Here is a 144,179-nt window from a genome sequence, read left to right as displayed (position 1 = left end):
GTAAGTAATGTCTCCTGGTTCATCAGCCAATCTCTAGGAAACTGGAATTCAGACCTCAAGCTATTGATTTCAAAGTCCAAAATATTCTCAAAGGCAGTTTCAATTTTTTTTCTTACTGTTTTCTTTTTTTTTTTCTGAAATTCTCGAGGAGGAAATTGCATGTTTGACAGTGATTGGCAGAATGTCATTTCTCAACACACATGCAGCTTTGTGCATTGAATACAGGGTGTAAGTTCACCTTCAGAAACAAGTGTCAGTTGAGATCTGCTTGCTATATGCTAGGCTCTATATGGGACTCTGGGATGTAATACTTGTCACTAAGGCACCCACAGCCTCACAATGAGGAAGACTTTGAGATGCATATTTTCCTAGAATTCAGTGAGTCCGGTGAGAGGTCTATGAACTCTTGCACACTATAGGCACAGCTCAACTTTGGAGAGACTCTGGTATTGGTGAAGCACTGTTTACCACTACTTCAGCTTGGACTGTTACAATTTAAGAGGGTAATGGTGTTTCTAGACCTTTGTGAAACTGAAAAGCAGGCAACCCTAGCAAATAAAATAATCACCATTTAGCCAATCAATTACTGAGTCAGTCAGTTAGAACCTCCTACTCATAAAGTTTTCCAGGCCATCCCCTCTTTGGAAAAACAAAGCTACGTGGGCCAGGCCATCTGTGCTGCGTACCCTCCACACAGCCTGCCTTATCTCCTGCCCAGGACAGCAGGTTCGCAGTGCTCCACTTCCAGCTGCCAGGAGACTTGATTGAGGTAGAGACACATTGTCCAGGGACCACTAGACTCTTTCCCACAGGATGCTATTCTAGAAGGCTTGCAGAAGATAACCTTGCCCATCACAACAGACTGGTAGCTCTCCTGGGCTGAGTTATGAGAAAGTCAGGAAACATTGGACAGACAAAAGAGGAAAGAGAAGAAAGAAGCAAACAAATAAAAAGTAGAAACAAGCTCTCACAGTGCTGGGGAGAAAAAGAGCACCCTTGAAACTCTACCTACCTTCAAGTTCAGGGGGAACAAATAACTTTTCTGTTTGGAGTCCCCTGTTTTATTTAACTACATTATTTTAGATGTGCTCACTTAGGTCGATGTCCTGAAGAAAGATCTTTGGTTAAGAAATAGAATGTTTCCAGATCCTTCTTGACCACCACAAAGTTGTCGTTATAACCCATTATTTCATCTCAAGCATCAGACCCAGCCAGAGACACCAGAAAAACTTCAGGCAAGTTGGGTCTTTGTTGGTGCTTCCATTTCTTCACTGTAAGTTCTTTATGCTCCAAAGATTCACTGCCTAATTGTCTCCATGTTGGTTGCAGCCAGCCTTTGACTCCCGTGGTGCTTCCTCCAGATGGCTTCTGTGACCCAGAGGCTGGAGACCCTTTCTGCCTTTTCTTCTGGGCCTCAGCAGCAGCTCTCCCAGTCCTTGCCTGTACTTTCTCCCTCATGGAAGATCTATTAATGTAAACAGCTCACCTGTCAGAATAGACTGTGCGCCAAGGGGCAAGACGTTCATCTTATCATCTTCAAACATCAACCAACCTTAGAAAGCAAAAGATACTAAAAATGCACTCACAGGGCTGGAAAGACAGTCAGCGGGTAAAGGTTTGCCAAGCCTGGTGCCCTGAGTTTGACCCCTAAAGCACACACAGTGGAAGGAGAGAAGGGACTCCCACTAGTGTCCTCTGACCTCTACAGGCACACTGTGCCTTGTGTGTGTGTGTCCCCTCACAACGTAAGTAAGTGTAAAAAATAAAATGCAGATATAAAATTAATGAATAGGTGGATTAAATCAAATTACTAGAGAGCGTAATTTAAAAATGTCAACACAGTCCTTCTTAGAAGGAGTAACAAAATACTCAAGGAAGCAAATATGGAGACAAGACAAAGTGTGGGACAGACATCGAAGGAGGAGCTGTCTGGAGACTGCTCCACCTGAGTATCCATCCCAGGTGCAGTCACCAAAGGTAGATGCTGATGTGGATGCCAGCAAGTGCATGCTGACAGGAGCCTGATATAGCTGTCTCCTTAGAGGTCTGCCAAAGCCTGACATATACAGAGGAGGATGCTCACAGATAACCATTGATCTGATCATAGGATTCCCAATGGAGGAGTTAGAGAAAAGACTGAAGGAGCTGAAAGGGTTTGCAGCCCCATGGGAAGAGCAACAATACAAATCAACCAGAGCTCCCAGGGCCTAAACCACCAGCCTGGGAGCACATATGGCGGGACCCATGGCTCCAGCTGTATATATAGGGGAGGATGACATTGTCGGGATAGGTGGGAGAGGAATTCCTTGGTCCCATGAAGGCTGGATGCCCCAGTGTGGGGGAATTTGAGGGCAGGGAGGTGGGAGGGGGTGGGTAGGTGGGAGCACATCTTCATAGAAACAGGAGGAGAGGGGAGGGATGGGGGTTTCTGGGTGGGGGGGAAATGAAGAAAGGGGTTAACATCTGAAATGTAAATAAAATATCCAATAAAAAATTAAAAATACAAAAAGGGGGGAAGGTGAAATAAATACATGACACTGAAAAAAAAAAGGAAATAAGGAAATTTTCAGGACAATAGAGACCCCTAGTCCTAGCCTGTTGATTGATGCCGACATCCAGAGATATTAAGTGATTTCAGATGCCTTAGCCATGCCCGAGTCTTTTAAGCTGTTGTTTTGTACAAATCCACAGCTTTCACTATTACTGAGAGTGATGGGCCACCAAGCCCATAGAAAGCAGTTTTGGCTTTAGTCTCTCCATCTGTTTCTGATTCTATTGGTCAAGAATGGAGGGAAAAAAGCATTGCCTGGAAAAGAGCTCCGGTCTCCCATGGTAACACTCACAGCCTCATCAACCATGTCCAAGTGGAACTTGGATTAATTGATACATGGAAGTGAAATCTATAAAGTGCCTAAAATTGAGAGGGATAAACTGCTCATTTCTTTTGGGGGTTTGTTATCTCATCATAATGGAGGTTTGGATTTCTAAACATTCAAACTTAACAGTAGGGAGATGAGAGACCAAGAGTGGCTGAGACAGCACCTCAGCATGGTGCCTATGCAGAGAAAAGAATGCTGAGCCGGTCTCTGCTAGTTCTTGCAAAAGAATTAGCAGCAAGGAGTACTGAGAGATTATCGACTGCTATATTCTTTCTGACACTAGTATGTTTTGTTTCTGTCAAAACAATGCACGAAATTTCCAGGCCATATCTAGACTTTATTTACACTTGGAAACAGTGGAATTTGCATCAAAGAAGAAAATAGGAAAAAGATATTTCATTAGGTCAGCAGTATAAAAAAAAAAAAGAAAATCTGCTACATTATCTCCAGATTATTAAAAAAAAACAAAACAAAACAAAACAAAAGCCTCTAACTGCAGTCTATAGATGGATATACTGTCTTGCTTATTTTGGACCAGTGGTCTCAACCTTCCTAATACTGCAACCCTTTACTACAGTTCCTCATGTTGCAGTGACCTCCAACCATAAAGTTATTTTTGTTGCAACTCCATAACTGTAAATGTCTCTAGTGTTGTGAGTCATAATGTAAGATATTTTTGCAGATAGAGGTTTGTCAAAAAAAATTATGACCCACAAAATGAAAATCATTACTTTCGACAATTCTGTGCTCTAAAGCAGAACCTCACAAGACAGATTTTTCAAGTATTTTAATTATAGTAGATAACACTTGGTTATTAATGCCTTGAACATTTTCTGTAGTAATGCTGAGAGTTCAGCCCAGGGCCTTGTGCCTACTAAGTGTATCCTTAAATAATGGTTCAAACGTGGAAGTCAAAGACTGTATCATAAAGTGGAGAGGCCAATTCACAGACTGACTGATATATTACACATTTTTTCTGTTATTTCTTGGCTTCAGTATCCTCAGATTTGTATATTAAGAGACTAGAACCAAGCAGGTCCTAATGTTTCTTCTAGCTATATAACTCACATTTATGAAAATGATTGTAAATGCTTTGGAGAAAGATCTCAGAGATTCCATAATAAATACTTCTCAGATAAATTCTTTCTAGAATTGTGGTGTGATGAAACATAACTTTCTCCTCTGACATATATTTCATGCTGAGGGCTCAGAACACAGCTCAGTGGTAGAACATTTGCCTAGCATATGTTCAATTCCAAAAAGCAAAAATAAAACAATAACAATAATACAATAAAATAAAACAACAGAAAAGCCATATTATGTCAAGACATGGTTGTACAAAATATCCTGGTATTGCTTTTAAATGTTTAAGCCTCATACATGATCGTAGAAATTATAGTTGACACAGTGAAATTAAATTATGTAAGAAAAAACATCTGGGTAATGATTCTGGAGAAGACCTTGATATTGAGATGGTTGGACAGACAACATAAATCTCACAGGTTATAAGTCAGGTCCCAGTGGATCAGTCAGCACAGGAAGCCGGGGATACTGTAAGTCCCAACAGAAAACTCAGTATCTGCGCTTCCATGAGAGTGGTGGCTTATAGACAGAAGTCATGACAGGGAGATGAGGTGTTTTGTTTGGTTTTGGTTTTTGGTTTGGGGGTTTTGTTTGTTTTGTTGTCATTGTCATTGTTGTTTTCAGGCAAGGTGTAGCTTATGTGTTTAAGCAGCTGTGCCTCTAAAAGTAAAGCCGATGATATAAGTTGCTGTCTCAGCCAAGCTGCTGGCGTTTCAAGCTTGCTTTGCACCAAGGCACTTTGCAAGATTAGAGTGAGATGAAGCTGATAGAAGAGGATGAGATGGCAACCCTTGTTTGTTCTGAGGCACTCATTTTAGTCTGGCTTCGTGTGGAGGGGAAACAAGCAGCTTCCACTCTCATGCCAAGCTTAACAGGATACCTGACACTGAGGGACAGAAAATGAGAAAAGAAGACATGGTCATGACCCTTGCCCTCATAAAGAACTTTTTACAGAAGTGCTGGCACAGTCCTCCCCACCCTTCCAGAACCATCCATTATGCTTTTCCAAAGAGAGCCACCCAGAATGCTGCTGTGTTTGAGGACCTTCTTGTTCAGTCCCATAAGGTTCTGTAAGAAGATGCTTCAATCCAGTCTGTCATTGAAAGACTCACCAAATTGCTTAGCACTGATACATAGCAATACAGAAGTGCTGGAGAAGACGTTCTCTGCATCTATTGACTAGACATTCTGGCTTATATTTTTAGTGCATTCTCTAGTTGTCCTATGAAAAAATGAACATCACTGGGATAAGAACAATAGCAAAGAACCTAGCTGGAATACTTCTGGAGAATCCATGGGAGTGGCAGTACTTCCTTGGGATTCTATTAAGATTATGTATTGGATATCCAGGAACATGAACTAGTTTGGAATTGGGTGGAACAGTGGATTCGTCCTGACCCAGGGTCTCTAAGCAGAAATAGCATGGCTCATTTCTGATCAGTACTGATGTGAGGTGAGATCATCTGTGTCACCAGCACCTGGCCTGGTGACATCTCACATTGTGGAACCCTTTCAATGAGGAACTAGTGTGGAGTGGAGCCCTTAATGTGTAGGGTGGAACCAGTGTGGGATCTGACCTGAGTGTAACAAATGTGTGGTGTTCTTAGCAAAGGGGTGAGTTATTTTTTTTTTCCTGTGGAACAGTGGGGCAAATTCTAACATGCAGACACTAACTGTGGAAATGAGCAGCCAGATTTGGGAAGCAGTGGAGATGGATCTCATGGGAGTCTCTGATGGGTGTAAGATAAATGGCACTGTAAGAATTGCTACCAACGAGCCAGAGATTAGCAATGACTGTTGGCGCTCATCAGTTACAGCTCCTGCCTCCACTGAGCTCAGTGTTGTCTCTAATCGGGTTCAACAGAATGCTTTGGAAATGTCCTTCAGAGAAGAGCGAGGAGACACTTGATTGCTGTGGTTAGAATGGAAGGCTCTCTCTTGCATCATCCAACGGTGTTTTCAGTCTATGACAGGCTCGGAGACACATGATTGAGATTCTTATTTATTGTGGAGCTAGTGTGCTGGGGTGAAGGGAGTACAACACTCTCATTTGCTTCAGCCTCTCAGAAGGAGTAAAACCTGGGCCATTGCTGTGTCACCACCACCAACAGAGTCAGGAAAAACACAAGGGCCAAGGGAAAAAAAAACAACACAAACTTTTATGAGAACCAGAAACCAGGAAGGGTGAACTGCCTCGGGGAATGGCAGTTTACCCTGGACCTACTGACTGGTTACACTGGCTCTAAGGGACATGTGAAAGGCCCTTGTTGAGTTCTCATTCCCCACATCTTATTGCCCTGGTACATTTCCTGATGTTAGATCAGTCATTATAGTTTATAATCACTATGTCTCAGCCACAAGATTTTTTTTCAGATTATTTTTCTGGTTGTTTCACTTATTGATTTTGTTAATAATCTCACTGTATAGCCCAGGTTTTCCTAGAGCTCATGACATGTATAGGCTGGCCTAGAAATCTTGGCAAGCCTCCTTTGCCCCATCCTTCCAGGCACTAGAATTACAGTCAAATGTGATTACATCCAGTTTAACTTAGTATTGTAAATCAGGAATAATTAGGTCGGTTGCTTTAAGAGCTAAATAATGCAAGGCACAGGAAGCTCCTGAAACCTATAATGCTAGTCTAATACACAGAATTGTTATTTTTTTTGACCAGCATTTTCTCTTTTAATTTTGAGCCTACATACACTCTTGATAGGACTACAGAGGAAACGTTACGACTCAGTCCAAACCATGGCACAATAGCATTTTCAAGATGTCACTAGCCTTGGACCCTACACACCAACGCATGTGAAGGAATTAAACTGCATCACTGTGAGCTTTATTTGAACTAATGAAATCAGCAGAGCATGCGCTCATTAATCAAATGTTTGTTCCGCAGTTTATGGCTCTAATCACAGAGTAAGCTCAACTCCATTGTCCTCACCCCAAATGTACCCTACCTCCAGGAGGCCAAAGGGGGCAAAATTTTGTATCTAGACCTGGTTTCCCACTCTTTGCAACACCAGTTTCCCAACTGGATTATAGCAATTGGATCAGAGCCTGGCAGCATCAAGATACACAGGTATTGAAGGAAAGACAACCAGAAAGATGCTCAGAGTAGCCACTCAGAGTCCCCTCATGGTGAAGCAGTACAGGAAGTAAAGTTGAACAGACCTTGACACATGTCTGGCTTCATCACAGACCTGCCATAAGAAAGAATAAGCTGCCTAACTGAAAGTCAGGGAGATGATTGATGCAGTTCTGCGAGTGCCTCTTCTTAGGCTAGATAAATTGGATCTGCCTTGAGTCTTCTCCTTTGGGAAGAACATACCATCTATTCCCACAGCACATACTTTTAGTTAATAGCCAATTGAGTCCTAGTTTTTTTTTTATATCAAAATTCCCTTTTTTTGCATCTCTCTCTAGTCTACACAGCACAGCATAATTAGAAAACAGAGCAACACTACAGGAAACATGGGAAGACTGGCCAACAGGCTGGGCCAAACTCCAGAACTGCTTGTAGATCATTTGATTCTCAGGGCCCATTTTTGGGAACTCACCAAATATTCCCTGGTAGTTTATTAAGATGACAGTGTTGAGAAATATTCATTACCCTCATAATGTGCCCGGCACTTAGGTGTAAAGCATCAGGTACACAAAATGAAATCTATTAACTTACCTTTTTTAGGTGCTTGCAGTATAGTGAGACAGATAGGAACAAACCTCACACAAATGTGGTCTGGGAGAAAGTGCCATGGCCTCTCTGAAGACACCAATACTGGATTTTGAAGGCACGGAAAAGACTAGTTTTAATGATACATAGGAGACCAACGGTGGTTCATTCCTGAAACTGTAACATTCTGGAAGCTGAGACAGGAGAGTTGTAAGTTCAAAGTTAGCCTGAGCTATACAATAAGACTCTGGCTGAAAAAATCATTACCTACAAAAGACAAATGGGGGGAGGGGAGAGTTTGAAAAATAAAAGCAAGGAAAAGCATTTCAGATACAAAGACCACCCTGGCCAAAGACACAGGAGGCCCCTTATCTTTGGTGACGATGGTGACTTCATCATGGGATGTGTTTTCTGTGTGAGGATGAATTAAACCTCATGGGAATCTGCTATAAAAACTCTGGATCCCAGGGGACAGTCGGGAGTTAGGGATGTAGATTTGGCAGTCATCACCTGCTGGGGAAGTAGGGAAAGAGCCAAGGGAACACAAGGGAAATAACCTGTGGTGAGATTTGCACCCTATGGAACACCCAGACTAAGGGGCAGGAGAAAATGACTGTAGTGAAATGATCACTAAAGATGAAGAGGAAATTCAAATATTGATAGTTTTAAGTATACGGCCATAAAACAAAAAGTGGCCCAAAATTACTATGCATTCCATTTAATGACATGAAGAGGTTTTGCAAGTTTTCCTGAAGTACACTCAGTGGTGTGAGAGTTATGGAGCAGTTGGCTTTTGCTTCTGTGCCAAGATAAGGAGTGAACTGAAGATGGTCTCAGACAAGAAAAGATGTTTTTAAGCTAAAAACCAGAGGGCACTGTAAGTGGAAGCTAAAGAATGACTAGAAACAAAATACATGGAGATAGTATAGGCAAAGCAATCTGTGAAAATGTAAAGAACAGAGAGGGACAGGGTGGGCACCACCAAGTCCAAGTCCACTCTAACCATGTCTACCATAGGACATGAGACTTGAGACCCAGTACAAGCAGAGAGGAACGTGCATAGTCCATGTTATGTGTAAAACAAATTACAAGAGACTATTCAAACTTGGTGCATATCAGAACTCCTGAATTATACTTTCTTTACTGGTTTATTTCACTGACAAATGCAAATGTGCCAGTTTGATTTCATGGCCCACTGACCAACAAGGACCTAGTGGATGTAAAGACTCTTCAATTCCTAAGGTTAGACGAGAGAGAAAAATGAAGAAGAGATGAAAACAAATACCCAGGTCCAGGCAAGACATCAAAGCCATTGAGACTGTAGGTGCACATGTGTAGACACAGATGAGGTCAGGTGCTAAAAATTCAGAGAAACAAGTCAGGAAGAAAGGCAGAGTCTAGAAGGGGGCATCCAGAAAAGCTACTGACTCCAGAAAGGGATGCTGATCAGGATCACAGACATGCCTGCTGCCATCCAGACCCGTCTAAGCCAGTGTTTGTCTGGCACCAGCAAGGACTGCTCTGCAATGCTGACGCTGTTCCATCAGGTTTGCCAGCTTTGTCTGGTACTCTTTCACCAAAACCAACCCATAGTTACTGAATACAGATGGAAACAAAAGCACAGCATCCTCTGGGCTCCTCTGTTGCATGAACTGAGGATGCCACACAGTTCTTTCAATTTCTGCTCCCCCCCCCACCTCCACACACACCTCTGACAGGACAGACACAAGCACTTCCCTTACATTCTCCCAAATAGATACATATCCTTCTCCACTCTTATTACGGGTTTTTTTTTTTTTTTTTTTAAGCTCAGAAAATGGTCCAGCTGTCAAACTGACAACACCAAGTGCCTTCAGCAAGTCTACAGGTACAAATTGTTTACTGACAGACATCTGTTTGCCATACGTTGTGAGGCATACCAGTAGTCACCCTTTGTGTTCATACTGTTGGCCCAACAGATCGCTTCCATACCATGCCACTGTAAGCTTGGAAACAATATGGCTCCTGTCATTCATTTGACAAGTATTTATTGGGCAGTGGCCATGTGCCAGATGTTGTTCCAGCACAGGGACATAGTGTACACGGGAACAACATGGTCCCTGCATTCAAAGTGCTAGCATTCTCCTCCGAGGAGAAAGGGAGATGAGAGACCACTCTTATATTTTTCCTCCCCTTCTCCCTCCTTCCCCCTCCTCTCCTCTTCCTCCTCTTCCTCTTCCCCTCCTCTTCTTCCTCCTTCTCTTCCTCCTCTTCCCCCTCCTCTTCCTTCTCCTTCTCTTCCTCCTCCTCTTCCTCCTCCTCCTCCTCCTCCTCTTCTTCCTCCTCATCATCGTCTTCCTCCTCCTCTTCCTCCTTCCTCTCCTCCTTCTCCTCCTCCTCTGTCTTGGTGATACAGAGATGAGAAGAGGAGCATGTGGGAGTAGAGAAACCATGTGTAAGCCCATAACTTGGAGCCCAGAGCCACCTTGTTCGTTGAACTAAAAGCTAATATGGCTCCAGCCTTGTCACGGAAAGAACAGGACTGGAGTGTGTGGGGTTTTAGGCACATGGAAAACATGCATCTCTCTTTTACAAGGCATTTTAGTCAGAGTGGTGATGGACAGATGCCACGACTGATGTCTGAGCGTGTAGCCAATTACTTATCAGACTGAAGAGTCTCAGTAGTTTAAAAAAAAAAAAAAAAAAAAAAGTCAGAGGTCTGCTTCTGTGATGCTTTGATGGCTCTTGTCCAGATGTAAGCACCGACGAGCACAGTCTGCATCTGGAGCCCTTTCCCTACCATCCTCACAAAACACTTCAGTCATTTGTCTCTATCTGGTCACTCAACCTTGAGGCCAAATGATAATTTATATGGCCTCGAAGCCAGAGGAGCTGGAATTCCCATAACAGACCTAACCTTGCACCTACCAACACCTATCAACATCAAAATAGTGTGAAGACATCTCTTTGTTCAAGTGCTAGGTTTTCCTGGAGTCAGCTCTGCTCACTCTGCTTGCCCTCTTTGTTTCCTACTCTACTCCCAGTCCTAAGGAGCCTCAACATCCACATGACCCCCTCCTTCCCTCTTTTTGGTTCCAAAGGTGACTGCAAATTGAGCTGGCAGGCAGAGCTGACTCTATGAAATGGACCCTACTGGGTGGGGCAAAAGAAATGTAAGCTCTTAGTTCATGCATCTGGAATTCGTCTTGTGCCTGCTAAGTGCAAATCTTCAGGTTTAATGATTAATTGGAATGACAACAGAGGCCTGTGCAAAATGGGAGATGGCTATTGAAGAGTGGCTACATCTCTCTGTGCAGCTAGAAGCCCAAGGAGCCTAGGCCATGAAATTGATGGAAAACCAGCCCTTTACCCGGGAGACCAGAAAGCCACCGTGAAGCTGCCACTTCACTTGCTTACAGAAGAGGAAAGCTGTTGACACCTTAGGAGGGAAAGAGGAGGGAGTTATGGTTAGCTTATTTTCTCTCCACTGTTGACCTTTGACTTCTCTGTGTTGTCCACTCCAAGACTCCACTCCTCGCTCTTTAAATCAGCCCTTTCAAGGAACTTTTGTCTCTTCTAGCACCTTGTACCTGAGAGATTAAAATCCTTAAGTTAAAAAACAACTCTTTCTCCTATTGTGATGACATGTGATTAACTCATCTAATAAGTCAACCCAGAGTCCAGCTTCTGTGTTTTACCTCTTAAGCAATTAGCTCCACAAAGCCTTTAGTGTAGTGGGCTCCAAAAGCTGTCCTCGATGTGGTCATGAAAACTGGATGCAATTAGATAATGCCCAGTGTCTCACAGATGGCACCCTTCCCTTTGTCATTGTACTTCACTAGCCTCAGAGCAGTTGATGACAAATAAAAATCTTAGGAGACTTGATGACCCAGCATTTGTCCGTCGTAACTGAGCCCACTGCAGCTGAGTCCCATGCTCTGCTTGGTGGTGCACGGCTCTGGGGCTCACTGGCTCTGCTCACCAAGGTTAGGTGCTGGGGACAAGGTGAACGTCACTCATTAGGCTCTGCCGTGCCTGTGCCACGTACCTGTTCTTCTGAATTGATGGAGTCACGTGATGGGACTAGCAATAGCTGTCTTTAGAGTCAAATGCAGATCCTGGGTATTTCCAAGTCAACAATAGCCCAGCATTCCAGAGTTCCATTTTCCTAAAGCCTGATGTGATTTTTCCACAGGGTTGGAAGCAACAAGATATGTGCATTGACTGCTGCATTATTTGTCACTGCCTGTCCCCATACTCAAGTGTCTTTTTTCTTGCCAACATGCAATCTTCTCACAGGGCTTTTGGGTGCTCATGCCTAGACCTCCACAGCAGTGACTCACCCCTGGGTTACTAAATCCATGGGGTTTGTGCAGTATCCTAATAACACAGACCCGTGCCTACTTTCCAACTCGTCCATTTGTTAGTGAAACTGACCTCCTTATCCCTAAGTACACCCGATTTTTAATTTCCTGCCTTTACACCTTTGCTCTCTCTGTTTGCTCCGTTCTTTACCTTCCACCCTGCTGCGCCTCATTACCTCATTTTGTCGATACTCTTCTGTCTTCTTGAACTCAGCTCAAACATGCCCTCTCCCGCAGCTTTGCTCTTGCCGGCTCTATCTCTCTTCCTCCTCCTCTGAGTCTCTCTTATCTTATGCAAAGGTCACTTGGAGCGTCATTTTCAAGCTACACCTTTCTTCTTCTAGCTTGGTGTATCATGCTAGGGAATCACTTCTCTGATAGACAATTGGAGATTCTACAAAACGTCTTGGAAATGACTAAAGGCCGAATGGCTGGTCCAAGCAAGTCATCCATAAGTCACATAACTTACCAGCTATCCACCATGGGGCAGCATAGTGCTCAGGTACCAGGGACACACAAGTGATTGACTAGACAAAATTTTTGTTCTTGAAGACCCTGTGTTTTATACAAATAAATTCTAGAAGTACAAAAAAAAAAAAAAAAAAAAAAAAAAAAAAACCGAGGTGCAGAATGTTCCTGCTGTTCCTTCTGTGGTAGGAGAATGCATTCCAGACTGGTGCCTCTTTATTATTCTGGTAAAGTGATGCCTAATTAAGTTCCTACCATCCAGTGTTTGCTTTAACAGATATCATTTCATTTGGTCCTGACAACAGTGCTAAGAAGTCAGAACTGTTGCTATGTTTGAGGAAACAATGGCTCAGTGAAGGCCAATACTCTATCCAAGCCTACAAGAGCAAACCCACTGGGAGTCAGAGTCTGCTTTACTCTGAGAAGTTCTACCCACCAGCCATGGTATCACCTAAGAGTCTCCATACTGACACAAGCCATATGACCCATGGAGTGCATTTCCTGGTTTTCCACTTTGAAGTTTCCCAGAACTCAGTCTTCATGCCTAAAACTCTATGCATCACTTGACACATTTCCAGCTGAAAACACTTGTGCCACAAATTTCAATGAGCTTTTTCAGAAGTGTCCCCAGCTGTCCCTTTGTCTACAAAGTGTTACAAGACTACCACTAATTTAGGTTCACCTGCAGCTACAGAGTTGCCTTTGACAGGGTCCTTATACCCTAGACTCCTAACCTAATAGGACGGAGTACTCTCAGAGTCCCCCTGTTTCTGCACACAGCATCACTGGTTAGCTTGTAAAGTATCCTTTAAAAGTCATGCTCTCAGCATAGGGCGGCCTTCGTAGGATTTGATGAGACTTTTATCCAAGATCATCTGTGGAGCAACTATAGGCAGACAGGCTAGTCCATAAAAGAAGGCATGCGGGCTGGAGTGAGCAGGGATGGAGTGAAGAAGGGGAAAAAAAAAGAAGGCATGTGGAGGAAGCTGGGGTTACCCTGACTACCATACATCTAAAACATACTTCTCAGACAGTAAATAAAGTATATGGGTATATGGGTATATAAAGTATATGGGTAAGTCATTCATTTTAAGAATCACCTTGAAAACACCATAAGATGAACTAGAGTATGGTCACAAGAAAATTGACTTCATGTTAAAAATAAATTTGATTCCTGATTCCACTCTGAGGTATATGGGCGGCCAGACACAACATAAGTACATGGTTTATTTGGTAAAATGGCACTATGCTATTTGACGGTCATAAGGGAATAGTGGATATCATGAAGTATGCAGAAGAGGATTGGTTCAGGGAGGCTCCTCACCTCTAAGTCCACTAAAAATTACATATTTTTGTTGTTGGTGTTGATATTGGTGGTGGTGGTGGTGGTGGTGGTGGAGGTGGCAGTTTATAAACTATCGCTTAGAAAAAGCAGACCATGCCTGGGGGACACTCTTAGCCTCCTTTGCAAGTTCCTGTAGCAGGGCTCTGGAAGGGGCTGAGGTATGGTGTCTCCCACTGAGCATTTTCTGTCCTTTTGGAGGTGTCTCTACAGCACTCACCCAGCACCTGTGAGTGCATTCAGGCCCTTAGCTCGAGAAGTTCACAATGAAGAGTATTCCAAGGTCCAGAAACACCAGGTACCCCAAGCAAGCGACCGGGCTTCCAAACTCCCAGGGCTTTCGGCGGCGCTACAATCTGTGCTGTCATGGGGTGCTCTTGTTGAACTTCAAGTAGAGTCAGTGAGTGAGATCCCAAGACCTGGGAAGGACATTCCTCAAAGTGTGAAAAGGTAATGCCATCTCTATTTGACATCCATTCCCATAGAAGATACCGCCAAAGGTAACCCCGTAGCCTTTGACACAGCCCCTGCTCTATTGCCAGGCCCACAGTAAAGATCAACAAATGAATCGCCTCCTGAGAGAAGCCCTTGTAACACAGCACTATCTTTAGGCAAAGCTACAACATTAATCAATGAAGACAAAAGAGAGTGTGCCGAACAATGGCCTGGTCACTGCCAAGCCCAACCACCTCAAGGAAAGCCTCTCACTGGTGCTCTTGAGGGGCAGGCACTCAAGACTTGGTACCCTTTCTATTCTCTAATCAGTTCTTTGAGATAGGTACTGTTGCCTTCCACTACAGATAAGGATGATGGTTACGGAGAGGCTAGACAGTTGCCCATGACTACACAGCCTGTGACTGATTAAATCCACAGATGTCTTTGCTGATTAATTTTTACCACATTAGATCTTCAGCTGTGAAACACCGTCTTTAAGATCTTTTCCCAGCCCCGTCCTCCCTCCTCTCTTTAATTCCTTTTGAAAATTGATGCTCAAAAATATTTCAAGTTCTACATCTAGTTCTAATAATTAATTGTATTGATTGACTGAATTATTCAAGTTCAGTTATGGTAGCTATACTTGGATAATATCATGAAGACTAGAGCATGAAACTCCAGGTTTATTCTCAAACATGATAATCACAAGATAGGAGTGAGGAGAGTTATCAGGGTACCAGAAGAGTGGGGAATTTGGCCTTGCATGGCTTGTATCACTTCTTAGAAGATGAGGAATGTGACCTGGACCTCAAATGTCCACGAGTGCTCAATGACGCTTATTTCACAGACAGCATGGTGCCCATGCTCTTCCAGCTTGTCTGCTTAGGTTGAGAGAGCTCCTGTATAAACGGGACCTGTTATCATTTGAAACACTTTAAAGACAAAAGGATGCCACGTGCCCATAAAAGCCCATCTCTCAGAACAAGGCTCACTTGAAAAGCTATGTGTCATTTGAAGTCCACCAAGCCTTCATTTCCTCCTTGTGGTCATTGCATCCGTCAGTCAGACCTACACTCAGATACCCAAATAACTCAGACGCCCTCTGTCTTTTCTCTTCACTCAGGGAGAATGGACAGAGGGCTTGGCTTCCAAAGTGACGCCTGGTTAGAAAATGTAGGTGGCTTTCACTATGTGTCAGAGAAGGCTCAGGGGGTTCTTACTCAAACCCTCATGTAAAAAAATTCAGCAACCCAACCACTGATCCTGTTGGTGTTAAACCTTATAGATGGAAAAGCTGAGGTGCCAATGGGGTTGGACATGTGCCTGTGGGCACACAGCTGTGTCCTCACAGCCCAGTTTTAAACTAACACAGATGCAGGGGGTATTCATCTTGCCAGGCCTTCACCAGCTCCTGCTTATCCAAACTGATTTGTTTGTTACCTTAAAAGCAGCAAAAAGGGGGAAAGTAGTGTGATTCTATAACTTACGGCAAACCAAAAGTGATTTTGTTTATTGTAAATATTTGGATTAATATACAGTCACAAATATAACAGCCCAAATTCTGTGGGCTTAGATTTAAAAAAAAAATACTGCTAAGCTGCGTGCATTGTTAATTTTCTGACTATGAACATAAATGAAGGTCACTCTAGAACCACTTTCAAGTCAGTCTAAGGTTACTTATGAAATGACCATTGTATATTTAGATCCATATCCAAACCTATACCTGTGTCTGTATCTATATATTTTATGTGTATATATATTTCCTGGTTAATTCACTTCCACTCTGAGTAGTTCTGTGTTGGCCTCTTCCATATACATTGAGGCCTTCCAGTCTGGGCCCGAGCACTGAGCAGATCCCAGGCGGCAGCTCTGCCCCCAATCTTACAGAACCTAGAGGAAGCCAGCCTTCCAGGAGCTCTAACCCAGGCAGTATCTTAGGTAAGGAGAGAGCAACACCACCCCCAAACAGGGAGTAGCTGGGACCCACTAGGACCCAGGAAGTCGCTCCTGGCCCGGAGCCTTGGTTCCTTCCGGTCTAGGCCGGAGCACTGAGCCCATCTTGGGCCCCAGCTCTAACCCCAGTAGCAACACCCACCCCACACAACCAAAATAATACAACCAAATAATAGGATACAACCAAAATAATAGGAAAGACAGGCTCCAGTCAGAGATAGGGCAGGTAGCACCAAGGAGATCCAGATGGCAAAAGGCAAGCGCAAGAACATAAGCATCAGCAACCCAGGGTACTTGGCATCATTAGAACCTAGTTCTCCCACACAAGAAAGTCCTGAATTCCCCATATCACTAGGAAAGCAAGATTCAGATTTAAAATCACTTCTAATGATGATGATAGAGGACTTTAAGAACATAAATAACACTCTCAAAGAATTTGAGAAGAACACAGGTAAACAGGTAGCAGCCCTTAAAGAGGAAACAAAAAAAAAATCCCTTAAAGAATTACAAGAGACCACATACATTGGGGATCTTGATATAGTTGGTTTAATATTTTGATGTTTATTCATGTTGTCCCATTTTATTCAAAGTCTATCCAAGCCTCATTTTAAGCAGAAAATTGTTCCATCCATCCCGTAACCAAACCTCCAAGCATTTCTATTGTTTCTTCTTTCCTTGGCAAGTTAAACACTACAATGAACAGTAAACATGTTTTTTATTGAATTCCTTTCTCAAATTTTGTTAGGTTTGTATCTGATCTGATTAGTAAATCAACCCATAAGTGCTAAACATCTAAAAGTACCTAACTCTGTGGCAGGGTTGGGGACACTTGTGTCCTTGTATACAAAGCAGTAAAATGATTAAAGATCTGCACACTTGTGGATATGACACACTTGAAGGGCTATCCATCAGTACACCCACCAGGAGTGTTAACACTGCATCTCACTGAATCCCACATGAATTAAGGATCATTTTTCTCAATTTGAAAGATGAAAAAAATCATAACTGTCCATTGCTTTATATTTCCTTGATTTCTGCTGAGGTCAGACATTTAATCTACATTTACTATACATAAACTTTTAACTTTTAAACTCTTACTTAAGACTTCTGCTTGAAGAAATTTCTCTCATTTCCCATTTCTTTGTAGCTTGAGAAAACGAATATCTAAAGCATTCCCTGAAAGCCTTAATGTTGCCTTTTGGTTCCCACAGAAGCCAGGGTCAGGCTTTCAGTTCTTTCAGCTCTCAGAAATCTAGGTTGTTACAGAGAATCAAAATGGGCTCACCATCTGCTCAGAGAGCTTGTGATGACCTGGGAAGAGGCATTAAACACAATTAAGCAGAAAGTATTCTGCTGGTGTCCTGGTACAAAGGAACTCAGGGCACGTATCTATAGTGAATGGAGGACCTCCCTGCACAAAGAACTGTGAAGATTCAAGTTTGTCTTTCTAAGGCAGTTTGTTATTTACTATAACTAAATAGGAATGAATACCAATGTCACTGTAGCATGTGGGTCTCATTGAGTTATTTGAGCATAAATTATTTCCTAATTTTATAGTTTCTCCATGAATTATTCTTAGGAACTGCCTCTTCATCTACCTTTGCTGCATTGTGTTCCTTACAAATGAAGCCCCTTGGTTCAGGTCACATTCCAGTGGTTATAGAAGAGACAGAGATTGAGGACTGTCTTCTCAGAGCCTGCCAATCACACTCTCTGTCCACTCCTGTTTTACTTGCTATATAGTTCCTATCACCTAAATTCTTTGTCTCTGTTTTGACTTTCTGCCTCCCTTCTCCACATAGGCAGGGGTTTTGTCTGTCCTGTGCTACTGTGTTCCCAGAACCTTGAGTGTATCTGTCATACATTGGGCACTAAATAAATGCTGTTTGCTTATGTAACTACTTCCAGGATAAAGTGGCCTAGTAAAGCATTATTTTGCACTATAATCAAGCAAAATCAGTCAAGTACAACAGACTTAAAGTAAAGCCCCAACTTTATCTTTTGTGACTTTGTGTCCACGTACCAGTTTTTCCCTTCAGTTCCCATATTGAAGAATTAGCTTGGATTTATTTAAATGAGAGAAGCACGGAAGAAGAGAGAGACTTGCACACCAAGTGCCCAATATGGGATGTTCTCAGGATAATTCAGTAGCTAATTCTCCTGCCCAGAGTTCGTGACACTGGGCCCAGCAGCTGATGCCCTGCCCTGGGACAACCCATTCAATCAGAAGGCCTGTCTGTCCAGGGCCACATACACTATAACTTTTCCATCTACCACAAGTCTTGTTCAGCAAACTGAGTCATGGAAAAGGAAAAAAGGGATTGCAGAAGATAGGGACCCAATACAGAGACAGCCAGGGACTGGGCACTGCATCAGGCTGAGCCATGCACCAGCAGGGTGGTTCTGTGCCCACCCCTCTCCTCTCTTTTACTCTGTCTCTTCAGAAACTCTAGAGTGAGGTCAGAGGAGGAAAACCCACTGGGGAGCAAGTCAATATTCCAAGGTTCCTTCTGACCTATCTATTCTATGTGCCCACAGCACAACTAAGAAAACTTTCTTCCAGAAAGGTAAAGTGACTGACCCGTCTCCATATAATAGGCAGCTTTACCCTGCTGCCCTGGTGGCGTCAGTCATTTTGGTTGTCATCATGTGTTAATTCACTAAGGCTGTTTAACAAGGAACCATTAACTACACAACTTAAGGCAACCTAAATGTACTGTCTCGTACTTTTGGAGGACAGACACCCAAAAATAATTCTAGGCATGGCCAGCTTGCCCTAAAATCTCCAGGGGATCTCTGCTTGGTTCTTCTGTGCCTAGTTAGCCACCAAGTTTTAGAATCCCTGGCTTAGTGGGTGGCTAGACTGGAGCAATCTCTCTGAAGTGTTCCTCAGCCGCACTGGATAAGAAATCTGCCTAACTCCAGTTTCACTTTCACATGCAGCATAGCAAATAAGGAGCCGACCTTACCCATGTCACTGTAACCCATGATATCATAGCCATATGTTCCCATACAAAATGACACCCTCCTGGAATAAACTGGCTTCCCCTTGCTCAAGTACAGGCCAAGATCTGATAGGGGCCGTAAGGGAATGAGTGGCCCCTTGATTCAAAATCAGGTCAGTCTCTACTTCCAACCAAGGCTGTAGCTGCAGTCTTTATTAATGCCATCTCTATGTAAACTTCAATGGTGCAGGCGAGATAGAATGCATGGCAGGGCAACAGGTAAAATCTCAGCTTTCTTGTTTCTCTATCCTGCTGCCCTTGTCCTGAAATCTCTGAGCATGCCCGGTGTGTTTCGGTCTAGTGGGAAGAAGGCACCGTGGTAAGCTAATCCCCAGGTCCAGTGCGTTATCTTAGTCAGCAAGTGCACACTAAGAAAAAGGCTGGGTGAAAATAGTCAAATGCTGCCATTTCCCATGGTCTCCTTGACTACCCCGACTAATGAGGAACCAGAGTCCAAAATAGCTAGTGAGCTCACCCAGAAAGTGTACCCGCACCCCACTTCCTCCGACTTCTGCACTGCAGCGGCTGTGGCCTCTAACCCGCTTCTGGGGTTTTTACTCCTACACTGGCTCCTGGCTCACCCCAGTAACAGCTTTTCTAAACTCCTCTGCACACAAGGAGCATGTGTCCTTGAGAATATTGAGATAGAGACAGGAATGCTGACATTCAGGTGTTTCACCTGCTGTATCTCTCAAGGGCGCTATAGAACCATTAGGCACCCCCTTGCATTACTCTCACAGCATCCAGAACAGTGAAACTTAGATCGTATTTGCTATCTGAGGTCAATCAAACAGAAAAACCCCTGAAATTTAATGTTGCCTTTACAGTGGGGATTTGCTAAGCAAATGAATGCCAGAGTATAAACAAGGCCTTCCCAGTCTTCCCAGGAACCTGTAGGGCACAATAAGCTTACAACCTTGGAAGCAATCCTTTTACATGCTAATTACAAATCCCACAGTGTTTGTAGGTCTCTCTGGGATGTCTATTTGCCAACAAGTTGTTTATTTCCAGTTTAAAGGGGAGAGAGGGCTATGAATTATTGAGTAGCCATCTACTGAACGACTCTGTGTTCAGCCAGTGAACCTCTGTGTGAAGGGTTGTTTATCTTTATAGTCATCCTTGGATCTGAGCATTGTCCTGGTCTGCACCTGTGGGACGGAGCTTGCTGCTAAGTGGAGAGACTGGTCCACAAGCACCGGCAGGTGCAGACACCTGCATCCAAAGGCGTTGCTCTCTGGCCACATGCTCTGCTTTTCTCTAGATTCTCAAACTCAGTCCTCTGAGTAGTTCAGAATGGTATGTCCCTAATTAGCTCAAATTAACTCGTTTTTATAAATCTTGTTTTCATTTCACTAATGAGAAAGAGGAGGCTGTCAGTCAAGACACAAACTATCAAAAAGAGAAAGGTTGTGTCAGATGAAGACTAATAACTCCGTCTATGATGCTTCCTGAAGCCTACCAGCGACTTTGAAAGAAGAAAGATGGAAAATCACCATCTCCTTGTCAGATATTTCTTTCCTTTGGGGGAGGTGGGGCGGAGCTTTCACCACTCAAGGGAGAGAATGCTTTCTGGCTCCTGCAGACAAGGTGTGTGCCTGGGAGGTATGACAGGCAGTGATGCTGGTGGGGGGCAGATTTAACCCTTCATCTGCACCTTTCTGATACTGCTGCCGCTGTCTACCAAGACCTTGAAGACTGACAAGATGTTTGAAGACAAACTTCATGTTTTTAGAAACCCTGCACACCTTCCTCACCCGGAAGGCAATCTGCAAGCCACATCAGAACGTCCCACTGAAACATGTTTGTAGCGCACACAGACAACACAGTTTAGTGAAAGTCAGGCTTTTGACCCAGAGATAAAACAGCTGTTCGTTTTCAAACTGCTTATCATTAGAAGACCTGGAACATCACAGGCAAATTCAAACTCTCTGAGGTTTATAGAACATGCACTGCACTTTACATAATGGCCCCTGTGTCGTTAGCTTATTAGCCTCTCGGCAGCATCTAATGCATGAAACAAAACAGGTTTCAAACAACTACAAGGCACAGCATATAAATCAAGCCTTTAAAATATTTACTAATCCTGACTTTTTATGCGCCCTCCCCCAATTCTTGCAGAAACACATCAACGTGACTCTTAGGAGTTGCAGGACCGGCTCTGGATGCAAATGGTTTCAACGCCTGCGCGTAAAGTGCTCTTTCAGCTATGGAGCCGCTCAGTCTAGGCTTCAAGTGCAGTGGAACTGCAAATAACCCCTGCACTTTAGAGCTGAGCTTGCTCTAGGAGACTGGTGAGCAAAATCCCAGCACGCTCTGATTCATTCTGCTTACTGATTGGTTGTTTTCCCTGGCCGCTGACATCATCCTGTTGCTGGGTGGAAAACTTCTGCACCACAGTCCTCCATATTGACTTCAGATTCTCTTGAAAGGGACATTGTACTCCGTAGCGAAATCATATTATAGCTCAAATGGAATTAAAAATCTTTTTGTGTGATTGCTTCGGTTGTCTTACAGGCCCTCCACCACACAACTGAGCAAATGCTTTTATGTGGCACTCCTTCAGGCCACCCGACCCCTCTAGAATCTCAGAAGAAACTTTTTTTTTCTTTGTAGATGAAAGATGTTTTCACATCTCCTAAAATGGGCTAGCTTTCTGGTTACTTTATATCTGCCTTCATGGACAGAATTCAAGTATGTCATCATTTGCTACGGTAATTGTGAAGCTTTTTGTAGTAAGTGGTTTTCTCGTTCCAGCATTCTGTAAGGCAAAGAGTAACTGCAAGTGCTGGCTACCTCCCTGCCCAGGGCACTCCATAGATGGATGTCTCTCTCAGGTCTCCCCAGCAATCCTGTGAAACAAGAACTGTTACTTCACCCATTCTACAGGTAAGAAAGGAATTCTTCACTAGCTATGACACAAGACTGGGACTCCGTCCCTGGCTTTCTGACCCAAATTCTGACCGCTTTTCTGGTGGACCAAACAACTCTCAGGGCTGACAGCAAGGTGATTTGCATGGAGCAGTCTGAAGTAGCTAAATAACCTAAGAGGTATCAGGCCCAGGTCCCATCCATCCCCACACAGAGCCTTTGCTTCTAAACCTTTGGGTAGCTCTCCACACAATCTCAGGAGATGCTCTTAGATGCACATTTATTATAGAAAGCTCTGGGCTTTTACAGCTCTTACTTAAGTGCTACTCCAAGGAGGAGAAATAAAAGCCTAATAATTTCAACACCCATTTGCATGTATTACATAAGGCTTCTTTCTATAAGGGTAAGATTATCCAGTTGCAGGCTTATTTTAAGTCTTAATGGAATGAATTTGACAGAGCAGAAATAGCAGGCTTCATAACCAGCTCAGTAAACCCGCTGTCAGAGCAGTGGGTAGCAGGCTCTTCCTGGGTTGCTCTTGTGTGCAACCCATGGGATTGTGGGATGGTGGGTGGTGACCTGCCTGCTGCTTGGCTGTCCTATTGCCCAGCTCACAGCAGCCATCTCTTCCACCTCATTCATGGCTGTGCAGACCTTCTTTTCAACCTTCAATGCACATTTGAAATAATTCAGCTTTCCCTAGGTTATTTTTACATAGGAAAAAGCAAACCACACACAAACGCCACGGATTTACTCCATGGAAACGGCCACATCTGGCTCTCTCAGTTGAGAGCCAGGTTGCCATAGTTTGAAACTAGACAGTGGCTAAGAGGGTGCTTCAGCCAAGGCAATGAGACCAAAGGGCTGGAGGAGGAGAAGGTGAGAGTAGGAACATGGAAAGTGGGTGGTCTGGGCTCTTTCCATTTCTGACCTTGGGCTACATCCCCAAATACCCAGCCCCCTCCTCTGGGCCGGGGGTTGGGGGTCTCCAACCCACTCAGATGAACTCATGTTCTTTTCATTTTCCCAATGATGGCTCTGTGCCTGTGAGACACGGCAGGGCCCTGTGTGCCTCGATCCTCAGGTCTTCCTGCCTGGTCTGTAGCAGGCAGCCCACTCTCGGTTTCAGCCCACTGTGTTTCCTGAAACTAGGTTCTTTTCACACTGCTTGCATGTGCAGACTTTTACTGTTTTCCTGTGTTGCTCTGAAGTAACAAGCAGCTGCAGTTTCTGTACAATCTTTGTCTCGACTCTCTCTGCCCTCGCTGTGGACCCAACACACTTATGCCCTTGTGGTTGCTTTTGTGGCCCTTTAAAAATGACAGTAGGTTAGCATTCCATGGAGGTCCGAAGAAAAAATCCTCTTGTCATATATTTATATGCTAGATGATAACCTCACTGAATTATTAAGATTTTACCAATGAAGAAGTATATGCAGATTTGAAATTCACACACTATCCATGCAGTTCCAGAGTGCTGGAAACACAAATCAAACCAAGCTGCCCACCAAGGCCTCACCTCACCTTGACTTTTCTCTCCTGTGTAGGGTCCATTTTGCCTAGAAAGTAACCTAGTTGATGAAAAATCCACAAGCACCTTTCATGTTCAGAGCTTGGTGACCTCTGAGAGCCCATTCAGCACAGCTTGCTGTCTTTGGGCCCTTGGAGAACTCTGAGTACTGGGGTCAGAGGTCAGGACCTAGAATCAAGCATCATTCAATGTTCACTCCTTGTGACACACGAGAGCAGGGAGGGCACAAAAATCAATGTGATCATGGTTTCTCTGTTAATTCATCTTAAAAATAAGTCAGGGAGAGCAAAATATCTGTCCTTTGTTGGTGGATCTGAGTAAACCAATAATTAGGACATTCACATCAGAGAACTGGTATGCAAGGTACAGAAAAGTCTCAAAAAAGCCAGGCATGGTAGTGCATGCCTGTAATTTTAGCACTCCGGAGGCAGGAAGATTGCCATGAATCTGAGGTGAGCCTGAGATACATTGAGTTTAAAGACAGCTTGGGTTACTTAGTGAGACACCATCTTAGCAGCAGCAACAACAAAGACTCAGTAAAGGTTACCAAGCATTCTAGTATTTTTGGCAAACATAGAAACTCAAATGTTGACAGAAAAAAACTCAGGCAGAGAAAACACAACGTAAGAATCCAGAGAACAATTTAATCGCAGAAAACAGTGAAACATGGCAGGAGACAGTAGAAAAATACAAACATTGAAATGATTACAAGTAAAAAGGGTTTTTTTTTTTTCCTTTTTAATTTAGCAATTGGCTTTCCATTGTGACACAGTGATATTTGTCATTTCCTGTACCAGTTAATAGGGGTTCTAACTGCAAATTGCAGGCCTTTTGACACATGCTGCCTATAGAATTAAAAATTGGTGATTTATATGAGTTCTGCCTCTCTTTTCTCCAGATTTAAAGATAATTTAATGTATTTGTTTGTGGGTAGGAATGTGCCACAGTGCATGTATGGAGGTCACAGGACAACTTTCAGGAGTCAGCTCTCTCCTTCCACCTTTATGGGGGTCTGGGGATTGAACCTGAATCATCAGGTGTATATACCAAATGCCTTTACAGGCTGAGCCATGTCACCAGCAGGTGTTCTTAGATTTACTGCCTGTGTCATGTCTCTGAATCTACTGAAGAGACAAAGAGTTTCTGGGAAGCATTAGGCCGTGCTCTGGGCAGCAGAGAATGCAGTGCTTTAGATTAACTGCTCAGTAACCCAGATAAAGGTAAACTGGCCCCAGCTCTGGAAACTATCTGCCAGGGTTTTACACTTCCACCCTCAAAATTTACCCAACACCCTGACTGTTTTGCATACTTCCTGCAAGTCTAAAGACAACACTGGTTAAGTTACTGAGAGAATGTTTATTAAATGTCCATCACATGCGTGCATTCTGCTCCAATAACAATATGGTAGTGAGTAAAACAGCAGCCCTTTATGGATTGTTAGGTCTATAAGAAAATTAAAATGTAATGTCGCAATGTCACTGTGTGATGGGAACTCACGAGTCTTATGGGCACCCCTAAATAGAACATCTGTCTCAAGCTACACATTAAGATGTGGTTCAGGAAGAATGCCACGTACTGACCAGCATCTATGCTATGCCAGAGGGCACCCTTAAGGCCCCTGAAACTTGTCATCAGTGACTGAGGAGGGTCCTAGAGCAACACAAAGAAGACTCAGCAGCTCCGCATGTGGTGAAGTTGGGGGAGAGAACTAGTAAGGTGGAGGCTGGTTTAGAAAGACATGCTAGGGGCTGGAGAGATGGCTCAGCAGTTAAGAGCACGGAGTGCCCTTTCAGAGGTCCTGAGTTCAATTCCCAGCAACCACATGGTGGCTTGCAACCATCTGTAATAGGATCTGATGCCCTCTTCTGGTGTGTCTGAAGAAAGCGACCGTATACTCATATACATAAAATAAATATTTAAATTTAAAAAAAAAAGAAGGAAAGATGTGTTGGCTGAGACAGTGAAATTGGAAAAATGTAGAAGCCTGTATGTATGACAACCACACTGCCTTTAAGACCTAGGGGTTGGAATAGTGGAGCTGAAGCAACCTCATGAGACAGCAAGGGAACGAACTGATCCCCGCTCTGTGGATAAGCTTCATGATGAAGCCAGATGTCACCTGGAATACCTCACATCACAAGGATCACATCACAGCATTTCAGTTCCTCTGCCATATCTAGAACAAGGTCACATATAAAGAGTGCCCCATAAATATTTCTGAAACCAGTTAAAGTAAAGGCACCCAAAGCCATGGCCCCAGCAATGAAGAGGCTGTGCTCAGAGCCATCAAAGGAGCCTTGGTTACTTCTCTTCTTGCTCAGGCCTTCCCATTTTCCTCTGAATGTAAAAACCAATGGGCTGGATTTGATATCTCCACAGGCCCCACCCATTTTCATGCTCTCTCCTTGACACATGCATGCTCTCGCTCGCTGTTACTCCTGGGCCCAGTGTCTCTTTCACACTGAGCTCTCTGCATGGAAAATTACACACACTCTCTTCCTGCCTGCTTTACCTAGCTCACTACTGCGTATCTACCTAACACATCAGGGAAGCCTCCTCAGACCTTACAGAGCCTCTCTACTGGGTGTTTGCTAGGTTCTTGGCACTAATCCCAGCCATCACTCAATGCCAACTATGGAACTGTTTCACTACTTCTGTAAGGGTGGGAGTTTCAGGTGTTTCAGTCCTAGGCAGAGGCCTAAGGGAGAGTTCCTTAAGTCCCTGGAGAAATCTGGGGCATCTTTCAAACCTACAATACTCTGACTCAGTGGGTCTGAAGCAATGACCAGAGACTTATACTTTCTTGCAAGCTTTCAAGGACCACTAGAGTTATGGGCCCTCTGATGCACTTTGAGCAACAAAGGCCTGTAGCCCAGCAGTCTACATGTCTCTACTACCTTGACTGTGCCCTTCTTCCTACCTAGAGGGACCCTTCCATAGAGAGACTCCACTGTGCACAATGCACAATGACGATGGCATCAACTCATTTGTGTGACTTTCCTTAAGTCATATACTAGGCCTAAAGATGACAAGAATGAAAGACACTGTGTTGTTCTCAGAGTTCTCTGGACTCACAGGGCCAGAGGACTGGACTATGAGGCCCTTAGTAGGTCTCACAATACCCTTCACCCAAACCATTAAGTCTTTCAGCTGGTCTCAAATCTTGGTTTCTAGAGGTCCAATACTATCAAACTGGCTTCCCCAAATGTAAAGCCAAGCATGTAAACCCACCTCTTTTGAAAACTTTTCAGACTCCATGTAACCTTATAGGAAAAACATCCACCTTTCTAGAATAGCATTTTGGGCTCTCTTGAGCTTTGCCTGGTGCCTTCTTGACCTTCCCTTACCTTGTCCACTTCTGCTTTGGCAAAACCTTTTTGGTTCTGGACCTGGAATGTTCTTTTCCTCTTTAGCTTTAGCTCAGACCCTCCATGGAGTACCCTTTCCCTACTGCAGACCCTTGTCAAAAGCCCACACTCCTACCTGACTCCCCTCCCACGTCAGGTAGAATGGGTACCCTCTCCAAGGCCATGTGGGTTCCTCTATGTGCCATTAACTTACTCCTACAGCAACCTGTCCCTGTGGGTCCAGAGAACTCTGAGAACAACACAGTGTCTTTCATCCTTGTCATCTTTAGGCCTAGTATATGACTTAAGGAAAGTCACACAAATGAGTTGATGCCATTGTCATTGTGCACTGTGCACAGTGGAGTCTCTCTATGGAAGGAATGGTCTAGAATCCCTTTGATGTAGGAACAGCTCAAAGGATGGCCTAAATATGTAACTGGAGAAAAGAGCTACTTATACATAGTGCTTAATAAATATTTATTGAATGACAGAAGGAACAAATATGTCCTAATCATTGTGTCTATGCAGAGCTGTCAGACTGAAACGGTACTACATGATGTGAGTTACCTGTAGCTCCAGTAGATTTCAGCCCAGGAAAATGATGAATTCCTAGTAAGACTATGACTTACCGAAAGTTAGTTCTTTTGTGAGTCTCCTAAATAATCTCTTCCTTAGAAAAAGATAAAGCCACATGGGTTTGGGATTTGATTTATTATTGTAGCAACCAACATTAAAAAAAAATAAAGCCATGGGAGAGTTTTTCAGCTCTCCTGGTGTCTAAAGGACTTCTTAGCCCTCTTTTTCTCTCCTTGCCCTCAATACCTTTCTCCTTTTGTGTGGCTTCAGCATAAAGATCCCACAGGTCCAAGACATTTCTTTCCCAAGCAAAGCCAGTAAGCTTCCTGTTGTAGGTCTCCGATGGTAACCCCAGGTAGGACTATGGCTGAATCAAGCCTCTTGGCCCTGAGGAAGATGATTCCCTGGAGAAACAGAGAAGAATTTACAGATGCTGGACCCACTGTGCTGGAGAAGGCTCCATGGCAACAGTGTCCACCCCCAACATCCTAGAGCAATAGTTCTCACCCTATGGCTTGTGACCCATTTGGGGGGGGTCAAATGATGTTTTCATAGGGGTCTCCTGAGACCATCAGAAAACACAAATATTTACATTACAATGTATAGCAGTAGTAAAATTACAGTTCTGAAGTAGAAATGAAAATAATTTTACAGCTGGCGGTCACTACAATATGAAGAACTGTATTAAAGGTTGCAGCATTAGGAAGGTTGAGAAGCACTGTTGTAGTAAAGATTTAAAAACGGCTGCTGGTCAAGCCGACTGTCTAGGCTGTGGTGTCTCTGCCTAGATAAGATGCCATGATCCGAGGCCATGAGGCCACGTGCACTCTGCAGCTAGAAACAGCCAGCCAGAAACACCAGCCCTGCCACCCACGAGACACCAGCATGGGAGATGGCTCTGCCAATTTTCCACACTGTCTCTGCAAGGCTGGGCATTGCCCAGACCATTCCATCAACAACGTGGGCCTGGTAGAAAAATGAGACTCTAATGCTTAGATTATCCAAAGGCTTTATATATTTGGTAATGATCAATAACAAGATGCCCATACAATCAGAAGTGTGACCCAATACCCAACCTAGATATACCAACTACCTTTGACTGGCAGAGACACGTGAACACCTGCCTCCATGTTTGCTTCTCTATTTCTCCTCTCCGTCTTTCCCCTAGCTCCTCCTCTTCCTTCTCCTCTTCCTCTCCTTCCTCCTCCTCTTCCTCTCTTTACTCCTTAACTCCTCCTACAAAGCACTGTATTAGAGGCTCCTGCAGCAGACAGAGTACACCATGAGGGGGTCATAATTCACTGCACGCTATTATTCACTCCTATCTTTCAAGTTACATTCAACACTGAAGTCACACACACTGCCGGTACAGTGTGCCACCATGAGTATCAAAAACACCCAGGCATGCTGGGCAGTAGTAGCACACACACACCTTTAATCACTGTACTTGGGAGGCAGAGGCTGGCACTAGGTTCAAGGCCAGCCTCGTCTACAGAGTGGGTTCCAGGACAGCCAGGGCTACATAGAGAAACAAAACAAAACCTACCAATAAATAAGTAAACAAACAAACAAACAAACCCAGGCAACGAATCTACTTTCTACTAAGAATTCACTGTTGCTGTGATATAAACTAGAACCTCATTGAGTTGAATATTCTGTCCCAAAAGTTTTCATATTGAAGATAGGATGATGGCGAAAACCGTCCTCACAAAGCATCTATCTAGTGAAGAAGGAAGTTAAAAAAAACTGTAAAACCATGTGCAGCAGGTGTGTCACAACACTCTGTGTCCATCCTGCATAAAGATACAAGGGGACAGGCAAGCTGCTGGGAGAGAGATGGCAGATTTTCTTTGTTCACTGGACCACTGCCTTTCCATGTTGAAGAGCTGTTTCTGGAGAGTGGGTCACTTCTTCTTCTCTGCACACCAGAAGTGGAGTGCTTGCTTTCAGACTTAGTAAGACTCTCAAATGTGCCATAGCAAGCGCTTAACTCTGCAGCTTCAGAGGGACAGAGAACATCAGCCAGCTTCAGATAAAATGAGTGGCTCCTGCTGCGGCTATTAAGGAATGGAAGGGAAAACTGAGATGGGCAATGTCCTGATGATCACATAACTTGAACCTTATGTCACCCTTTGTCCTTGGTTTCCCCTATTCTAAGGCCTGTCACCTTTCTGTGGATACTCTTTCCATCTGCAATGGCATCGTTTAATGCTTGCCTTTCGGGACCCGAGGTCGCTAGGTATGATATGAGTGGTCCTCACTCTTCTTGGTAGAGAATCATGATGCTCCATCTTGTCTTACATCAACAATAATTTGGGTTGTTTAGTTTTCATAAAATGGCAATGAGAGGTGTGTAACAATGAGAGGTGTGTAACAAAGGTCACCAGAATTCCGATAATTGTTTTGTACTTGGTCTATTTTTTCCAATTGCTCATTAAAATATTGGTTGATAAGTAGCACACCATAATTACAGTAGCTAAGCATGTAGGAAATGTCTCTGTATGACTCTGTTCCTACTATGAAAAGCACAGGCGTGCTACCCTCAGGTGCCCCAAGAGACAGTTGGTTCCATTGTAATTGCTGGCCCACATTGTGGGCCCAGCTGGACTGACATTTTAATTTCTGCCTCTTTGTGGCTTCCATTATCCTGGGGGCCAAGGTATAAACGTGTCTGGAATCACAATTTGTGGGACGTTAGTACAGTTTTGGAGCAGGGCCAGGACCATTCAGGGCTTGGGATGGATTTCCTGGAGATAGTCCAGATGCAAGGCTTGTCCATTTGTGCCGTCTAGAATAGACAGTTACGATAAAGGTCTGCTTCCCACAGCCAGCTGTGCAATGGGAAAACCCTGAGTGAGCAGTCTGGAGAGGTTGCTCCTAGGCTTCAGAGCTGGGTAAGGCTGCCGAGTACAATGAAGGCAGGGTGCTTAGGAAGCAGTTACTGTACAGGGATGTTGCTTCAAAGGACAATGATAGTGCAACTAAAAAGGCTGTCTGCCCAAAGGTAGTCCTGCCTAGAGAAGAGAACAGAGCAACCCAACACATAAGGTGTGCTGGTTCTGCTGGGTTTGTATTTCAGCCCCGACACTCTCAATTATGTGACTGAGAAATCTTACCCCTCAGAAAAGCAGTGGCAGCATGAACCTAGGGATAAAGAAACTAAGAAGTTAGAGGTTTAGCAGAAGGCCTGACATAGAGAGAAGTATTCTGTCTCAATCAAAAAATATTACAAGGAAAGGGTTTAGGGCTTACATTCTCTTAGGAATCACTAAAAACTGGACGGTTCCTCAATGGAAAACGAACTCATATGCAAATATTTGCACATGTTTAGGGATTTAAAGACGTAAGGAACAAGTACAGACTTCAGGTTCAGAATCTTTGTTGTAAGGCTGGTCCAATTCCTAAGAGGAAGACTAAAGTCTGTGGTTCTATTGATTGTCTATAACTTTGATGATTTACTATCATAGCCTCATGACATATTTAATTTGATTAAAATGTTATGTGTCATCTGTTCAATGTTTCAATTAACAGACTGAAGTCTAGATATCTGAAAGTCTAGAAAACTAGACGAGGCTCAAGACCACAACAGATGAGATATATGAAAGAAAAGAACCTGGACAGAGGGAAGCCTCATGGCGCTTATGGTCAGTGGTGGAAATGGTTCTCTCTTTCAGATCAACGTGGCCAGGGTTGCGCCACCTCACATAGAAGCCTCAGGTAACCTGCAAGCAGCAAGCCACAGACTATCACTAGCATCCACATTGCCACTCTTCATGGACACCTGCATTTATTTGCTTGAACACAGCTGATACAGTTGATGCAGTATGGCCAGCATACTGCATGGAGTAGACAGAGTTTCTAGGCAAACTCCCACCTGTCAGTCCTCTCTGGAGGAGAAGAAACTACAGGTAGAGTGTAGGCCATGCCTACTAAGTCATTTCTGGGTGTTACACTAAAAACAAAAAAAGCAACTCTTTCAGTTCTGCTACTTTGCTGGCAGGATAATGTGGGTGGCTTTGAGAAAACCCTGAACAATAGAGCAAAGCTACTGGGGTTTGGTGGTTTTCTACAGTAAGAAATTAGCAGGAAACACGGCAGCTGACGTCAAATGCCACAGATTAATACAATGGAGGGAGAGTGAAACGTGAAAACTGGGAGGCAGATCAGAAAAGTGCCAGGGTGAAAGGTGAGAGACACTAATCACCTTGTAATCACGTGCTGCTGACAGTGCTCAGGGAAACCAAAAGCAGCTTGACACCCTCAGGACAGTTGGGTTGTCACTGGGACCCACAGGCTCTGAGGGATTCACTTCTCACTTCAGAATAGGACAGGTTGATCCCACCAAAGCGTCTCTCAGGCATGTTGAGAGGCCACTACAGAACAGCAAAGACATGCAGGACAGAGCCTAGATGATGCTCGTACATCTAAGCAAAGGGAATTCAGCCTAAATGAGTTAAATCATTACCATACAAGAACAGCCATTTACTTTTGAGCCACCCAGTGATGCAGTGATCTTATTCCAGACACTCATAACTAATAAGCCACTGGAGTTCTGTTAGGCAAGTGAATTGTGAACCTCTTTTTCCAAAGAATGCTGTCATAAGCAACAGAGTAAATATCCAATAGCCTTGGTTCTTGGATTTGTAAACAACCAGGAAACAAATGAGTTATTTGTCTGATGACTAGTTCAGACTGGTGATTGACCTCTCGAAGCAGAATGCAGTCATAAAAGGCAAAGGCAGAACCCGGTGCACTAGGTATGGGCTGTTCATGCTGCATCCACTGTACAACTCAAAGGTCTCTCTCAGCTCAGACCTATTTATAATATGGTTAGGTTCCTGCTTGAGTCACAGGGAACATATTGGTCACATTACCTTTTGTGATTTTGTTCACGTCATGAAAAGGTAGTTGTCTCCTGCAGAGTAAAGCTGGAATCATTAGCTATAACTAGTAGGCGGTGTGCTTGAATTACCCCGAAGCACTCTTGGCTAGGTTTCTGGTTGTTCAGTGGGAATAATAATCCATCCATCTGCATTAATTGGCAAACTATGTTCTTTAGCTAAAAGCTTAAACAACGATTGCTATCTCTAGCTTAGAGGAGGATTTGTTGAGAGCAGAACAGATAAATGTACAAATGTACATATTCCATACTCACTAACCTGAATACACACGCAAACCCAAGTTGCAGGCATCACCTTTCTTCCTCCACAGAAACCAAAATGACTGAGATTGTAACTGGGCAGACTGACAAAAATAAAAAATAAAAATAAAAATAAATGTGCTTTGCAAATACAAGTGCAATACAAACATTTAATAATAATCTCTACATATTTATCATTAAAAGCACTTAAGACCCTTTAAGCCAAAACAAACTGTCCTAATAAATTGTATGGGAGGCCCAAACATTAAAGTTCAAGTAAATTTCAATTGCTAGTTTAAAAGTGTATACATGAGATACTTCCCCTTCAAGCTTTTCTTTTAAATTGTACATTTATCCAAACGTATTCTTTGACAATTTCATACATGTATAAAATGTATCTTGATCAAATCCAACCTAAAGTTTTCCCTCCGGTGCTACTGTTCTCCTGGTATTCCCCCTCCCACTTCACATCATGTTATTAAAAAAATAACCCACTGTCTTAGTTAGGGTTCCCATTGCTATGAAAGACACCATGACCAAGGCAATTCTTATAAAGGCAACATTTAATTGGGAGCTGGCTTACAAGTTCAGAGGTTCAGTCTATTATCATCATGGCAGGAAGCATGGCATCATCCAGACAGACATGGTGCTGGGGAAGCCAAGAATTCTATATCTTGATCCAAAGGCGATCAGGATAAGACTGGCATCCAGGAAGCTAGGATGAGGTTCTCAAAGCTCACCACCACAGTGACACACTTCCTCCAACAAAGCCACACTTTCTAATAGTGCCTCTACCTGGATTAATCATATTGAAGCTACCACATTCCACTCCCTGGCCCTCATAGACTTGTTTAAACACACTAGTCTATGGGGGTGGGGGGGGAGGCATACCTAGACAAAGCATAATGCAAAATAAATTTAGTCCAACTTCAAATATCTCCATAGTCTATCACAGTCTCAACAATGTTTAAAAGTCTAAAGTTCAAAGGCTTTTCTGAGACTCATGCAATCTCTTGACATAATCCCCTAAAAAATCAAAATAAAAAAGAAGATCACACACTTTCAACATATCATGGCACAGGATATTCAGTGGTAGAGACCTGGCCTTCCCTGGCCTCTCACAGTGCCAAGTCACACTGTTCTTCAGGACCTCTTCATGTATGTTTTCAAAACCAGTACTGCCTGAGTGACTTTCACAACACCAAGTATAACTGCATCACAAGGTACAACCTTGGTTCTCTCTGGAATACAGCTTCTTTGTGCTCTCAGAAAACATTTCCCAGAAGATTTCGTGTCAGCGATGCTGGTCTCTTCTTAATCACCACTAATTTCTTAGCTTGAGCTAACCAGAGTCAATTGTCCCTGTAGTCCCTTGTATTCTGGACTTAAAGCCAGAGCCACATGGCTGAAGCTGCCTAGTTTTGCTGCTTGCTGGACTTCAAATATGCTGCCCCTTCTCCTAATCTTATTTCAATAGATGTCACAGAGGCACCCAAATATATTTGGTGAATGTATGGCCAATCCACATGGCAGCCTAACACAAAGAATTCATTCAAGTGATAGTAAACAATAGTGACTGACTGAATACAATAATGCCAAGGTTGGAATCATGTAACACTTTAAATACAAGTTCAATCATAATTCTTCCATGAAACACTATATGACACTCAGTAGACCTTTATTGCTATATATCATATGCAAAATGACTATAATACAACCAGTTCATTGAGAGTTGACAAATATTAGTCAAGATGAGATATTGTATGCAAATTTCTGCATAATGATTGCCATGCAGTAAGTTCCCAGTATATGGTATTAGTTGCTTTTATTACTATATAGATAATGATTATCAATGCTGTAGTTTTATAAGATTTGCAGAATACAGAGGAGAGGTAGGATTATATCTTCAAGTACATAACAGTCTTAATGTGGACATGCTAGAAGTAGTGCACACGTATAACTTGTACACGTGGGTGGAACATGGCAGTGTAAAGGAGCAAATATGAACTAATAAGGTGAACTAGGAGTCTTTCATCAGGAAAGGAGGACAGAGTCTGATGAATGTTTAAGGGGCAGTGCTCTTAAGAAATAACTGGAGGATTTCACACTATGTGGCAGTCTGGCTGCTGCAAACCCTGCTTCCAAAAACCCTGGGAGTTTTGTATATGGAGCTTGAACTATATGGAAAGAGGAAATGGGAACACTAAGATGAGAGCTGCATGTAGAAAGGGCTTTCCAGATGGGGAAATTAAGCATCACTCTTGGAGATGGGAGAAGGCAGCCCACTACTTCCATTTCATTTTATCAAGGAGGCTTAGATCAGGTGACCAAACCCTACTGTTTATTCCCTGCCTGTGTTCTCTCCAGCACTGCAGTCATTATACACTGGTGTAACTTATTTAAGGTTCAGTAGTCTTGGCTCTGTTTTAAATTGTGACTCTTGTGTTCATCATATTAGGTCTATAATAAAGCAAGTGCCTGCACATGCACTGTGCATAAATGCAAGGAAGAATTAAGTAAGGATCATGGAAGCAGGAAGCGAGCCCATTGTGATACCACTTCGCATCAATCTCTAGTCCTTGGAGGAAATCAATCCTGTCTTCAGGTTGATATCATAATTGCATGAATATACAAGAATCTTCCTCAAATGTCCCCAAAGCGACTGCTGAAGGGCATCTAGTTACAGGCACGAATGTCCAAAGGTCTCTCTGAGCTCTTTGCGAGCAATCTTTTCCCTGTTATCCTTCATTTTCCATTTCCCTTCTCTAGCAATGCAGGGATTATGCCTCAGCCACATCGTTAGACCATAAACCTATCCTCTGTCAGTTATATCACTAGGACTTACTATTTGGTAAGGGTTGAGAAAACAGGAGTGTGAATAGAGAGATATTTTGACTACATATACTTCACAACACATGCTTCCAAACTTGCAAGCTTCTAGCATCTCACAGGTTACTATCGTGGTTTCAAGTTTGCAATTCATGTTTGTATGCATCACCTTAAATCAGCATTATGCCTCTGAAGACTGCTTGACTGTATCATTTATTGAAATGGAGATTGTCTCCTTTCTAACAAGGCCAATTAGTGAACTTTATGCTTGCATGAAAAGATATTTACAGTTTTAAGACTATTTGGGAACTTTTATTAGTAAAATAGTATGTCCACTAGATTTCAGTTAGTAAACTCTGGTACATTTCGTTGTTTCCAGTTGAAGAGCTTTTGAATAGCTCTTATATTTTTAAGTGCTATAAATATCCAGCCGAGTAAGACTTTCCTGGGAGATGGATGTCTACAGTCTAGGTGTAGTACAGCTACATTCCGAAGCTCTGAAAACTGCAAGTGTAGATCAGTATGCCCTTCTGAGGTCCCTCTGATTTTTACTCCAATGGACCAATTCCTGAAAATCCTTAAAAATGCAAGCTCTCTAAGTCTTTGATGATGGCTGTTATATGTTTCTATTAACAAGCCCTACTTATAAATTGCCTTATTCTCCCCTGGATGTCTCCGTTACCCACCCATCTTCCTTCTCTAACACTCAGACAGCCAGTTCATGGTTACCTTTACATAAAAATATAAAATATTTTATTGTGGATGGGCATTACAGATGCAATTTGTCACCTATCTTATAGTTGTTCCTCAAAAGACTTTGGGCATGGAATTTGCAATGACAGGTAAATGAGCAGGATCACAGAAGCTGTCCCTAGGACACAAAACCAAACAAAACCTAACACAGTCTCAAAGTATGCTTGAGAGGCTAATGCAATCTAGACTTCAGGATGTATCACCAATACCATGCCCTCCATGGCCTCAAGAATTTCAAACCATGTAGTAACATAGGTCTATTTTAATTAAATTTCAAAAATAAGTATTTTACCCACTATTGACAGAGACTAAGGTCTTTCTTTGTCGGAACTCACCCCTTTCCAGTTTCCATGTAGCACTGAGCAGGAGTTGCTTTGTCTGGCTGGCTAAGAGGGCTGAGATGACAATAATTCTTTAATCTGAACACGATGGGCAATCTTCATGGAGACCACAATCATCTCTGCATATGGTGGCAATGTCTATAATAATTCATCATTATTATTAACTATGTATTTGTAGCATTATGCTTTTCTTAAAGATAGACCCTTATAGTACATGCTTCAAGTCCTTACAAAACTAGAAGAATCACTGACAACTCACCCTTGTCAGATTGGAAAGCTGAGGCTTAATATCATATAGCTCATGGTGCTACTGTGCTAAGCCCTGTATTTCCTTATTTTTGTACATTGCTATCTTCTCTATCCCCACATTATCATAGTCTAAAGATGTCAAATGTCATAAAACTCAAAGATCTCCAATAAAAAGAAGCAACTATAAGTATCGTCAAAATGGAATATTAAAGTATTTCTTATAAGCTAGTGATAACTTCAAAGTGTTTAGAACCAGACATGGTCACACAGTATGTGGAAAGCATACCACACTACATATGGCTGCAGCAGCTGCTCCTGTTATACTGCTCTGGTCACTCTGGTGAGTACCACAGGTACAAAAAAAAAATTCCTAAATAATAATTGTCCTGAAGTCAGCTGGCATTGGGTAGCGAAAGAAACTGAAAAACCATATTTTGTGGAGCTTCCACTTACAGTCAGCCTCTCAGTGGGGTATGGGGTACAAAACCCAGTATGTGGGCTAGAAGAAGTCTAGCAGGATCCGTATCTTAGCAGATGGAGCAAATATTCATAGCAATAGTTGTGTTGGTAGATTATTGAGGAGACAGAATGGGACTAAGCCCTGGCCTTTTCAGAGATGATTTTATTTCTCCTTGGAAGTAGTATTAGTCTGAGCCACAGAGGAAAAGATAGCAGGAATCTAACAGCTCCAAGGGAGTAATCAGTTTACAAGCCTGTGAAGTGCAGATTCCCCTGCAAGAAACAAATTACAGAATTTACAAATGTGTAAATACTGCTTGGTATTACAAATGTGTAAAAAAAATGCTTGGGGTAGTGATGAGAGAGAGAAGAGAGGAGAGGGAGATAGATAGATAGATAGATAGATAGATAGATAGATAGATAGATAGATAACCAGGAACACAATTCTAAATAGGGGATTTTTGGTACTGAATCCTTACTTAGCAACCACATAGGAGATAATAGCTAGGTCAATGAAATAAGAGTCTCTAGAGAAGTCCAAAATTCACCTCATGTCATTACCTAGGTGCCTTCTTTCAAAAGAACTGAACATATTTTCCCTCAGCACACCCTACATGCTTAATTTGTGTCAAGAGCATTAATTTTTTAAAAGTAGCCCCAAGCAATAATCATATGCAAAGCCAAATAAGGAATCATGACAGACTTGGACCCAATCATTCTACTCCACAGCATAAATTTTATGGGCAATTTTTTTTCACAAATATTTACTGGAATCCTTTTATAAGATCTCATCACTGTTATTAAAGATTAGAAAGACCTTCCCTGAAAGAATGTTTGAAAGTAAGAATGCAAACTCACTGGTCTCCAGGATGTTCTGAGCACTTAGCTGTAGCACAAGTAAGACTTTTAGGGGTGTGTGGAGCTCCACCTGTGCTCCCCAGGGGTTTGGAGTCTGATGAGAAAGCATTTTTATCATCACTGCAGCAGAGAGCTTGATGGTAGAGCAGAGGCCTAGAGAAATACCATGATGCTTGGACAAGCATTTGAGTTCAGTACAAAATGGATCAACAGAAGAAAGGCAACGACTCAGCAGGAGAGGGAGGGCATTCGAGGTGGGTGGAATATTAATGGGCTGACACTAGAGATGACAGAGCAGATCTGTGTATTCAAATTTTCAAACCTTTCCACAGAATATGCACAGCAAGTGTTCAAGGGCCTTCAACTAGACCTATACCCCCTGTACTCTGAAATTCTCTACCTACCAATGAGAGCCGTTAAGCTCTCCTGATATAAATATCAGGAAGTTCATCACAACATTAGAACACTAAGAAACAATGTAAAAGTTCAGCCATAGAGAAATAAAAAAGTAGTTATGGTGTCTCCAAGCCCTAAAACTTCATGCACATCTTGTTAAAAAATAGTCACATTTGAAGAATATTTCAAAATTAGCAAAATGATTTTGACATGAGTTTCAAATCATGTAAAATATTTAATAAAGTATCACTGTAAGTTTTTAATGAAAAAATTAAGTAGGGTGCAGTAAGATGGCTCATGACAGGAGTTTGATTCCTGGAATCAACATAGTAGAAGGAAAGAACCACCTCTCATACTTGTCTTCTGACCTCCATGCCTTTCATCCTGAGTCCACACACATGTGCACACAATACATGAAATAGAAAAGTAACTCTTCACATTGGTAGCAAGCGTCACCCATAGTCTATTTTTTTAAACATCTTCCTACTTTAGACAACAGAGAATTGGCATTTCTTCCCATTTTGAGTAAAGTCAAAACACTGGCTTTCTTCTTTCTCTCTTAAGTGATCAGTACTCTCTTAAGTTGGTAAGTAACTCCATAGGTCTCATTCTCTTTAGCCAAGCTGGTTGCTGCAGGAAGGAAGCCTTCAATTCATGAAGAACTGAAGAGAAAGGAAAGAGAAAGTTGGATTCTGCCACGAGAGAGAACTCATGTGAAGAAAGTCAGGCTGTGAGGACCCAAAATGCTGAGGCCTAAGGATGACTCAATGGCACTGAGCACTTCAGGGGAGGACCATACAATCATACATAATGGGTCAATCTAAGAAATGTTACCAAAACCCAAACAAGCAAAACACCCAGCCTGGTGTCATATAGTTTCAATTCCAACACTCCTGAAGCAGAGGCAGACATATCTCTGAGTTCAAGGCCAGCCTGGTCTACAGGGCAAGTTCTAGGACAACCAGGACATGTAAAGAAACCCTTTCTTGAAAAGCAAAACTAAAAACAAAAATAAACAACAAAAAGGAAACGCTATCGTGAAGTAGATGATTTATAGCTGACTAACTGGCACTAAAGACAAGGCTGATCAAAGTGCGGGATGGTGGACCAAGCAAACCTCCCTTTAGTAATCTTATGTAGAGGATAACAGTTGTGCCAGCATGGACTCTCGTGGCTATCATTTCTTTGGATTTATTTATTAAAGAATGTAAAGACCTCTTTGCAAAAGAGACATTTGCTCTTAGGAGAAAGGGGAAAGGTTATTTTTATAAAGAATAACCTAATATTTTATTAAAAATATTAGAAAACAATTTGAAATAAAATACTATTAGAGGGAAATTCATTCTCTGCACTAAATTCACTTCATCCTTCAGTTTCTCCTTTTCTTTAATATGGACTCACATACAGTCAGCTTTACTTACAGCACAAACCCACGGGCATAGCAGTGTGATGCTTTAATCCCAGCACTTGGGAGGCAGAGGTAGGTGAATCTTTGTAAGAATGAGGACAGCCATAGTGAGTTCCAGGACAGAGTTCCAGGACAGCTAGAGCTACTTAGTGAGACCCTGTCTCAGAGGGGGTTGGGGGTGGGGGTGGGAAGAGGGAGAGGCCCAGCCAAGAATATAGATTAAGAAACTCAGCAAAAATGGGAACACATATGTGTTTCAGTTTTCAGAAAAAAACTGTGCCTTGCTGACTTTCTGCCTAGATTTCTTGGTTCTCTGCAATGAAAGGCACACAGTAATTTCTTCCTTCATTGAGTTTTCTTGCTTTTACCGTTTCTTTAACAGAATGTTTAGCACCCTACCCAAATCACTGCTACTGTAGGCTATGTAGGTCTACCCAACATCAGGCCACTCTTTGCTAGCTATCACTAGTTAAATGGACCTTCACACTTACCTAACCATATCACCTAGACCATTGGGGTTTTCCAGTCTGTTTAAACCTAGTGCAGGCAGCTTTTCATTTCCTTTGTTCTTTGTGTAGGCTTGTTTAAGGTTCAAGGTGTAGGTCTCTAAAAAGGATGGAGTGGAGACAGATGTTGAGTATGGAAGAGATTGGCAGTTTGACCAACAGTTTTGTCTAATGGCTTTGTTATGCTAACCGTGTTGGGCTTCTCCAAGTGCCTTTCTGATTTTACATCATAGGACACTAAATTACTAACACAGAGTAGTGTGTTAAATTAAAAATAATGCAAGAAATGTAAATCAGTGGGTCAGTTCTTTAAAATCATCCTCACAGATACATTCTGCAAACTGCAGGCCTTCACAAATTCTGACACACTCGAGACCTTTAGAAAACGAGAAGCTGAGAATACAGAATAGGTTCTCAAGAGCGAAAACAGGTGATGTCATAGCACGCAGTGCGGTGTGGTCACCGCCAAGGCCGGTTGGGGAACTGCAGTTCCTGGGAGCTTAGTGCTCTGCGCCAGTAGCAGAAGCACTCTGTCAAGGGCTCCGCGACACCGGTGAGCACCCTGCGCCAATCAGGTGCTCGCTCTGCATCGCCTTTGTTCTCACTGGGGAGCAGGCAGCGGGAGTCTGGTCTGCAGTCCCGCGGTCCGTGTTTGGCTCCTCGGGGTACCTGGTTCCCTCATTCGCCTGGGTTGGGCATCTGGCCAGCCGGAGCTTTCTTCAGTGACTTATGCCTTCTGTCTCTAGAACATAGAAGCGAAACCCTGACTCACCATTGTCAGTTTTAAGAGAGGATGGTTCACTCCAATCGTTTTAAATGGCAATTCGTACTCAAAACCTTCCACTCCAGGAAGAGATTGTGCTGCACGTCTCTAACCAGAGGCCTCCCACAGGATATTAGTGTGTGTGTGTGTGTGTGTGTGTGTGTGTGTGTGTGTGTGTGTGTGTGTGTATACCAACCTCTGACTTGTTCATGATAAAAGGAACTTTCTTTGGTGTGAGAATGATCGTCAGAGAGAGGGGAAAAACCCCTAAACCAAAGATGTGTCTCCAGGTCTCCAACTCCAATAGCTGTATAGACTTCAGACCTCCGGCTCTACAGCCGCAGGTAGTAGCTGGGCTTTCGCACAAGAGTGTATAAAGAGCATAAAGTTCTTTGAGATCTTTGGGTGCGGAGTGCTGCAAGACCACAGTCTTCCTCACAGCTATTCATAGATTTAGGCCGACCCGAAAAAAAGCCGAACCACGGCCCCGGCGTCCACTCGGCCCACTCTCGAGAGATCAGGAAATGTTTAGCTAGGTCTCAGATCCTCTAGCGAGCTCTAGCTTCCAGCTATTTAATCTCACTCTCACCATTCTGCCGGGTCTTCCAGAGAGGCGTGGCTTGTCCTGAGGATGGCGCTAGAGTCCCCGTTAATTTGCATACGCCACACCCCCATTTCTCATTGGCAGGCTGGAGTCCCTCCCACCCCACTACCTAACTAACCCATGGTCACTCTTCAGCGTCGAGCCTCGGAGATAAACTTAACTTGCCCGGAGATTCGTGGTGCTCTCGCCTCCCGCGATTGGCCGACGCCGCTCACTGGCTGCGGGCGCGGAAGGGGGCGTGGCCGGCGCGACTGATTGGCGGGAGGGGGCGGTGCTCAGCGCGGCGTCCCTGAAGGCGGCGGGCCCCGGGGGCGGGGCTGCACTGAGGAGCCGAGACGGCCGCGGCTGCTCGTCCTGGCTGGCGGGGCGGGGGTCTGGCGATGGGGGCGGGAGGAACAACGGGCCGGTGAGTGCCGCGGCCACCGTCCCCGCCGAGCTCGCGCGGGCAGCCGCTGCGCCGTCGCTGCCGCCCGACCCCCTGAGAAGAGAACGTTGAAGCAGCCCTCCGCTAGCGGCCGCGGTGACAGCCCGGCTTCGGCGCGATGAACCGCGGTGGCAGCAGCGCGTCGGCCTCGGCCAACTACCTGCTCTGCACCAACTGCCGGAAAGTGCTGCGGAAGGTACGGCGCGGCCGCGTCCGGCAGCGGGGCGCTCCCCACGGTCGGGGTCCGGGCGGCGCTTGCCGGGGACGAGACGCGAAGGGTCCCCCCCGCGGGGTCCCCGCGCCCGGCCCCTGGGACTGCCGCCCGGTCTGCCCCGAGGCTGAAAGGATGCTGGGATGCTGGGAGGAACCGGCTCGGCTGGGGATGGAGGCTGGCCTGAAATCTCGGCAGCCAGTTTTGGTCTGCAGGAGCCTGGCTGCCTCTCCCCGGTGGCTGACTCTGGGGGGTGTTTTCTTTGACTGGGTCGCTTCTGCCAGGCCTATGGTGCCTTGGCACGGTCTTTTGACATTCTCTTGGTTGGTCCCGAAAGGCACCATGAAGGCATCTTTAACTTTATGCCCAAGGGAAACGTTGTTCGATCGTCCAGCGCTTTCGGCTTGGATTGGTGGAGGTGGAGGCTGAAGACGACTTGGTTTCGCCCTCCTTATCATCCCCCACCGCAGTGTGGATCCTGAAAATCCGACCCAGGATGGGCTTATTGCTTTCCAGAGTGACTGATAGAAAGTTTACTCCAGTATTGTTTAGCTTACTTGGCTTAATCGCCCCGTGGGGGATGGGGATTCGGGGAGAGAAAGGATGACAAAATGTCCCTGTAGACGCAGAAGAGTTTTTAATCTGATCTGAACAGCTTCCTTGACTAATATAATCTGTTTCTTATCCACACTCTTATTTTTACATTGCATGAGATGAAATCATTAGGTGAGGTGTTTCTGTTTGTCCAGCACCAATGAATTAAAATTGCTGAGCTGTGCATATCTGAGAGCTGAGAAGAATATGGTGCTGTTTTTGTCAGTTTCCCTATCTACAATCAATTTAGGATTGCTCTTTATGTACTAAGAAAAACAAGCAAGCACATAAATAAGCAAGCTCAAATATTTGCGCTCTTTGTCCAAAAACTGTTTTTCTTCCTCTGTGGGTCAGGCCAAGTGCCAATCAAAGTTGTTTTTCAAGCCTCTTTTCCCTGCAGTGGAGCTGGTTCTCCCCCCACCCCCCTCCTTTCTCCTATTTTATTTGAGAGCGTCAGGAAAGCAAAGGAATTGCAGGTTTGAAGTTAATCAAACAATTAAATACGCCTTAAATTGTGTTTATTGGATATGTTTCTCTTAAAAAAGATTTTTATTAAATGTGCGTGTTGAGTATGTGCAGTTATTTTTTCCCATAAACTCCTGGATCAAATTACAGTTGATACTTGCTCAGCTCACTGTAGGGCAGCTTGTGAGAAATGGAATGGATCAGAAGCTCAGTTCAGCTCAGTTGAATGTTAACTCTTTCACTGCTGGACCAGATGGCATCTGAATAGAGGTTTTAAAAATTATTTTTTCATAATTTTTAAGCTGAAATCGTCTTTGTCAGGAAAAACAGTGCCCGTGAAACCTGTTTAGTCCTGTTTAATTCAACTTACTCTCAGCTAAAATGAAATGTGTGTGGGGTGTGTGTGTGTGTATATATATATATATATATATATATACATATACATATACATATACATATATGGTGTGTGTCCTAATGTGGGGAACAGTGCTATAATTGACTTATTTAAGTGATATAATTCTATTTCAATCAAAGCACATTACAATTTTTAATAAAAGAAATTTAAAGTTAATGGCAATTTCTTAGGCTACTAGGGTACTTGAGATAGAGATTAGGCTTCACACCTATTTATTTTTTCTTTTAAAAGAGCTTTGATTATGAATCCATGACACTAGCACTAATGACATTTTTATGCTTTTCTTCCAGTTTTTTGAGAAACTAATATTTCTGTTTACCAGGGAAGACCATCTCACTGCTAGCCATAACTATAAGAAGGAGAAGTATGTGCAAAGTGGGCATTCACATTTTCCTGTTTTATAATTGTGCACACCTCTGCCAGTATCCAGATTTCAGTAACTACAAGGTGTTTAATTTCGACTCATGTAGTGGTATGAAATGAGTCTAGATGAGAAAAAAATTGTTTGTGCCAGTTAAGATTGTGCTTTTTAAGACTGCCATTCTTTAACACTCGAGAAATCAGTATCTAGCATTCAAGGCTTCATCATCCTAAAAATGCCACATAAAGATTTACTTCTAACTGTGATGCTTTTATTTTTGATAGAGTATGACTAAAGTTAATCTACAGCCCTCACAGGCTGATTCTTTACATTTTCTGGTTTCCATATAATAGTGTACAGTAATAAAGGAGCACATTGGTTTTAGCTGAGTGAGAATCACAGTGGAGAATGAATGCCTTATGCATCCATGCCAACGACCCTTGACTATTAGAACTGTCATCAATGAGGAGCAAAGACCTTTCCCTTTGTATAAGGCAGAAGGCCTTTTCTGGCTGTGAGCAATATATGCAATATATGATGGCTTCTGAAGACACTTTAACCTTCAAAGGGAAGAATTTGTTTTAACTCAATGTCTGAACAGTGAATTGTGTATTGTATGAGAATCTTATGTATTCTTAGAAGTGCCCTCACAGTTTTGGTCCAGTGTCTTGAAAACTAAAGAGAATTGTTAAAGTATTAAAAGTATCTGATTTGGTATCTGATTTGGCTCAGAAGAACAAAGAAGAAAGCAAGAACATCAGATCCATAGCTCTAAGTCTGTCTGCTCTGTACCCATTATACAGTTTCTAACTGTATAATGGGTACAGTTATGTACTTTCTAACAAGAGGAAATACTGTTTACTTTTGAGAACATAACAAGACTTGAAATGTAAAGCATTTTACTTGAAGAAATTCCAGTGATGACCACAGGGATCTAATTTTTAATTTCAAATATGAAATGGCAAAGCACATTAAGGAGAGAAGGTAGCTGCCATTCACCTGCCATTTCAAAAAGAAGGTGGCATATCGTACAAATGTTGGGAGTTAAACTATTATTACTATTAGATAAATAGAGTTAAATATAAATTAAAGGATTTAACATTTTAATTTCTTTCTTTCTTTTTTCTTTTCTTTTACAAACAGACTCTAGTTCAGGCTAGCCTTGAACTCTTCATTCTCCTGCTTTGGTCCTTCAAGTGCTGAGATTACAATTGTGCAGCACCATGCTGGGAAGTTTCAAATTTTTAGTATGATTCTAAGTAGTTCTAGTGATACATCTTGCTGTGGCTATAGTATTATTTTCACATATGAAATTTGATATTTTTTATAACTTTTTGATGTTTTTATAGTCGAAGAGACTACTAAATAAAAGGGAAATGTTAGTTTGACTCTATGAGCCTTGCTTAATGTAAATATTTACCCAATAGAATGTATTTACTTACATGATGGACAGGTAGCCATCTTCTGCCTTGGTTAGTGCGCTGTCTTGTGTTTTATATTTTTGGTTGTGAGATGGTTTTGAAAGTAATATTAAATAACCGAGACAGAGATGGAGCGGTGAGTCTGTAATAGCAAACAGATGCAGTGCTCTTCACACTGCTCTCTGGGGATCCTTAAGATGCTTCAGGGTATTAAAACGCTTTTGTTAGATTAAATATTTAAATATATGTTCAAATATTTTTAATCTGAGATATAGATATTTGAAAAGTATATCCATAATGTCAGCACACTGGAATCTGTCGTAACTCTTGTTACGAGATGGTGATGGTGATGACGTGGGCAACGATGGTAGTGTGGGTATACATGTTAGAGCTTTTTATTACCTTATTGACTGGGAAGATTGTCATTGTTTGAGAAGGCGCTAGCCTTTATAAAAACATTCTTTCCTATACATAGCTACTCATATCATGCATTTGTTTCTAGGACCACAAGCTTGGTAATATAAATAGCTGTTACTTTGTAACAAAACACTTATTAAAATTGTTGTGTTGTATATTTAAATGCTTCATAGTTCAATGTAAGGTTTCATTTGTGAAGTGGCTTCTGCTACTTCTCATAATTTATAAGATGTTTACAGTTAGATCTTTGGCACTGGTCTTTCAGTTTGGGGTAAGTTAGCTAACTTCCTTAAGACCCAGGTTTTTCCTGTAGACTACACTTGGTTTCAACCTGTCTTGTGGTGGCTTTTGTGGGTTAGAGAGAGTGTATATATGCACTGTATGAACCCTCAAATGTCACTGTACAAGAATGGAAAGCTCAGGCTATGTGTTTTCCTTTGTGTGTTAGACAATTATAGCCAATAATACACACTGAGGAATTTGACTAGTTGCCATTTCTCATAGGAATTTTAGTTATGGCTAGTAAGAGAGAGGTCATGATAGTGTTTTGATTGAGAATAACCCTTATGCATGTTTTTGGATTTCACATGTTCATTTGTATCCGACTGTCATCACATACACCCTCCTTTAAAGAGTAATGTGATCCAGCACTTTTGGATTTTTAGATAAGTTAATTAAATTGCTTTTGACAAGGAAAATTGGTATTTGGTTTGAGAAGACCATGTGATACGGGTGATGTGCCCAGTAAAAGAGATCTCGGACAAAGCATGGGCATGTAGTTACTCAGTTTAGGAGAGGATTATGAAGTCTCCTAATCTTTCCATCTGACTGTCCCAGTTTTTCTTTTGAAGACAGTGACCTTGCTAGTTTAGAGTGCCTTTATATCATCCCAAGTTTCTCTGAAAACTGAGGTTTAGGTGACAGAGTCTATGCCATCCAACTAATAAGAAGCACTCTTAGGCTGGGACTCTGCCTCTGTGATGGACTTGTCTCCTGCAGTGCTGAGGCTGCCAGGGTCTATCTCCATCTATACTTAGCCTCTGTGGAGTACCCCAAGGACACCTAGAACTAGGATTAAGAAAGTCAGCCTTTGACTGGGTTGTGAAAGCTAAAGGAGAAAGAGTGCCAGGGAGCCAGCTGCTCCTCTCAACTCTTAGATGCTGGTAGGCCCATTACCCCTTACTCTGGATCTTGGACTCAGGACTATGTCTAGGACTCAGAGATCCTAGAACCTGAAAACTGTTGTTTTCCCATTTTGCCATGTATAGAAGTAGTGTGGGTGTAATTGTGTTGACCTGTTAGCATCAAGGAAGTGGCACCGCTCACCATTGCAGGAAATGATGCATTTCATTTAAGAATGCTGTTGAAGAAGCTGTAAGCTTTACTTTACCTGTGAAGATTCATCCTTTCACATGTATGAAGCAGTGGAAAGGCATACAGCACCTTTGTGTAGGAAGCTGCCTGTCTCATGTGTAAACATATGCAGAAGTTTTAGTACTGAGCTGAACCAGCCAGTTTTTCATGCAATCCACTTTACTCAGAAGAAAACGGACAAACTTTGCTTCCTCAGATTCAAGTACTTAAGTACATATATATTAAAATTCCAAACAAATTCCTGGCTGGCCTGGAACTTAATATGTTAGACCTCAAGCCCCACAGAGATCTGCCTGTCTCTGCTTCCTTAGTGCTGGGATTAAAGGCATATTTCACCATTCCTGATGTAAATTTTTCATTTTCAAAAGTCTTTCCTCTTGAAATGAAGGATTAATGGGTGTGATTATTTTTTTTTGAGAACACAACAGAACTCAATGAACTAGTGGTTTCCTAATGAGTAGTATGTAAAAGATGGTACCCCCTCCCCTTCTTTCAGCCAAGAACCAAACCATTATATCACAGTGGTCATAAACTTTAGGTTTGGATTGACAATGAATATTGGGAGTTCTTTTCTTTGAAGTTTCAGGATCATGTTATTAATTTTTGAGGTGTTTATTAAGATTACATAAAGATAAAATATGTAAAATGCAAGGATTTTTAAAAAATATAGTACAGAATGTTAAGTTATGGTTTCAAAAGGATTATTTACAAGTTTTGATGTGATATCAAAGAAAAGTATTCATAATTGTCTCCTTTTTTCAACCACATATCTGATTTTCTTTGAATATTCTGCAGTCAAAACATCACAGCCAATGAATGCAGAAAACCCAGCTGTCTTATGATAAACAGACATTGAAGAGATTTGCAAAAATGTAAATATGAATCTCACTGTTTTGTTGTGGAAAACAAAGTTCTATAATGATGCATGATTTATATTAACATGTAATAGACTTTTATTTTAGGTAAATTAAACATTTCAACTTTCCCTAACTTTAATTCCTACTGCAGCAACTATTAATAATCATAACTTACGCATACACATAAGCAAAACTTCTCTGCATTTGTAATACTTTCTGAGTATGAAGGGCTTCCATGAATGGGCTATCTGAAAACTGTAGGCTGGAGTTACAGACAGTAGAATAGAGTGTAAGTAGAAGGAATTCAATCAATGGAGAAAATAAAAAGGAAGCCCTGATAGCATTGGCAGAAAATATGGATAGGGCCAACCAGTCCCTCTGTTCTGTGTGGGGATGCTGGGAGATACTTCCTGGTATCCTTTTCTCGATGCTCTAGAAGCTTTTCTCTTACCATGGGAAGACCTTGGTCAACCACAGATGATCTTTCTCTGGTTCTCATGAGCATCCCTTTATGAGATAGAAATTAGGTGGCAGGGCAAAACTTTGGTCCCGAAGAACTATGATCTCTGTTCTGTGAAGCAACTGAAATGTCTGGTCCAAGGCTATGTGCATTATACTCTAGTTGACTGATGTTTGGCTGAAAGGAAAAAGATGGCCCTGAGTAGCAGGGTTAGTTTTACAGCCTGGAAACAGGTGTGTAGAAGCAGGAGAGGGATCAGGGAGAATCAGATGAAAGAGAAGTGTGGTCCCAAGGCTCTGATATCATCGTGTGACAAAGGAAAGAAAGTAAGAGCACTAGTGTGGGTGAGAAATAACACAGTTCTGCAATCAAAGCTCCTGGCGGCTTTCCTCACAGGTACAGGGCAGCTGTGTATGTGGGGGGTGGGGGATAGGGGGAGAAGTTGTAGATATGGTATGCTAGTGTGTGGACACTCAGCAGCCATGGGCAGGCTGCCTGCCCTATGGTCTCCAGGGTAAGGACAGGGATCTGTTTACTCTCTGTGATTAACTAAGACTTGAAAGTAGCAGCAGCATCTGGCCTATCCTTAGATATCACTGTGATAAGCATGAGGAAGAAAGTATAATTTGCCACTAATCTTCCCAGCCTTTTCTTTCTGCTATTGCCTGGACACCAGGCTACCCAGCTACTGTACCTATTGTCCTGCACGTACTTTATTACAGATAACAAGTTATATGGGTTTTTGTCTTACCAGATGGTCTCTTATTTGGGATCTGGTTCATAAAGTTTGCCTTTTGGTTTATGTTTTTAACTCTTAAACGATGAGACTTTTATTTAAACATGTAAATATTGGCACTGTATTCTTATTGGATGCAGTAAGTAGAGCTGATACAGTACAATTGCACCATTTTCAAAATGTATCCTGTGTGTGTGTGTGTATGTGTGTGTGTGTTTGTGCAAGCACACGCGCATTTGTGTGTTCTTTTTAGCTTGGTTCTACAAGGAACATTTTCTGAAGTAAAGTGACAAAGACAATTTGAAAAATAAAGTGTACTGATGCCCAGGTGGGTTGTTGTGTTTGACTGTTTGTTTTGCTATTTTATATTTTTGGCAGTGTTCTGCAAGGAGTGGCTACTTTAGAAGAGTAGTTAAGGGCAACTTCAGCTTCCAAAATGTTTTGTAGTCTCTCTGAAGGTTCCCATTTGGTAGAGGCTTCTGCTTGACCTCTGTTTCTCCTCCAAGCCCTTTTCTTTGCAAAGCTCCTACACCAGCTGCAGGCACCTTGGTCATCAAGTGCTCTTGCAGTAACCATGGAACCGTGCTTTGTAAGCTCTCACTACCCCATAGCTAGCTTTTGCCTTTAAGATTCACCCAGGAATGACTCATCCATTGCTCTGTAAGCCAGAATATTGCTTGTCACCAAGGAGAAGACATCACAGATACACAGTTTCAGGTATATTTTATAATATCAATAACAAAGCAGCTTTTGTTATATGTTCCCTGGGTTGCCAGTCCCCATTAGGTATTGAGTTCTATGTATGTTCACAGTTGTCACAGTAAATATAAAAATTACACGCACTCTCTGCACCTCTGTCTCTCTTTCTCTCTGTGTGTATATGTGTGTTTGTATGTACATGTATGTGTAGGTAGTTGCATTTATCTGTACATGTGTGTGTGTGGAGGACAGAGGTTGATATTCATTAAATATCTTCTCAATTGCTCTTCACCTTATTTTTTGAAGCCAGGTCTCTCACTGACCCAGAAGCTCACCAATTCAGCTAGAGTCGAAGCTCTGGCCAGCAAGGCCCCTGGATCCTCCTTTCTCCCCATCATCTCCTAGCACTGGGATTATAGTCAGGTGTCTCCATGACCAGTCTTTTGCATGGGTGCTTGAGAACAGATTCAGAACCTCATGTTTACATAGCAAACACTCTACCCACTGAGCCCAGCCCTCGATTTTTAATGATAAAGAACTGGAAGTCAGAGGGCTTTTGGAGCTGGCTGCAGGTCATAGTACTAACAAGCCAGTTTGAGATCCAAAGTGTAGCACCATATACAGACATAAATACTGCATAACTGTATATTCCACATTTTTATTAATATGGAAAACTTGTCAAGTCTTATAAAGTAAAATAGACTGTATTGAATAGGAGCCCAGAGCCTCAAGAGATTAATAGGTATGATCTCAAATTTAGATGTATTTACTCTTTTCATTATTAATGATTTTAAATGAGGTTATTAACAATCTGGGTCATACTCTCTTAATATGAATAGTCATGAGATTGATTAAGACAGATATAGGTTGTTTTTTCTCTTGTAGTGGCAGTAGAACCCAGGGCTGTGCACACGGGAGACAGAGTTGAAGGGTTTATAGCAGTTTTCATCTATTTACTTTTTACTTTTATTATTTCAAATCCCCAATTATGAGACCAGTTTCTCCTGATCTCAGGTTGTCTTTTTTTTTTAACTGCCCAGCACACTTGACCCTTCTTCCTGCCAACTAACCAGTGATGACTTCATCACACTGAGTCACCCAGGACTGCTGTAGCATCTTTGAAAAAAGATTGTCTAGAAATTTTTCAAGTATTGTGCTTCTTGATGAGGACCTCCAGGAAATGGCCTCACTTTTTGGTAAATTCCTTTGCAATGCTTTGTGAAGATAATCGATAGCATACCCATTTCTACCATTCAGGTCAGCAGCATTCATACTAAGCGTCAGTTAAAGGTTGCAAGAAGCACTGCAACAGCAGTGTCTGCTTACTGTCCTCTGTCCTCAGCAAAGTTCCATCCTTTAACTGGCTTTGTTTGGAGAGAAGGCTTCCAGGTGCAGGTCTGCTGTTGTAGATCAGAACTCCAAGAGTTTCCACAAAGACACCAAGGATGGGGTTGTGTGTTAGAGTCCTGCAGATACCACAGGTCTAAAGAGGTGCTAACTGACAAGCCTACAAATCTGGCCACTGTTCACAGAAGAGAGTCAGTCCTGAGAGTGAAGCCTCTATACAAACTACCTTTTCTAACTCATGTCTTAGAGGGGTGGTGATTTGAGTATGCACTCAAGAAAAATTATTTATCTTCTCATCAGAACTTTTCTGTATATTACTTAAAATTGGTAGATTCTCAGTTGGGCTTTAGGGTACCTATTTGTGTTGTGCTTTTATTGTTTAAATACATTATGTTTGATATACACAATGTTTACATTATATTAGTACTATAAAATACCATATGTGTATTAAATGTAGCTATAAGATGTAGGTTCTAATATTATTTAGGCTAAGTTGTTGATACTTGGAAATTACTATGGCCAGGGTATGAGTCAGTAGCAGATTACTTGTCTAGCATGTTTGAGGCTCTGGGTTCAATCGCCAATAATGCATAAAAGAAATTATCATAAACTAGTCATTTTATTTGATTATACTAGAAAACTATTTAGTAGGTGGCACTCTTTAAAATGAGGGAAGTGAATGTTTAGGTAAATGGAATTGGTAAAACTGTAGATTTCCATTTTAATAACAATATCTTTCCTGTCATATACTATTTTTTAAATGGCCTTCACATTCTTAGACAAGAAATATTATGTCTGTTAGTATCTACAAACTATTAATTACTATGTATCTTCCGTTAATTTTTTTATCCCTTCATACATTATATCCCTTCTGGCAGGTACCAAAAGAACAGAAAATGAGAAGACCATGATTTTTACCTAAGCAATGATTTTTCAGTGTACCTTTGGGTCTTGTGAAGGTCTTCAAGGTTAAGGTTAGGCCCTTCAATTTAGAGTACAAAAGAAGGTTTGCATTCTTTTTCTGGTGAGCTGCATAATATTTTAGACTTTAGCTTATACTCACAAACATAGTATCTTTAGCCATAATAAATAGTAGAAAGTGTGTGTCTTTTTCTCTTCTTGGCTTAGTTCCTGACTACCTTCCTTAACCAATCTTGACAAAAGCACCCATGAAGTATGTCATGTAAGTGAAACACTTGCATCCACAAGTGACCAGGGTAGCACATGATGAGGACTGCATGAGTGTTGGCCTCGGGGATGTTATGAAGGGGGATATCCTCTAGAAGGTAATTCTTCTAAGGTGTGTTCTGAATACTTCTCATGAAGATGAGCTTTAAAAATGAGGCACTAAGCATTTGATCAGTGACTATAATGTGATACTGTTTATCTGTGTCATGTATATGGAAGCACATTTGGATGTAAAGCTTTTCATGGTAGAAATCTACAGATACTTGGAGCAGTCACAAAGGCATTCAGTGTGCATGGTTCAAGCCCCTTTGGTCAGAATACTCACTAAATGCAGAGTTGACAACCCTGCACTTAGGTCTGGAGGGAACGGTTTGACAAGCTCTTGTCATGATGCTGACCTAGAACTTAAGTACACACAGCCCATGTGTTGACATGGGTGACATTTCTTAGCCTTTTTACTCTGGTGAAATATTTACTAATCAATTTATTGGTTTATAAAAAAAACCAACTTAATGATATATAAAAAAACCATATGTAATATCTTAAGTCTACCTGGCTTTGAACTATTAAAGGCAAACACACATAGGAAATGTATGTATTTGTACCTTGCTCCCTTTACTGGTGAGTCACTAACATTGTGTGGTTCCATTTTCCTTTCTTTACCAATTGTCACCTTTAGGAGAGTTATTGCAGAACATCTCTCTGGGATAGGCGTATGTTATACACTCACAGCAGAGGCCTGGAGTCCACTTCTTATCTTCCTCATGGTCATTTAATGCATCTTAGTGTTTATGGCTAATTAACTATTTGGCAAGAGCTGTGAAGGCCTGAAAACAAAGGTATACTGTGCAGTCTATTAGAGATCAATCAATTCAAGGTGGAGGAATTCTCAGATGAAGATGTAAGTGGATTAGGTCTTGACAAAAACAGACGTCCTTCGTAATTTACTATGATGGAATGCTCCCCCCAACTGAAACTTGTTTTTCCTTTTAAGAGTTTCTTTTGGAAAGATTAAACTATTAGCAGGTAATAGCCATTCCCAAGGTTACAAACGTTTGCTTACTGTTGGGACAGTGGTTTGGACGAGTCTCTGAGCAGCCACATGGGCGTCACTTTGGAGTTTGAATCTGTGGTCACCACCATGTAGGCTGATTTGGAACTTTGGAGGGTAAGATCACCTGTTTGTATTCTAACAAATCTTCCATTAAGTGGAGAACCAGTGGTCTGGACTAGTTTTTTTTTTTTTTTTTTTTTTTAATTTTTAAGTAAATATTATTCACACACTAAAAGTTGCTAGACCCAAAGTCTATGTACCTCCTCAACTTCTAAACAGTTAGACTTAGTATTCACATTTGCTCTCATATGGACATACATTAATCCGCTAGATTCTGCAGTTGAGAGAGATGTGCTTTGTTTCTGAGATTGTGTGACCTTACTTAATACAGTAGGTTCTAAGTTCAATCTATTTTTCTGCTGGTTTCTTAGCTTCATTTTTTTTTTAAAACTGACTAGTATTCCTTTTCTTAAGCATATTTTTCAAACAATATTTGTCAAATGTGAGGTGGATCTAAACTAATTCTATTCTAGTAAGAAAAGTACATGGTTAATAATCTAGACCAGTGTGTATCTTGCCTGCCTGTATCTATGTATGTATGTGCCTGTGCCCTGCTGGCGGAATCCAGAATGGGAGTCAGATCTCCTGGAAGTAGAGTTGTGAGCCACTATGTGCATGCTTGGAATTAGATCCTGGTTCCTCTGCAAGAGCAGCAAGTGCTACTTACAATCAGAGTAAATTATAAAGGATATCTGGTTACATAAGTAAGCAACTGTTTCGTCAGAAGACTGATATTTAAACTCTCATAAGGAAAATGATTTTTTAAAGGAGAAATAGGATATGAATCCTAAAGTCAGACCAAAGATTGATGTATTTGTTTATTGTTTGAATACTTATTGGTCACTTACTTGCATTGTGTAGGTATCAAACAGTGACATCAGGAGGATATACACCTATATGTTATGTGTGCACGTGTACACATGCACACATACACACAAATGAGTCACTAAGTGGAAGCTAGCTCTTTGAAAAGCACAGAGTACTTCAGTCAGTTACAGTTGTGTTTACAGAAGCAATCACAACTAATTTTAATCTGTTAGGCTGATTCTAATTTTGTGATAATGGGTGTTTTCCTTATGTTATCTCTAGTGCTAAACTTGAGCCTGTTGTTGATCTTAGCAAGCTCATTACATGGTTCCTACCCCACCTGCAGATCCTCTCAGGTGTTGGCTGCTTAAGAAGAAATTGCAGTTACTTAATTCAAAATCATGAAGAGAGATGCTTTTCTATTGACCATTTTTCTGTCTTCTGTGAAGAAAAGACTAATAGAGTGCCTTAAATAGAACTGTCTCCATGGCAATGGACAGTCAGCTTTTGACTTGGAGTCGCATAAAAAAAGAAATTTAAAAGTGTATTTTCATGGTCTGAAATAGCAGTATGGCATTAGTAAGGCATGCGAGTGCTTCCCATCAGCCACTGCACCATTGACTTCATCAGAATAAGGGGCCTTTCGTTGAATAGCATTTGATCTGAGCACTTTTAGTCTGGACAACTCCACCTCTTAGTTAAGGGGCAATAGTGCTGGTCTCCAAATTGACAGTAAACTTGAGAATATTTTACAGGCTTAGGACTGGAGCTGGAGCCTGTAAACAAAATGTTATTTATCTCTGGTTATATTCTTGCAAAGAATGAAAATACTGACTAAATGATGGGTTATTCTTGATTCTATTTAAACAGAATTATCTCTGAAATAGTGGAAGCAATAACAATATTTAAAGTTTAATTAAAAAAATGTATTTTTTAGTCCCTACAATTTGTGATCTTCAGATCACTTACCTTGTTTAAAGGACAGTTGGTAACCTGCCTCACCCCGACCCCATTCCTGCTTCTGCCCACACCCATGTAAGAGAGAGCCCTTTAATTAGCTGCTGGGCTAACTCACCATCAGTGAAGGGCAGTAAAGGTACACCCACAATAGACTCTGGGACGAGAAAAGCTACTTCCTTTAAGTATGTAATGTTTCAGTTTCTAAGAAGACAGACACAGAAGGAGTGTCCAATGATGAGATTATTTGGAGTTGCTGGGATTACAGATTATTTTAACAATGTTTATTATTCCTGTTTTATAGTTTTTATTGCTATGCATGTATTCATAAAAATATTAAAAGCTGCTACTGCACACGTGAGACAAGCACTCAGCCGAGCTATAGCATCTTCATTGGGGTTTTAGAGATGATTGGGTTATTGCTTATTGCTAACAATGGTCATTGCACAGAAAAGCTCCCAACACTCAAATATATTACTGTATGAAACAGAAGAGTGGTTAAATATGAAATTCTTGTGAACTTCCTACATGTAGCTACCAGAAAAAGCATAGTCCTCTAGAGCAAAAGAAATTATTATTTGTTAGAAATGGTTTGATTGAAATTTTAGTATATCATTTTGAGGTCATAATTTCTTAAGGCAGCATTAGAGGATTTTCACAGCTTCTCTTGTTTGTTTTATGTAAGGATTTTATGAAGTTGAGATGCTGTCCCCACTTCATGAAAGAATACCTTCCTGCTGGTCCAACACTGCATCGGTACTGTGGTAACATACAACTTTCTTCCTCTAGGAAAATGTAGATTAGGGGAACAATTTCATTGTAAAATTATTATATAACAAAACACAGCTATCTTGTTTTCTAAATTAGAAAAAGCTCATATTTTCTAGGAAAATACTTGTCAGCTTTTGTGCGGAAGAGTCTCATCGCCATAGGACCTTATAAGCTGATAGTTCATGATATGTCCAGCAGAGGAAAAGCTGTTAATTTTGAGCTGATGGAGTTGAACTGACCCTTGTTCCCCACAGAATTCTCATGCCCCATTTGCATGTCTTTCCCTAGGGAATCCAACTGCAGTCCAATAAAAGAAGTCTGCCTTCACATGGGCTCTTTGACATCCAGATGTCTTAGTGTGTTAAAAGGCTTTGAAAACATTTGGCAACTAAATTTTGCTTATTAAATATATGTGCCTGTCCAAACTATAACTTAAAATGATTTTACCCACATTATGTGTGAGTGGTTAAGTGTAATTTGGTAATTGGACTTCTGCTCTCAATCACAAAGTAAAGCCACCATTGGAGTAGTCAGTAAGTCCTGTATTGAATGATCTGGAAATGTACTTTGTCATGTAGAACTGACACTTCAGTGACTGTCCTAAGCAGCCCTAAAGCCATTCTCACTGGGGCGTATACATTGTAGGAAACGGTAGCCTGAGCTGTACCTTGGAGCTCAAATGTTTTGCTCTAGAGAGTAGAATTAGTATTGAAGAGACAACAGGAGCTGCTCAGGAGGCCCTGCAGCTTCAGCCTTTACCCATTCGGATGTTTCTTTGGGGAATAAACCTGGTGGTTTGAGAATGTGGAACCAGTGCCCATGAGGAAAAAGCAGGACATTGAGCCAGCAGTCATTCAGGGGCCAGCCATTAGCTTGCAACATCCTGGCCTATGTCAGCCCACCCCTGTGCTATGAAAGTGATACATGAGCTTGTCACATTGAGGATCACATAGTTCATCTTCTATCAAAGAAAACTGTGGTTTAGGAAGATGTCATTCTTGGGCAGGTATAGCTGTATTTTAAAGGTCTGTCAGGATTCTGGGCACTTCTAAGGAAATTTATGAAAAGTTAAAACACAACCCAGAGCTGGGAAGCTCGGTAGGAAAAATATTCTCTATGAAAGCACGAGGACCTGAATTTGATCTCTATAACCACATCAAAAGCCAAGCATTTTGCTTTTGCAAAAGACCTAGGTTTGATTCCCAGCTCCCATTATGGCTGCTCACAGCCACCTGCAACTCTGGCTCCAGGAGACTGACTCAGTGCTCTCTTTGACCTCCATGGGAACCAGGCACACAGATATGCACTTACACACTCGCAGACAAACATTCATACACATAAAAACAGATAAACCTCCAAGTAGACAGCTCTGGAGGAATGACAACCAAAGTTTACCTTTAGCCTCATGTACACACACATTCCACACAAACCTACAGTGTATCTAAATCAAGTAATCCTTACTGCTGAAGCTGAAATTTCATACTGTATTTTTAATGGAAATGTGTAGACAACAGATCCACATGTTGCTTTGTGAAAACTTTAAAAAATCATTCATAACAATGGATTATTAAAATGAACAAATATTTTTCTTATTATCTTTTGATTTATAGAGAAAAATACAGAGAGGAAAATTATTAAGCACTATAACAGCATATAGATTTACTTTTTAAAAGTATGGTATGTTCTCTCTTTCTCTCTCTCTCTCTCTCTTTCTCTCTCTGTGCACATGAGAACAAGTGAGTGTGTTCTGGCTCACATGTGACAGTCATAAGAGCAACTTTGTCTTCATTTGGATAGAACTCAGGATCTCAGGCCCCCAACACACAAAAGCACCTTATCTGTTATCTGAAAAAAGAATTTAGAACACTGAAAAGAATCTTCATCATATTTAAAGGCATTCTATAGTGAAAAGGTAAATTATATAAAACATAATTTTGTTTATAGTCTTGGCTTTATAATATTTTATCAAAAGAACCCAAGACCTAATGGTCTTATCAGCTTGTTTAAGGAAAGTCATTAGTTTTCCATTTACTTTTATTACAATTGTTCATGATAGGTGTCACATGGGGATCAGAGGACAGTTTGGGGGAGTCAATTCTCTCCTTCCATCAAGTGGACCTTGGAGAGCAAACTCAGGTGGTCTGTCCTAGGGGCAAGCACCTTTACCTACTGAGCCTTCTAGCTACCACAAAATATTTATTTTTAAAACACTAAAACTTATCTAAAATTAGCAAGAATAATGAGGAAATTAATGTTCTTCTTATTTTCTTTCTGAAAACATTCTACCAGCACTCAGACAGCTTAACCATGCCATGTTAATGCAGACAGGCTCTTAGGATTGTTTTATCTCTCATTTCTAGATGGGAAGACATATGCCTCCTCCAGTAACTAGGCCTTTGGGTGGCTAAAAAGAACAAGAGCTCAGGCCTTGCAGCTCTTGCTATAGTGTAGCCTTCACTGATATTCAGTCACACAGCACTCTTGTTACTCTTGTTTACTGTTTCCCTGTCATTAAGTAGTGTGATCTCCTTTCAAGAGAGTTTATACTTTGTATGCTTCTTCTATCCTTTCTGTATACTTTATACAGTCTAGTAGACAGATATGAGTCCAGTATGTCAGAACAATGCTTAAAATGGCTACTGCCCAGAGGTGGTTAATTGTGATGGTTAATCTTGACTGTCAGACACATATTTCTGAGCCCAGATTCTCTTTGTGATTTTCAGTCACTATGACCTATAGCAACAGATGAATATCAGAGTATACATGAAAATCCAGCTGTGTTTAATTAAGCTAAATATTTACACAAATGTAAGACAAACTCTCCTCATTTTTTTCCTAAATTACAGTTTGCAAACAGTCCCCTTTGGTAATATATAATGGGTCTATTATTCTTACTTTCACTGTTCCTTTTTTTGGTGGGTGAGAGTTGCCGGGGCTTGAATTCAGAGCCTGGCAGAGACTAACCACATCCTGTACCACACAGCTGCACCATTAGTCTCTCTTCTTACTTTTCAGAATATTAATAAATTAGGTGGTTTTCAAGTTTTCTTTAATTTCTAATGTAGTTGTTGATAAATATAACTCATAAGCAAATAGGTTTGAGATCCATACTTTTTAAGAGAATAAAGAGGTACCAATATTTAAAAGATTAAGAGCAATTTTTTTTTAAAGGAGCTTATTTTAGTATGTGTGCATGTGGAGGTCAGAGGACAATTTGCAGAAGTAAGTTCTCCTGAGGGATCAAACTTGAACTCAGGTTGTCAGATTGGTGGCAAGCACTTCCAACTAAGTCATCTCCTCGGGCCCAGTTATGGGTTTAACTCAGATTTCAGTCCATTTTGAGGCATAGTCTTGTAGTCTGCTATCAGAGGAGCTGACACATTTGAACAGAGGTGAAATCCATGGGCATTTGCTATATGGGCTGTGTCCATGTCTGTTCCTGGCAAAAATTAAGAGATGTTTCCTTCAAGCTAGTGAATGAAAGAAAGAAAGAAAGAAAGAAAGAAAGAAAGAAAGAAAGAAAGAAAGAAAGAAAGAAAGAAAATTAAAACCAAAGTTTAACACGATTTGATGTAAAGTCAAGCATTTTATTAACTTGTGTAGTTGTATTCCCAGGATACTGTAAAAATGACTTTTTCAGTTTAAGTGAAGATGAGTTCTTGCTGCTTCTGACAATTCTGTGTATAAAGGACGACTGGTTTTCATTAACTAAATGCTTACACATTTTGTGAATCTGTAGGGATCAATGTGTTTAGTTTAGTGCCCTGATTTTTTTAAGCTAAGTTGTCTGTATTGTTAAAAATAAATAAATAGGGCTGGAGAGATGGCTCAGTGATTAAGAGCACTGACTGCTCTTCCAGAGGTCCTGAGTTCAATTTCCAGCAACCACATGGTGGCTCACAACCATCTGTAATGGAATCCAATGACCTCTTCTGGTGTGTCTGAAAACAGCAACATATGTACTTACATATAAATAAATAAAATTCTAAATAAATAAAAACTTGAAAATTGTCCTGTTCTCACTAGAGTAAGTAAAGCTTTGTCTCCACAAGCTGCTCTGTAGATGCAGAACTCGAGCTCTGGTGTTCCAGGACTACTACTTTTGTTTATGTGTCTCTTCAGAAGGACTAGTTGGCACCTGAGCATTTCCTGCATACTAGAATGCTCTGTAGCTATAACCATTGCTTATGGGAATTTTATTTCCTCAAACTCCCAATTTTAAGTTCTCTTAATCTAGTGGGATATGATTTTTAATAGGGGAAGCTTTTTAAGATTTAAGGTGAGGTTTTATTGTGACGCAGTCCGGAAGCCTCAGTGTTTCTGTAGAAGTCAGGCCTTCCTAATACTCCATGAAACTGGACTTATAATTAGCAGTACATTGTCTGTGCATTATTAGGGAAACATGGAGTTAAGTCACTGTCATAGGCTTGCGTTGTCTCAAATACAAAGACTTACATAAGTTCTCTCTGTGTTTTCTTGGACTTGAACCAAAAACTTTAATAGCATATTCAACAAGTATCTTTGGACCCTTCTCTGAATACTTAGAGGCTTAAAAGGAGAGTTTTCTATCCAAATCAGTATTACAGCATGCAGACTTTTACTGATCTCTACGAACTTAGGGCAATTTATGGCATACTCCAGGTCCTGATTGTTCTAATGTAAGCAAACAAGTAAACGAGGATCCAAATGGCACATGGAGACTAGTAGATTGATGCCCAGCCCTGCATTTAATTTATTAGTTTAGGCTACTGATGTTTCCAGAATGTCAGCTTCCTCAAGTTAACAGCATGCTCTTACACTAATACAAGGAAGAGAAGGGGACTGGAAACACCTCAGGCTGGCCAACTCCCACTCTGTAATTCAAACCCAGTAAATTAATGAGCAATTTGTTCTTCCATCATTGTGGTGTGATGCTGGGGTTGCTGATGCTGATCCTATACAAGATGAAATCTGCCCACTGGTTCTCTAGTGTACAGAGCATGAAGCTTCCTGGTGCTACCCTGTGGCCTCTCACAGGCTGTGGGACTCTCATCATGAGTCTGATTCTGGGTTTAGTTCTACTCTTAGTAACTAAATACTTCAGTGCTCATTCTGAAGTTTAATGGTGATCTGGCCCAGGGTTTGGCTTAATATTTTTACCTACAGATGTTTACATCACTCCAAAGGTACCATCAGGGAGGGAAGGAGTCTGTTTAGAAGCTTGTGGTCCATAGTTGTGGCCAGACATTTCTTGACTTTTAATAGGCTCCCTTCCAAAAAGCCCATGGTAAGTTAAAAATTCTTTAAATCAACAGTGTGATGAATATTCAACCTACTTAGCCTCACTCTACCTCAAGTTTGCACAGATCCTTAATGTTAGCCTCCAGTTGGACAAAGTCTTCTGTCATATAAAGTCTGTACTTTTTCAAAGTGTTGAATAGGTAGTATCACCTAGTGAATACTGTATGGATAGCTAAAGTGGGAAAACCAGAGTAGTTTTTAATAAGAATAATGGATATTGGCCATTAGCTAGAGTTCAAGTACAGTGTCTACTAACTGCATTTCATTCTCAAGCAGAACCATTGTCTAGGATGATCCTATAACTAGAAACACTGACCCTGGGACCATGTAGCATATGTTGGCCTAACTCAGAGCAGTCCTGCTCAGCCTCTGAGAGATGGGGTTACAGGAATGCACCACCATAGCCCCAGTTCTGTACTATGGAATGAGTGGGATGTAAGGGCTGTTGTTGCTAGGCCGTGGAGAGCTCACTTAGCTACAGCTCTCTTCAGTGGGCATACGGTTTATTAGCCTCAAGTTAGTCTGCGGCTGTTGGATTCTTCACACAACTCTATCCTTTCAGTCCTGGGATACGGGCTGCTAGGGCTCTTGGAACTAATCACTATAAGGAGTTCCACTAATTTTTGTCACATACCAGTTCTTAGAGATGAGTACTATCCTGGTCTACAAGGGGACTGGTGGCTTAGGGAGGGTGAAGGTAAAGAAATTGTGATATAGTTGATGAATGCAGTGTTCTTGAGTATAGATGTTTTAAAATTTCCACTTAAGAATTGAAATCTGTATATACAGTTAAAGCAGCCTCTATTTTGTCCCTGTAGCAGGATCCTTGTGATAATGCTTTCATGGCCCCAGGACTGGAATAGACTTGGCTTCTGTCTTAGTGTTCTGTCACTGTGAAGACACCATGACCACAGCCACTCTTATAAAGAAAAGCATTCCATTGGGGCTTGCCTACAGTTTCAGGGGATTGGTCCATTATCAGCATGGCAGAGAGCATGGTGGCACCCAGGCAGACATGGTGATAGAGAAGGACCTGAAAGTTCTGGATCTGAATCTACGGGCAGTAGGGAGAGAAAGAAAGCCACTGGGTCTGGTTTGGGCTTCTAAAACCTCAAAGCCAACCCCAATGATGTACTTCCTCCAACATGGCCGCACCTCCTCATTTTAAGTAGTGCCATTCCCCGATGACTGAGCATTCAAATGTATGAGCCTCTGGGGCCATTTTTAGTCAACCATCACATCCTACTCCCAGACCTCCACAGGCTTGTAGCCATATCATAGTGCAAAACTGCATTCAGTCCAACTTCAAAAGTCTCCATAGTCTATAACAATCTCAACACTGTTTTAGAAGTTCTAAGTCTCTTCTGAGATTCATGGCAGTCTCTTACTTGTAACCTCCTATAAAGTTAGAATCAGAAGTCAGGTCACAAGTTTCCAATACACAATGGAACAAAATATATATTACCATTGTAAAAGGACCGTAATGAGGAAATAATGGACCAAGGCAAGACCAAAAACCAGCTAGGCAAACTCTAAACTCAGCATCTCTCTGATGTCGAAGCACTCCTCAGATCCCAAAGCCCTTTCAGATTTGTTGACTGCAACACACTTTTCTCTCTTGGGCTGGTTCTACACCCTGTTAGCACCTCTGCTTGACAGGAATCTATCCATGATTCTGAAATTTCTAACATTCTGGGATCTCCAACAAAATCCAGGCTTCGCCTTCACAGCTTCTTTCAGTGATTCCCCCTGGGCCTCCGTGCAGGGTCTTCCCTGACATATGTCTGCCCTCTGCAGCTTGCCTTAGCTATGGAGGGAAACTCCAAAACCCCTTTCTTGTATCCTTGACTGCAAGGCCAGAACCATGTGGCTGAAGTTGCCAAGTTCTTCTTGCTAGGGTGGAATTTGGGCCCCCTTGTTCAAATACATTTTTGTCAGCTTTCTGTTTTTTGATGTTTTTGTCACTGTTTAAGCGTTGCTTTAATTCCTTTTCAGAGGTTGGGAGCCCAGCTGGGGAAGGAGGGCAATTACTCCTTTTATCCTGTTTAGCACCGTCCTTTCCTTTAAGCCTTTTATCTCCTTGAGCCCTGACTTAACACCATTACACATCCTGGTGCTCCTTTTCTCCTCAAACTGTATGCTTTGTAATTTTCTGTACTTGGCTTGTTGTTTTTATTATAGATCTGCATAAGGATAGTCACTGATAACCACTTGACAGAATCAATACTAAGCTGCCTTGGAATCTCCTCTGCCAGTGTTATTAATCCAAAACTCTTCAGTTTAGCCTCAGGCAGATTTTTTGGATGGGCAGAGAGCAGTCTCATTCTTCTCCAAAATATCACTTGTCTTTAGGCTGCTCACTAATATTATTTCCTTCTGAAACTTCATAATCTGGGCCCCCACAGTTCAAATTGCACTGTCTTCCATGCCCCTGGTAGCATGGCCCATTGAGTCCCAATTTAAGGCATTCAACTGTTTTCCTAACCCAAAGTCCAAAGTCCACACTTTACCAACAAGCAGCATGGTCAAGCCTGCCACAGCAATACCGTGATCCCTGGTACCAACTTCTATCTTAGTAGATGTTCTATTGCTATAAAGAGACACACCATGACCATGGCGACTCATCTATGGCTCAATGGCAAGTGGTATGCTACTGAGGTTTTGTAGAGCAAGATGTTATTCCTACATGAAGGAGAGCTTGGATGCCCTTTAGCGTGTCTGTGAACTTCCAGCACAATGCCCTGGCCAGTTCCTGATGCTCTGTACTTCCTGGAAACACTAGATCAGAGTTAAGAGGAGAGAGGTCATGTCTGTTGCCATCCTCATTCCAGATCTTCCTCAGTAAGTGACATTGGGTCTCAGACATTACAGCAGTATAAATGCACTAAGTACATATCTTAACCAGCCTGGGGGAGGGATAATTTGTAAAAGTATATTATATTTTCTTCTCAAAAACAGTCGGAAGACTTACACACTGAAAGTAGGGAATGAGTTACACACTGAGAGTAGGCAATGGCATTTTTGTGCCAAGTGCTGTAAGTCATCTCCCTGGCTGTGGGTTGAGGTTTTTAAAGCCGTTCCTTTCTGTTCCTCTCTATTTGACCTTTCCTTTTGAAATATACAATGTCATTATTATCTGCCAAAATCATATAGCTGAAATTACCTACCAAGGAGCCAGAGGCATCCGCATTACTTCCGGGCATAGTGCCAGTGGTCCAGCCCTGATCTTTCTGCAGTGACTCTGCTGAAATGGAGCATATGTGGCCAGTGCAAGGACAGACAGCAACTGAAATACACCATTCACATTATCAGGGCCAGTCAGATGTCTTATATTCACAACAGGACAGTTTGCCTAGGGCGCATGTCTCATCATTCAGATGTCTTCTTGTTGTATGTTGAAGCTGTTAAACTGTCATCTGAGGCTATCTTTAAATGCTGTGGGGTTAGTATGGTTTGCTAGTATGGTTTTATACATTAAGCAGATGGTGCTTAAAAAAACATAGTGTGTTTTTATAAAATCAATCACACATGTTGCTATTCATATTCTTGGTGGAGTAAATACAGGAACAACTTTACTGAGTGGGCAGAAGTACACGCTTTTGCACTTTCTAATGACACAAACTAAAGAAAAAAATAAGTAAAAAATTAAATTTAATCATTTAAAGCTTTTAGTACCTTAAAATGTAGTAATGAATTCTCATTGGCAGTCAGCTTTTTAGAGGCAAGTAATTTGCTGATTAATTTTAAAGAGGCATGATTTTCAGAGTTTCTAACTTGCAAGTGTCTTGATTTTCTATTGGGATTAATTTATATAAAGTGATCTAGTAAAGTGCTTAGCTCTTAGGTGTCAAAATAACTAATTTTCTAAATATATCTCAACTTTATCCTTTCGGGGTTTTGTTTGCCAGCAGGTAATTGCTTAATGGGAATACTCTCAGCTGATTCCTGTTTAGGAGGTCCTCTCTGCTGCACTGTCCTGAAGAGACTGTATCTCCTGCAGCACTGTTGAGATGACATCTGATAAAGCCCCTTAGAGCTGTAGCTGGAGGTTGTGAAGTAAAGCTCCTGTTTTGTGGACAACTCTTTCTTGAATGAAATGACCAAACAATTTTCTTTCAAGAAAAGTGATCTTTTGTGAATGAAATGTGAAATAAGCCTGTTTTGACTGTTGCCTAAAACATTTGAGAACAAGCCACAAGTTAGAGTCCTGCTGTTTGAAGCACTTCACCCCGGCACTCCTTTTTGTTTTCAGCAGTGGAATCAGCATTAGACGATCCCACTTCAGTTTTGGTGTTTTCAGAGTTACCAAATGAAGTCTAAGGAGTGGTGTCTTCCATCTTTTCTAGCTGGTTAATTTCTTGGTTATATGCTTTTTCCACAATTACATCTGAACTGATAAAAAGTGGCTGGTAATTTTTTTTTTTTTCAGAGTGAAATAAGCTCACAGTAAAACTGAAGATCTGCCTTGGCCAGTTTTAAATTGGGTTTTCGGCTTTTTAGAAATGTGTACCACAACCATGTAGCAGAGAAACACCAGGACGACTGCTCCATGCAGAAGCAGGACAGAATGGTGATTTCAAAAGCAGTGCCAGTTAGAGAGTGTATGTAACTGACGGAGGATGTGATTCTCACACTTGTAATGCAAGAGAAGGCAGAGGCTGGAAGGCTGCTAAGATTCAGCTTGTTCGGCACAATTGAGTTCCAGGCTGGCTAGAGCTACATAGCATAAGAGGACTGACTGGTCTCAAAGCAAAACCATGCATATATACATATATACATATGTACATACAGTACAATATACATGTACATATACGTCTTAGTTTGGTTTTACTGCTGTGAACAGACAGCATGACCAAGGCAACTCTTATAAGGACAACATTTAATTGGGGCTGGCTTACAGGTTCAGAGGTTCAGTCCATTGTCATCAAGGCAGGAACATGGCAGCATCCAGGCAGGCATGGTGCAGGAGGAGCTGAGAGTTCTACATCTTGTTCTGAAGGCAAACAGGAGGAAACCGGCTTCCAGGCAGCTAGGATGAGGGTCTTAAAGCCCACCTCCACAGTGAAACACTCCCACAAGGCCACACTTACTCCAACAAGGCCACACCTTCAAATAGTGCCACTCCCTGGCCACATATACTTTATGATATACATATATATATACATATATATATTAATTACAGTATATGTCTAATACCAATATAGTGTATTTGTAAATTTGTGTGTATATGTATGTGTGTGTCTGAGAAAAGAGAAAATGATGTTAACTCTTGATTCAGTTTATTGAAAAAACAGTGCTCTTAGGTCAAGCTGTTCCATCTTTCTCCTGGGCTCTCACCAGAGTTGTGCCACTTCCTCTCTATGGCCCAGAAGCAGTGTCACCCCTAGAATAACGTGTCAAGCACAGATCTGGTGCTCATCTCTACTTAAATAAACATAAAGTAGAAGGACCCAAGCACATTATACTTTAGAAATTCGTGTGATAAAATGAGCATTTTTGCTTTTCTGTAGCAGGAGTCAGCTCTTTAAAGGCTAATTATAATCTGAACCCCAGGAAGTCATTCTGCTGCAGACGCTGTATCTCATGAACTATGGCACAGGCTTCTTGTCACACATGTTCCTACCAGCAGCACTCATGACCAAAGTGCACATCCCTGCAGTTGGAACAGCTAGCTAGGTAGATGATGGCTGTAAACACTCTTGTCCTGGCCACAGTGTGTGTGCCCACCCGTGTGGAGCAGATGACGTACTTAGCTGGGTGCATGTCTGCCTTCTTAGTAGCTGCTTAAAAACTAAAGGATCAATGCTATAGTTATCTGTGTGCAGGAACCTGCAGGTATGTGACAATGAACACACATCTCCCATTGAAATGTTGCTGTTCCAGAACGGCATTTTGTAAGGAAAGTAACAGTTTCAAAAATGTAAAGGTGAACTAAGTTGATTAATGTATTAACTTGGGATTTTTATAAATATAACAGTAGTACGTTAATCTGTCTCCAGAAACCCCTTGTATACTTCCACCTAAGAGAATGTGTATTTTATTCCTCTACATTTTCTCTGCCTTTTATGTATTTTCTTACTTTCCAGTACTCGCTTGTCTCCCTACTTACATTTGTTTTTCCCTTTGTAATCAGCTTCTTAGATGCTTTGTTTATTTGAAATGATTAGTTTTCCAGAACATTGGTGTTCCTGGATGACTAGTTCATGAAGTTCTACAGACAGTAGGGTGCATTTGAGGTTTTTTATTGTGTATTTAGAGACAAGATGGAGATCTAGCCCAGTCTAGTCTCAACTTCATGGTCCCCCTGCCTGATCCTGCTAAGTGCTGGGATTTCAGGTGTGCACTACCTCAACTGTCTTAACATTTCATTTGTTGTCACTGGCAGATGGAACTAAGGGAATATAGATCTTCTATTTTGAATTCATTTTCTAGACAGAGTACAGTCAGTGTAGACAAGAAGTACCAGTATGAGAAATTCTGAATGACTCCAGTTCACATGCCGCCCTCCAGTGTACTCAAGCAGTCAATCAAGGGTGATTTGTCATCATTTTGTAATCTAGATGTGTTACTTGTTTGGAAACTTAAAGCAGTTTAACATGTCATGTGATGCATACATGTCGCCAGAACGCTGACAGTTGATGGAGAGTGTGTGGCAGGCTCAGAAGGGTTGGGGCTATGTCTGTTTTCTTACCCCTTCTCCTCGGTCTATCACAATATTCAATTAGGCTCTCAAACAAATCACTGTTGAATACCCAACTGCCTACTTTTGCCAATTTGTTGTAAAACTGCTTCCTAATGAAGTACGGGACTTAAAGGATTTAAATAACTATTTTGTGTTTTGTAGGCTCTTTGATTTGTAGAGAACAAAAAAGACTAAAGTTACCCACTAACAAGGGAGAGGGGAAGGAAAAGAGTGAATATAAATGACCATGCTTAAGCTTTACTTTTCCAGGAATCCATAGCAACGCCACTGGTTTCTCTGTTGACAGCCTCCCCGGGCTTTCCTTTTGTATCCCCGCCTCTGCATTTGAGCAGCATTTTGTTTCTCCTGGCTCTCTGATTGCATCGTGTTCACATAACGACTGAATAGTCCTGAGAAATTATTAGTGTGCGCTAATTAGCCTCAACTTGGTTTGGACAGAACTTATCTACCCAGGAATCCATGGGTATAGCAATGGGTAGCCTGTCCCTCCCATGGCTACCAATTGGCTTCTGTTTCATTGTTGGGGTCTTAGCATAGGCTGGAGCTAAGAGACTGGATCATATGGAGAAGGTTTTGTCACTTTCAGATAAGGTTTTGTCACCTGAGTTACTTTCTTACCTTAGAAGTTTCCTTAGGGGATTTTGAGGCATCTAAAAGCTTTTAAAGCAAGCTTTTCTAATAGCCACAGGGTCTTTAATATTTTCTTATTATATTACTATATAATCTCTTTAATATTGCTGTTGAGTCTTTGTAACCATGTTGCCGTTCATAGTGTAATCTTGTGGCATCGGAGGGCTGATTCTTAACTCAGAGTGTTAATTTTATCCGAGAAAATCCAGTGGCCATTTTCCCACATCTCTCTCCTAGCTAAGGCGTTCAAGAGGCCTCTTTGGTCTGTTTCTGACCTAACCTCACCCGTGAAGAAGGAAGCAATCTCATTAAAATTTTCATAATTTATATAGAGAGACTTAAGTATGAACAAAAATATTAACATTCCTCAACAATATTCTACTGTAACGGTGTACCAACAGGTCTGAGTTTATTGTGGTGGTTAACAGCTTTCCCTCATGTAAGGCCCTGTGAGATATGATAACTGAGTTTCTCCCAGCACTGTGGTAGAAACCTGTCCCTTTAGCTAACATAAATACAACCAGTGCTGCTTTGGGTTTTCTTTGACCTGGACCCCAGACTTCTTTTGGTTTTACATAATTATATTGACTTATTTATTTTAGTATGTTGGCTGAAAATATCTACCAATTTAAATTTTCTTGGTAAGTCATCTTAACACATTGAACTTTTCTTTTACAAACAGGACAAAAGAATCAGAGTGTCTCAACCCCTGACAAGAGGACCAAGTGCCTTTATTCCAGAGAAGGAAGTAAGTTCATTTGTTTTCAACACATTGTCTAGTCAAAAACTAACGTGAACACTGCATCCATTTTTCCATGTAAAATTAGATATGTTTTGCTCTTTAGTGTGTTGTTATTCATGTTAGAAAATGTAGAGTTGTTTTTTCAGATCCATTAAGAAAGTCTGAAGGTTTTTAAGGTTTAAAGAGACTAGCGTTTCACAGAACGTACTATATCACATAATTGGAATAAGCAGTATTTTGAAATAAAACACGAGTTTCCAACTACACCTTTAAAGGACAGTAGACAGGCAATGCTTTCATTACTGGTAGTCACTCTTCTCATTTACACATTTGATTGACAGGATCCCACAAATGCTCCAACAATTGTGCATCTTTGGTAAGAGTGTGGTAACAAGATTGTAACTGCCAGACATGAAGGTTATCAGTGACACAGTAAGGTTTTTGCCTGTTTTATTGGTGTACATCTTGAGGTGTGGGGTCTGTGTGCATTCCTGGATGCCTCTTAGCTGTCACCAGGCTGAGAACCAGTTAAGGACATACTTGTCTGCTTAAGGAGTGCCCAGTGCCCATGGATGCAGTTGTCTCACAGGTGTGTTCTCTGTGTGTACACAGACATCTTTATCTTAAGTAACTAGGAGCCTTGACTTCACTTTCCTGTCCCTGATTTAGTGGCTTTCCCATTGAACCAGAACTTAAGTGAAAGTGGTGTGTCTCCAGAGCTCAGGGGTGGCAGTGCAGTGTACAAGAGGCACTGCATTGCACGCACCTCTTTGCCTCATGGCCCAGGGCTGCACTTGCAAGATGATGGCCTAACCCATATGAATGGCCTCCTGAGGCATTTTTGTAGCATGTGTTTGAAGATAATCTACTTTTTAGGATCTGATGCAGCATATGAATCTATAACATATTGTGAATGCCCTGTGAGAACTAAGAAACATCTGGAGAAAGCAAATCAAACATAGGAAAGAATTCTAGCCCTAATTATATTTCAGTTTGGATCCTTGTTGTTTTTTTTTTTTTTTAACTGTCAGCTCAGTCCCTCTGGTTGACAGAACAGAGAGATGGACAAATGAAAGTCCCCAGGGTCCCATAGTAAACTGAGGTGAAGTTTCCTTTTGTGTTTATGTCAGGATAACTAGCATTTCTCACTTTTAGACTTACTCCATTTAAGATTAAGTCTTTCTCCATAAACAGTTCCTTTGTATATTTTATACTTCGCTGGGGGTGACAGGAACTAAGACGCCAGCTCTGAGGAAAGCAGTTTCCTAACTGCAATGTCAGTCTTTAAAGAACCAAACCTTTGGACTTCATGAGACCTCATCAAAACCAGTTTGCTATTAACTAGATGCACAAAGTTAAGTCCAGAATCTGCTTCCTTATCTCTAAACTGAGGAGCAGGTTCATCTTCTACCCAGACGTGAGACATAAGCCAGCGATGGAGTCAGGCTTCGTGTCCATCCATCCACACAGAGGTGGCTCTTCCCACAGGAGTTGACAGTGTCCTCGGACCGCCACAGCCAACTTGTGTGAAGCCAGTCTGGCATAGTGTATGAGTCTACATGCTATTTAATCTATTTTGAGGAAGCTCTTTGGCCCCTAGATAGAGGATCTAAGTCCTATTTTCATGCCTTATTTTTAGTAATTACCACGATAGGTTTAAACTAGCAACAGCAGGATCTTGTGTCTTTATTAATTTTCACACAAGTCATCATATGTTCCTGTATCTCTAAAAAGATTTCATAAAACTTTTTAAAACGTTGACTAGCAAAAACAACAAAGGATCAGATATTTGTCCAAAATAACGCCATTAATGTTCTTTGTCAGTTTATGAGAGTAGGCTACAAATACATGTAACCCAGTGCTGTCAGCTTTGCCTCACTACACGATGTGACAATGGCCAGGCAAGCCAGCTCTGAAGTCTGCGTGCTCGCTGCAAAGACAGATGGAGGCTTCTTTCCTCAGCTTCATAGCGCATGTTTAATGTTTGATAACTTAACATTTGTTGTTTAATAAATTGTGGTACCAAAGCCAAAACTGAATGGTACTTTCTCTTTTTAAATGTCTGTTTCTAGTATGAGCAACTGCATAATTGCAGTATCTGTGAGCATCAAATGAATATGTATTTCTTCAGTACAGACAGAGTCCATGTAAACCAAAGCTGTCTTTACATCACAGTGTTCACCGCATTCTATGCTTCTTGGTTGTAAGGTTGTCCAGGCAAACACAGCGGATGAACGAACAAACTTTCTCGTGGAAGAGTACTCTACATCAGGTCGCCTGGACAACATCACACAGGTGATGAGCCTGCACACTCAGTACCTGGAATCTTTCCTGCGGAGCCAGTTCTACATGCTGCGTATGGATGGCCCCCTTCCCCTCCCAGACAGGCACTACATCGCCATCATGGTAGGTGCTTACTTCCCACTATTCCCTACAGTCACGAACAAGCTTCCACATATTCTGTGTCCCTTCTAAGTTGTGTCTTTGGGGGAGGGTCTGAGTAAGTATGTGCGTGAGAGATGTATGTGTTTTGTGGAGAGAGTGTGTGAGAGAGTGTGTATAGTGTGTATAGAGAGTATGTATAGGGGTGTTTGTGTGGATATGAGTATGCATATATGTTTATGTATATGTAGAGAGGTGTATATGTGTGCATGTATATATGTTTGTGCATATGTGTGTGAGTATGCATATGTATACTGAGAGATGTTATGTGTGTGTATATGTATATATTCGTGAGTGTGTATATGCATGTATGTGTGCGTGCATGTGTGTAAAGCTGAGTGTAGTTACAGGAGGCATAAGTGAAGAAGCCTGTGGTATCCCTTGGATACATTCAGAGTGCTTTAAGCCACTTAATATGCGGTTTCTCCTTTAACCTTCAATAGAATCATTTGTTCATACTTAGTTTCTTATAATTAAAGATGGTTATTACATCCAGAATAATCCCCTACCAGGTTTGCTTTGTTCTGGGGTCTTTTGTATGAGCTGCTTGTGACATTTTCTTAGCCATCTTATCTATGAAGGCGATCCCTGGTGTAGGGTAGGAGAAAAGTGCCAGTTGACATTAGTGACAGATCTTCATGAGAGAACTAGTGAGTGGATCACAGCACTTGAGTGTAGCTCTTGTTACAGGGTGGCTCATTAGTCAGAGTGAGCTGCAAGTAGAGTACCAGGGAGGAGGCTGTGATGGAGGTACTATAGCCGAGCTGTGCTCTACTTAGACAGCTACTGGTGAAGAGGATGAGGGATGAGCACATGGGGCTGTGTGTTTGGAGACAGAAAGACAGCAGCCCGAGCCAGTAAGTTCTGATGTGAACTTGATGGATACTATGATTTTAGCAGACATTTTCTATAACAGGCTGAAAGCAGATGGGAAATGCTTGTTCACTAAGACAGAGCAGTGAGACAGAGATCTGAAAGAGTAAAACAGGATTATTTTACAAAACATAGCCTCAGAAGAGAGGGCAAAAGTGCTTAACATGGTAGTCTCATTGACAGCACCCAGATGACATTGACTGCATAAGGAGAGATCTGTGATGTCAGTGTCCAAGCAGGTCTCTGAGGTCAGATGTGGCTCCCCCATAAGCATGAGTTCTGAATTGTTAGGATACGCATTGCTAAGGAGTTCCTGTATTTTAAGTAGAACATACTGTATCTTCCCCATAGCAGACTTCTACAGTGCCTGTATATTTCCTAAAAATAGCTAGGTAGGCTATATCCAGGTCTATCTATACAAACTCAAGAGAAGTTGTTGGCTTTGTATGAGAAGTATTTGCTTTTAAAACTGCAGATCAGCCTCCTGTATTGACTGAAGAGTCTGTAACAACAATATGGGAAACATTTTTGAAGGAGGGGAATCTTAGGAGAAAGGAGATACTGATTACCAGCAGTGGCTCCATCTAAATGACCCACTTGTGCAAAGACCTGCTAGTGACTGCTCTCAGAGAACTTACTTCTGTTTCAGGCTGCAGCCAGGCACCAGTGTTCCTACCTAATAAACATGCATGTGGATGAATTTTTAAAGACTGGAGGGATCGCTGAGTGGCTCAGTGGCTTGGAATATGTACCACAAAGACTGAGAAACCTCAATGAAATTAACAAGCTGCTGGCACACCGGCCCTGGCTGATCACAAAAGAGCACATTCAGGTAGGTACTGGGGATTTCTTCACACGTTCTGACGTGTGCTTGAAGCTGGAGAGTTTGTGGGGTTTTGTTTGGTATAATAATTTTTATTTTTATTTTTAAGATTATAATTTCAACCTTTCTGCCTTTCCCTTTTCCATCCAAACCCTCTCATATACCTCCTTTCTCCGTTTCAGATTCATAGCCTCTCTTTTTAATTGTTATCATGTGTGCATTCGTGTGTACTCAATTTTAAATACCTATATATAGAAACTTGAGAAATAAGAGATACTGTATTTATTACATTTGGAAAGGATAATTAGAAATTTGTTGGGTTTCATTTAAATGCAAATGAAAAGTGACCCTTCTCAAGCAGTCACTCATTGGCCTGAACTTGTGCTGTGAGAAAAGTTGGTTTCTGTTATCAAGGAGTTGATAGATCAAATCGACTAGCGTCGTGGATGCCTGGCTTCTGGCCACTATTGTTAGCAATATGTGTCCTTTAGTTAGTAAATTCCATAGAGTATTCTAAATCCTTTGCTTGTTTTAACATTTCATAATTTTTAAGATTCATAAAGAAATGATTTTATAAAAAAAAAAATGATTTTCCAGCTAGTGTGGGAATTACTGGCCAGATTAAAAACAGAGCTGTGAATAGGGTGGACCTTTGAGCCTTTGCCGGTGTTTCTGTCAGAGGCCAGTGCTGTCCAGCAAGGTTCAACATAACCCCACTACTCAGTAGGAGCTTTCATCTCCATGTCAGACACGTAGTTAACTTATAAATGCACATGTACTGTGTTAATACATAGGAATGAACTTTAAAATTATTTTATTATACCACATGTTTGTGATTTATCCAGTTTTTTAACCAAACAGCCTGTGTCTTTTTTTTTTTTTTTTTAAATATTAGGTTTTGATAACTTCAGACTCTATGAAACACAGCACTGTTCTAGGTCTGTGTTGTGATTCCATGGTGTGTTAGTTAGATCAGAGAATTGATAATTATTCTTATGTCATATCATAATTACTTTATACCAAACTCTTTGGTGGGCTGAAAAAGATGCCTGGATTTCAGGGGCAGATTTCAGAGACATAGGATATCGTACAGTCACACATGGGTTGTGGATAAACAGGCTGGGATCACAAGTGTTAGTTTGGGGGGCTTTTTGTTTCTTTGGTTTGGCTTTTTTGTTTTGTTTTGTTTTGTTTTTCGAGACAGGGTTTCTCTGTGTAGCCCTGGCTGGCCCAGAACTCATTCTGTAGACCAGGCTGGCCTTGAACTTAGAGATCCACGTGCCTCTGCGTCTCAAGTGCTAAGAGTAAAGGTGTGCGCCACCACCGCCCCTGCGCACTGGGAATGTGATTGCAAGTGTTTGCAGAGGCCAGGGGGCCATTGCACGTGAGTGTGGGTCCTCATAGAGTGCAGGGAAGCACAGTGGGCATAGGAAGGGTTTTGGTTTTTTTTTTTGTTTTTTTTTTTTGTTTTTTTTTTTTTTTGAGCTAATGTTTGAACTAGGTCTAAAAATAAGGAGAACTGTTCAAAATGAAATGAGCTGTTTCCTGTCACAGAGCAGTTTCATAGAAAGAGCCTGCAGTCATGTGTTGAAAGAGTAACTATCAACTTCAGGAAACCAAAGTGTAGGGAGAGATTTATGGATGGCGGTTGGTGGGATCTGAGAAGAATCAGATCATCTGGTATGAAACATAAAAGCTCCATTACAGAATCTGTATTTTAGCCTTAGAAAGCCATGATCTCCTAAGTTATGCTGCCTCACAGAAGACATGAAATAAGCTTCAAAGCATTTGTATTCTTGTCTTTTTAAGTTTCTGTATTTGTATATTTTATTAGCATTATACTGAATCTGTATATTGTATCTAAATTTTATTTTCTAAGTGTCTTTATGAACACACGCTGTAGACTTGGGCCCAACCATTACTGTTGGAAGTACATACGGCATAGGATGGCTTGTGCCGAGTCTCATGAGTGTATTCCACCGCACAGGGTAGGTTACAGATGGTGCCAACCAGCAGGATAGTCAGAGTATGTACCTGAAAACTGATCTCTGTGTACACTTTATGATTGTGTCATGTGAAACTAAGGGAGTGAGGAGGATGACAAATGGCTTTGCTCTTCTGGCATGAGTGTCACAGAAAACAAGGTTATGACTTACACGTGGTGGTGCCAGTTACCAAGGGGTAAGGTGTCTCACTCAGGATGAAGAGGAGAGTCGACATTAAATGGGGGAAGTCAGGCACAGTGGCACTCTTTCTTAATTCTAGCACTTGGAGGGTTAGCAGGTCAACACCATCCTTGACTACATTACAAGCCAGGCCAGCCTGGGCTATATGATAAGACCCTAATGAGAGGCGGAGGGGGAACAGAACAAAAGGAAGGAAATCAGATAGTACAAATTAGCAAAAGTCAAGTTGAAAGAACAAATCATTCATCCAGGTCTTAAGGCTGTCTGAGGCCAGAGGACTGTGCTCAGGATAGGACAAGCCTGCCCGTCAAAGGCCAGTGCTGCTGATGAAGACCTACCTTAGAGTCTAAAAGAAGCTATAGCACAAAGAAGCTACTCACTGTAACAAACAACAGGGGCTGGGAGGAGCAATCTGACATCAATTCAGAAATGAAGCGGCTAGACAGATGCATTGTACACTTTTACCTGTGTTTTGCAGTCAGTATAACAGTATAGCTTCATAAAATACAAAAATACCAAAGTAAGCCCGGCTGTGGTGGTGCACGCCTATAATCCCAGCACTTGGGAGTCAGAGGCAGGCGGATTTCTGAGTTCGAGGCTAGCCTGGTCTACAGAGTGAGTTCTAGGACAGCCCGGGCTAAACAGAGAAACCCTGTCTCGAAAAACAAAACAAAACAAAAAAGCCAAAGTAGCAGATTTGAGCAGAAGAAAAGTATATGTCTACAGCCATGGCTGTATAAAGAGAATTATTTTTTAAAACAGAGAAAAGAATAGCATTACCTATGTGAATGAACACTGAACTGATGGGAAGGAGTCTCTGAGGAATGTGTTCGTGGAATTTACCCTTGGAAGTGACCCTGCAAGAAAACAACTTACAGGAGAAAGGATTTATTGTAAATTACAATTCTAAGTTGCAGTCCATCAGTGATTGCTAGGAAGTCAAGACAGGAGCTTGAACGGCTGCCATAGCCACACTGCAAGAGCAGAGAGAGGATGCATGCATATACTTGAACTTCTCAGCTAGCTTTCTTCTACGTTCATATATTCAGGACCCTGCCCAATTTTTAGATACATCTTTAAGTAGTCCAATCAAGAAAATCCCTCACTGGGGTACAGTGACTTGCTTTATAGTTGACTTTAGATACAGTCAAGTTGACGGCCAAGATTGGGTATTACAAAGCATTGGGGTTTTTTGTTGTTGTTGTTGTTGTTGTTGTTGTTGTTTTGTTTTTTGGGTTTTTTTTTTTTTTTTTCTTTTTTGTTAGTTAGTTAGTTAGTTTGGTTGGTTTTTCGAGACAGGGTTTCTCTGTGTAGCCCTGGCTGTCCTGGAACTCACTCTGTAGACCAGGCTGGCCTCGAACTCAGAAATCCACCTGCCTCTGCCTCCCAAGTGCTGGGATTAAAGGCGTGCACCACCACTGCCCAGCTGTTTTTTTTTTTTTTTTTTTTTTTTTTTTTTTTTAAATAGGCTTAATTCTGGTTCTGTCATTCAGCTATAGGATAAATAAAATAGCATATGAAATTTATATTGACGTGTCCCAAATTCTTATTCCAGGGTACTGTCATATTTGGTCCTGTAGCAGCATGGGGAGGCAGCAGTCTCTACCAGATGCTATCTAGAGGGAATCCACAGCTACCCTGTTAAACTGGATTTTCACATGATGTGGGACAGTGTCCAAAACACCTGATGATGAATTGCTTCACTAGAAATTGTCTAAGTCCCTTCCAGCTTTAATGTTTCTTGATTCTCTTACCATCTTATTAAAATAGTGTTTATAAAGTGCTCTAGAAGCAGAAGAATCATTGCACAATACAGCATTTGTCATAGCCAATGCCACAGCATAATTCTGTTGTGAGGCTTTGATAGCTTGCACGTTACATATTGTGACCAAAGGTCGATCTTTAATGGGTGAAGCATTTTCAAAGAATTTTAGCTTGCTTTAATGCTACAAGTGAGCATGTGAGACTGTGGCTTCCATGTTGACCTCGGCTCATGTTCTCATTTCAGAAACTTGTCAAAACTGGAGAAAATAACTGGTCCCTGCCTGAGCTGGTGCACGCCGTGGTCCTCTTGACTCACTATCACGCTTTGGCCAGCTTTGTTTTTGGTAGTGGCATCAATCCAGAGAGAGACCCAGGAATCACCAATGGGTTCAGACTAATCTCTGTGAGCAGCTTCTGTGTGTGTGACCTGGCCAATGACAACAGCATCGAAAATGCCTCCCTGGCGGGCAGCAACTTTGGGGTTCGTTTTCTGAACTGTCTCTCTTGTAATTGAGAGTTCACTGTGACAAGATAGGATATTATGTACTTGCAAGATTCCTTTAGTACTATAAAAGTTTCATCAACCTAAAGTTTCGACTTTTTTTGTTTTTAAATTCTAGGGTGTTACTGTACAATACCTTTGCCATCCACCTCAAACTTTTAAGTTGTTATTATCCTGGGATTCCTGGCACCCCCATTCGGGGTCTCTGTGTGAACTTAAAGACATTATATAACCAGGAAGGCTCTAAGTTTTCTTTTTTAGTTCACTTTTCAACTAATGGTGAAAAAAATCGTGCTGAGATTTATCAGTAAAGTAACTTTATTTTTCTCTTCCTAAATGTCCTTTTAAATATCTTCACTGCCCAGGTAACTTGGTGGTCTTGATTTCTTAGTATACGTTTGGCTGGATTTCTTTGGATTCCCTACACATTTCTTGGCACCATAAGCACAGTAATATTTTAGAAATGATAAAAACAAGACTGTAATGCCAGTCCCTTGAGAAGCAGATCTCAGAGTGGTGCATCCATCTGTGGGCTGCTGAGCAACTAAGGAGGCAGAAAGGAGAATGTTTGAAACCGATTCAGTTTTCAGTAAATTACAATTTGCTACGTACCAAACACTAGAATTCTATATTTTAACACACACACACACACACATATGTATATACATATACTTTATATTATATTTATAAATGAAGCAGTCTAAAATCTGAAAATATTTGAGTATGTCATCTAATTGCTATGGAGTTAATAAAAATTCAGGATATTTTAAAAATAGCTTCAATAAAATGTAAATAACTTATGACCCAGTTTACCCATTAAATGGGTATAACCAAATAGTTGTGAGTATGATATTGGCAACGATAAATTTTAGGATGTTACACAGTGTAAAAAGCAACTCCATAGCTTCCCATCCTGGTCCCTCTTCTCCCCGTGCCTCGCTCCTCAGTCACTCACCCACCTTCTATCTCTGTCTGTGCACCCTTGCCACCTTTAAGATATGCATGCCAGTTACAGTTACGTCATTTGACCCATGTCTCTGCTGCAGCTAAACAACTGTCCTCTGTGCATGCTCAGTGGAATTGCAGAGGGAGGGGCGCCCTGGAGCATTTGTAGTGTCACTGCACCAACACCGTCTTCTGTTCCTCCAGATCGTAGATTCCCTAGGGGAGCTAGAAGCCTTAATGGAAAGGATGAAAAGGCTTCAGGAAGACAGGGAAGATGAAGAGACTGCTCGGGAAGAAATGACCACCCGTTTTGAGAAGGAAAAGAAAGAAAGTCTCTTTGTGGTCCCTGGAGAGTCTTTCCATTCGTTTCCTCACTCAGGTGTGTTTGCCCTTTCTCTTCGTTCGTTGTTCAGAGACAGGAGGCACCAGTCTTTAGCATATCCCATACAAACACATAAAGATGCATCTGCTGCCATTTCTTTACCCCTTACACTCCTGCTTTACCGACAGCAGGATCCATTCTCAGAAACGTGCAGTTGTGCAGACACTATGCAGTGTACCCACAAAGACTGGGTGCTGCGGCTTCTGAACATGAACAGAGTGTGGCCCTTGCCACAGCATGTGGTGAGCTAGTGTACAGTTACATGTTTGATAAGTGCTGTGCATAGATAGCAAATACATAAACCAGCAGCTCTCTATCTGTGTTGCATCGTGGTATGTGCTGTCTGTCTGGCAGTGTACACCATCTGTCCACAGGGCTGTCAGTGCAAATGGGAAATTTCTGAGACTGCTCTATGGTGGCTATAGTGTCACAGGCAGTAGGAATTTTCTAGATCCAGGATCATGGAGAGGAACTGTTTCCGTACATGGCTCAATCTTTGAAGTTTTGTTACACAGCATATGGCTATCTCTGGTCCTCTGAGATCGATCTGTAGGCTTGTTCTTGCTCTGTCTTGGATACATATTTAAAGCGGTTACTTGCTGAGGTCAGCAAAATGTTACTTGCCACTAAACCAGACAGTTTGATCCTGAGATTGTAAAAGGTAAGAATTACTCCCACAATTTTTCCACTACCCTCCACATATACTTCATGGCATGCACATACATACAAAAAAGTTATATAAATAAACGTAAAAATGCATTCTTCTTATACTCTTAAGGAATTTTGGAATAGTAAGGCGACTTTCCAATTCTTTCTTCTAAGGCCCCAAGCAATACGTAGTAAATCTTAATAAAGCAGCGTGTGAGCACATGTGAACCCCTCAAAGGTGCCATCGGAGTCACATTGTTCTCGAAACTACACCAGCCGGTCTTACATTCTGAGAGCTGTGCCCCTGCGTGCTGTGTGCTAATGTGTCAAGGAGCACAGAGAGTGACTCTGGAAGCTACAGGAAGAGCCTGTCTTTTGTCATTCTCTTGATCGTTTGAAGTAACAGTTTTAGTTTTATTTGAGTGTAAGCCATGTGGTCAGCATTGGGGTTCAGGCTCCTTGCATTAGCGCTGTGCATGCCCTGAGTGCCTTTATTGTCCATTAGATTTTGAAGATGACATGATCGTAACAGCTGATGTCTCTCGATACATCGAAGACCCAAGCTTTGGGTATGAAGACTTTGCCAGGCGAGGAGAAGAACATTTGCCAACATTCCGGGCCCAGGTACACAGCGCTTTTAACTTAGAGAAACTAGAGAGTTCTGCCCTCCCAAGGGACAACTGTTAAAACATAAAGTGTCCTCTAAAAGTAGCCAGTAGACATTTTGATAGTGTCTGTAAAACATTGTATCTAACCTACTTTTCAACTCAATCTATTTGATGTCTTGATAAAAGATAATTATTTCAACATATTCACCCTTAGGAAGTCACAAAGAACTGTATGCTTGGCTTAGTTTGCCTGCATTCTGCAGGGTAGTTACATATGTTTGTAATATTTTTGGAGGGGCAGGGAAGAAATCAAACAGTATGATGACATTTGTTTTTTTGGTTTTTTTTTCCCCACGAGTGGGAGGAGGCGGGCGGGAGCAAGCGGGATTCGAACACGCGCAAAGAGAGACCCATGATGACATTTGTACTAAGGCATTTTGAGATATGACTGCACTCGTAGTTTGTGCTTCAGGACCAGCCCCCCACAGTACAATAGACTATAGGAAGGGCAGTTAAATTTAGACCTTCATGCCTAAGTAAGTTTGGTGACACAGAAATAGTCAAGAACTTCTGGGTCCTTTCAGATAAAGTATAGTGTACATGGCGCCCACCCAGAGTTCATCACAAACATGTCAGACCCTGACCCTATGAGACGACACCCTGGCTCTGCACTCTGCAGCCTGACAAGAAGTATCCTTGGTGAAGCTGCTGTCCTAGAACCGAGCTGAAAATACCTCCCAATAACTTTCTTCAATAGTTTGATTTTATTTTATAAATTAAAAAACACAGGGTTTAACAGAGAATGCCCATTTTATAAGTGGACACTTTTTCTGCATCCAGGACTACACCTGGGAAAATCATGGGTTCTCGCTAGTGAACAGGCTTTACTCTGACATCGGGCATCTCCTGGATGAGAAGTTCCGAATGGTCTACAATCTCACCTACAACACCATGGCCACCCATGAGGATGTCGACACGACCACGCTGCGCAGAGCTTTGTTTAACTATGTGCACTGTATGTTTGGAATCAGGTATGTTCACTGTGCAGACAACTTTATACATTTCTGAGTGGAAAGTCAAACATTTGTTTTATTTATAGCCTGTGTGGGGTTATACCTTTCTGGGGTAAATGCTACCTGGTTTAAAAATTAATTCAGTCTTAGAGATCATTTTCTTCATTTAAAGTGTTATGAGTCTGGGGCTTAGGGAGATGGCTCAGTTGGTAAACACTGTTCCTGTGAGCAGCAGGATCTAAGTTCAACCCCCAGCACCTACATAAGTACACACTTGTAATCCTAGCTTTCAGAGGTAGGGACAGGATTTCTAGGGCTCACTGGCTAGCAAGCCTTACCTAATTGGCAAGCCCCAGGTCCCAGCAAGAAATCCCATCTCAAACAATAAGATGGACAGAATCTGAAGAACAGCATTGAGCTTTGACCTCTGACTTCCACACATGCACACACTGCATTTGTACATGAACATGAATGGCTGATAGACAGACAGACAGACAGATTTCCTGACACATCAGCTCATACTGCAGCATACTATGTAGAGAGCACTACAGGGTTAGCATCCCTAACCTGAAAAGCATTTGGAAGCTGGAGTTGGAATGCTCGCCTGTATGTTCATGGCCTGGGTTTGTTCTCCATCATTATAAAAGAAAAATCAAAAAATGCCCTTAAACTCTAAATGTGATCACATGGCTTTGAATTTTAGAGTATTTTGAATTTTGGAGTATTCTGAATTTGGGTTTTTAGATTAAGGCTGTTTTTCTGCTCCGTCAATCTGAAGTGTCGCCTGACTTGTACTGGTGTGTTAGACTCAGGTTTTCACCCTCTGCCTGGAACACCCACCTGGGGCCTTTGCAGGCCAGCCTTACTCTTGCTTATTCTCTGCCTTCTAGTATTTTCTAAAATGCTTCTCTCAGAGAACACCTGCCTGCTCTGTTTAAAAATCACAGACCTGTCCTCCCCAGCTGCAAATACGTTCTTCTTTAAGTAATAAGTAATATCACCACCTACAAACTATGTGTTCACTTTATACGTTTTTTTTCTCTTTATACCTTAATAGAGTTTAAGCTCTATGAGACTAGGAGCGGATTTTTCCCTCCTATTCACTACAGACTCCCAGAGAAGGGTGCATGAGACACCAGGCACCCGGTATACGCTTCCTTATGGCTTATGTAATGAGTTTTGTTTATGACATCATTGAATAGCAAGGTCTGAGCAGAGAAGCTTGGGTTTCACATCAGTGCTGTCACTCACAGGTATGATGACTATGACTATGGAGAAGTTAACCAGTTACTCGAACGGAGCCTGAAGGTTTACATCAAGACAGTAACCTGCTACCCTGAGAGAACCACAAAGCGCATGTATGACAGCTACTGGCGGCAGTTCACCCACTCAGAGAAGGTCAGTATTATTACTGAGCAGACCTCACATGTTCAACATGACAGCTTCAATCAGGAGCCAGGGTGGGCCCTGTTAAGTCAGCACCATTGAAATAGCTATTGTTTTTCATGTTTTCTTAATCTAAGGATATTGGCTGTTTAGATGTGTGCTTTATCTAACATGATATATGTCTTAGTCTAGGTTTCCATTGCTGTAATAAAACACCATGGCCAAAAGCACCTTGGGGAGGAAGGGGCTTATTTCAGCCTGGACCTCTCAGGTCAGGTCACGCTCCATCACTGTGGGAGGGCAGGGCAGGAACCTGGAAGAAAGAATTGACTCAGAGGCCATAGAAAACTCTGCACACTGGCTTGTTCAGCCTGCCTCCTTAGAGTGCCCAAGGGTGGCTCACCCACAGTGAGCTGGGTTATCCTTCATCCATTATCAACCAAGATGCCCTACAGACTTGCACACAGGCCAGTCCTATGAAGACATTTTCTCAATTACGATTCCTTCTTTCCAGATGACCCGACTTTATGTTAAGTCGACATCAAAACTAGCCAGTACAGTGTGTAACGTTTATTTTAGCATCAGCCTTTGAGAGACTGTATCTAAATACCAGTAAGTCTACCGCCCCTAACTATTGAAAGGCCAGTAGAGACAGTGCTGCGGAGACCTGGACCCAGCCTAGAAGGCTCTGCTATTTAGAAACTCTCGTTAGCCACCAGGTTGCTATTAGAGCAAATGTTTCTCATTTAGATTATTATTTAATTTTGCCATTATAGTGAAGACCTGTGAGGTAACTGTATTGTACATAAGAATATCTGCAGATGGATTATATGTAAATTATTACTTAAATTAAAATATAATAAGTGTTAAGAATCTTTATCAATATTATAGCATCAAACCTGGCTTAAGGTCCTAGGCCTTTCAAGTATTAAATCTAACAGTCTCCTTTATACTACATTGTCCAAACTGGAGGGAAGAAAATCACTTTGGGGTTCTCACAGTCCCCAGTGATCTGACTGGCCTTGGCAAAGTACGATATGGCTCCATTTCTAATAATTTTTAGTCTTAAAGTCAGTCACACACCAGGCGGATTACCCACTTCATCTTTAGCCTTGATGCATCTTTGGGCTGTTTTTATTCACAATAGATTTTCCTTTCTTTCTAGAGATTGTATACTCTCACCAGGAGAATATGGCCAACAGCATGTTCAAGTGATAGGAAGATAGCGAGATAAGTCAGCACTATAATAGTTCCTTGTAGTCAGGTTAGAAAGTGCAAATGTATTTACATTAGCCTTCTGACTATAATGTGCAGTGGTGTGGTTTTCTCAGAGTGCACACATGGTGGGTGTCTGGAGAGATCAGATAACTCACACAAACCAAATGGAGCTTTAGCTTCACTAGAGAGCGTGTTAGATCTAGGCTGTCTGCAGGTTTTGCATAGTAACTAAGCCAGTGCTGTTTGGTTTCCAGGTCCATGTGAATCTGCTTCTGATGGAAGCACGGATGCAGGCTGAGCTGCTTTATGCTCTGCGGGCCATAACTCGGCATCTGACCTGAAGCACCTGCAGAAAGGTGTCAGCATGCATCAAGGCCTCTCACCCGGGACTCCCATCAGAACTTGTCTGTGACGCACCTCAGCAGTTACTTGGTTCTCTAGTGTCAAAGTATAGCTGTCGGGGTTGTTGGTTTTGTTTTTAATTTTTATTATTTTTGTTTTGTTCTTGTTGTTAGGGTTGTTTTGGTGTTTTTTTTTTTTTCCTTTTTTTTTTTTCCGGCTGTCATGTGCAATGGTGTGTTTTATATTTCTCGATTCTTAACATTGCTAACGATTGCAAAAGTAACCCTGACGAGTACTACTTTACATTGTTAGAGTTGGATTCTCGGATCTGACCATAAATCATGAACTGGTTTGTTAATGCTTCACTTCAGTACTTTGAAGTTCATATGTATGTGTATTGTTTTTTCTTTACTTAAAAAAAAAATAAGGAAAAGTGCTTACAATCCGTTCAAGCAGTTGTTTCTCAGATATCAACATTCAGCAAAGAATGGTGTTCCCGCCCGCTCCAAAATCCCACATGTGTCCTGAATCTGGGGAAAAGCATGAGCTGCTGAACCAAGCTCCTCAGGCAAGCCTGTGTCCCCAGAAGAGCATCAGGCACTGTTGTGTTTTAGTTTATCTGACTTTCTTACACTGCTATTGGCAATAACGTGAAATGTGATACAGACATCATCCATAATTTAATGTGAAATTAATTATGATGAATTCTATAGCATGCTACTGAAATCCAAGTTCAGCTACTTTGTCTTCTGCAGCAGAGGCCCCGTTTTCCCACATGGCTGTCTGCGGACTGAGACACAGTCCGAGTCCTGGGCTGTGGCTTTCGGTCGTCCGTCCCCTCTGGGAGCTGGTGCCCACAGTGCTGCTTACAGCTCCCTCCCACCCTTGGTACACACAAGCTCACACCCACAACTCTGACCAAATGTTTCTTTGCACATTCCCCTTTGCTGAGAGTTAAGGATGGTTAGTTAATAGACCCCTGATTCTTCCTGTTATACTTTTGGAAATTATTTTACTTGATTTTCTCTTAAAATAGCTTAAGTAATTTGTTATTCAAAGGTAAAAATTGTGTTTCTGTGCATGAATGTGATCGAGCAACAACAAAACAGTGCAATGCTGTTTAGAAATCAGCTCAGCTCCCCTGTCGTGTCACTGCAGAAGTGTCCTTTGAAACAGAGCCATAAAGAAATGACCTTCACATTTCTTTACTGTGCTAGGTGTTTTTCAGTTTTACCTTGCTGGGGCCGAACAGTGGTTTCACCATGCCAAAGTATTCTTTCCCCAGAAAAATCTGTTTGGGCGACTAGGTTAAAACAAAGCAAAATAAAACAAAAACACAGCATTGTCATGGGGAGAAAAAAAGCAGCCAAAACCTCACGTTTGCATCAGTTTATGTTGTTTGATTAGACTATCTTCAGAGAGCACAACCTTCTGTGTTTATAGCTTTAATTTCCATTATGTTAATGAACCAGTGAAGTGCCTAGAGAGCCGCCCCAGCACCTGGAGGACTCCAGCTGAGCACCTTTGCTTGATGAAAGGTGACTGCATTCTGCACATCCTCGCTAATCTAGACGTCCCTGTCTGTCACAGGAAGTCATCCAGGGAGCTCTCACAGAGCTCACTTGGGGTTTCCCTGTTATGTGGGTGACTTCTTATGAAAGGCCCGTGGGCCACTGTTCTGTTAGGCTGTGCTCCCCTTCTGCCTGCTGCCCTTTTCTGGATATTAGCTCCTTTTTTTTTTTTTTTTTTTTTTTTTTGAGATTTTGTTCCAGAGAGGAAAACAAAGATGGCTGTAGACCTGTCAGCATAGATAGTTTTAGATTCCAGGATCTTGTTTAAAATCCTCCATGTGAGGAAAAAGGTTTTGAAGACAGGGTGGTTTGTGTAAAGAGCCTATTCAGAGAACCTGTTTCAGGTTTCCCGTGTTCTGCTGGGGTGTGGATTGTGTGCTTGCTCACCTTCTGAACTACAAGGAAGTACTTAGAGGCTGGTGAAGCCCAGGGGTGGCGTCCCATGCTAAGGCTTTCATTTAGGATGAGTTTATTACTGCTTTTGAAAAGTGAGTGTTAGAAACAGTTTCACTTCCTAGCCCCATATTTTGTGCAGGCGAACTGAATGGCAGGTGGAAATAGTTTTTATGTACTGACTAAGAGGAGGAATTCTCATAGAACCCTGAATAAGCTTTAGACCAAAAGGGAAAAGAAGAGTTAAAAGTACAGTGACCACTTACTTTTTGGGTTTGGTTTTGTGTTGCTCCAGAAATGTAAGTAGAGATTGGTCTGTGGGAATCATTAGTGCCTTCAATAGATTTCTCTCCTAGCAAAGCTTCCTTTTAGTTCAACAGGACCAGTCAATAATCAGGAGAATGAGTGCATAAAAACACAGCAATGTATTTATGAACCTCAGTGAACCAGCCTCAGAAAGCTGATTTGTGAAGGCGGCTCACCTCCATGCTTTCGGTGTACACAGCATTCCTGCTGTGCATGCCTGGGGGTGGGGGGTGAGAACTGGCCGTCAACCCTCTTAATCCAGTGCAAACTTGAAATTCTGATGCGGTTTTCCAGGGTGGCATTTTTTTTTTTTTCAGAGTATTGAAATTTACGATGTAGTAATTTATAGTGTAGCTTTTTATACATAAATGTGATATTTTAAAAGGAGCTACCTGACTCGGTCCGTATAATAACAGAGCCTATTATAAGCTGAGCTGCACTCGGGGCTTACACTGTGCCAAACATAAGCGTGCAAGTGTGTGTGAAAAGCACGTCTGATTGTGAAGCCCTCAACTCCCTGCTCCTCGTGTTAAAATCAGCCTGAAACCCATGATGGTTCATGGCTTGGATGGTTCAGTTTGGAATTTCACAATTGCCAGCATCTACGCTAATCCTTAATTTCTCAGATCGCTATAAAAATTATCAAGGAAGTCAGGCTTGGTGGCACATACCTATAATCCCAGTATTTGGAAGCCTGAGGCAAGAAGATGGTGGTTTTGAGGCCAGCCTAGCTACATAGTGATACCCTGTTTCAAAAACTAAAGAAGAAAGAGAAAGAAATATGTAAGTACTCTTACATGTGAAAGTGGGCGTGCCCACTTGTCTGTGGGAGTGGTCGGAATGCCCGGCTGCCTGAGAAGTGGTTTCTCAGGCCAGGCTTCCTCAGGCAGACTCGATACTTAGAGGGGAAAAGGCTTTTGAGATGAGACTACTTTTAAAAATAAGTACCTTGTCTCAGTCCTAGGAATGTTTTGCCACCCCTTAGGGTGCTCCGTAAATCAGAGGGTAGTAACATGGAGCTCAAGCCTTTTGAGCCAGTTTTAAACCCAATAATAGCACAGATGTTCAGGGCTATTTTTAAAGGAGAAAAGTCAAGTAAGATTTATATAAAGGTCATGTGACATTTGAACCAGAGCCCTATCTTGTTTATGTTGTGACTCTTAAAGATTTTAATGATTCTGAGATCTAATGGATATCATCCAGGGAAACACTTTCTCCCCCACCTCAGAAGGTTTCCTAATCCAAAATCCTAGACTTTTTTGCCACACCAAAGTAAATTTATCAGCAAACACTTATAGATTATTACTCAAAAGTCATCTCTTCCCATGGCAAGTGCATGCCTAGACGATAGTAAGACTTCTTTAAACTCAAAGACAAGGAAAAAAAAAGAACAAATCCCGTGTGTACCATAAAAACAGTGTGTGCTGCAACAGGCAAAGAAGGTTTTTACTTTGTGTTGTGTTTTAACGACAACTCTAAATCCCTGCTCTCATTCTCTGTGAAAAGGGCCATCTTGCATGGAATAAAAAAATCTTGCAAGATGATCCAAATAAGCATTCTTAGTGGTACCTCAGCAGCAAGCAGAAAGGCAACTCCTCTGTGGAGAGGGCACTGTAAGCTATGTGCCCTTGCAACAGGAGCCCATTCTAGGTGGCTGTCACTCTGCACTGCTCTCTGTGGAGACTCAGATGCAGACTCAAGGCAGGCCATTACACTGAATGTATCCTGTCAGTCCACAGGGCTTTAACCCCATGCATCTATCTGCAGCTTATCTCACTCCTAATTTAACCCTGTCAAAAACACCACAGGCTTAGGTAAGACCAACAACAGAAAAGGCTGACGTGAAGTGGCCTGGAGTGGAGCTGTGCCTCCAGGCTGAGTGAGGAAGCACATTTGGAACGCAGAGCGGAGACTCTGGCCGTCCTTGGGAAAATGCATCTGCTATAAAGGCGGGAGCTCCGGCCGGCCTGTGTCCACCCTTTGCTGCCTTCCTCTTCCTCTAAGTGCCTCAGCCCCCGCTCACTCTCCTCCCTCCCCAAGTCTGTCTGGGTCTTACTGCCTTCACAGTTGCACATCACCAGCCTCCTGCTAATCATCACCAGTACGATGTGTCTGTTCCAGAGTACATTTTCCCCATCATTAAAAACATGTCTTTCCTCAACTCCCTTCAGATCTCTCCACCGTCCATCTCTGTTACCTTACCAGATACGTCACAGCATCAAATGTGTCTGTCCTGTTCACTCCCTGCTGTCCATACCATCTTCCTGGCTGCCGAAACATCTTACTGTCCTCTACCTCATCCCCAAAGAGCCTATAACTCAGAGCACCCGCCTTCTCATGGCTTCATTCTCTGCTGTTCAGTAATACCAGTCCATATTTTAAATAAATCATAAAACCTTTGCCTTCTATCTATCTATCTATCAAAGTAGAAACCTTTATATTTATACATGATACAGAAATTGAACTGTTTCTACCATACAGAATTTAACATTTAGCAGGAACTCAGAGTGGTTGAATGGCTAGCCTAACTTGGTCTGTATTAGATGGTGGATACTGTCAATAGACCCAGTCGCTTGAATTCCTCAAATGTCCAGATTAACCTATAACTTCAGTGGGACAGGAGATTCCTGGCAGACAAATGGAGAAGTGTTTTAGACAACAGTTTCTTTGGTGGCGTTTGGGCCTTAAAACACGTTTCTCATAGCGGACATCTAATGAAAGGTGTCTAGAAGGTCCGATTGCATCATATTGGCCTATTTGATGTATAATGTAGATAAGAATCCTAGAAAACTGAGTACATCTGAATTTGACTTGATTATGCTTCTAATCCCAACCCTCCCTGTTCCCAATGGGAGAAAACTTATCTTGTGAGGTAAGGAGAGAGTTGGCTTGAGTCTGTATCCCAGCAGCTCCTGTGTATGCCCAGACAGTACCATTAAGGAAGCAATGGTGTACAGAGGCAGGAATGCAGTTTCTCCCCTCCAGCCAGGCTCCTAGAAGGAGATACCCATTCACATGTAGATGGCTGGCAGCCCTGCCCGCTTGGGAGTGTAGATCTGAGATCTCTAATGGTCTTCAGATGTGTCCATCCCAGGCATGAACACCCCAACCTGACAATGCCCAGTTAATGCATTTAAAGGCCCAAGAGTGAAGCAGGGGCCTAGGTGGGCAGTGACTTGGCCCCTGGGACACATCATGAGGCGTTCATTTAGCTTTAACTAAATCAGGACTGCACCACCGCCACAAAGGGCAGGATGGAAAGGGTGAAGGAGTGTCTGCTTCTGAATGCATGTGGAAAGCGTGGAGGTGACCCAGCCTGTGCTGTAAAGGATCTTAGAGGACGAGCATCCCACTTTATAGTTCCTAGGACCTCAAACACTAGAAATGGAAATACAATAAATAGAATTCTGGTAAAATGTTGCTAAAACTATTTTTTACTCAAAGTAACCTCTAGAGATGAATGTATCATTTTTACAGAAAGAATGTTAGAGTCTTTAGTATTAAAATGTTGCTCACAGGTACCACTGAGTTAAATGTAAACATTATATCAAAAAGAAACCAGATTTCTTAATTGATATTTACAAACTTCAACCGGCTCTCCCAGTCTGTAAAAGGACAAAAGGTAGAATGAAGGAAATGTATCAGCTGCGTGGCCGAGGATTTTTCCTTTATAAAGCAGAGACCACCTCTTTCCTGATTCTTACCGGCTTCCCAAAATAGAACCTGAGTTAGATGGTACCCTGACCCCAAGGATGGTGATCTGATGACCTTACACCTAGTGCAGACGCTTCTGTTTGCATTTGGATGTCTCTGCAGGAGAGGAAGTAGGAGATTTTTCTTTCCTCTTCCTCTTCACATTTACTCTTTTTACCCAAAACAAGATGGGCATTGGAAGCAAATCCCAGGCCACTTGGGTGTCTTCTCTGTACTAACTGAATTGGCATGCACACAGTCTGGTCAAGGTAAATGAGAATCCTGTCAGGTCACCTTGGAAACATGGCCTTGCCACTTGTCTTAGCTCCTGCAAACCTGAAAGAAACGTTCCTCACCATGGGAGAACTGGATGTAGCTTCTAACTTATGAAATAGGAGTTGAACTTGAAAGCCCTTCTAAATCCTGATTGTGCGGGGCAGCTGCTTAATGAATGTACTCATGAAGACTGTAGCTGAACTGCACGAGTCAGATGCCAACTTCATGACTTTCCATGTAGACATCGTCTCCTTAAGTTGTGAGTGATGTATGTAGCATGCTGTGAAGCACCTGTTCTAGTTCTTAACTCATCAGTATTAATACGGAGTTACCCTTGCATTCCTTGGTACTTTATATTCAATGTAATCAGAAGCTGTGATGTATCCCTTTTCTAGGCCCGTGCTTTGTTGCTGTAAATTTCCTTATGAAGCACGTGACTTTGGACTCATGTAAGGTGGATGATCTTGAAGACTGCTATACACACACACACACACACACACACACACACACACACACACACACACACACACCAGACTCTTATTGTGTATGGTTTTAAGTTAGGATAAGCTTTTCTCCAGTAGACGATTGATGCAGTTTAGGGTCCACAAGTTCACTGTCAGGTGGCAGCCTCCTCTTTATAGGTTCAACTCTGAGAATAGCAAGCTTTATCAACAGTCATTTCACCCTTGTTCTCGCAAAGCCGACCCTGCTGTAAATGTAGGCTATGGTGGTTACCCATAATGCCCTCCACATGCATCAGCAGTTATGGAGATGACAGAACCCATGAGAGCTTCTTGTATGTATAAGTAGGCTTGATTTTTGTTGTTATGTTGCTGGTTTGGCAGTTTGACTAAAGCTGACCCAAATGGGCCGGCTCGTGTAATACTCTAGTGGTTTAACGCCTCTCTTCTCGTTCTGCTGCTGTCGTTTTGTTTTTTGAGGGATGGGTAATATTATTTGAACAGATAAAGAAGGAACTGTTAGTGAATCAAGACAAACACACCTGAAATAAAGGAGCTGTGTATTAACCTGTTAACAATTCATAACTGCACTTTCTATGACATTTTGAAAATCTATTTATAGGTACAGAACAATGGGTTTTGTTAAACTGTATCACGTTTATACCTGCAGAATTTATTTCATTGTTATTAGTAGGAATTCTATTGGTTCAATAAAATTGGCAAAATTGATCCTGCTTTCGTTCTTTCATGACTAACAGTGAAGAATATTCTCGCCTCAGTTTGCCTCTGCCTGGCGACTGAATCGAGTGCTCTGAAAGATGTGGAGGTCGTGGGAACCACAGTCTTCCCTGGCAGTTTTGGGCCATGCTTTCTTTTCTCTTGGTCTTTAGTAGCATTAGTTGTTCAGAATGTAAGACAGCTGTTACTTTTAAAGGGTGATCTCAGAAAAGGCAAGTTCATGTCATTAGTGTGTCTTACTGCCAATATCATCATTAGTATGGGCGAGGGGTGCTACACAGAGTCAGAACTGAGTTTAAAACCTATTGTTTTTTGTCATATTCTGGTATCTTTGGGGGCATTGGGAGTATAGATTCTGAGTTGCACACACCACGTGATAGTATCTGGAATGCTTTTGGCAGATTGGGTGATGTGCACTGGTTTCCTCACACACCTAGCTCAGAAGTGAACCTTGAGTGCATGGTTAAGAAAGCGCGGGGAAGGAGGATGGAAGGAAGGAAAAGGTGATGACTGTGCTATGTTGAGTGGTGATGAGGCTCGCAGCACACAGAGAAGAATGGCAGGGGCATGTGGGGTCCTCCATGAAGGCTTTCCAATGAGAGTCCTGAGAATCCACCCCAAAGACAAACGCCTCCTTGTCTCCATAGACCTACTGTAGTAGGGGTCAACAGAACCAGTTCCTAGCTGGAGTCTTTTTTGTAATATGCAACCTCTGGGGAAAGAGAGGGCAGGCAACTGAGAGCAGCCCTTCCCAAAAGGGTTATCTGTGACTCAAAGCCCACACTCTCGAGGCTTCCTGAATAGTCTCATTCAGTCCTCACAGTAACTTGTAAAGAGCTGACACATTGGCACACAGGGTCTTGAACTCTACTTTCTGACATTTTTAAACTGATGTTCACGACCCATAATTATTGCCCTAAGCTTGGTAGCTTTGTGGTTGTCTTGCTTTTGCTTCTCCATCGCTGTCCCCTCCACCATAAATAAGAATTATGCCCTACTAGGATGTAAAAGTATGTATGTGCTCAAAAATACAAGATAACTTTCTTCTCTGACTAATTTGATTTTTGAAATTTTTTTTTAAAATATCTTTTCTAGTTCTAAATAGGCCTTGTGATTTAATAAAAAGTACCTAATATGGTCCACTGATCCACTTTCCCCTAGGAATATGGACTACAAGATTCAGTAAAACTCAAACCGCTGCATTTTGTTGGAAGGGGGCCTTTCCTTCCATATAATAAAGTTATAAATTAAGCTGATACTTCTAATGTAAGGTTCCCATTCTGTGGGGAGGACATCCATCTCAGAAAATGTCTCTGCCACCAGAATCTCTTGAATTTGACATAACTCAAAGTGCAGGATTCCATAAAATACCACTTGCCTTGATACCTGGGGATCTGAGATGGCCTTAAGACACTGAGGCAAAGATATCAAATAGACTAATGGAACCCCACAGTATATGGGTGAGATGGCCTAGGGAAATGCAATGAAGGAGGGTTGGGGGGCTCCCTAGAGTTACAAGCTAGGACAAGTGGAAATAGCCAAGGAACAGGAGGACCAGTGATGCAGAGAAAAAAGTCCCTTACCCCATCCTCATGCTGGCTGCAGGAGGGAATGGAGCAGATATGGTCCTCACATGAAAGTTACTCATGGTGGAGGGGACAGGTATGGAGGAGGGAAGGCAAGAAGGACAAACAGCTAGCTAACTACGTGTTGGAGCAAAGGGAAAGACAAGAAATAAGAGTAAATAAGTGGATCAGCCAGTCCATGCTGGGGTGCTAGTGAGTGGCGGGTGTCCTGTGATGTGGACTACAGGTTCTGTGGCAGTGTCTCAGCTCCTGGCCTTGAGAAGAGATGGAGGTGGGAATTCCCTCCAGCTGTTGCCTGCTTGCCCACTGCCAGGTCTTCCCTCCCCACGCACTTTCCCAGGAGGTTCTAGGGACAGAGTGACTGTGAGCCTTGGCCAGTGAGTGTCTCTCAGAAAAAAAATCAGTACAGCCGAAGAACCCACTCAGAACAACAAAAGAATATGATGCATAGAAGAGCCGTCGCAGGCCCTAGCCCAGGTGTGAGACAGATAGGCGTACCTGGCGCTCTCTGGGAGCCTGATGAGGGGTGAAGCATTGTGGAAGCGTGCTTAAAATGTCTCGAAACTGGTGTTAGTGGTTCTTATGTTTATAGGGCAAATCCATGCTGCTCATGATCCTGTTGGGAAGCAATGGTGTTAGAGAAGGGGCGGTTGGCCTCTAGTCAGCCTGTGTGGGGTTCTCACTTCGTTCCTGGGATGGCTTAAGCAAAGGACCACTGTAATGGGTAATGGCCAGTGCCGCCACCCTTATACCAACACCAATGAACCTGAACTCTTCATGACCACTTCAGACCATCGTTAAGATTTCAGCAGCTCACCTGGCTCCTGAAGGCAGCTCCTGCCAGGGCTGTTGGAAACAGTTTGTATCTGCCTTCCTATAATTGCAACCCTAGATGAACCATTTCCTCCTTGGCCGGAAGAGGCAGCACTTCCCAGAGTGAAGGGACAAAGGCGATTGGTGCTAAGGAGCAAGACTGTGATTGGTCCAAAACACAAGCATTAATGACTGTGATTGGTGCTAAGAGGATGGTTGATCCAAACAAGTGGCAGTGATTGGTCCAAACATCCCTTGAGAAACAACACGAGGCCCAGTAAAGGATGAGAGTTTACTGACTCGCCCCTCTCTCTCCTCCCTCTACCCTTCCTTCACCTCTTTTCCCTCCTTCTTTATGCAGGGTGGACTGGTAGCAGAGATAGAACAGATGGGGCAGCTGTGGACTTGACCGCTTATAAAGAGGTAGACTCGGCAGCTGGGACCATTACTGTTCAGTTTGTAATCTTCATCACTGTGCTTCCAAACAGACTAGCTTACATTTACTAAGTAGCAAATGCTTGACAGTTGAAACTCCTGCAGTAGATGCCTCTTCTGCTGAGTGTGTACCCTGCCTGGCCACTGGTGACCCTGTCTGCTTGCCTGAAACCCACCTGATGGCCAACAGTCCCACTAGCGGCAGATGCTGATGACCAGTTTCTAAGCGGTCAGCTGGCTGTTCCAGCTCCGAAGGAGTACCAAGTGCCCGGCTCTCACGCATAGCCCTGGGGAGGCCTGCTTCTCAGCGAATCCAGGTAGCAGATACAGAAGGGGTCAGGCTGCCTTGCTAATAACAATTCGAGAGCAACCAGGGTAGAAAATGAAGAATGGGGGGGTGGGGGGGGTAGGTGGGGAGAACGCAGAAGCTCTGAGGAGCCAGATAGGAGAACCTGCAGGCCTTTCTCACCAGCGGAGCTCCTGAGAACTGGCCACTACAACACTGGCCACTGCCAGGAATCCGGGGTTCTGATACTGAGGTCTGCAAAGCAGCTACAATGTCTGTAGGGCTAAGGGTCCTAATGTCCAAGCAGACAGAGGGACTATTAACAAAGAGACTGCCACCTACCAGTGCTTCCCCCGCTGACTACCACCACTCCTGTCAGACCAGCATTTAACAACCATCTCCTTGCTCACCCTGGATCTCACCCAGGTAGAGCAGAGCCCTCATGCTGCTCATTACTGGCACTTGGACTCTTCCTCAGGCCTAGAGGCCACACAAAGGGCTTCATAATGGACCCTGAAGGGAACAAAGCCCCTGGCTAAAGCAAAAAATTACCCAGCCAGTGTGGGATATGTCTGAGCCATGCCAAGGCAACACCAAAGCAAAGATAACCATGGTTGCCATGGTGATTTTTATGCTCAGAGCACTAGGTGGTCAGATGATCACACTTACTGGGGCCCAAGCCATCTGGACACAGTCTAATGGGTTTGTTTGTTGTCTGAAACACACCCCAGACTAAATCTTGAAAATGATTCAGCAAGGTCAGTGTGACCTACACTTTAGTTCTGGAGAAGTGTGGTCTGGTGTACAGCAGTCCCATCGAACTGGGCACACGGGCAGCAGGGCCTCAAGGCAGTGGGCTTGTGCAATGGGACAAAGCTCCAGGGTCAGAGACCCCAGCTCTGCCAACAGGTTCAGTAACCTTGGGTAAACTATGTTATTGTTTTAATTCCTTAAAGTTCTTTACCTTCCTTCTTCAGCTTCTGGGAGTGATGAAAAATAATGGGGTGAAGGAATGACCTAGTCCGTGAGTTCAAGGCCCTGCTAACCTATTTGGAACCAGTGCAGACCTTCACCCCTCCACTCTGAAAGTATGAGTCCTCATCCACAGCCGCACTGCCTGCTCTCTGCCTCTGACCACAGACCCAGTACCTCAGCTTCCCTTGAACCTGCCATGTCTCCTGAACTCCCGCTCGTCTTTCAGGGTGCAAAGCAAATGTCACCTCCTCTTTGAAGCCTCTGCACCCCACCCTTCCCCAAGAAGCTGCTCCTTTCTCTGCACCTCCACTCTTCCTCCACCTCCCACGTGTAAACAACACCAGGCACCAAGGCCCCACCAGGAACTTAGAGAACAGGCTTTGAAGTGAGCCTGATCTTAGAGCACAAAACACAAGATAGAGTGACTGGCTTGAGGGCACACAGCCCATCAGTGGCCAAGCCAGGCCCTCTGACACCAAGCGAGTGCTCTGAACCACTGTGCTGAGCTGCTAACTCCAGTGCCCACCGCACTCGGGCCCATCCCATCCATTGGGGGTAGACACCCAGGGGTTGGATTTTAGCCGCTTCCACAGCTCCTCGTGAACCTGACACACAGGTGGGTATATGCCAGGCCCTGCCTGGCAGACGCTAAAGCAGGAGGATTGAAAGAGAACTATTAGCCCAGGAGAACCCTTCCCCCACCACATGCTCCTCTCTGACCATCATTTCCAATATCTTCCCTGCAGTCCTGTCCACCGGGGCCTGGTACTGTCTCTTTGAAGGTGGGCTTTTAAAAGGCCTACTTCCATTGTGTCTGGTTGAGAATCCCACTGCCAGGTTTATCCTATGGAGCTCAGAGCCCAGTGCTACAACAAAGGCTACATTCCTGTGGAATGAGAAAGACTGCAAAGAGAAGAAAAGGTGCAGGATTTAGACAACAGCAGATTTTCAGAGGGGCCCTGGCTGGCCACACAGTTCCCAGAGGCCTCTGTGCTATCTGGAGAGGAAGAAGCCTTGAAGAGGGAGTTCTTTGAAGGCACAGCTGGCTGCACACCAGTCCTGGAGCTGGCAGCCTGCCTCACCCAGCTCAGAGCAGCCAGAATGTCGCTGGGAGGGTCAACAAATCAGAGGGTGTTACTTGTAAAAGCCTTCAGAGCTGGGTTCTAATCAGCTACATGAAACACTTAAACGACCTGGGTTGAAAACGCTGACTTGGAAGCTGCTTGAAACTACAGTTGGGAGGAGACAGCTGTGGCCAGGAAGCCTTGGGATGGAGGCATCCCTGGTCTGATGCTTTGCCAACGCTCTGCAGCTGATGGCTTGTGAGTTTTCAGACCCCCGGTAAATATACACTAAGTATGTATTGGCAATAGGGTTTCAAGTGGCATTTAAAAGTGCATAAGGTCAGACCCTTACCTAAAGCTGACACTAAGGAGATAAAAGACTGAGAGTGGGGGGCATGGTCAAGTCCCTTAGGACTGCTGGAGAGAAAGACTCAAGGACCATTGAAGCTGCCCCTAGACAGAGAGGGCACTCTGAAAGTGCAGGGAAGGGCATGGATATTCTGCATGGCAGGGACACTAGCGAGGGAGGAAGATGGCTGTGAGGACTGAACATGGTCACCTGGTAGAGAAAAGCTAGGGCAGGGTCCATGCTGGACAGTAGTGAGAGGAAAAGAACAAAGCACCCAGACAAGAGTCTCGAAGCACAGTCCAAGTGACTTGGCTTAGTTCAGGCTTCAGCTGGGAAAGTTGACACTCTGACAAGTGTGTGTGTGTGTGTGTGTGTGTGTGTGTGTGTGTGTGTAAGTATGTGGGGGTGGCAGTGTGTATGTATCTGCCTTAATTGAGATTCATTATATAGTTTTAAAATCTACATGTAAATGTCTGAGATGGGGGAATGTTCTAAATGTCTACCATACTTCAAACACACACCATTCCCTGCTAACCCACGTACCTTTCGTTAACTACCTACATGATTCTGAGTTCCCTGGCTCCAGCTACAGAGGCAACCCAGACCACTGGAAGGATTCAGAATGATAGAAATGGAGTTTTAGAACCGTCATTCCCATAGGGGGTTCCCAGGTAAAAATACAGGATGCCCAGGGACAGCTGAATTCCATATGAGTGATTTTTAAAAAATATATAAGTAAGTATGGGTCATACAATACTTTTTTCCTAAAGTCTTAATTTAAAGGAGCATCTATTTTCCTCTTTTGCCAAATCTGGCAACCTTCCCTATGTAACAAACAAATGGGAATTAATCAAGGAAGAAGTTCAATGGAGAGGCGTAGAGAGAGCTGTACAGCCAAGAGGTGGCTCTGTCCTCTGTGGAGTAAGCAGATAGGATGCTGTGTGCAGTTCTGAAGGACGAACCGTTAGAGCAGGCAGCTGACTAGGGTTCTGTGGCACGGGCCAAGCAGTAGCCCTGGACAGAGATGCAACTCCAAATTAGACAAGGGATTTCTCCTGGTCCTGGTGCACACATCTTTCATGTGCTGTGTGAGCGTAACAGTGAGCCCTGGTCACACTGTCCGCCATGTTCGTGCTGCCTGGTTATTCTGAGCAGAGGATGAGACAATACCAACTTTGCCAACACCCCCTCCCCTTTGGCCTACATGGCTTGCACTTGTCCAGTCCCAGTTTCTCTACATGTTAATGGCTCTGGGGTAGACTACTTAGCCTGTCTTCCCAAACAGAAGGCAGTTTGTGATTTGCCCTTCTATTTGCATTTATGTTTTTCCATGTCAGTTTTAAGAGTGACGCTTATACTATGCCTAAACCACAAATAATGGTTGTGTAAAGCAACTCTAGGGCAGTGGTTCTCAGCCTGCCGAATGCTGGGACCCTTTAATACAGTTCCTCACGTTGTGGTGACCCCCAACCATGAAGTTACTTTGTTGCTACTGTTGTGAGCTGTAGCGTAAACATCTAGTAGGCAGGCCTATCCAGTGTAACTCCCAAAGGGGTTGAGAGCCACGGAGTGAGAACCACTGTGTTAGCACTTGGGTTTCCTCGAGTTTCCCGCCATTCAGCCTGAGGAGCCCCAGCCAACTGCACCTTTCCAGCAGAGTATGACACTCAGCGACTGACCGTGGACCCAACAGGGCCTCCTTAACTGGAACATAGTAGGTATGCCGTAAGTATATGTTGAAGGATGATATGATCATGTGAGCCTTTAGTTGCCAAGAACCGTTCGAAGACGAGACTCCTAAGAATGGCCAGAGACCATCCAGTCCTTAGCTCCTGCCTACAGTCCCCGCCTGTTCTTACCACAGCGTAGAGCAAAGGCCTCTGCACACAGGAGGTCACTCTCATGTGCAACACACACACACTACATACAGCCTTTCTCTGCTCCTCTTGCCTTTTGTCAGAGACTTTTCAGCTAGTTAAAACACTAACAGGTAAGGAGGGATGGAAGAACAGTCCCTCCCCACAGTTTACTCCAGCTCTGCTAGTGACAAGGACAGAAACTTCCTTTTGGAGAGCCTGGCCTGTTAGAATCACTGAGGGATGCCCCATGCTGATTTGAAAAGGGGAGGAAAGAGAAACCACGTGGAAAAGACAGAGATGGAGATTAACCTGGAAGATGCCCAAGTCCCACCTCACCAGTGGTAAGGTGAGGAGAGATGCCCAGGTGCACACTCAGAAACCTGGAACAAGCATGCCCTCTGCAGGTAAAGCGAGGAAATGCGCTCACTGTGAAAGAGTTGAGAACAGCCCTGTGGTCCAGGGGGTCCCTGGCGGCACAGGATGGTTCATTAGTAAACAGGACACTGTGGCATTCCAAGTGCTGTCTGGCCACCTTGAAAGAAGCAAGCAGGCTGTCAGACTGCTCCTTTGCTACATCCTTTGCTACAAAGAATGTATCTGCACCTTCGCTACACCTAACTCCTGGGCTGAGAGCACTGCCTGCCAGCAGCTTCTGTTCCCCCACCACTTGCCACCAGGCAGACCTGTGGACCCCTAGTAGCACTTTCTAGATGAAAACTTGCCAGAGGCCTTTGGCTTGGCTCCCACCACCAGCCTTCTCATCTCAATCAGGCTACCAAGGTGAGGACCCTCAAGGTGGGCAGGCATACACTGGGACCTGGACTAGTGGCTCTCCCCAGGCTGGAATGTGGGAACCCAGACGATTCTGAAGAACTAAGGTTGCTTTTTTTTTTTTTCCCCCTTGGAGATCTGGAAGTTTCCTCTACTCTCCAAGGCTCTGATCCAAAGAAAAGGAAAATTAAAAAGTAAAAGAATTTGGGCCAGCTGTCCCACCTGCTTTGCTGTCCCACCTTCCTTGCTTGGCCTTTCAATCTCAAACTCCATGTGTCTCCAGAGCTGGAAAGGTGAGGGGAGGGGACACTGGGATTCACATAGCTTTGCCCTTCCACAACATACCAGGGAACCAGGCTTGGCCACTCATCACAACTGGGCATAAATACTTTGCCCTAGATCTGCAAAGCTCTATGGGTATCCAGGGGACCCCAGCAGCAGGGAACAACCCAGAAAGTCTCTGGTCTAGTACGCAGTTCCCAGCAAGGATGCTCTCTCCACTAAGGCCTTCTGAGAACTGAGGTTTGTTACTTAAGTGCCCCTGAGTTTCCATGTAGATCTATGTGTGGATACATAAAGAGTCTGTGTGTATATTTTACAGCCGCAGGCTTCCAGAACCAAGCACTGCTCACTTTCTGCTCCTGCACGGGGTGCAGCAACACACCCAGGAGTGTGCTTGCGTCTGCCAGCCTGTCAAAGAATCTTGATCCTTCTCATCTCTGCCTCTGAACTTGCAGGTGTTCACATCTCCACTGTGTGTAAAGGTCACCAAACAATTCAGCTCCTACTTCTGGGGGAAATGAACTGTTGCTGGCATCTTTATTTTCAAACTGCAGGCTCTAATTTGACAAAGATATTGTTTGGGGGCAGTCCTGAGTCAGGCAGCCAGGCCCTGCAATCTCTGTCTTCAAGGACAACAATGTCCCTTTGTGCCCACGTTCAGTTGACTGATCCAGATCCTCCACACCCTGGGCTCTGACCTCTTTCAGGATGTCACTGAATGCAAGCTGCTCTCTTTGGGGGAGGTTTCTGCCTGGAGAAAAAAAGAGAGCTCCTTCCTTGTCAAGCAGGGGGAAGGTGGGTGGGGTTTCCCCTGCACTGTGAGTAGGTGCCAGTCCTGGACTCTGTGCTGACAGCACTAGCCAGAGCAACTGAGCCCCCAGGCAGGCTCTGAACTGTGTGCAAAGTCTGCTGCCAATAATAGCAGAGTCATCTCAAACACAGCACTGTCTGGCTTGGAGAAATTAACTAGGAACAACCACAAATAAATAAGCAAAAACTCCAAAACATAGATAAATACAGCTAATAGTGAAATAGATAGATATACATCCATGTAGATGAGAGAGATATGGATATGCAGATAATATACAGCCATAACTCCAGAAATATAAACACACATCTGTGCATGCCCAGAGTTGAGGAGGAAGGCCAGAGTCACTATCCCCTTTCCATCCCAGCCCTCCAAAAGCCCTGGCAGGCGTTCCCTGACTCCAGTTCTATGTGCCCCAGTGAATGGCACGGTCCTACTGCCCATCATTTGTGCTGTCAGTCTCCGTGGGGTCTCTCTACTGATTCTTGGCTCCACACAAAGTCATCTTGCTTCTCTAGCAAATCTGTGTGGTGTCTTATTTTCCAACTCTTCACATGAGAGACCAAGAACCGCACAACCAGAACATAAGTATCAGGAAGTCTCGGAATCTCAGGCTACCAGAGAGGACAGGAAGGTAGAGCAAGGACCAAAGACAGAGGAGTCAAGGGAGTCGGGTACAGACGGAGGGATGGGTGTTCTGGGGACATTTTAGAACGTGTTACAAGCCTTTACTGATAAAGTGCTCCCCCTTCTCCTCCTCCTCCTCCCTCCCTTCTCTTTCCTGTTTCTTCTCACCCATGAACCCTCAATTTCCTCCTCTGTGCATTTGGAAGCATGGAGACTCACCAGGCCTTTGTGGGGATTGGGCAAGCCTACATGTATTCTTCAAATTACCACCATTTCTATAATTTTGGTTTTCATCTTCTCCGATTCCTCACTGAGCTCTGAGACTGTGCACTCTGCTGCCTTTGCTTCCCCATAGCTTAAGGAGGTGAGGCTAGACCAGGCAGACTCGAGGATGGGGTCCAGGAAAGGCCTGCATTCTCTGTTTTATTTCATCCTCTGTGCACGCTACCCTTTGAAGATGACTCCATTCTGACTGGCTTGTTTGTTCACAGCCTCCCACCATCAGCCTCTATTAGGGGCTTGTCCCTGAATTATTTACAGTTTGGAGCAGTGGTTCTCACCCTTCCTAATGCTGTGACCCTTTGATACAGTTCCTCATGTTGTGGTGACACCAACCATAAATTCAATACTGTAAGCAGATTCAGTTTAGGGTCATTAAGATGCCCAGCCTGCCCTAGGAATCCATGAGCAGGTTGTAAGAGCCACTTGCCTTGGTGTTCTGCTTGAGCCTGGACACCCTTTGAGTGTAGTCTGGTGTGTGTGTGGAATAACATTGCCCACAGGTCTAAGGCTGTGATTGGCTGCCCAGACACATCAGCTACATCCCCCTGGAGGGCGTGGCACCTTGACTGACTGCATGGTTACTCCACAGCCATTTCCCTTGTACTGTGTACTGGGAAGAGGGTTGGTGTTAACAGTGCAGGCCCTTGATCCTGCTTAGTTAGACAAGTCAGGGCTGGTCCAGCATCAGAGCCATGGAGTCCGCTCAATTCTCTTTGGTCCTGGCACAGCCCACCTTCACGTCTGCCTGTGATCTTCCCTTTCAAGGCTTTGGCCCTGAGAACTATTTTGTTTTTCCAGTTTGGGGGTTGGCTGGTTCTGTTCCCTGGCCCTGGGCCCTCTGTAAACTTCTTCCTAGTATCTTCTATTAATTCTTGTCCCACTTCTAAGTGACTCTCAGGACTCCTACCTGCAAAGCAGGAAGTGCTTACAGTCAACCCTGGCTTTGTGATTTAGGACTGTGAGACTCAGAACAAGGTTTTAATCTTTCCAAATTTCATTTACAATCAGGAGACAAAGGCCTCTGTGAGGATGCACCTCTACGAAGATCACATGCTTCTGTATCAAGTGCAAGCAAGCATTCATAGCATGGAGGGAGTGACGTTCTCAGTGCCACCTTTCCTGATGTGAACATACCACAAATACCATTCCAGTTCTCATCTCTACTTATTTTTATTTGTATATTTTTATTTTTTATATTATATACATTGGTGTTCTGCCTCCATGTATGTCTGTGTGAGAGCGTCAGATCCCCTGGAAGTGAAATTACAGACAATTTCGAATAGCTGGTCTTTTTGCTACTTTGTGGGTTCTTCCTTCCACCATTCTCCACCCCATTTCTTCCATTTCAACTCCCCAACACAAATAGGAGAGAAAAGGATACAGGGGAAAGGGAGTGACGTGATTGTTAGATGACTTCCAGCTAATTAGGGAAGTTGAGTTCCTTGGGGCAAGCATGGTCTCCACTGTCAGGATATCCAATTTCTTCTTGTTTCTTCTTTGCATGTGACTACTTAACAAACCACGACCAACAGCAGCCAAGCAACAACGCCCAGTCCTCTCCTGGCCCCTAGCAGTTATGTATCCTCTCAAAAGTTCCCAGAATTCCAAATATCACACAATCATCTGCAGCTGGCAAAATCACCGCTCCCTAGAGCCCGAGGCTGTGACCGATCTGAAGTGCCCTCACATCCCACACCTGGGATTAAAATAAAATCATATTCTTATTGTATTTCTGTGTTTTTTTTTTAAAGAAACAAAAATTCCAAAGTTGTCATCAAGTTGTGAGCTGTCATGTGGGTGCTGGGAGTGGAACCTGGGTCCTTTGGGTTCAGTATTCTTAACCACTGAACATTCTCTACAGCCCCTTAGCTCTACTTTACAAAGGTTTTAAAATATATTTTGTGTGTGTGTGTGTTCATGAGCACATCACAACCCTGAAGAGAATGGCTTCTTTATTGCTACTCCTTCTTGCATAAAGTTGCAGCAACAGTCAGAAAACTAGAGGGAGTATAGATTTAGTTGACTTTAGACAAACAAGTCATCAAACCTGGATAACTCATCCTCAAGTTTCCTTACCTGCTAAATGAGACATTAATGATGACTTCCGGTGGCCGATCCACTTCTCCATCACAGCAGCTCCTCAGAAAGGATGGTGCCATTCATCCATGGATAGAGACTGCCCCCGAGTCTGGGCAGAGCTGGCCTGGTCAGCCACTGCACCGATACAGTATTCTGGGATCTCCAAACAAGGTAAGTCATGTTAGCTGGATCTTTTAGAATGTTCTCTCTGGTCACCTAGACGTGAAGCTGAGAAGTGGGTGCTGTGGAGAACAGTGCCAGTGGGCAGCTGGTGGCAGCTGCCAGCCAGGCGAGTGAACCCTACCTACCGATCTGGCCTCTACAGCCCCAACCACCATCTGAATGCAATTTCATAAGACCCCACCCCCACCCCACCCCCAACAGAATAGCCCCGTTGAGCCCAGAAACTGACAAACCAAGACCTGTAATATGGTATTTTTAGCTATTAAAGCATAAAGACTTGTTAAACAATGCTGCCTCCTGGGTGGGGGTGGGGAGGCGTTATAAAAATTAAATGAGATAATTCATACAAATGGAATAACAAGGTTCTCTGTCAGTGAAAACCAACTTTTTAAAAAGCACTCTACTTACAAGGTAGAAATCCCTTGACACTCATCGGGCACTTCCTAGTCCATATTTAGTGGGCACCTGTCCCAAGGATGCTAAACAGAAAAAAGTTTTGGAGTGTCTCCCTGAAGTCAATGATAGAATGCTGTCTTGAATGTTTTCATAATATTAAGCCCTATCTACTCCAGGAAGAGTGGCCAATGACAAGGTCAGGAATTAGAATTCAAAAGTGACTAAGACAAACACGAGGCAAACACGTGGGCGGTTTCTACATGGTTTCACACGTACATCGATTGAGAGAGGAATACGAAGGGCGCAGAGAGTAGGTGCGGTGAACTATCTCCCTTTAAGATGGCTTCTCGCTGCGCAGCTCCCCGTGGGCTGAAGCCTGCTGCTGAGTTGTCTGTGTACCAGCTTCTGCTGTGAGCAGCTGCTTGGACTTCTTGATGCAATTCCTGAAGTTGGCTTCTTGCACACCGGCTTAGACACCACTGTTCCTCCTGATCTTGTCAAGGAAGGACGGAAGGAAGAGAAAGGGAGAAAGGGTGGGAGAGAGGGAGGAGGGGCCTGCCTAAGCCTGGAACACCAGCCAGCAGAGATCGGGACATTGCTTGGGTCTTGTTAACTTCACATTAAACCCCAGATCCAAGAACAACCAAAAACAAGAGAAAAGAAAACACACACACACACACACACACACACACACACACACACACACACACACACATACACACACACCCTATTGTGTGGGGTTCAGAAAAATACCAGCAATTCCTTGGGAGCAAGTCTGTTTCAAAAACAACATCAGGGAGAATCAACAGCAGCCTCCTTGGGTTTCCAGCTGACACCGTGTTTTTAACAGGCTAGGGATCTCAGAAGCAGGTGAAACCAGTTATTACAAAACCCTCACAAGTTCATGCTGCGGTCACAGAAGCCGAGTCCGCAACAGCTGCCGAGTTTGTCAGGCTATCAGTTCCACACAAAGAGCTGAACTTTATAGCTTCTTAAAATTATCTTTAAAAGCATTTCATAGATGGTATTAAACAAACACTGGGGCTAAAAACTTTTTTTTTATTGTTTTATGTGTATGAGTGTTTCATGTACATGGATATGAGAACCATATGTGTGCAGTTCTTATGAAGACCAGAAGAGGGCGCCAGATACCCAAAACTGACGTCATGGACAGGCAGAGCTGCTTTATGGGTGCTGGACTCTAACCCAGGTCGTTCGGAAGAGTAGCATATCTCTCCATAACTGAGACATCTCTTTAACTTAAATTAAAATTTTTAATTTTAAATAACAATCATAAATTTCTGTGCCATTTGTTGCTTTGGTTTGGATTGATTTTTATTTGAGAAGCAGCGTGTGAGCAGAGCACACACCATTTGAGTCTGGGCCTTTCACCATTTCCCTGAGTCACCTAGAACCATTCTCAGGGTTCTTGCTTAGTAGTTTGTCTCTAATCACAGAGCAGAGTCTCCTCTACCCTCTCTATTCGAAAGTGTTTTATCACTGTTTGTATTAACATCTCTAGCAAAGACTGCAAATACAGTTAGCACAAAATAGACTTTTAACCAGCTTTCTACAATTTATGTAATTAACAATGTATTTGTACTATGAGGGGGACTCAGTCTGTTTAATCGTCTTCAAAGAGTACATTGCCCTATACATCGCCAACCCTTTTCTAGGCAGGAAGCAGGAACGTTAGCATTATAAAAAAAGTTCTTATAGGGAAAGAGTAAACTATTTCTTCTGGAATGTAAGGGAGAGTTGTAAGAATTTAGAGGTGAACTAGCATCTCAGAAATGCCTGGAGCTCTGTCTTGGGGAGATTGGAATCAGGATGTGCTTTGGGGCAGACAGGATGGGATACAGACGATTCCAGAAGCTGTAGGGCAAGCCCTAGACACTAGGGGCTTCTGTGGTCTGAGATGTGTGACTAGAAAGTTGGGCGTGTATATGGATGAAAGCATAGAGGATAGGCTTCAAAGGCTGGAACTAGACCCCAGTTAGAGGTGGATTCTAGGTATCAGGACATCAAGGACTTGCAGGAGCAAGAGAGTTGGCCAAGAGGCTCAGGAGGTAAGGATCACCTGCCCGAGCAGTGGAAAGTTCACCACTGAGAAAGGGGAAAGCTATCAGACGTTGGGGAACCCTTATGCTATGTCTAAAGCTCACCTTCTCAGCCTCTGCTCAGCCCCTTGAAGGCAATGTTTGAGGGTTCCTTGGCCATCCATGGCACTTACACAGCTGGCCAGGGGTTCAGTCCTCCCATTCTCCACACAGAAAACAGCTTTCCCCTGGTAACCTTATCCACTTCTAATGGAGCACTTGGGAGAAACAGGGCTCTGCAGTGCATCTCCAGATTTCTGTAGTTCATTGTTTCATAGCCCAAGGATCTGATTTTCCATCTATCTCTTCATCTTCAACTTGACTCTGTCTGGGACCCAATAGCTTATCCCTGGAATAATTTTGTTTGGGTTGTTTTTTTCTCCTTTTTTTTTTTTATGAACTTGCATGTGGTATGAACCTAAGCTGTTATTTATCAAATGAATGTGGAATCTTTTCAGTGACGTAGCTGCTTTCAAGTCACTCCTGCTCCTCTGAGCAGTCCCCCGACATCCACTCCCTTCCACTGTGCCAGCATAGAGCATCCACAAGGAGGTTTGGCATCTATTTAGTATATTCACTTCACAGAGGCAGATCAGCAAAGGAAGCCAGGTATGGACAGGGAGATTGAAACAGACTAGGGAAGAGGTGTTAGATAACTGGTTTTAGTGGCACTGGGCTAAAGATACTGGCCGCAGATTTGTAAATATTCAAAGCAAACTGCAGACTTCCCCGTCCCCCCCCCTACAGCATCCACACTTGTAGATCTTGGGGACTGTCTTGCCTTGGCCTCACCATAGCTTTTCAACTTTTTTTCTTTGTTGGACCGTGTCTATACAGCTTGGTCTGTGTATCTTATGCTCACACTTGGAATACAGCATAGTGGTGTGGGGAGCCAGCTCCTGGCAGTTCATCAGTTTAGAAGCTGAGGGTGAGAGAGAACAAGAACACACCCTTGCCCAAGGCTGCTCTCAGAGGATCACACTAGCAGCAAAAGGCCACTGAAATCAGCAAACATCACAAGTCAAGGGGATACCCTGTCCCCTCAGAAGGCCAGCTAGGTAGAATGTACCCACACAGCACTGGGTGTGGGTGCAGCAGATCGGCCAACCTTGTTTCTCTCAGGTGTACCCACTATGGAGTATTCCTATTTATCTCATTTTCTCACATTTAAAGAACAATTTCCTGCACTTAGAAGGCCCCTCACTTTGGTGCCAGCACTCATAATCCAGGGCTTTCCTTCAGTCAGAAAGGTTCTGGGTTCATGGCATGGTGGCCTAAGGTAGGTACTGCCCAACTCTCAGCAAAGAATCCCGGAACACCTCTTACCTACTGAATATCTTCGGTGTGGGGAAATGGTTTTCAGCTCAAGGGAAGATTTCATAAGACCACTGATGGTCTGGACATACTGTCTTAACTCTCCTCAGACTGCTTGCTTTTGTAATCTACATGAAGAGCCAATCGATGAGATTTCCTGCAATGCTTCAGGCTGCTGGGGTATTATCTGGGAGCAAGGAGTGTGAGCAGTTTCTTAAATGCCTTCAGGCTAACTACATCAATAGCTCATATTGCACTAGTCTTCGAAGACAGAAATGATCACAGTGTGGCTGGAGAGCCCTCCCACGTAGTAGTCTCTTCTTGTTTATAAATGAAGCAGTCGTGCTCTCTCTCTGGAAACAGCAGTTACTCACAAGGAGGAAACTCAATCTCTGAGGTTCCAGGAACATCCTAGAGCTCCCAGGGTGCTCCCCATCCCTCTTCACTTCCGGATGCAGTGAACAGGTGACACCTAGGGATCCACAACCTGCAAAATAAGTTAGGGGGACCATGCCCTTGCTTGAAACCTCCAGCAGAGTCTCCAGGAGCTTCTGTCTGGTGCTGGGAACTGGCCAGGCTGACCCAGGGTTTGCCAGCTTGCCAGACATGAGGTACTGTTGTGATTTGAATGTGCTTGGCCCAGTGAGTGGCACTATTAGGAGGTGTGGCCTTGTTGGAGCAGGAGTGGCCTTGTTGCGACCCATCAAGTAAGATGAATGAATTCATCTGTGGATGGATGCCTTATCTAAGAGGCTGGCGAGCACAGCCTGTTTATTTATAGTGAGGACCTCCACCACTTTTGGGCAGCTGAGATGTTGCTACCTGCATGGTTCCCTCTCACCTAAGTAAAAGTCCAGAGAAGCCACATCTGTCATAAAATTCTAGATTCCATGAGATAAGAGACCTGAAGGGAAAACACCTGTCAAAGCCAGAGACCAGAAAGCCTTGCTCGAGTTTCCCTTCCTAAACACTGCGGCAAACGCAGGCCTCTGTTTCCTTATTTGTTTGTAGACTCCAGACTGCTCATGATTCACGGACACCAAAGATGCACTCTGGCCTCTGCTTTCAGCTTCACATTGACTCCTGTACTGTCCTTTAACTTTGGCTCTTTCAGCTTTGATCTAGAATCGTGATCTTTACGGAAACTCGGAATCAAAGTCAGATGTCTTTCTGCCTTTCAGATGAGGAAGCAGAGGTAAGCAACTTATGCACTACGCACGTAAGCTAGTGAGCCAAACCTGACTGTCATCTCGACTGCACAGCAATACTGTCCTCCAGGAGTGACCTCCTCACCTCCAGGGAGCATCTCACATTGAAACCCTGAACTGACACGGGTGGTCATGAGAGTGTTGCTGGTTTGCATTGTCTCTTTTAGAGATGAAATGACGGTCTTGGGAAAATAGAAACGTAAACAGCCAATGAGAACTTGGGACTCAAACAGTCCCGCTTAAACAGCCAATGAGAACGTGGGACTCAAACAGTCCTGCTTAAACAGCCAATGAGAACGTGGGACTCAAACAGTCCCGCTTATAGTGCAGCGCTGTGTAAAACACGAGTGATATGTTAAACAAACAGGGTACTTAACACAGGACACACACAGAGTTCACTGCAACGCTCTAGGGGGCATCTCACGACAGGCCACAGAGGATCGCCACGCCCTCCACAGGCTGCCTTTTGTGAACTGTGTGAGTTTCCTGATGATAAACAAATAGGACCATTTCTACAATTTTCTATGTTATTCAGAGTCTGTGAAGCAAATAGGCCTTTGTTCATATTTATGAAGAATAGGAATAGTAGTTTTAAGCCCGCTCACTGATCAGAGCTTCTAAGGTCTCACATACAGCTTGGGAAATTTTAATAAACAATAGCAAATTGAGAACTGCATGGGGCAATTTGAATTAAAAAGAAGATAAATGGGCTGCAGAGATGACATAGTGAGTAAAGGCATATGCTTGAAGACATGACTTTAGATCTCCAGCACTGCCCCGGCACATACACACACGCACACGCGCACGCGCACACGCACCCCTAGGGAAGTGGAGACAAGCAGATCCCAGAGCTCACTGGCAGTGTTAATCAGCTGGTGGGCTCCAGGTTCAGTGAAAAACCCTATCTCAAAAAACCAAAACAACAACAACAAAAAAAAACCAGGTTGGAGTTCAACAGAGGAAGGCAGCTGGCCTCAGCCTCGGGCCTCCATGCAAACCTCCGTGTGTATACACACCCATAGATACAGAAAGAGAGAGAGAGAAATGAGCATGGTATGTAACTCAGTAGTAGGGGCCTCTGGGAGCACGAGCTAGTTTTACTCTCCAGCCCCACAAAGGAAAAGGAGGAAAGGAAAAGGGAAGTGGTCACAGACAGCCCCGAAACTCATCCCAAGCATTCAGATGCCAACCCCCCCACCCCACCCCCCCGCCCGGGCCCTACATATCTTACAGAACCAGTGAGCGGTCAGCAGCGACTTTATTGAGCATCTGCATGGTGGCGCAGCACTGTACAGAGTTATTATGGTCGACTGACGTGGTTTTCTCACCCTCTCTGTAAAGGGGTCCTTTATCTTCCCCGATCTTGCAGGTTTACTTCCTGTGCTGCAGGACGGGCACATATCCTCAGTGTGGTGCTTGCCACAACACATCACAGCATGGATTGTACTGTGTTTTCCCACCATACTGGAAACTCTTTATAGATGGAGCATCTCCCACCTCTGCAACCCTGATGACCAAATGCGTGTTTGTGAGATGCATGGATGAGGGAAGAGCAGAGGATCCCTCCTTGGGTTCCTTCCATTCCCTAGTTTGCATTAGGTGGAAAAGGCACTAAGGGAGAGAGGTGACATGGCTGACACAGGCTAGCAAAACAGTTCCATGAATGACAAAGTTGGCTAACTTTTCCAAGGGCCTGAGAACAGAATGAAGCTGCAGCAAACCCTCCAAGCTGAAGACAGGGGTTTTGTCTCCCAACCCCCATGTCAGAGGCCTAAGCTGCCTCCTGGGAGTGGGCCATCAGCCCAGAGATCTGGTAGGACTTTAAAAACAAATACAGCTAGTTCCAGTGAACCAGAGGCCCTGCCAACAAGAAACTCCAGAATGAAGGGCCTCAGCCCTCCAACCTGAAGATATAGTTTTGTCTTATTATCATTTCCCATATTTAAAAAAAAATGCCACACAAGAATAAATAACCGGACAGCTGAATATGGCAGCAGGGGGTGGGTAGGGTATTTCCAAGTTGCAAATATTCACTGAAAGGAAAAGGGCTTCATTGAGAGGCATTTTGTTAGTAGTGCCACATCCAGTTGATGATGCAGAGCCTGGTATCTTTGATAGGTGATAAAATCCTACTTACACCCAGGGAGGTACACCCTGGTGTGATGGGGTGACCTAGCTGACCATGACCTGCCTCCACTAGCCCTGCAAACAAAGTCAAATACAGCCTCCTTGTGCCTCTGGGTCCTAAACAAATGAGGGTTTGGCCACACCATTTCTCTGGCAATTTCTGAGAGTCCCTTTTGGACTCATCAGTGCCCAGGTAAGCCCTCACCCTCCCACTGACAGAGCAAACTCCTGGCAAATACTGCTGTGAGTCCCACCCTCGATGACTGGTGTGTATCTACCTGAGCAAGGGCTTGTCTGCTGTCCAGGTTCCTAGTCACGGCTGCATGGAAGCCTGCAGGCTGCTAGTCCCCTCTGGTGCCATTCAAATCTATTTCCGCAAAATTTAATTCTCATGTGCCAGCTGGGAACAGCCGATGTTCTGTCCCCTCTGGCTCCTTTTGTTGTAATTTCTAGTGCAAGATTTTAAATAATAAGTGATTGATCAAAACTGAAAATAAGCTCTCAAATTTAACTTGCATTAATGAAGGACTGCTTTTTTTTAGCCTCAAACACACTATAAAAATAATATTCTAAGAGATAATAATTCTTAAATATGTACATACATATACTTCTACCCAAGAAGACCAGAATGGTTTTTTTTTATTATTATTATTTCTATTACCTAGATAGTTATAACAAATAATTGTTTCAGGAGAGAAGTCAGACTGGTTTATGGTACCGAATACTCACTTGATGGATTAGATGCTGAGAATATGAAGTTTCATATTTTATTAACATGCAGGTCTTTGTGTTTAATGTCCTCAGCCAGTGATGTAATATAACTCGGACAAAGCTTCCCTAGGAATGCCTGTAGACACAGAGCGCCTACTTCATGCTGCCTCCTCTACGCCTAGAGGGACCAGGTCTGCTCCAACTGGGGCTGCATTCAAATTTTATTATGTCATATTTGGCATAAAATGCTTATTGTGACCCAGCAAAATTCAACTTTGGGAGAAAATTAAAACCAACCAAACCCTGGAGACCTAGGTAAAGGTCAGAGCTACAGCAGATGCTGCCTCCATAAGGGAAGGATTTCAACAGAGCAGTCACTGGCTCATCGCTAGGGACAGCTGGGTAGGAGAGAAAGAGGGGATGCTGAGACTGGACCACAATATACAGATCTAGTTTGCCTTAAATCTCCAAGAGTAATGGAAGGCACACAATGCCATTTCTCACAGCATTTAACGCCATCCTCCTTATTATTAATTTTCATAATAAGCCCGGATCATGCCAGGTGTTTCCCTCTAAGTAGGAGAGTGGTGGTAAAGTTACCAGACTCGTGGAAGTGACACCAAACCTACCCTGAACATTTCTCTTAGATCAAACCTAGAGCATGCCGTACTCTTTTGCAGAAAAACACACATACCCACCAGGCAAACAAAACACAATAGCTGACAAGGAACAGAAACCTGCTGTTTAAAAAAAAAAAAAAAAAAAAAAATCAAAATTCACCACAACGAACATTACTAGGTTTTTGAGTTCTATAACTCCCCGGAATTGTCTAGAGTAACCTTGTAGCCAATCCGCTTGAAGACACTAAAAACAATCTGAAACAGGCCACCCATGGTGCCAAAAGCAGTGTCAAAGAGGAGCGAGAGGGTACCGCCCAGGCCCACAGCAATGTCCTTGCACACAAGGGGAATGGCCCCCACAGTATACACAGGGAAAGTGGCTACGTCCACAAGGACTCGGAGAGGGATGCTCAGGGCTCTGCAGACAGCCTTTAGCAGACAGCAGAGGATCCGGAGAAAGGCCCTGATGACTTTGGCCACGACCTTGAGCACTTTCCAAGGAATGCTCACCAACTCTTGTCCAATGGCCATGAGGTATGACACAGTAGCTTCGCCCAGACTGTATAGGCAACTCTCAACAGTGTTTATCACCTGCTTGGCCACAAACCAAAGGAGATGGATTATATTCCTTAAGACGGCTGTAACAAGGTAATAAATTAACTGGAAAAGCTTAATGAACGGGGTAGCAAGGAAACCCAGGACTTTTCCCAGAAAACTGCCCCCTTCCTCCGGTGATGCTTCTGGAGACAGCAGGGCAGACCTCTGGCTTTGGGTGCTGGCAAGGGGACTCATGATCTCTTGAGACTTCAGAGACCGCTCCTCATCTTGGACTTGGTTGACCACTTCCAGAATCTTCTTCATCTTCTCTGTGTCTTGCTCCGTTTCACCACAGTTGTCCTGGAACAGCTGGGGCTTATGAGGAAGTAGCTTCTCAAGGTCTCTCACCATCACATCCTCTATGACATTACTGTCCTGGGTGTGCTTGATGAAGCCCATGGCCCAGCCTCCTCCAGGGACTGCACAGCAGGCTGCCAGCCAGACGAATTCAGGGATAGTCACTTTGCCGTTAACTTTGAGCTCTGAGGGGACAGCACCCGTGAGGGTGTAGAGGTCTTTGCCATCGTTGCAGTGTGGGAACAAGGCTTGGTCCATGAGGCTGTTGAGATTCATGTGCCATCGTTCCCGGAAAGACTGGGTCATTGGAACTGAATTTGTGAGTGGGAATGTGGGCGTCTGGAGGTCACTGTTAAGGGGAAATGGGTACAGCTGTCCGATTTCATAGCCAGAGTCAAGGTAGTCCGCATTCAAGGCTTGCTTGCTTCCTAGGTTGTTCACGGAGGTGACAGCATCAGCCTCATCAATTACCTCCTCAAAGTTGCTGTCAGGATCATCAATCTGAAAGAAAGAAGGCAGAGCTGAGATTTGTTCCTGCTCACAGAGGTGGGAGGAGCACCTGAACCACCTGCCAAAGCAAGGGACATCCTACCCTTCCACCACGTCTCACCCTTGGGTTCTAAAGAAGTGTTTCTTACACACACACACACACACACACACACACACACACACACACTATTCTAGTATCCCTCAATGTTGGTATTTGGAGGTGTCCTCAAATAGGATGCATCTTACTTCATGTTCTATGCCTGTCCCACCTCATACAGTCGTGATGACTCTTCTCAATGTGCTTATGTATATACATGCAGGTAGGTATATATAGGGAGTGTACACATACATGCACATGCATGTGACATCAGCGCCATTACTCCAGAACCACCCATCCTTTAAAAAAAAAAAAAAAAACTATTAACTTACGAAGAATTCAGTTTCATTATGGCACTTTTTCAAACAAAATTTGGTTTTGTTGTTTCTCTTCCAGGCCTTGGTTTTGTTTGTTTGTTTTAAATTTAAACAAAAAATTTAATTATATGTCATGTATTTGTGAGGAGTTATGTGCAGTGTGTACAGATGCACACAAAGGCCAAAAGAGGGCATCAGCTCTCCTGGAGCTGTATTTACAGAAGGCCATACACTGCTGGCTGTGGTGCTGGAGATGGAGCTTGGGTCCCCTGGAAGAGCCACCCCTCCAGCGTGCCAACCTTGTTTAGTGAGACAAAGTCTCTCATTCACCTGGGGTTCACTAACCAGGCTGAATGGCCATCAAGCCTCAGGAATTTGCCTGTCTCTATCTCCCTTGCACTGGGATTACAAGCCCAAGCCATCACATCTGGACTCTTCAGTGTGGTTTTCGGGGACAGAGCTTATTCTGAAAGCACTTTACTGGCTGAGCCATCCTCCAGGCCTGAATTTTCTTTATCTTGGTTGCTAAGACTGAACCCAAAAGACCAAGCGTAGGCCCTCCCATCTCCTATCCTGTGATAATCTTTTAAAATTTCTTCCACTTTTAGATTAACTGATGTTCGAATTAATCTATGATGCTTACTATGATTAACATGCCAATCAATATATGTGCTATATATCAATTATAATATATAGATGTATCTTTTCCTCTTTCTATACAGGTACTTTGTAGTTCAACAGTATATATATATATATATATATATATATATATATATATATATATATATACACATATATCTATACACATGTAGATAATTGATAGATAGATAGATAGATAGATAGATAGATAGATAGATTAGACAGATAATTAGTTGGTTTGCTAATCCAAGGGCATAAGAACTCTGAGTTAAGGACTATGTTTCTTTCCCAAACTAGACTGTAAATTCCTTGGTAGCAGTGACTGTGGTTTTGCTAGAGAACCCAGTCTAAGGCCGGTGGACTTTCTGTTCACTTTTAGGCCCAGAGAAGATCATAGCGACAGCGTTTGTAACAAGGGCTTGAACAAAAATCTAAAATGTGAAGTAAATGATAATATATCCCCTAACCATCTTGAACCCTTTAAACAGTACTTTCAATTCTGGGGAGTGTGTGGTTTGGAAGTACGTGCTGTAATATCGAAAGCAAAGGCAAGATACAGAATTAAATGGTCAGGGCTAGAAAGATGGCTAAGTGGTTAGCTCTGGCTACTCTTGACTGACTCAGTTCCCAGCACCCACATATTGGCTCACATCCATCTGTAACTCCACTTCCAGGGGGATCTGATGCCTTCTTCTGTGTCTGAGGGCACCAGGCTCACGTGCGATATAAACAGACACATGCAGACAAACACTCATACACACAAAATATAATAAATCAAACATTTTAAAGGATCATAATTTGCTTAAAAGCCCAAAACTATCCCCTCTTAAAAATACCCAGGACATTTTAGGAGGACATATGTGCAATCAACACTGGTTGATTGATTCCTGGATTGCCGATATTTCTTTCAATTTTTTGGTCCCTGTACCACCCCTACTCACAAATCAAAACAAATCTCTTCTTGCTAACTGACTCCCTAATATTGGAGCTAACTCCCTACACCACCCTTCAAACCTCCAGTCAAGCCACAGCCATAGGGTTTTGTCAGCAGCCTAGGGCAGGCCGACTATGAGTTTGCCTGGCTCTGCTGTGGCCTTTTCCAGTGTAACCACAGAGTAAGTGAGGGTGAGGGTCCTGCAGGCTGGCATGAAACAGGTATGTCTGCTGGAGCCTCCCACACTTATCTCCATAGGCTGACCCCTCGGAGTCACTCCATTCTCCCTAGCCTAGGAAACAATGTGTCTAGACACTCCCCACACCCACCCCATCCCTCCTAGGAAAGAGATAAGAAGCTCATTCATTTTGCAAGTCTTTTGTCTCCACTTTCTTACAGCTGAAAGATATACTCCAGGAAACAGTAGCCTTGCTGCTCGATGAGGAGATCAAGACACAGCAGAATCAGGGTTCTCCGGGTAAGCATAAGTCCACTCGCCTCACGATGTTGCCTTTGTATTCATTCATTCACTAGGGTAGTTTGTCTGCACTGAAGCTGTGTTAGCCTTTCTAGGGGAAGTCTGCACATAGCTTCTGGTCTTTCTGTTGGCAGAGCACAGACACCATACTGAAGTGTTTTCAACGCCAAGGGCCACCGAGGGATAGACTGCAGGCCTAGGGTGTGACCAGAGGAGCAGGGTTCTAGGATGATGAAGGAGATAAAGGCTAAAGAAAGGGGAGAGGAGGGTGGAGAACAACGGGAGTCAGAGGACATAAACATCCTGGTATGGGGGAGAAACTAGGGCTGGACTGACTCATGGTAAACTGCAAGCTAGCCACAGGGGCTCCACAGGAGACTCTGAGTAGGGTGCCTCTGCTTGTGTTCTGACCACATGGGGCTTACTGGGCCCCACAATTCCAGGATTTTTGCAGAGCCTGATATTTTAGCTTTTCTCGGGTTTTTAATGTGTTTTATCCTTCCAAGGAGCCCAGAATTTCAGAAGGAAACATGAGGCTTTGTCCATGAAGGATACAAGATCCTCAAAAAGGAATCCTTACCCCACAAAGCTATACAGCTTACCTAGGGTACCCTGGTTAGATGGGGTCCCTTCTGTGTTTCTTTCTGCTGAGTGGTTCAGGACTGTCAAAGGACTGACTTGGTGATTTTTGATCTGAGGGTTTGCTATCCATACTTCCTGGGTATGTGGGGAACAGACCAGGCAGGATGGGCCACGAAGGCTGGACCATGGAAGGCTGCTGTGTCAGCACTTGATCTGGCTGCTTCCTTTTGTTCTGTGCACCATCAGAGGTGGCACAGAACACCAAGCAGCCACGCAAAGCAAACTTTCTGAACTAAAATCACAAAATCAGTGCCAACAAGCCTCTTCCACCCCTGCACCACACAGTGGAGTTAAACAGGAAAGAATCCGAAGTTATCAAGGTAACCTTGGTCACGGGATCTCACCTTCCTGAGACCTGTTTCCAGTAGGCAGAGCTCCACGTTTCCTCCAGTATAATGACAGATTTGATGGAACAATAAGAATGGGAACTCAAGACAAACTGAATAACAGACTCCACAGAGGTCTAGGAACTGCAGCACACCCTGGAGCTGCCAGTGTTAGAGACGGTTCCAAAATGACTGTGGTATCTCACACCCTGGAGTTTCTGGGGTTAGAGATGATTCCAAAAAGACTGAGGTATCTCTGTGTTCTGTGTGTTTGAGAGTCACTACACCCTGGGTGTATGGGACTATGTGGGCCACACTTGACCTGTCCCACCAAGGTATGGCACATACCTCATGTGATGGCTTCTTCCGGTTCCCAATGCCTGCCCCTCATGATCAGAGCTTTCACAGGGATCATTCATGGCCCCCCTCAAAGCCCGCCAGCTCATTAACACTTATCTGGAGATTCAGCAGTCATCTAATGTGGTTTGAATGTGATCTGTCCCCCACCAAGTCATGTGACTGAACACCAATCAGCCCTCAACGGAGGAAATGAATCTCTAGGGGCTGGCCATGAGATTTTATAGCCCTCCTCATTTCCTGTCCCATCTCTGCATCCTGATTGGCCCAGATATTGTGAACAAATTGGCATACCACAGCTGTACCTCACTTTCTCTGACAGGATGAACTGTACATTCAAACCACAACTAAAGTAAATCTACCTTCAGCTGCCTATACATACATACATACATACATACATATACATAAATACATATATATATGTGTGTATACACATACATACATACATACATACATATATATGTATATAGTGATGAGGAAAGCAGCTAAGACTCACAATTTCCTACCTAAACACTGAAATGACAAATCTGCCCTGGGTGATCTTTTTGTGCACCAAGTAAAGAGTGTCTTTGTTTTATTCAAACGCCGATTTCTGTGCATGCAGAGAATTGAGTGCAAACTGGACTTTGGTACTTTTATTCCTATGGCTGCATCATGCACTCTCTCTCTTACTTTCTGATTGGTTAAATAAAAAGCAGATAGCCTACAGCAGAGGAGGAGAGAAAAGGCTGGACTTCCGGCAGAGATAGGAACTCTGGGAGAGTCCTGTGTGGAAGATTTCACCAGCCAGCTGTGGAGGAAGAAGCTGAGTGTGGTGAAATTGAGAGGTAATTAACAAGCCACTGGCAAAACATAGATTAATATGTATGTGCTAACTTAAGTTATAAGAGCTAGTTGGGAATGAGAGTAAGCTAGGCCTGAAGCTATAATTAATAAATAAATATAAGTTTCAGAGTCTCTATTTAGAGCTGGGGCAGGTGTAGAAAGTCCGTAACAGTTATACAAATCCATCCAGTTTACTCTCTTCTCAAACCAATCCCCATTCCAAGAGGCTATGGACAATTATGCACTAGAAGGGCTGTCCACAAGGCCAGCGCTCACTGCTGTCCTATCAGCTGTAGGCATTGGAAGACAGCTGAACATTGCTTTTTCCTCCTGCAGGGGACAGGGAAGTGGGGAAGTGCCCACCATGGTAGGCCAGATTTGTCTGACCAGGACCTCAGAACAATACACTGCTATATTCAAATTAATGTGGATGCTACAGGCCAAAATTAAAACAGAAAAGAACTAGAGAAATCTCCCAAGATCTATCTACTCTACTAATCAACTGCTGGCAAAAGGACAAGGGGCAAAACCCATCACAAAATGGCAAAGAGCCTTTTCTTTCAAACCCTCGGAGGGCTTCACAGCTGTCCAGATTCCTTCTTCTTGTCTTGATCTCTTTCCCACATTTTACATCTTACTCTCTCCATCTGACACAGCTCTCTTTCAGCTGTATCCAGCTTAGATTTTTCCAGTGAGATATTTTCCTTAGAATTTGTTTCACTCCTGCCCTCTAATGCATTTTTATCTCTCGGAAGCTTGACTACACTTATTTTAACATTCCCCTAAAGACAGTCTGCTTCCTTTGGGTGTTTTGATTTGCTTATATACTTATTACTTGTACGTGTTTGCTGGGGGTGGGGGCTGTGTGGAATCCTACAGGCTTAGCCCTTTACACTGTGCCATCTCCACAGTCCCCCTTCTGTCGGCTTATGCTACTTGGCTTTCAGGTGGTATCTAAGCACTCCGCAGCATCCACTGATGAACAGGTCTTTCCAAGGGCTCAGTGGGTTGTGAGGTGAGCAGTGGAACCAACACTACTTGCCTTAGCCAGGACCCTTCCTCAGTTCAGGGTTTCTCATGGAGAAGGAAGGGCAGAGCTGTGAATGAGAAGGACAGTGTTGGGGGGAAGGGGAGGGAGAGTATTGGGGGAGCTAGCCCTAAGCAGCTCCCACAGGGACCTGTTCTGCAATCCTGGGCAATTCCTCACAGCCTGGCCTGCAAACTGAAGCATCTTGTTGGATTTGCCAGGACTGCAGCCCTTTCTCAACTCTCAGCTACTCTCAGGGAGTCCTGTTGTACTTCCATGACACAAGCCTACAGGTGGTCTTTATCTCCGGTCCCTGGGCATGCCAGTGGCCAGTCCCAATGTCCACTGGCTCCCAATAGATCCCTCTCACCGCTTCTTACATAGTTTCCAAACCTAAGAATTTCATTTCCTTTTTGCTCAAATATGAATTTAATTTTTTTTTTTTTAAATTACACATATGTAGTAGCAGTGGGAAATCTCCTTTCATGCCTTGGCTCCTGACCAGTGCCCGGGTCTAAACAGCATTTCTGCCGAAGACCTTTGAACCTTTCCATTTTGCTGGACAACCGTTATCCCCTAATGTATCTGAGCCAAGTGTCAGGGCACACACCTTTAGTCCTAGCTCGTGGAGGCAGATGCCCGTAGATCTCTGAGTTCAAGGCTAGTCTGGTCTACATAATGAGTTCCAGGACAGCCAGAGTTACATAGAGAGACCCTGAATTAAAAGATGAAAAGAACTTGCTTTACTTAAATCTCCCTTCTCAGACTGGCTCCTTATGGGGCTGGAATGAGGGTGTTTTAGAATCTTCAACGAAAGAGCCAAGAGTCTTACAGGAACCCCTGCCTGTTCTAATTTGCTTTCTGTTGCTGTCAGAAACACCATGGCCTAAAGCAACTTAGGGGAACAAAAGGCTTATTTCACTTAACACTGCCAAGTCACAGACTGTCAGGACCGAAAGTCAGGGCAGAAATTTAAGGCAGGAGCCTGAGGCAGAAACGAGAAAGGATGGCTGTCTGCTAGTTTGAGCTCGGGTTTGCTCAGCTGGCTTCCATGTATAGCCCAGGGCTTGGCTCTCCTGTATCGTAGGCTGGGTCAAGTGACAACCAAGGCCAAAAAGGTCACCATCACCAACACAGAGGAATGGGACTCCCAGACTGTCCCCAAGTCACATGGGCAGCTTTTGAAACACAGGATTCTATTACTTAAAATGAAAAATGGTTAAGAGTGGGTGATTCAAACATTCTTGTTTGTTTGTTTGTTTGTTTGTTTGTTTTTCGAGACAGGGTTTCTCTGTGTAGCCCTGGCTGTCCTGGAACTCACTCTGTAGACCAGGCTGGCCTCGAAGTCAGAAATCTGCCTGCCTCTGCCTCCCAAGTGCTGGGAAAGGCGTGCGCCACCACCGTCCGGCTCAAACATTCTTAATATACTCTCTGACTGCTGTCGCCTGAAGGGCAGATGTATTTTCCACACCCTAGAGACACAGTTTAATGATGTGCTTACAACAACTGCAGTAAATTAATGACAACATAGATCCCTGAAGACAACATGATACCTATGACAGAAGGAGCAAGTTCAGGATACGTATAGTCTCCAAGTTACACCCACCCCCTGGCAGCTGCCCTCTGGCAGCTCTACATTTACTGGTTCCCCAGGGGTGTCTCTGTAGGGAGAGAATATACAGAATCTCTCTGGCTAATCTGCCTCCCAGCTGACCCCATCCCTCTGGACTGCTGATGTAATTTGATGTAGTGCCTGTATTTGATGGAATGTTTTTCATTAAGATCAACATGTTAAGTAGGTTTTAAAAGAAGAAACTCTCCATTTTACTAGTCTCCAGACTCACAAGTAACCTTACAATAAATTCCTTTTCAAATTTAGTACCAATGGAAAAGAGTATTTCTCAAAAAGCTCATGGGTTTCCTTAGCAGATATTTAAACCTATGATTTTTAAACCCTTGGCATATCTTTTTTGTTTGTTTCAGAATTAAATAGTATGCCAAATTTGTGATTATATTCATGTTAGAAAAGTGAAGGGTTCCTTCTGGTCTGGGCCCGAGCACTGAGCAGATCCCCAGGTCGCAGCTCTGCCCCCAATCTCACAGAACCCAGAGAAAGCCGGGCTCCCAGGAGCTCTAACCCGGGCAGTATCTTAGGTAAGGAGTAACTGGGACACACTAGGACCCAGGAAGTCACTCCTGGCCCGGAGCACTGGTTCCTTCCTGACTGCACCTGAGCACTGAGCAGATTTTGGGCCCCAGCTCTAATTCCAGTAGTAACACCCACCCACACAGTTCTCATACAAGCAAGATAATAGGAAAGACAGGCTCCAGTCAGAGATAGGGCAGGTAGCACTAAGGAGATCCAGATGGCAAAAGGCAAGCACAAGAACATAAGCATCAGCAACCCAGGGTACTTGGCATCATTAGAACCTAGTTCTCCCACACTAGAAAGTCCTGAATTCCCCATATGTAACCTTGCTGAAGAAATACTGCAATGGGATAATAATAAAGCCACAACGTCCTGACCTGTAAGACTAGTATTCTAGGCCTATTTTAAGAGCTTCACATGCAGTGACTCAGTAAGTCCCTCATCTAAATTCAGCACTGCGTGTTTGTCCCCACGTGAGTAGGAGGTTGGGCAGAGGGTTGGGATTGCTGGAAGAAGGGAAAGGTGACAGCTTTTAGTGTTACTAAGACCAGCTTCAGAGAGCATGGCTCTACCTACACATGCATACATACACAGTGCACACACAAACACATACATATGTGCACATTCTTATGCCTCATACACACAGGGTCACGTACATACATGTACACCAGGATATTTGAAAACCAAGAAGAAAGTCAGAGCAGGGAGCTGAGAGTTGGCTCTGGGGTGTTGCTACAGACTGGAGGTCTGGTCTACTCTCTTAACCTTCGTCTGCCTACACCATAATGAAGAGTCTGCCTGTTTAGCAGGCTCAGGGTAACAGAAGATTATATAGGACTGAGGGGAAAGTGGGTGTCAGGAGCACATGTGATGGAAGGCTCTCCTGAGAGGAGGGAGGATGGGATTGCTAGGGATGGTTCCAGGGGAATGTGTTAGTTAGCACGGACATCACAACATCCAGGGCAGAGCACAAGGAGAACTCAGAAGGTCAGCTTCTCAGGTCAATGCACTGGAGAACCAACAAAGGGAAAAGAAAAGCCACGCAAGTCCCAGGTGGAAGGGTCAAACCAAGCATGCTGGTGGGCCGTGCACGGACACGGAGGCGGAGCCTGAGCCACTGGCAGACGCAGAGGCGAGCCTGGGGAGGCTGAGCTGACTTGGAGGCGGAGCCTGGGCCGCTGAAGACATGGAGGCGGAGCCTGGGGAGGCTGACCAGTTTTAGCAAGATGACTATTGTGAAGGAAAGACGCTGTGTCTGGCTGCAAACAAAGCCTCCAGGAAAGTTTCTGTGTTTGCAGAGATTGATGGACAAACTGGAATTTCAGTAGTGTGGGAAACCTGGAATTTTGTGGGTTCAGAGGCTAATTACTTTATCTTGGGTTAGTTTTAGCCTTCCGGAACAGCCGTTCTTTCCCAACTCTGTATCTGAACTAACACTTCATAACAACAAATAAAAATCTATTCGAAGCTATTAACTTAATTCCACCAATCAAAGAGCTAAGTGTGTCATCAGCTAGCATCCTGCATCTGTATAAAAGATCCCTTCAACTCCGTGTCCCTGCCTCTCTGGCACACCCAGCAATGTATTTTAAACTTGCCTTGATTCATGACTCTGTTTGTTCTGTAAAACTATAAAAACCTTGACTGCTTCCATATTGGAACATGAAATTTTGAGTAACCCAAATGTGTCTTTCCGGGCCACAGTCACTCAACATGGCTCCAGAACAAACGATCTCTTACTCCGTCTAAGATAAGAGCTGTGAGCCAGGCACAGTGGCACATGCCTTTTATTTCCAGCACTAGGAAGGCAGAGGCAGACAGATCTCTGAGTTCAAAGCCAGCATGGTCTACAGAGAAAGTTCAAGGGCAACCAGAGCTACATAGAAAAACTTTGTCCTGAAAAACAAACAAACAAAAAAAAAAAAAGAAGGAAGAAAAGAAAGAAAGAAAGAGAGAGAGAGAAAGAGAGAAAGAGAGAAAGAGAGAAAGAAGAAAGGATGACAGCTGTGGATTTTTCGTTTCTGTCAGTCCCTGCGATGGAAGTACATTTCCTCATCTGTCTGACCTGCTGAACTGAGGGGTCAAGGCTAGTTAGTATCCAACATCTCTGTTCCATACCCGGGACAACAGCTTACCCACAGGATGCATGTAGGTTCCATCTCAATTTACAAAAGAGACTGGTAAGAGAACTGCTTGTCCTTTCTCCGTTGCTGCCTCACAAACTTCCACTAGGAAAAGGTAGCCCTGATGAAGAGTCATCAAAGTGAATTTTAAACTTGGATGGGCTGCCTTGGCAAGGGTGGAGTTTCCTTCCCCTGGAGAATTTTAAGGCACAACCAGATAAGCACTCACAGGGGAGCCGACCCAGTGAGCACCAGTTTAACTGAGGACAGAGCCTTTCTATGGCTCTGTTTTATTTATTTTTTAACAACTCTTAAATAATAGAACAGGCTGGATGGTGTGTGTCCTGCTGAGTGAGGATGATGAGAAAGCAAGTGAGCTTGGGCGTGTACACACACACACACACACACACACACACACACACACACTCCCTGCCTATCACCACTGGGTGGAAGAAGTCCCTCCTTACCTGGAAGGGCAAGAACCTTGAGCTTGACCACCAATCAGATAGATGATCTTACCAGTGCTGTCTAGAGCAGAAAGGCTCCCTGTGATCACACACTGGATTTAACTGTCTTTGGGGCCAGGAAGCTTCCATCCAAACATCTCACCAGGGATAATAAGGAACTGCCTTTCAACAACAGCAGCAGCAGCAGCAGCAGCAGCAGCAGCAACAACAACAACAACAACAACAACAACAACAACAACAACAAAAGACATCCAGGGAGCCTCAAACAGCAGTCTTGCAACACTGGATGGAGGAGGGACAGACAGGAAAAAGAAAGCACTGACCTACCCATAAAGAAATATATGCCTGCCTAACTCCCTATTAGGCATCTGTAATCCCGAATCCCTTGAGAACAGAAGCAGCTGCAGAAGATTTAGATGGATGCTAATGTTCTTTCTTCTGCTTTTTTTAGACCCAGAAATCAAGAGGTTTCCATTTCCTGTGCTGAGTGTCTGGTACTGAAAAGGGCCTGCTGGCCTTCTTCCTGGTGAATCACCTTCCTCTGGGCTCCCTGGCCACACACACCTTCCTGCTCTGGCTTCCAGCAGCCAGCCAGCCTGGGCACACCCATGAGTTAAGTACTGTATGACCTGCACGGATGCTCTGACCAGCTTCTCATCAACTGACTCAGAATCCCTGGGAAAAAAAGAAGCCCCTTACACTTGAGACTTTTTTTTTTTTTCTTGAAAAAGAAATTAAAATAGAACGCACCAATTCCAAGCTGGCAGTCAGTGTTGGAAAGGAAGCCCCAAGGGGAGGCCTGCACCAGGGCAAGCCAGCTCTCTGGGGACTGCTCTGGCTGGCCCTGCTCTCGCTGAGGTCCCCATTCAATCTCCTGGGAACTTAAGAAAGAGCCTGGTTCTTCTCAGGCCTTTCCAGCTTGCAGAAGCCTCTCAGGTTACAAACCCAGTTGTCTTGGGTTCCTCCCTATGACACAGAGTCTCTTTTGCATTGGACACTGCTTGCTTTTCGAGAGCAACTACTTTTGACAGTCACTGCGGTGCTGAATTCAGAGTGTCAGCTAAAGTTAGGAGTCCTCATTCCTAACATCTTCTTAAATCGCTAGTTCTCCGAATTCAGTTCACGTACAAACACATCGGTTCTTGTTAGAATGCAGATTCTTGTGTTCAATCCATGGATCCCATGAAGAAGAAGAGAACTGCTGCCCCAGAGTTCCCCTGAGTACCACAGGCATGCTGTGTCCTGTACACCATGGCACTCGCACACCTACACCCACCCCACCAGGTATAAACACAAACACATAAATATTTTTTAATTCTGGGGGTGGGGAAACAAAACTTTAAGTATTGCAGTCATCTGGTTTCCTGAAATTTCCCAGCCTGCTTCCTTTGAGACCCGAGTAGTTTGTCTCCTTTCCTATGTCTGTGAATTTTCTATAATGTTCTCAAGTCAGACCCACCCCACCCCTATGTACCAGTGCATCTGATTAAAAATAGATGAGTCTACAACTCTTGCATCAGTGAGGCTAAATATCAGGGATCCTGTTATTAGAGAACCCCGTAAGCCTGGTATGGATAAAATGTAGAAAATGCAAACTTCTAGGTGCCAGGATGAAAACTGGGAAAACAAGTGCAGAGGTGAGTTGTCTTGGTCCTTGCAGCTGGGAGATGAGAAGGGCATCTCAGAGGACAGCAGCAAAAAGCCTGGTGGAGCTGGATGGGCAAAGGACTCCACCTGAGGGGCCAATGTCAGATCCATCTGAAAACGCAGAACATTTTTATGGAAGGCATCTCCATATAAGATTATCATTAAAATGAAGCACCAAAGCCAAGGAGACCTTGCCTAACACATACGAAGCTCTGGCTTCCATGCTAACACGAGATAAAGGAAAAGGAGATGGGATGGAAACGGAATGAGGAAAAAATATGGAAAATATGGACAGCTGCTGTACAGACTGCAGGTCTTTGAGCAATGGCGACTCCTCACTATCTCCTGTTCTGTACGATGAATAGACAATAGTTCTCTTTGCAGAAACATAGGAAAGGGAAGGAGGGCGGGGCTGTTTCTAGTCATCAGTGAGTCATACATTTTTCTGAAAGAAAGGTAGGTTAGAGTAGACTGCATTTGAAGCCCCTAGCTCTTCTATGTCTAAGTTAAGATATTTAGTAAATTGTTTCTGCTGCTCTATAAGTTCACACATTGATAGGGCCCTTATACCCTCTTCCTGGGGTGTGACAAATTGCTTGAGAGACATCTTTGTTGAGGCATCATAGAACCTTGGTTACTAATATGAGGAGTATGAAATGGTGCATGCATCTGTAGGTGTAATGGAAATTTCTAGACTGTTGCACACACATATCTACACATACACAATCTACAAAGACTGGTTATTTTTGAGTCATGAGATCTGTTTTTTATATGCTTTGAAAATCTCAAAATAAAATTTGATCATGAGCAAATATTACTTTTGTATACATTCAAAGATCTAAATAGTATAAATAACGACTGCAGTGGGCCACCATCAGCCAAAGGCTCAGCTTACAAATTCTCAGATCTGTTTGGCTGCTGGGCCATACAGAAGTTAGGACAGCACCGCTTTCAAACACTACTGACACTACTCAAACCACGGGGGCTAAGTGCTCAGCATTTGCTGACATTTGTTGACATCTGTTATTCACAAATATACTGAGTACTGGTGTTACACTAAATCAGGGGCTGGAAATTTACATTCCCTGAGCCAATCTGACCTACACCCTTTCATAAATAGGGTATTCCTATATTGTCTGTGGCTGTTTTGTTAAAATAAAAATAGTTGAATAATTGCAACAGAGACATTTAACCTATACCACCTAAGGCTGCTACCCCCAGAGTTAGGCAGTGATGTCCAGGGAGGAGCTACCAGAGTCCTGGACAGTGTCAGTAGGACCTGGAGTTAAGACATATGGTACTCAGTCACAGAAATAGCTGTGTGGTTGTAACATGCCGGAAAAGACAAGTGTAGGGGTGACATTATAGAGTATTTTGATGTGGAGTTTGAATGAGAATGGCCCTCATAGGTACATATGTTAGAATGCTTGGTCCCCAGTTGGTGGAACTGTTTGGGAAGGATTAGGGGTATGATCTTGTTGGAGGAAGTATGACAGTTGGGGTTTTGAAGTTTCAAAATACTCATGCCATTCCCAATGTGCCCTTTTCTGTTTCCTCTTCTGGATCAAGATGTGAGTTCTCAGCTGCTGCTCCAGCCCTCTGTCACTCCACCATCATGGACTCTATCTCTCCAGAATCATAAGCCCAATTAAACTTTTATAAGCTGCTTCCTTTGGTCATGATGTTTTAACACAGCAATAGAAACCGTAATTAAGACATATGCGCACTTGACTTCACTAGGAATATTACAGAAAGCCAAAAGCAATACAGAGAGATTGAAGTGTATACCAAGGCCATGTGATGGGATATACAAAGGAAATAGAACTAATAATCAGAATGAAGCCCTGGCCTCCAGAGCTGAGAGCATGGCAAGGCATGTGAGCCCAGATAAGATGGGAGGAGGGTAGTGGCAAGCAGGACAACCCTGTGGGCTTTGATAAGGAGCTGTGTCTTATCAAAAAGAAATGGGGCACCCTAAAGAAATGAGGAGAATGTTCTGAGGACTTCTCTGGCTTCAGGTGAGGGCAGAGAAGGACTATTGGGGCCAGGAGGGATGGGCTGACTTTAACCATCAGGAAGCTGAGTTGCAGCTTTCAAAAGTTAGGTATATGAGTCTCAGAATTGAGATGGCAAGGTCACAGGAGTGAAGTTAGTGCCACTCAGGTGCAGAAAGGAAGGCCACTGGCTATCTCGAACTGTCCTCATCATTTACATAGATGTGTCTGATGCTGTTTCCATGACATCAGATACAACAGAGATACCCAAGAACGAGGACAAGAGATGAGTTCATAAACTCAGCTTTCATTTCCCATGCTTCCATTCATCTTGACACAACAGCGGATGCTCAGTCTTTCAAGAACACACATGGTAGCTGCAATAGTTAGCATTAACTGACAATTTAACATAACCTAGAATCACCTGTGAAGAGAGTTTCAATGGGGGAATTGTCTACACTGAGTTAAAATGTGGATATCTGTGGAAGATTATCCTCAGTTAATTAACATGGAAAGACCAAGCCCATTATGGGTGGCACTATTCCCTAGGCAAGGGGGATCTGAACGGTATAAAAAGTGGAGAAATAGAGCTGAGCACAAGTAAGAGAGCAAACATGAATGAATTCCCATCTCTCTGCTCGTGACTATGGATGTGCTATGACTAGCTGTCTGAAGTTTCTGCCTTAATTTCCACACAATGATAAACTGTGACCTGGAATTATGAACTCAAATTAACCTCTTTCTCCCCTAAATTGCGTCTTTTCAGGGTAACAAAAATGAAACAGATGGGGGTCATTTCCTTAGAGGGACCTGTTCAGTCATGCATACTAGTCCAGTCAGTCAACGATTGGATTTGGCTGTACTCCTTTCCTTCATTAAGAATGTTAAGATAATGACCTGCAGGGTTCCTGGAGCCCCTACTACCCTCTTACAATGCCACAGGACAGCATATTGGCCAAGCTGAAGTGTGGATTAAGAATCAAGATGGGCTCTTGAAAAGATGAAAGTTGTCAGTATGCTTCCTACAGCCAGAAAGGGATTTCTGCACTTGGAGCTAGGTTCTGAAGGTTCCATCGCTGCACCTAGCCACTCTGGGCTTCTTGGTCCCCGACTACATGATTGCGTGTCCTTAGTCTGATGCTCCATACACAAATAATAGAACCCCTCCACTATGTCTTTCCCATGACACTGGACTAAAACCTCTTGAAATCATGAGCCAAAGTAAACCTCTCCTGCCTTTAGCTGTTTCTGTCCAGTTATGTGTTCACAGTGACACAGAATAAGGACCAGTCTGGGTTACTTCACATGGACCTGACGCCTGCTTTGCTAAAGAAGCTGTCTTGTTCTAGCCCCTAAAGGTATTTGATGGACAACTGAAACCACACTAAAGGTTTAGCATCTCTTCATATTGTGTCTGCCCCTTCTGCTGTCTTAGCCTCTGAGTCATGGACACATGTTGATAACTTGAAACTTTTATCTGACACCATAGGCATGGTTAACTCGGTCTGTTAACCATGAGTGCCTCCTTTCCTCTTCCTTGTGATCTTTGCCTGTTTAAGCATTCAACTTATCATAAAGCCCAGACCAAACCACAAGATCAGGACCCTATAGAAAACAGATTCTCAGCTCCTAGATGAAGTCATGAGCCACGAGCCCACCACATACAAAGCCAGAATGTTTGTACAGAAGAAGGAAACATCACTGAAAGCCATGCCCTTGACTGAAGAAAAGTCACTAAGCTTTAGGCTTCCCCTCCATGAGTTGAGCAACCTGGTGATACCTTTGGCCACAACCTATTCCCGTCACCTCTCAAGCTGAACTGCCCATTAGTACTTTGCCTGACTTCTATGTAGCGCGCGCGGCTTGATCTCCTTTCTTTCTTCCACATTGTAAGGTAGTTCTGTCCTGTATCACCTCTTCTGGTCCTTGAGGTGGGCCCACTCCATTACTGACTTAGTCAGTTTCAGAATGTGTTAGGCTGACATGGCTTTACTTCCCTGAAAATCTAGACATCCTGTAGGGATGAAGAGACAGTACAGCAACCTTCACTGAAACCTTGAAGGTATCTCACATTTGGAATGTCCAAAAGCAAGACCAAACATAACACACACACACACACACACAGAGAGAGAGAGAGAGAGAGAGAGAGAGAGAGAGAGAGAGATCTATTGAGGTATGACTAATACATCAAGAAGCAAACATATACAATATGTACAATTTTGAGTAGTTTTGGAGCATGTGAACACCTTGGTGTCAACATGCAAAGGTGTCAAGCATGTATAACACCATTCAAGCTATCTTTTTGTCTGTGTATTTTTGCTGCAGTGAGTGACATGAGATCTATCCTCTTTAGATGACAAGTTATAGGACAACTTTGGAGTGTTTGGGTTTCTTTGAAAAACACAGGAATATTATAAGAATATGTTTTCATTTAGTCCCAGGTATGGAGTATGGGGCTGCTTCAGAGTGTCCACAGCAGCTGACTGTGATTTTCCTCATGCTCCATCAGGGGTGTGATCTTAGCAGCTGCAGGTAGTTCTAAGATTGTCTGATGTTTGGAATTTTGGGGCCTTTTCAGAAGACATATAATGCTAGAGCCTCAAGAGGTGGTGGGTTGTTGGTTGCTGTTGGTTGTGATTAAGTAGTAGTGTGCAAAGAAGAAACAAGAAGAAATTAGATATCCTACCATCAAAGATCAAACTTGCCCCGAGGAACTCAATGCAGGAAGTAGTCTAACGATAATGTTACCCCTTTCCTGACCCCTGACTTTATTTAAGGATCTCTTCTCTTTCCTCTCTATCCCTTTTCTCTCTTATCTACTGTTAGGGGGTTAAAAGGGTGGAAGACGGAAGAACCCACAAAGTAGCAAAGACAAGCTACAGTTAGTATTAATTATAAACTTGACAAAATTAGAATTACTTGAAACATGAGCCTCTGAGAATTGTCTGTGGGGAGATTACCTTAATTAGGTTAAGGTAGGAAGACACACCCACTTTGGACGGTACCATTCCCTAGGCAGTGGAGCTCAGTATGTACGAGAGTGGAGAAAGCAAGCTGAGCACTGGCACAGGTGCATTCATTCACTGCTCTCTGCTCTTTACTGTGGGTGGGTGACACCTTGACTTCCCTGTAATAATAGATTGTAACCCAGAATTGTAAACCAAATAAGGTCTTTATCCCTTATGGCTTTCAGCAGCAGAACAGCATTCTACCACAGCAGCAGCCGTGAAACAAAGGACTATTAACCACCCTCTCTGTGTGATGAACAGCATCACCAACTGTAGGCTCACACTGTACAGACTTCTAGGAAAAATCCATCCAGTGTCACTAAGCTGTACTCATCAAATGGCAGCCCACCCATGCTTCTCACCTCTAGTAACCACCACAGGGTTCTTGCCCTTTCAGGCAAAACCAGCTCTTGGTATGTTCTCACACTGGCTCTTCCAGGATTGTCCTGTCAGTCACAGGAATTCCACTGCATCATCCACAACTCCACCCATCCTCTTACCCAAAGATCCCTAGACCTTTCTTCAAAACACACTGAGAACCACACTGTCATGTCACAGCCCTCCAAACTCTGACCTAGCAAGACACCACTGTCTCTTGCTGAAAGACAGACACCTAACTAGTCTCCATTTCTACTCTTGGTCCTACAAGGCTGTTATGGCGACACCAAAACCATTCTAGTAGATATGAGTTGGATCACAGTGTCCGCCTCTGCTCAGAGCTCTGCATGAGGGCTTTCCATTTCACATGGTGGAAAACCCCATTTCTCCCAACAGCCCACAGGACCTGAGTGATCCAGCATCCCTCCCCTCGTCCAGAACTCATCTCCTGCTAAGCTTCCCACAGCTAAGCTGACCTCTTGGTTCTTCCTCATGCAAGGATCTCGCATGCCGATGGCCTTTGCACTTACAAAGCCTTTTACCTGGAATGTTCTTGTCCTAGATATCCACTCAAATGGCTTCTTCCCTCCCTTCCCAAAAGTTACATTCTCAATTTTCTTTGCAAGAAAACCCTTTCATGCTTCACCTTTTCCTGATATCTTATGTTAATTTATTTTTTTCCTCAATGCTTAAAACTACTGGTATGTTCATTGTTTTTAACTTACTCATTTTACTTCTGTATTCTTTATCAGATATTAAGCCCCCAGGCAGCAGATAAGGCTGTCTGTTTGGGTCACTGATCTAATCTCAGCAATGAAGCATAGCAGACGCTCAGTTATCTCTGGGTGAAGGTGTTGTGTGACTCTGCTAACAGTAGGCAATCTCAGCTCCGGACAATCTGAAATTAATGTATAAGTTAACACAAACATAATATTTAATATATATGTTTAGATAATGCCTTTGGAATGATTCCTTCAGGGTAAGCTACATTTTTGTTTTTGTTTTTTTTTTTTTTTTTTTTTTTTTTTTCCTTTAGACAGGATCTTATGCATGCAGCCCAGGCTGGTCACTAAGCTCACTACATAGCTCAGGATGACTTTGTACAAAGTTGATGCTCCTGCCTTCTGACAGCTAGGGTCAGGATTACAAGCAAGCACCACGTGCCCACATTTCTCTTCTCTTTCCATGAACAAACACCAAGAGAATCGCTGCTCTGACTCATGCCAAGTTTTGTGGAATGAAAAGGAAGGAGCCTGCTCAGTGGATAGGAAATGCATCCAATTTTCATGGGGAAAATTCCAGTTCCCCTTGACTGCGGTGCTTCTTACAGAGAGGAAAACTCCCAGAGGCAAAAGCTGCGCTGCCTCAGTTTTACTCTTAGCACTGGGAGTTTAAAGGGAGGAGTTAGAAGCCCAGATATTAAAATGCTTGTGTCTCATGGAAAGCTCCATCCAATCACTGTGAGCCAAAAGCTAAGCCATCGGCAGTCTGAAGCAGTGATTTTGAGAGCCACCTGCTTGTGGGAAAGCCAGAAGCCTACAAAAAAACAAATAAACAAACCAAACAAAACTGGTTCGAGCCAACAAAACAGCACATCTAGTCAGACGGCTTGAACTCTGAAGAAAATTTTAAAATATTTTAATTGAAAAAATTTCATGCTATGTATGCTAAGTATACTTTTCTCTGATCCTTCCCACCTACACAAACCCACACCTGTGCTTTCTCCCTTTTTATAAAGCAAAAAAAAAATTTTTTTGGCGGGGCAGGGTGGGAGCATGTGTAAAGGTCAGAGGACAAGCCAGTGAATCAGTCCTCTCCTTCCACCATGTGGGTACCAAGGATTGAACTTAGGTCTTTAGGCTTGGCAGCAAGTGCCCTTAGCTGCTGAGCCATCTTGCCAGCCCAACTGGCAATTTATGTAGAAAGTGGCATGATAGACAAGCAATGGAGCTAAAGGGTTTGGTTGCTCAGCACCAGAGCAGGCAGCTTGGACTCTACCAGTCGCCAGCTGAGTGACCCTGGATAACTTAATTAGCCACATTGAATACGAGTTTCTTAAACTATAAAACAAGGGTCACTGGGGCAAAGAGTTATTACCTGATTTGAAAAAAAAAGTCTGATGGTAAAGACCTTTTCAAAAAGTAAGGGATTAAGCATGGAGAGTTACCACTAGGTTACAGAGGGCAAGCAAGCCCTTAGTCTGATCCTAAGAATGGCCCGTAGATTAATTCCCATGAGTGATCCAATTCAGGAAAGGGCTCTGCTCTCTGAGGAAGCAGCAGGTGATTTGTCTGGGAGCCCTCCCCAAGTCCTACATGTCCAGCTTCACCCAGGCTCTCAAATACTCTTGCTCATTGTTTGTGACATGACACTTCTTGGTTGCTCAGCACCAGAGAGAGTGAAGGTATCCCTGATGCCTGTGTGTGTTGCTCGTTTCTATCACTGTATTCTAACCCCACCCCCATGCATGCACCCATGCATCCATTCATGCACACATCCATCTACCATGCACACATCCATTCATGCACACATCCATCTACCATGCACACATCCATTCATGCACACATCCATCCATGCACACATCTATCCATGCACACATGCATCCAATTTCTCATCCTTCAGGCTCTCCCCATATAAACTCTGAGCACTGACATGATGTAGGATGTAGAGTTTGAGATTATTCACAAGTCTATGTGGGAGTGCAAAAGGCATCCAGCTAGCCCAGTGTGTGTGTGCATTTGTGATTACCCAGAACCCTTTAGGCCTTGACAAAGTACATACATTACTACTTACTATAAGTTTGTACAGTCCGAGTGCTACACTGCATGCTATTACATAGGCTTGTGTATTGTCACAGTTCTACTCTATCTACTCTACAGGGGACGCCACTATTGCCTCTAATAAACAAACAGGGAAAACAGGGGTGGCAGACACAGGTCACACAGCTTGTATACAATAGGCCAGGAATCTGAACCAAGCCTTTTGTCAAGAAGTGAGGCCCATGTCTGCTGTGCCCTCTACACAGCGACTTTCAGCTTCTATAACCTGATCTCTGATGCAATGAAGAGGGGCTAAATCTACATTACATTAAATGTTGTGGCCAACTGTTTCCAGGTGTGTAGGCAGAAAGCAACTGTCAGGAACTAAAGTCGGAGGACTCCAGGTTCTAAGTGAGACTACTTCGGGTGCATTTGCTAAGATATGAAATGTGACCTTCCAAGGCACACCAGAACCATCCCCATCACCTCAGAGCCAGAGGAGGTTGAACAGCATTTCTGCATCTGCATGCATGTTTTCACTTGTCTGTGACAGTGGAAAGGGGGAAGAGTAAAAGTAAAGGTTAAGATTCTCATGTGGGGGCTGGAGAGATGGCTCAGTAGTTAAGACCACTGACTGCCCTTCCAGAGGTCCTGAGTTCAATTCCCAGCAACCACATGGTGGCTCACAACCATTTGTAATGGAATCCGATGCCCTCTTCTGATGTGTCTGAAGACAGATAGATACATTGTACTCACATACATAAACTAAATAAATAATTCTTTTTTTTTAAAAAAAAAGATTCTCATGTGAAAGAAACAGGAGAATCCCCAGGTATTTAAGAACGCCAGACTACAAGGAATGTGTCCTGTGTTCAGATACAAACTGTATGGCCTCAGACTCCAATTAGACGTGGGCCAAATATATCATGTCAATAACGAGGAGACAGTGACAAATCTATCTTTATGTATCTTTCTAAGATCAATAATGTACACTGCCATCACCGCTGGTAAGGCCAGTCCCCTTACAGTAGTGTTTGTGTTTATAAGACAGGGTCTTTCATATTGGATTTGGGCACAAGTATACTTTTGAAAACACTAGTATCAGATACAAAAAAAAAATTTTTTTTTTCATCTGTCATCAAGGTGTTGACTTTGTTCCTAAAGTCTAACACTGCTCTCAGATTCTGGAATCTTGGGTATCTGCAAACACAAGGTGGTTTTCCCATCTGCTGCTCTCCAGCAGACCTCAGGGTTTTCTCTGCTTCCCTTTCCATTGTCCCTCAACGCTTTCTGCTTATCACTAGACTGTAGGGCTGGGGACCCTGGGGCCTGTGAACACAGATGGGAACCAAATCATTGCAATGTTTCAAGGCCCAGAGCTGGTGCTGGATGGGAGGCCACAGAGAAAGGTCCTGGGCTCTACCCATATAAATGTGTTGACAGCAGGGCTCCTTGGCAGCAATAAGGACAAGTTTGTGACCCAGGGAAGCACACCACCAAGAACATCCAAGCAGAGCCACTTACCACTGTGCTTGAGTGATCCACCGAGCTCATAGCTATCTGATTCATCACCTATTAAATTCTTTCTGTGCCAAGTAAGCTCTATGTATGCAAGAACGAGTAATTTAATGTCCTATGTCCTCAGCTGGAATTCTGGGGCTCAAGCAGGGGAGACAGACAGATGGATGGACAGACAGACAGACAGACAGACAGAGCAATTACAAAATATTGTAGTAAATATAAAAATGAAGAAATCAAAGCTGGGTGTGGTGGCACATTGATCCCAGCATTCAAGAGGCAGAGACAGGAGGATCCCTGAGTATATCCCAGCCTGATCTACACAGAACCCTGTTTCAGAAGGAGAGGGAAGAGGAGGAGAAGAAGAAAAAAAAAAATCAGCCATGGTGGCTCACCATCCCCATACTAGAAAGGTAGAGGCAGGAGGATGGTGAACTTGAGGACAGCCTGGGCTACATGGCAAGAACCCTGTGGAGGTTAGGAGATGGAGATTAGCAGAGGAGAGCCTAGGAGTGTGGTCCCAGCTTAGGGGAGGATCTATCCCGTTGGAGAGTACTTTGGGGAGAAATTATTCCAGCAAAGATGTGAGGATGGGATGGGAACAGGTGAAAGGTCAAGGTTCACAGGAACTATGTAAGAAAGGCATTCCTAGGGACCACAGGTAATGCCAGCCTTGCAACATTCCCATGGGGTGTGGTGACAAGACAGTTTGAGCCTGGCCAGGATCCCCAAAACCCAAAGGCTCTTGTAAATCAAAGTGCTGGACCTGCTGCTTGAACTTTGTCCCCAAGGTGTTGCAATTCAACACTTCAAAGGTCTTAAGCACTGGTGACCACATCTGCATCTTCCATTCAGAAGCCTTCTTCAGGGAAAACTGCAGGCTGCCCGAGAGCTGCCCAGCTGGGCTGGGTGCCATTCTGCCTGACTCACTGTCCAGGGCTGAACTCCCTGTCTTCCTCCTGGACCTCTTGATATGCTGACCTCATAAGGTGATGTGGGCACAAATGGACTGGCAATAGAAACTTCTTGGAAGCATCTAGAAGCACACAGAGCCCTGAGCCAAACTTACAGTGCAGTCTTCGGCTGAGAGGCCGGTGTTGAAACAGAAGCTGGGACAGCCTGCTGCAATGGCTCCATAGACCACCTGAATTTCTGTCTCTTCCCTCCCCTCCCCTCGCCCCTCTCCTTCTGTTCCTTCCCCTCCCCTCCCCTCCCCTCCCCTCCCCTCCCCTCCCCTCCCTTTCAGTGTTCTTTGGATCCTCTTGCTGACTTCAAGGTAGGGTATTGTGGAGCCCACCATCTTGCAGGGAAAAGCAGCCTTAGTTCTCAGCCTTGGCAACTCTCCAAGGGTGTGGGGTGCTGAACTTACTTGTTCTAAGACAGTCTCTTGTAATCCAGGCTGGCCTAGAATTCACTATGCAGCCTGAGAATGACCTTAACATTCTGATCCGAGCACTGGAACTATATGGGTGACCCCCATTTTATGCAGTATTGGGGATAAAAACATATGGCTAAGTATGCCCGGCACTCTACCCTCTGAGCCACAGCCCAGGCCTCCAGTACTTTTCAGAAGTCAGGGCATGTCACAGCTCCAGCTGCCATTTGGAGCTCCACCACGACCTCTCAGCCTCGCCTCATCACTCCACCTAGGGTCTCCACAGCCCCACTGTCAAACCCTGTTCCTTATGACTCCCTTAATAACAGGTCCCAGGCTCTGCCTAAGTCTCCTCGGATAACTCCTTTAGTGCTCCTCTCTCCCATGGTTCCTCTTTATTCTGAGTCCTTGGGTTCTGGGGCTCATAATCCAGTATAAGCTTACCTGCCCCACTCATTCCCAAGCAATGATCCAAGAATCTGCCACGCCCATCTCATACAATACCAGTCTGAAATTCCTTTGTCCTCTGCCAAGCAGACCCTAAGCTTTCCCTATCACCTTACCAACAGATTCAGTCTAACAGGTCTCTGTTTACCTTGGTTAAATTATGTGTGTTGTGAGCATCACAACAGCAGCTAGTACTTATGGGTCTCTGGAGAACTTGGAGCCCTCACCAGTCAACAGGGTCAACAGCTAGTCTCCAGGAAGCAGGATTTGAATGCACACAAGGAGGCAGCAGGTGGTCACCGGGTATATTCAGAACTCTCATGACTTATGAGAGTTATGTTTGTGTCCTCTAGATGCTAACGAACTTAGTGAGAATGGTCTCGGTTGCTGCTTTCTTCCCAGACCTGGGAAACATAAAGAACTCCTAGGGGTACCCTGGGGGAAAGTAAGTTTAGATCAGCATTTATCTTCCATACATGCACACACTCTTCAGCTGGCCTGGCCACAAAGGTCCCTACAGCAGGCCGCTGGGCACGGAAGGATATAAGAAGGTAATATTGGTGCAGACTGCCTGAAACCTGCCTGGTCAATGGTAGCTGGAAATAAGATTGAGGTACAACCGGCACTTTCAAGTGGAGACACCTGAAAGCCAGAAGCTTTGTATTGGTGGCCCGCAGGAACCAAGGGCACACAGGGCTGGAAACTGGGGAGAGGTCAAAGACAGACGGGCAGGACAGGTAGGTGTCTTACTGAGGAAACCTGGCAGAGTTCTGCAATGGCCCATAGAAGCCTTTCTCTGTGTTTGATCCCTGCCACCAGACAGACCCAACACTGTGAAAGGTGACATGATTGCAATGGTCCGATAATCTACAGATACGAAGAGTCAGGAAAAACTGGTTTGTCCTTTCTGCGTGGGTACTACCCCACTGAGCTTCTCCAAAGTCCTTGCACTGTCAGAAGCTTTCCCCTAGCAGAAAGGGCAGTGATTTTCTAGCCTCAAGACCAGCTCACTCATCTCACCAGCTGGGTGGTCTTCTGCAAGTTCCTTCAACCCCCTTGCCTGGAACTGCTTCCTGTAAAATGGGGTGAACTTGCTCACTGCCCCTATGTTGTTGAGGGAACGTGGGCGGGCCTGGGAAGCTTGTGCTTCCCGCGGATCTGCCTGGTCTCGGCCACCAAGGGTTGTCTCACAGTCCATGTTCTCTACTACCCAGGAAACCAACCAGACACTGCAGACGTCTGCGCCCAAGAGGAGGGAGGGCCATCTCCCTAGGGAACCTCCCGCCCCTGCGGCTTAAGTGGAGACTCCCACCGGGACAAGGCAGGCTGCAATTGGGGTGTTGGGGGGAAGACTCCAGGGTGGATCTGAACCTCAGATCCCCGGGCGGCCGAGCCCTGCTTACCTGCGGCTCCAGCAGCCCGCGCTGCTCGGCACTGCGGGACGCGGGGCGCGCAGCGCGAAACGCGGAGAACACGGGGATGCGGTGGCCCGGGCTGTACAGAGTGGCGAAGCGCTCGGAACCCGCGAAGCGTTGACAGATCCTCACGTGTGCCTCGGTCCCCAGCCCGGCGGGCGGGGTCCCCGCGTAGAAGAAGCGGTCGCACTCGCCAAACCCCGCTTGCTGCGGGAGCAGCAGCCGGGCCTGCAGCAGCCCCGCCAGGGCCAGGAGGCCGCCCAGCGCCAGCCAACGCGCACAGCCCATGGCGGCCTCTGCGCGGCCGGGCGCCGCGGGAGCAGGGAAGTCCGCGGTGCACCGCTCCGGCGGGGCGGCTCCGGGCCAAGGCCGCGCCCCTTCTCCGCCTCCACCCCGAAGATGGCTGCAGTGCTGGGCCGCGGCTTTCTGCGGCAGCACCCGCCCCTGGAGACCGGACACCTGCCGCGGCGCTGCTGTTTGCCAGACCTCTTCCTCCGCGCTGGTCTGGCTTAGCCCAAGGGACGGTCCCCAAGGCTGGCGCTGAGAAGCCGGACCTTGCGTGCACCAGGTTCCTCCGGGATGCACAGGGGCGGGGGGATGCTCACAGAGAAGACAGAGACTGCCCTTCCGCATCAGACTCCAGTTAAGAAACCCGGGTAAAGCCAGTCGTGTTGGTAGAGGCAGGGGGATCTGTAATTCATAGCTAAACGGGGCTCTGTAAGCCCCTGCTTCAAATATAAACAAACAAACAAACAAACAAACTTGATAAAGGAAGTTCTTAGACAACACAGCCTCGCTGTGGTTTACTTGGTATGAGGGTTAGACGTCAAACCAAAACTCAGAAAGGAACCAGACAGCCAACACCCTTTATTCCTCCCACTGCTTACATGTCCCCTCATACCCCCACCTCCAGCTAGTATAGTGATAACCAGCAAGAGCAGGGTCTCTGGGGACCTTTAAAAAAAGAAAAACAGACTGTTTACGGAATCACTGACAACCCAGTGTTGATCCACTGAGTGACTCCTACAGGACCTTAGGATACAGTGTAAGGAAGTTGACCTGAAAAGATGGTATCTGAGCTCACACCAGGAGGAAGGCAGCCCCAAGTTAGACTTCCCCAGAAGGGAAAAGAATGCGGGGAGGAACTTGAGGTAGGTTGGTAGGATGAAGAGCAGAGGAATCTGCCTGGGATGTGAGCTGAGTGTTTGTCTAGTAGGTCAAAAGCCCCGGGTCTCACCCCCAGTTCAGTATAGAACTAGTTGTGGTGGTGTGCGCCTGTCATTCCAGCAACAGGGAAGTAGAGGCAGAGGGACCAGGAGCTCAAAGGCAGGATGGGCTTCTTGGACCCTGTCTCAAAATGAAGTAATTAATTAATTTAATTAAAAAAATTTAAAAACGATTTAAATGTTTTCTCTGAGCCACTAGTGGATTATAAGCTGAGGTTCGTAAACAATTGTATGCATTAGGTTAGGGAACCAAGAATGGTGATGCAGGCTTGTAATCCCATCACTAGAGAGCAGGGGCCAGGAAAACAGAGTTTAAGACCAGCCTGGGCTACATATCAACCCTGTTTCAAAAAAACAAATGAGTGAACAACCAAAAGAAGTAAGACATATCACTGAAAGCTTGGGTCTTCTATCATATTTCCAAGCAAAGACTGATGCACTGGAATAGTCCAGAAGGGATGAAAAGCAAAACCAGCCCCGGGAGATGGTTTAGTGGTCACAGTGACTGCCATGTAACCTTGTCGGTGGTGGTTCAGATACAAGCAAGAGAATCTGTTTGCGTTTGATGCACAAAACCTGCGTTTAAAAAAAAAAAAAAAAAAAGCAAGGCAAAATGGCACAGAGTTGTAATCTCATGTTGAGAAGCAGAGACAGGTAAATTCTTGGGGTTTGAAGATTAGCCTAGCCTACTTGGTGAATATCAGGCCACTGAGAGCCAGTGTGGATAGCTCTAACACACAGGGTTCTAGCTGTGTACCTATCTCTGGCCCACTACCTCAGCCCCATAGCTGCAGTTTTATCTCAGCCTCCTGTGAGTTGCCGCCAGATATAAACAACATCCAGTATTGATGATTCGGTCAACTTTGCCTTCCTTGTGCTCATGGCAAAAGACACTGCTTTTCATTTTGCTTTTGATTGCTCGCATACTTACCTTCCAAGGATAAAACTATAATTCTGAATTTGCTTTTGAAAAATTAAAAATTTCCTTGTCCCAAGATTCCAGAGGAGAGAGAAAAAAATTACAGAATGGGAAGGCTAATTCAAATGTTTGCTGAATGCTCATTCCAAGGGAAGGCTGTCTTAGCAGCACACAGGGATGGATGTTCAGGAACATCCCTCAGTCTGTCCCTGCTGCCTCTGCCTGGTCACCCTGAGCCTCTCTTTTTCCATGGACTCTTGGCTCACAGGGAAGTCTGCTTCGGTCCAAGTTCTCTTACGCCTCAGTACTCACATCCAGACTGCCCTTTACCTGTCCTTGAGGAAGAGACAGTGGCTGATGTCAAAGACAATGACATTAACATACACTTCTGTGGTTTGAGTTTCTAGCCCAAGTTGCTTGAAAAGATGAGCCTTCCTTGTTCCCATACCCTGACATTGGACCCTACCACCACACTGAATGGGCCAGGCCCTTATTTGTCAAACGTGGGCTTTATTTCATCTTCCCTCCTACTCTATTTTGCAGATAGGAGGACTTCCTGTCACTCAACTCTCCGGCTCTCCAATCACTCTGTGCCTTCAAATAAAGCCAGCCCCATGCTAATCATAGGACCACTGAAGCCCGCCCCCCTCTCTCTCAGGTCTCCTTTCTGACCACTCCCACCTTGCCCTATGCTGTAAGAGCTTTTGAGTTTCTTGCAGCCCTACAAACATGATGCATTGCACTGGACCTTGAGCCTCTGTATCAGGAAGTTCTTCTCTCCCCTTTGGCTAGCTTTTCCCCGCAGTCTGCCCCACCTACCCTCACACCCTCAAGCCCTTCACCGTCCTAACAAGCTCTCACTCGAGGTTAAAATACCCTTCCACTTGTACCTATGAAGCACAGTATTTCCTCCTCCACCTATGTCATAATTATCGTCACCCTTAGATACTGTGGTGGTTTCAATAGGTATGACCCCCATAGACTCATGTGTTTGAATGCTTGGCCCGTAGGGAGTGGCACTATTAGTGGGTGTGGCCTTGTTGGAGGAAGTGTGTCACCGTGGAGGCAGACTTTGGGTCATATATGCTCAAGCTACACCCATTGTGAGACACTGTCTTCTGCTGCCTGCTGATCAAGATGTAGAACTCTCACCTCCTCCAATATCATTTCTGTATGCATGCTGCCATGCTTCCTGTCATGATGATAATGAACTATATTTCTCAAACTGTAAGGCAGCCCCAATTAAATGTTTTCCTTTATAAGAGTTTCTGTGGTCATGGGACGGGACTTTTAAAAGATTGTGCGCGGGGAGAAAGGGACTGAGGGAGAGGGGAGAGAGGGGGGAGAAGGACAGGGATGAGGGAAGAGAAAGGGAGGTAGAATCGCCATGACTCGGAGAGAGAGGATCACATTTGAGAGCTGTAGGAGAGAAAGCACACAGCTATGTAGGTGGACCGAGAAAGCAGCCCTATTGGGGGCGGGGCGGGGGGAGGAGCTTCCCAGAAGGTAACAGAGCAGCAGAGATTAAGGAGGGAAGTGTGTGATAGCCGCTAGCCGCGGGAAGATTTAGCAGTACCCAGCTATTAAACTAATCAAGGCATGTCAAAATTAGCTGGCGTGTGTGTCTTTGATTTGCGAATCCAGAGAGCTTTGGGCAGATGCAGTGCATGTGCAACCCGCGGGAGCCAAAGCCTGTTAACTAACTCACTGCTACACCCTTTCCTTCTCACTGCTCTTCCCATAAGTCTACAGTCAAAGGAACCATAAGTAAATGGCTGAGCACTTCCGGGATGTTCAGCTGGGTTTTACTTTTTAAAGTAAAGGACTGGGAGATCAAAAATTGCTCGCCTCACAAGTAGGAAGACCAGAATTCAATCCCTAGAACCCATACAAACATGATCTGTGTGGTGGCATGCTTGTAATCCCAGGACCATAAGGTAAGACAAGAGGAGCCCAAGGGTTTGCTGGTCAGGCAGGCTAGACCAATTAGGAAATTCCAGGCCAAGGAGAGATCTGATGGAAAAGGAGATGATGCCGGGAGCAGTTGTGCAGTTCAGGTTCTCTGTCAGCCCTCACGTGCACCTTCGCACATATGCGCATGTGCTCACGTGGACGGAACTCAATAATACTTAACGCTCCTGAAGTTTGTAACTTGCAGCAAAGTCAGCAAATAAATGCTATAGGAAAGCCCTCAATAGCATTTTCTTCCCGCTGCCGTGGTTGGCTCCAAAGCCCTTGCATGCTTCTCCCATACAGGACAATGATGGACGCTTTGATGCAGCATTGAGACCCAAAGCCATGTCTCCAGATTGAGGTAAATGGCTTGATTTCTTCTACCTGAAGGCTGTTAATATCATGCGGTCACCAGAAGCCATCTGCTCAGAGGAGTAAGAGGCTGGTATCCTACCTGAGCGTCCTCCCACCCCCTTCAAATAAAGTTGAGGCATTTCCCTCTGAATACCAGTGGAAACATGGGGAAAAATCTATTAATTTTAATGCCAGGCTCA

At 43.6% G+C, this 144,179-nt stretch overlaps 2 protein-coding genes and 2 long non-coding RNA genes across 10 annotated transcripts; 1 reads left to right on the top strand and 3 right to left on the bottom strand.

The window, feature by feature from the left end:
• Nucleotides 1–24,200: 24,200 nt before the first annotated feature.
• Nucleotides 24,201–42,071, bottom strand: LOC143439676 (uncharacterized). 7 transcript variants are annotated; one of them, XR_013107762.1, is made up of 5 exons: nt 41,398–42,071; nt 36,557–41,180; nt 32,659–32,743; nt 28,593–29,556; nt 24,201–27,903 (listed from the first exon to the last, which is right to left on the bottom strand). It is a non-coding gene; the product is annotated as an uncharacterized LOC143439676 (long non-coding RNA). The 7 variants fall into 7 exon arrangements; XR_013107763.1 differs by having other exon boundaries at nt 28,593–28,760; XR_013107761.1 differs by lacking the exon at nt 28,593–29,556 and having other exon boundaries at nt 36,557–36,700; nt 37,265–41,180.
• A 5-nt stretch (nt 42,072–42,076) lies between these two features.
• On the top strand, nt 42,077–92,339 carry Sesn3 (sestrin 3). The gene is made up of 10 exons (XM_076926056.1): nt 42,077–42,425; nt 69,719–69,784; nt 71,987–72,184; nt 73,743–73,925; nt 78,111–78,347; nt 79,518–79,692; nt 80,849–80,967; nt 81,792–81,982; nt 83,218–83,362; nt 84,823–92,339. The coding sequence occupies exons 1-10, from the start codon at nt 42,348–42,350 to the stop codon at nt 84,907–84,909; spliced, it is 1,479 nt and encodes a 492-aa protein (XP_076782171.1). The 5' UTR covers nt 42,077–42,347; the 3' UTR covers nt 84,910–92,339.
• An 11,297-nt stretch (nt 92,340–103,636) lies between these two features.
• Nucleotides 103,637–110,943, bottom strand: LOC143439674 (uncharacterized). Its single transcript, XR_013107759.1, has 2 exons — nt 104,562–110,943; nt 103,637–104,181 (listed from the first exon to the last, which is right to left on the bottom strand). It is a non-coding gene; the product is annotated as an uncharacterized LOC143439674 (long non-coding RNA).
• Nucleotides 110,944–111,003: 60 nt separating this feature from the next.
• Nucleotides 111,004–140,036, bottom strand: Endod1 (endonuclease domain containing 1). Its single transcript, XM_076926055.1, has 2 exons — nt 139,516–140,036; nt 111,004–114,617 (listed from the first exon to the last, which is right to left on the bottom strand). The coding sequence occupies exons 1-2, from the start codon at nt 139,813–139,815 to the stop codon at nt 113,412–113,414; spliced, it is 1,506 nt and encodes a 501-aa protein (XP_076782170.1). The 5' UTR covers nt 139,816–140,036; the 3' UTR covers nt 111,004–113,411.
• Between the last annotated feature and the right edge of the window lie 4,143 nt (nt 140,037–144,179).

Source organism: Arvicanthis niloticus, chromosome 27 (genome assembly GCF_011762505.2).
Source record: "Arvicanthis niloticus isolate mArvNil1 chromosome 27, mArvNil1.pat.X, whole genome shotgun sequence".
NCBI classification, from domain to species: domain Eukaryota; kingdom Metazoa; phylum Chordata; class Mammalia; order Rodentia; family Muridae; genus Arvicanthis; species Arvicanthis niloticus.
This window is presented reverse-complemented; position numbering and strand designations above follow the sequence as displayed.

Excerpts from the sequence above, each read along its gene's own strand:
- Endod1 (XM_076926055.1), bottom strand. The coding sequence starts at position 139,815 with ATGGGCTGTGCGCGTTGGCTGGCGCTGGGCGGCCTCCTGGCCCTGGCG. Across the intron at positions 114,618-139,515 it reads GCGGGCTGCTGGAGCCGCAG|ATTGATGATCCTGACAGCAA; the intron begins GTAAGCAGGGCT and ends TCTTTCTTTCAG.
- Sesn3 (XM_076926056.1), top strand. The coding sequence starts at position 42,348 with ATGAACCGCGGTGGCAGCAGCGCGTCGGCCTCGGCCAACTACCTGCTC. Across the intron at positions 42,426-69,718 it reads GCCGGAAAGTGCTGCGGAAG|GACAAAAGAATCAGAGTGTC; the intron begins GTACGGCGCGGC and ends TTTTACAAACAG. Across the intron at positions 78,348-79,517 it reads TGGCGGGCAGCAACTTTGGG|ATCGTAGATTCCCTAGGGGA; the intron begins GTTCGTTTTCTG and ends CTGTTCCTCCAG.